Source organism: Pristiophorus japonicus, chromosome 17, assembly GCF_044704955.1.
Source record: "Pristiophorus japonicus isolate sPriJap1 chromosome 17, sPriJap1.hap1, whole genome shotgun sequence".
In the NCBI taxonomy this organism is placed as follows: Eukaryota; Metazoa; Chordata; class Chondrichthyes; family Pristiophoridae; genus Pristiophorus; species Pristiophorus japonicus.
Window position 1 is genome coordinate 113,281,510 of NC_091993.1, and position 144,179 is coordinate 113,425,688.

Genomic DNA, 144,179 nt, shown 5'->3' on the forward strand with positions numbered 1-144,179 from the left:
TGACTGAAAAAATTATATTGGAATATTGGCTTTATTTTGGAATCACCTCCATTACAGCATGTATATATTTCTGAATATTGCTTTATGATAAAAAAAACAAGCCTGGATAAAACTTGCTGTTATCTCCATACTACTGCAAATGCATCACCTCGACAAGATTTACAACAACAATACGAACAATAACTCGCATTTTTTAGTGCCCTTAACACAGAAAAAAACACTCCATTTCACAGAGGTGTGATCAAAAAAATGGACACTGAGCCAAAGAAAGAGAATGTTGCCAAGGAACATCATGAGAAATAGGAGGGGAGCAGAGGGCTCCAGAGGTAGAGGTGCAGAGGTGGGAAGAGATACCATTGCAGGAGATGGTCTGGCTATAATTAGATAGAGTGGAACCAAGCAATGCAATCTCACTGAGGTGGATAGCAAAGAAAGGCTTGCATTTATATAGCGCCTTTCACGACCACCGGAAATGTCAAAGCGCTTTACAGCCAATGAAGTACTTTTTGGAGTGTAGTCACTGTTGTAATGTGGGAAACGCAGCAGCCAACTTGCGCACAGCAAGCTCCCACAAAAAGCAATGTGATAATGACCAGATAATCTGTTTTTGTTATGTTGATTGAGGGATAAATATTGGCCCGGAAACCATGCTCTTCTTCAAAATAGTGCCATGGGATCTTTTATGTCCACCTGAGAGGCCAGACAAGGTGCCTCGATTTAACGTCTCATCGAAAGGTGGCTCCTCTGACAGTGCAGCACTCCTTCAGCACTGCACTAGAGAATCAGCCTAGATTTTTGTGCTCAAGTCCCTGGAGTGGGTCTTGAACACATAACCTTCTGACGCAGGGCAAGTGTGCTACCCACTGAGCCACAGCTGACACTTGGAGGAGGAAGGTGCGTTTAGCCGTGTCAAAGGGTGCAGAGAGGTCGAAGAAGATAAGGAAGGATTATGCATGAAGGTCACAGAAACAAATAATTTAATTTGTGACTTTGGTTCGAGATATTTTGGTGGGACGGAAACCTGATGGAGAAATTCAAAAAGGAAGTTGCAGGAGAGGCAGGCACGGACTGGTGAGGTGACGACAGGCTCAAGGACTTGGGAGAGGAAAGAGAGGTCGGAGATGGTATTTTGCAAGGGATCGAGGGAGTGCTTTTTTGAGGAAGGAGATGATAATGACAGTTTTGAAAAGGAAGCAGTACATGAGCAGAGGGAACCATTTACAAAATGGGTAGTCAGCGGGTTGTGGGAATGGGGGTCAAGGGAGCAGGAAGTGGGTAACATGAATGAGATTAGCTCGGAAAGGGCTTGAGGTGAAATGGGAGAGAATTAGAGAGAGACTAAGATCAAGGCTAGAGTTGGGCAAGTCCGGGGATGGCGGGGGTTTGGACTTGGCAGGCAAGGGGAAAGGGGGTAGCAGTAGAGGCAGCTGAACCGATGGTCTTAATTTTTGTGACAAAGGTGTCCATGGGCTCTTTGCCCTTGTTATTGGAGGTGAGGGTGGAGAGGGCAAGGGAAAGGGATTTAAGGAAATATCTGTCACAGCTTTAATACCAAATTATAAACAGTGGTTTAAATTTTAGAACAACTTCCCACCAAGTACAATTCAATCAAACGGAGAAATGTTCCCTGCTTCCTAACTGCAGTTAATCCAGACTGTTTCTATTGTAACTGTGACTTCTCACTCCCATTTGATTGAGTTGCACTGTCAGGTTGTATTGATTGTGTCCTTGGATTGGTGCATTTGTTACAAGCTGAAGATTCTGGTGCCTTTATTTTCCTTATGCTACTCTTAACACATTTCCCATTATAAAGACACCTTAGTATGTCAAAGAAAGAAAAAACGTTTTGCACGTATATAGCGCCCTTTGTGACATCAGGGCGTAACAAAGCGTTTGCAGCCAATGAAGTACTTTTTGAAGTGTAGTCATGGTTGTAATGTAGAATTTGCACACAGCAAGGTCCCACAAATAGCAATATGATAATTATTTCAGTGATGTTGGCTGAGGGATAAACATTGGCTAGGATACTGTGGATAACTCTCCTGCTCCTCTTACAATATTAATAGAAACATAGAAACATAGAAAATAGGTGCAGGAGTAGGCCATTCGGCCCTTCGAGCCTGCACCACCATTCAATAAGATCATGGCTGATCATCACCTCAGTACCTCTTTCCTGCTTTCTCTCCATACCCCTTGATCCCTTTAGCCGTAAGGGCCATATTTAACTCCCTCTTGAATATATCTAACGAACTGGCATCAACAACTCTCTGCGGTAGAGAATTCCACAGGTTAACAACTCTCTGAGTGAAGAAGTTTCTCCTCATCTCGGTCCAAAATGGCTTACCCTTATCCTTAGGTTGTGACCCCTGGTTCTGGACTCCCCCAACATCGGGAACATTCTTCCTGTTCAGTCCCGTCAGAATTTTATATGTTTCTATGAGATCCCCTCTCATTTTTCCAAACCCCAGTGACTACAGGCCCAGTCGATCCAGTCTCTCCTCATATGTCAGTCCTACCATCCCGGGAATCAGTCTGGTGAACCTTCGCTGCACTCCCTCAATAGCAAGAATGTCCTTCCTCAGATTAGGAGACCAAAACTGAACACAATATTCCAGGTGAGGCCTCACCAAGGCCCTGTACAACTGCAGTAAGACCTCACTGCTCCTATACTCAAATCCCCTAGCTATGAAGGCCATCATGCTATTTGCCTTCTTTACCGCCTGCTGTACCTGCATGCCAACCTTCAATGACTGATGTACCATGACACCCAGGTCTCGTTGCACATCCCCTTTTCCGAATCTGCTGCCATTCAGATAATATTCTGCCTTCATGTTTTTGCCACCAAAGTGGATAACCTCACATTTATCCACATTATACTGCATCTGCCATGCATTTGCCCACTCACGTAACCTGTCCAAGTCACCCTGCAGCCTCTTAGCATCCTCCTCACAGCTCACACCGCCACCCAGCTTAGTGTCATCTGCAAACTTGGAGATATTAAGATATTACACTCAATTCCTTCATCTAAATCATTGATGTACATTGTTAATAGTTGGGGTCCTAGCACTGAGCCCTGCGGCACCCCACTGTCACTGCCTGCCATTCTGAAAAGGACCCGTTTATCCCGACTCTTTGCTTCCTGTCTGCCAACCAGTTCTCTATTCACGTCAATACAGTACCCCCAATACCATGTGCTTTAATTTTGTACACCAATCTCTTGTGTGGGACCTTGTCAAAAGCCTTTTGAAAGTCCAAATATACCACATCCACTGGTTCTCCCTTGTCCACTCTACAAGTTACATCCTCAAAAAATTCTAGAAGTTTTGTCAAGCATGATTTGGACCGATCGTGTCACTGCTTTCCAAATGCGCTGCTATTTCATCTTTAATAATTGATTCCAACATTTTCCTCACTTCTGATGTCAGGCTAACCGGTCTATAATTCCCCATTTTCTCTCTCCCTCCTTTTTTAAAAAGTGGTGTTACATTAGCTACCCTCCAGTCCATAGGAACTGATCCAGAGTCGATAGACTGTTGGAAAATGATCACCAATGCATCCACTATTTCTAGGGCCACTTCCTTAACTACTTCCTTAGTCTGGGATGCAGACTATCAGGCCCCTGGGGATTTATTGGCCTTCAATCCCATCAATTTCTCTAAAACAATTTCCTGATTAATAAGGATTTCCTTCAGTTCCTCCTTCTCGCTAGACCCTCGGTCCCCGAGTATTTCCGACAGGTTCTTTGGTGTCTTCCTTCGTGAAGACAGAACCAAAGTATTTGTTCAATTGGTCTGCCATTTCTTTGTTGTCCATTATAAATTCACCTGATTCTGACTGCAAGGGACCTACGTTTGTCTTCACTAATCTTTTTCTCTTCACAAAGCTCGAGAAGCTTTTGCAGTCAGTTTTTATGCTCCCAGTACAGGACCTTTTACATTCACCTGAGAGGGCAGACAGAGCTTCATTCAAAGAATCACATCATTAACAGTGCAGCACTCCCTTGGCACTGCATTGGAGTGTCAGCCTAGATTTTTGTGTTCAAGACTCTGGAGTGTGACTTGAACCCACAACCTTCTAACTCAGAGGTAAGTGTGCTACCCACAGAGCCACGGCTGACACTTTCAAGTAAAAACAGCTCCTAAAAGTTGCCTTATATAAACATTTAGCTTAATCATTGAGCATTTTGTGTATTGTTGATTTAAGACTAAAAGTAATTCTCTTATCATTCTACAGCTTTGACTATTTAATAGCTGTATAATAAGTTGCACTGTTTGTGCAGATAGGAATCACTTAAGTTTTCCTTTGCTTTTGTAAATGTTGAACAAATGCCAAGATTTCAGAGGTGACCGGCTGTTTGGAGAAGGGATGACAACTAGAATGGGAGTATTCAATGGCACGCTCACCCTCCCGGAACTGAGACCTGTGTTAACAGTGGGCGATCTTGCTGTAAATATAATAGCATGTGAACAACGCACTCCTTTATTAATGTGCAAATCAGCCATGAGTTGCGAATTGACAGAACTTGCTGGTGAATTTACACCATTTCCGCCATTTGATTTGCACAAAGAGCATCTTTTCCTTACCTTTGTAAGATGGCTGCTGTAATTATAAAAACATGGGGAACTGTAAGATGAGCTAAGCCTTACAAAAAGTGCTTCGGAAAGCAAAAGATAAGAGCCTTTCAAAAACAAAGTTGTGAAACCTAAACGAGGTAATGCAAGGCCACAACACTTCTGACAACTGGGGGGGGGGGGGAGCGGGGGAGCGGGGGCGAGGCCGATTAATGCCTTGAGAGTTCTGTAAAACAAACAAGCAGCCTTCGGCCGAGGGACCACTGATCATTTGGTTGCAGCCACAGTAATTTAGCACATAAATGTGAGGATAGGAAGAGATCACTTTTACTGCCGTCAGGAACGAGCCCTTAGTTTGGTCACTACGGTTGACGCACTCAGAACAAGGGAGGCTTGACCAGCACTTGAGTCTGGGTAGAATCAAAATGGAATATTTTGTATATGTTGTGCTGAGTATCATTTCCTCTGTGTGAGATTTAACTTTGGTTACACAAATAAATAAATTCTTCATGGTTAATCCAGCATTGTGTGCATTTGTATTTGTAATTCCCAGTCACGAATACTGTAACGTAGGGTAATCATGGCCCAGTATATCCCTCACTCTACCATTACCATCAAGCCAGGGGACCAACCCTGGTTCAATGAAGAGTGTAGAAAAGCATGTCAGGAGCAGCACCAGGCATACCTAGTGACTAGTGGGGTGCCGCAGGGTTCAGTGCTGAGACCCCAGCTATTTACAATATACATCAATGATTTAGATGAAGGAATTGAGTGTAATATCTCCAAGTTTGCAGATGACACTAAGCTGGTTGGCGGTGTGAGCTGTGAGGAGGATGCTAAGAGGCTGCAGAGTGACTTGGATAGGTTAGGTGAGTGGGCAAATGCATGGCAGATACAGTATAATGTGGATAAATGTGAGGTTATCCACTTTGGTGGCAAAAACATGAAGGCAGAATATTATCTGAATGGCGGCAGATTAGGAAAAGGAGAGGTGCAACGAGACCTGGGTGTCATGGTACATCAGTCATTGAAGGTTGGCATGCAGGTGCAGCAGGCGGTGAAGAAGGCAAATAGCATGTTGGCCTTCATAACTGGGGGATTTGAGTACAGGGGCAGGGAGGTCTTACTGCAGTTGTACAAGGCCTTGGTGAGGCCTCATCTGGAGTATTGTGTTCAGTTTTGGTCTCCTAATCTGAGGAATGACGCTATGAAGGGAGTGCAGCGAAGGTTCACCAGACTGATTCCCGGGATGGTAGGACTGACATATGAGAAGAGACTGGATCGACTGGGCCTGTATTCACTGGAGTTTAGAAGAATGAGAGGGGATCTCATAGAAACATATAAAATTCTGATGGGACTGGACAGGTTAGATGCAGGAAGAATGTTCCCGATGATGGGGAAGTCCAGAACCAGGGATCACAGTCTAAGGATAAGGGGTAAGCCATTTAGGACTGAGATGAGGAGAAACTTCTTCACTCAGAGAGTTATTAACCTGTGGAATTCTCTACCGCAGAGAGTTGTTGATGCCAGTTCATTAGATATATTCAAGAGGGAGTTAGATATGACCCTTACAGCTAAAGGGATCAAGGGGTATGGAGAGAAAGCAGGAAAGGGGTACTGAGGTGAATGATCAGCCATGACCTTATTGAATGGTGGTGCAGGCTCGAAGGATTGAATGGCCTACTCCTGCACCTGTGTTTCTACGTTTCTATGTTACCTAAAAGTGAGGCGGCAAACCGAGGAAGCTACATGCATACTAAACAGCAGAAGCAGCATGTTATAGTCAGAGCTAGGTGATCCCACAACCAAACGATCAGATCAAAGCTCTTCAGTCCTGCCACATCCAGTCGTCAATGGTGGTGGAAAATTAAACAACTGATGGGAGGAGGAGACTCCATGAACTTTCCCGTTCTCATTGATGGCGGAGCCCAACACGCAAGTGCGAAAGACAAGTCTGAATCGTTTGTAACCATCTTCAGCCAGAAGTGCCGAGTGGATGATCCATATCAGCCTCCTCCTGAGGTCCCCACCATCACAGAAGCCAATCTTCAGCCAATTCAATTCACTCCACGTGATATCAAGAAACGACTGAGCGGGCTGGTTAAATCAAAGGCTCTGGGCCCCGACAACATCCCGGTTGTTGAGCTGAAAACTTGTGCTCCAGAACTAGCCGCGCCTCTAGCCAAGCTGTTCCAGTACAACTACAACACTCACATCTACCCGACAAATTGCCCAGGTATGTCCTGTTCACAAAAGGGACAAATTTAATCCAGCCAATTACCATCCCATCAGTCTACTCTCAATTATCAAGGTGATGGAAAGTGTCATCGATAGTGGTATCAAGCGGCACTTGCTTACCAATAACCTGCTCACTGATGCTCAGTTTGGGTTGCCAGGACCATTCAGCTGCAGATCTCATTATCGCTTTGGTCCAAACATGGACAAAAGAGCTGAATTCCAGAGGTGAGGTGAGAGTGACTACCTTGACACCAAGGCAGCATTTTAACGAATATGATATTAGTAAAATTGAAGTCAATGGGAATCAAGGAGAAAACGCTCCACTGGCTGGAGTCATACCTAGCACAAAGGGAGATGGTTGTGGTCGTTGGCAGCCAATCATCTCAGCCTCAGGACATCGCTGCAAGAGTTCCTCAGGGCAGTGTCCTAGGCCCAACCATCTTCAGCTGCTTCATCAATGACCTTCCCTTCATCATAAGGCCAGAAGTTGGGATGTTCGTTGATGATTGCACAGTGATCAGTTCTATTTGCAATTCTTCAGATAATGAAGCAGTCCATGCCCACTTGCAGCAAGACCTGGACGATATTCAGGCTTGGGCTGATAAGTGGCAGGTAACATCGCACCACACAAGGGCCAGGCAATGACCATCTCCAACAAGAGAGAGTCTAACCACCTCCCCTTGACATTCAATGGCATTACCATCATCAAGTCCCCCACCATGAACATCCTGGTGGTCACCATTGACCAGAAACTTAACTGGACACACACCACTACCTCTACATTCCCCTCCAGTCACACACCATCATCAGGCAAGTCCACGGCCAGATCAGCCATGATCTTGTTGAATGGCGGAGCAGGCTCGAGGGGCTAGATGGCCTACTCCTGTTCCTAATTCTTATGTTATGTTCTTATTTGGAAATATATCGGCATTCTTTCATCATCGCTGGGTCAAAGTCCTGGAACTCCCTCCCTAACATCACTGAGGGAGTACCTTCACCACACAGATTGCAACGGTTCAAGAAGGTGGATCACCATTATCTTCTCAAGGACAATTTAGGGATGGGCAATAAATGTCGGCATTGCCAGCGATGCCCACATCCCGTGATAAAAATGTTTTAAAGCTCCCTTGTGACAAAGACCAATATATAGCTATCGGTTTTGATTGCTTTTTGCACCTGGCTTTTAATGATTTGTGTACATGGACTTCCTACTCACTTTACTCCTCTATCGTTCCTAGTTTTTCACCGTTTAGGAAATACTCTGATTTATCATTTTTGCATGAAAAGTGGATGACATCACACTTGCCCACATTGTACTCCATTTTCTATAGTTTATCCCACTTAATCTATCTATGTCCCTTTGCAACTTTATGCTCCCATATAGTATGATTCTGTATACTGTATCCTAATTTACTGTATCTGAACTTCCCGCCTAAACCTCTCCGCCTCTCTACCTCTCTTTACTCCTTCAAGACGCTCCTTAAAATCTACCTCTTTGACCAAGTCTGCGCTAACTTCTACTTATGTGGCTCGGTGTCAAAGTTTTATCACATAATACTCCTGTGGCGCGCATTGGGATGCTTCACTACATTAAAGGCGCTATATAAATACAAGTTGTTGTTGTTGTAGTGCGATCTGCAAACCTGGATATACAACTAGCTATTCCTTCATCCAAAACATTAATAAATATGGTAAAAAGTTGAGGCCCCAGAGCAGATCTCTGGCGAACACCACTTATCACATCCTGACAATCTGAGTACACACCCTTTATCCCCACTCACAGGCTCCTACTTCCCAACCAATTTCTAACCCAAGTCAAAAGGTTACATCCTATTTTGTGCTAATTATGATTTAGGACCATTCAGTCCCTCGAGCCTGTTTGCCATTCAGTTCGATAATGGATGATCTGTATCTTAATTCCATCCACCTGACTTGGTTCCGTAACCCTCAATACCATTGCCGAACCAACATCTACCAATCTCGGTTTTGACATTTTCAATTGGGCCCCAGCCTCAACAGCATTTTGGGGGAGAGAATTTCAAATTTCCGCAAGCCTTTGTGTGAAGAAATGCTTCCTGACATCACCCCTGAACGGCCTGGCTCTAATTTTAAGATTAGTACTGGACTCTCCCACCAGAGGAAATGGTTTCTCTCTATTTACCCTTTCAAATCATCTTAAACACCTCAATTGGGTTACCCCTTAATCTTCTACATTCAAGGGAATAGAAGCCTAATCTATGCAAACTGTCTTCAGAATTGAACTAATATTTAGCCCCGGGTATCATTCTGGTGAATCTGCACTGCACCGCCTCCGAGACCAGTGTAACCTTCCTCAGATGCAGTGTGCAGAACTGCACGCAGTGCTCGAGATGGGATCTAACTAGAGCACTGTACACTGTAATATAACACCTGCAGTTTGCTCAGCTCAATCCTATCTTTACATGACTGTGTATTTTTATTTTAGTTTAACTCCCGAAGGTTATTTACGGCGGACATCCCGAGACCCTCTGGTGGACACTGAGAGGGCTGTGGACCCCGGGGTTGAGAATCCCTGGTTTATTAGTTCTGAAAATATTGGAGATAGAGGGGGGAAAAGGCTGCTTGATTGGCAATCAAGCAGAGAACCGGAACCGACTGAGGAGTCAGGTCGGTGAGGGAGTCGGGGAAAAGAGGGAGACGGTGGGGGAGAGAAAGAGGGAGATGGGGGGGTCAGGTGATTGGTGCTCATGTGGAGGGAAAGAGGGAGAGGGATAGGTTGGGGGTGGGGGGGGGAGACCAGTATTTTCTCCGGTGCCGGGATAGCAGCACCAGCGATAACATGGTGAGTGGGAGCGTGCTGAGAGAATTTTTAAAATACTTGTGTTGTGTTACAGGGGTTCTGTGGAATTTTTATAACATTGGAGGTGGGCCTCAGAAACCAAAAGGACAAGCACCCCTGTGTTGCACAAAAGTGTGCAATGAAAATGAAAAAAAACACACTTGTTTTAAGACCCATACGATTTTTCTCCCAAATTGAACGCAGCAGTGTCCAGATTAATGATTTATTCCTGGCGAATTCAGGGGCAATCCTGGAAGGTTGAAATCCTAGCTGGAGGCCAACATTGGGTGCGAACAATCAGGTCGGCCTGTGATACCCTGCTTAGTAAAGCAAGACTGCTAACGTTCAAGGTATCGGCTCTCGGGTGAAGAATGAATGAGGTTAAGCACCAAGGGTCAGCCATGAGGCCGTGTAACTATACTACTCTTGCTAAAATCTATCGGCTAACCGGGAGTTTCGATAATGCGCAGAATAAGTTAAGGGTACAGTTGGGCGCGGGAATCGGTTGAACATGGAGGTGGTTACGGCGGCACTCTGCCGGTTATACCGCAACTGTTCGGCCAGAAGGCCAGTCCGCCTGTATATACAACAACAACTTGTATTTAAATAGCACCTTTAACATAGTGAAACGCCCCAAGGCGCCTCACAGGGGTATTATTAGATAAAAACAATTTGAGCCACATAAGTAGAATTAGCACAGGTGACCAAAAACTTGGTCAAAGAGGTTGCTTTAAGGAACATCTTGAAGGAGGAAAGAGAGGTAGAGAGGCGGAGAGGTTTAGGCAGGGAGTTCCAGAGCTTGCGGCCTAGGCAACAGAAGGCACGGCCACCAATGGTGGAGCGATTATAATCAGGGATGGTCAAGAGGGCAGAATTGGAGGAGCGCAGCTATCTCGGGGAGTTGTGGGGTAGAGGAGATTACTGAGATAGGGAGGGGCGAGGCCACGGAGGGATTTGAAAATAACGATGAGAATTTTGAAATCAAGGCATTACTTAACCGGGAGCCAACGTAGGTCAGCGAGCACAGAGGTGATGGGTGAATGGGGCGGTGCGAGTTAGGACACGGGCAGCTGAGTTTTGGATGACCTCAAGTTCACGTAGGATAGAACGTGGGAGGCCAGCCAGGAGTGCACTGGAATAGTCAACTCTGGAGGTAACAAAAGCATGGGTTGAAGTGGAGACAGGTGACGTTATGGAGGTGGAATTAGGCGGTCTTAGTTATGCTGCAGATATGGGGTCCAAAGCTCATTTCAGGGTCAAATATGACACCAAGGTTGCGAACAATGTGGCTCAGCCTCAGACAGAAGTTGGGACAGCGGGACCTGGTGGGAGGAGAGCGACAGACAGAGAGCTCGAGCCGCAGGCTCCGCACTTAGCGACCAGCCTCTCTCCTTCCTCAGCGAGCGGGGGCCTGGGCTAAGTGGCAGCTGCCGCCATCATCACACCCACGTTTGGGAGGGGGGGAAAGAGAAGTCCATGTCAGGGCCGGAGCTGCCAGTTTGCTCAGCTCGATCCCACCTTTACGCGACGGAGTATTTTTCTTTCCTTTTTAAATCCGGAGGTTATTTATGGCGGGACCCCCCCGCCCCCGAAACCCTCTTGCAGGCCCCTGGGGGCACGGAGCCCCGGTTGAGGACCCCTGTATTAGCTTTTTGCGATTTCTGTACTTGGACCCCTAAATCTCGCTGCTCGTCCACAGTTACCAGCTACTCACTATTTAAAAAATCTTCCTTAAATCCAAAATGGATGGCCTTACACTTTCCCACATTGATCTCCATCCGCCACAGTTTTGCCCACTCACTCAATCTATCGATGTCTCTTTGCAACTTTCGACTCCCATCCACACTATTTACTGTGCCACCTAACTTAGTGTCGTCAGCAAAGTAGCATTTTTCTAATAATCCCTTCTGGAAACCTCTGTAGCTAACATCCATAGTCACTCCCTTCTCTGCCTCATTAGTGACCACCTCAAAATGTTCAACTAGATTAGTCAGACACGACTTACGCTTAACAAAGCCATGTTGGCTCTCTGATCAGCTCATCTGACAACACTAAATTTACAACTCTATTTTACCATTTTTAAAGTAGTTCCTAATTTTTTCTTTTGATGACCTCCAATTGCTTGCTATCCCCAACATGGATGCCTGGGACAGAACCCTTTCAACATAGACCTACCCCTCTTCAAATTGACTTGCCACACCGCTCCAATCAACCCAAACCTATGTGACGTACTTCTTCCCACATATCTGAATGTCTCATTTACTCAGTCGGTCATAGTGCACAGGCTCAATCTGGGTCCAGAAGGAATAAACCTGTTCATTTATTTCCATTGGTGGAGGGGACAATTATGAGGGGGCAGAGTTTTAAGGTGGTTGGTGGAAGGTTCAGAGGGGATTTGAAGGAGGGCTTCTTCACGCAGAGGGTCTGGAACTCACTGCCTGAAAGGGTGGTCAACGCAGAAATCCGCACCACATTTAAAAGGTGCTTGGATGGGCACGTAACGTGCCATAACCTGCAGGGTTACGATGGTAAGTACTGCAGGGAATCGAGTACAGCCAGGGTGATCTCTTGGACTAGTTTCGATCGCCTGGATGGGTCGGAGAGGAATTTTCCCAGATTTCTTTTCCCCAATTAGCCTGGATTTTTATCTGGTTTTTGCCTCTCCCAGGAGATCACATGGCTCCGGTTGGGGTGGAATGTAGAATATTTTAGTGTAAGGGGTGTCACAGTTATGTGGGGCGGACTGGTTGGGCTGGGTGCTCTTTACCTTTCCGCCATTGTTCATAGGTTTATATGTAACCTTCAGGGCTGCTGACCGAGGGCCGTGTGGCTCTTTGTTGGCCGGCGCGGACACAATGGGCCGAAATGGCCTCCTTCTGCGCCGTAATTTTCAATGTTTCTATTTTTGTTATTACTTTACATCTACATTTCTAAAGGGTATTGGATATATGCTTGAAAATGGAAAGATGTGCAGGGCTATGGGGAAAGGGAAGGGGAGTGGGACTAATTGGATAGTTCTTTCAATGAGCCAGCACAGGCACGATGTAGGAATGAAACATAGAAACATAGAAACATAGAAATTAGATGCAGGAGCAGGCCATTCGGCCCTTCGAGCCTGCACCGCCATTCAATAAGATCATGGCTGATCATTCAACCTCAGTACCCCTTTCCTGCTTTCATATGGCCTCCTTCTGTGCTGTATCATTCTATCTAATCCTGACTTGTGGAAAGCAAAATACTGCCGAGGCTGGCAACTTGAACCGCCAATGGTCGAGCGATTAAAATCAGGGATGCGCAAGAGGCCAGAATTGGAGGAACGCAGAGATCTCAAGGGGTTGTGGGGCTGGAGGAGGTTAGAGAGATCGGGAGGGCTGAGACCACGGAGGGATTTGAAAACAAGGATGAGAATTTTAAAATCGAGGCATTGCCGGACTGAGAGCCAATGTAAGTCACAAGAATCACAAGTAGTAAAAGGAAACCACTTAGGTGTAACATTAAAAACATACATTGTCAGAGAATGATTGGAATATGAAATCTGCCAGTTTACAGTGAATATGAGTGCTTGACCATCACTGACAAATCCTTGAACATATATCAACAAGAACCAGATAAACCAAGATTAGTATTTTGCAATGCTTTGATAGTATTTATTGTTTACTCACAAGAACAAATGGTAACATTCAGGGGAAAACCAAATCAAGAATGAAATATTTCAGTGAACAGGTGTGGTGGAAACTAGGTAAAAGCGAGGCTAGCGGGTAAGATCATGCCTGGGTAATATTAGCAGAAAACCCGATTTACCAGAATAGACTCTTAAAGTGAATTGGCTGTAATCAGACTATTAAGGAAGATCAGTTGGAGAAGATACAGCTTTACTTCCAGAGATACTGAAGTAAGTTCGAAGGTTCACAGCTCAGACAGCTTTAGCGAATCCCATTCTATTATTCCCTCTGTCGTAAATAGAATAGAACTCTCTCAGGAAGACATCTCCCAAGATCCAGAATGGTCCATTTCGGGTAGGCGCAGGCAGATAGGTTGGCTCAAATGCAGCCGTACAGTAGCCATTATACTGTAAAATGTGAGAGAATGACATTCCGTTAGACTCATGAGCATAAACCCTCAAAGATTTAGCACAGGTTTAATAACTTCATCGGTTAAAGCCTGCATAAATACTTTCAGTTTACACTTTACTAGCCTCATAATAGGGCTGACAACAGAAAGGTTACTTTTTAAGAGTTAAGAACTAAAGACAATAACTGGTTAAAGAGATTAATATTAATGTCATTTTCTGTATGTTTTTATTTACTATATATTACATGGTAGTCAGGTATCTCTGACAGGAAGGTTTTCGACTCCCATTCAAATGGCTGAAGGAGTCTTCATTTCTTCAGCCATTTGAAGATGGTAATTTCGTCATTCTTCCACCAGTATGCAGAATGTGCGTAATGGGAGTGGACTCCATTGGAGAAAGGGGGAGGGAATGGAAGGTGTAATGTGTACACCGGTGAGTATGTTCACAGGTTGGTAGAGCTGTTGAGTTGGGAGTGGCTTAGCCAGTCACGTGACGTTCACAAGACTCAATAAAACCCCAGCCAGTTGGGTTCAGAGGATCCACGATGAGGTATGCAGTTGTGAGCCTGGTGGATGAACTGGTAATGTGCAGTGTGATTGTTAAACCTTTGCTAATAAACTAACTAGTTCTTAATAGCAATGTGTTGCTATGAATTCTTAAGCAAAGAACCCATGAAGCAAATGCATTACAGAAGGGAAGGAAAAAAATCTATTCTGCCCCACAAAATTGGCCTCCCGGTAGATGATATGAGCTTCCTTAAAAATGGTCATAGAGAAATTTATAGCGCAATCCCTCACTGAAAGATAACATTGTGAAGAGAGATCGATTGAAAATTAGATGATAAAACTGACACCATTTTTTGCCCTCCCCCTCCCAAATAGCAACATTTACCTTGTGCACTATGTGCAACAAAATCATAAAACATCTTCTTTACAAAGCGCTTTTGATTTTATTACAACTAGTGCACAAAGGAAATCTTTGCCCAATATTTCAAATGGTTCCCTGTTAACAAAACAGACAGATTCTCCAATTAATGTTGCAGCTATTCTGACTAAGCTGAGTCAGGTCGCTTGTTGGTTTTAAATAAAAAGACAGTGTCTGTGGTACGCACCTGTTTGATGTAGGCCGAGGCTGGAATAGTGAGATCAAATCCGTTGATTACAAAGGTCAGTGAAGGCATGTTTGCAACAGAGCCACAGTTGACAACGTACTATGAAATAAAGAACAAAACATTCAGTGGATCTGCATGTGTAGCTCGAATAGAAGATTACAACAAGGAATCATTGGATCCAGTACTAATTCCATAGATAACCTATTTCACACAGCTTTATTTCCACTGGAGGAGAGAACCATAAGAAGAGATTTAATAAAGGTTTTTATAATCAAGGCCTTTGGTAGAGTGAATTGCAAAAGACTATTTCCTCTGGCTGGGGAGTCAAAGGCAGTGGGTCATTCATTTAAAATTCTCACTAAGAAGGATTAGAAGACATTTATTTAAGCAGGGCATTGTCATCGTGTGGCATGCTTTGCCACAGAGGAGAGGGCCTTACTCTATATTTTGTAATATTGAATTAAACAACCACACAGATCACTGAAAGGAGCGACACAGGTTAACAAGGCCATAAAAAAGCAAACCAAGCACCAGGGTTTATTTCTAGAGGGATTGAATTGAAAAGTAGAGAAGTTATGCTGAACTTATATTGAACCTTGGTTAGACTACACTGCGCGCAATTCTGGTCACCATATTTTAAAAAGGATATGGAGGCTCTGGAGAGGGTGCAAAAAAAGAGTTGCAAGGATGATACCAGAAAACCTATCAGGAAAGATTGAACAGGCTGGGTCTCTTTCTCTTGAAAAGAGAAGGCTGAGTGGCAACCTAATAGGGGTCTTTAAAATTATGAAGGGTTTTGATAGAGTGGATACAGAGAGAGTGTTTCCACTTGTGGGGAAGAGCAAAACTAGAGGCCATCAATATAAGATAGTCACCAAGAAATTCAGAAAGAACTTCTTCACAAAGAGAGTGGTGAGAATGTAGAACTCATTACCACAGGGAGTGGTTCAAGCAAATAGTATAGATGCATTTAAGGGGAAGCTAGATAAGCATATGAGGGAGAAGGGAATAGAGGGTTATGCTGATAGATTTAGATGAGGAAAGGCGGGAGGAGGCTCGAGTGGAGCATAAACGCCGGCATGGACTAATGGTGAACCTACATTTAAATGTATTGTCTAATTTTGGACACTGTACAGAAAGACACAAAAGGTATTGCAAAGGGTTTGAAGATAGGCAAGAGAGCGATAACAGCCCTTAAAGAGGAGACGGTAGTGAGAGAACTAATTCCGCTTTCACTTAAAAAAGGATCAAGAGAAACAAGATCCCAATTTTTTAAAATCATGAAGCTGTGACGTGATTGGTGCTCAACCAAGAGAGAAATACTGGGAAACCTAAAGCCAGGAACCATGAACGTTAATTAGACATATCAACTAGCACAGGGAATGAGAACTCAAATGATGCAATCAAGAAAGAAATGGATAGATCTGAGCTTCAACAGGGAGCAGAGAGAAACATTCTTGGTCACACGGCAGAAGGGAAATCCAAATTAATCTTCATAAGGTGTTTCCACATGCCAGGCTTTTTCTGCTCAAAGTATGGGACAATAATGTAATTTTGAAGCCTTGATTTTGCACAGAACCAGCAAAATGAGGGCTGTTGCATGCTGGGAATGTGACATTTAATAATTGCACCAAACACCCCTTGTCATATGCCTCTACTCTGCCCCAACAGTGTCTATCAAGCGCGGTCTCAAAAATGCAGGAGTTACTGTAGTGGTAGGACAATTTCATCTTCCACACCAGCTATCCTTGTGACTCCTCCAAAGAAGAGTGCCAATTTTGTGCGAATTAGCGAAGACTTAAATCCATTAATGATTCGATGGAGACCATTAAATCAATTTTACTTAGGACTCTTACAGCAATCAGATAGAGGAGACAGACATCCATCACAGTCAGTTGCCTCAAACCCAGGTCCCAGAGTTGACGGGGACAGTCTTGTCAACGTAGTTCCACTGCAGTGGCCAATAACTGTCACTGCAGTCCCAGAACCTGTATCAGTTCGCAGTTGTTACAAAAACTTACCTCGCCGTATTGGTCCTGACGAGCGCCAATGTACTGCATCAGTTCTTCTAACTCCTGGCTTGGGGCAGTGAGGAGGGAAGTGCCAGTGTCAACCATAGCTTGGCATCCCCGGGTACAGAAGGTAGGCCGGCCATTGAGAAGCACACTGAAAGACAGAATTGCATTGATAGTTTATTTCATTTGTTTTAAAACCAGTGGCCCTGGTACACAGTCGTTAGCCTTCTGAAAGGCCCCGCAAGTTCCGGGTTTCCACGTGTGCTGACCACGCGCGCAATCCCGAAACTTGCGATTTGTCAAGGTAAGCCTTGACAGATCTACCGAACCGACTGAGAAATCACTTCCCCTGGCACAGAATTGGGCTATTTGCTCAACAACTGTCCAGCGAATGCCCACGAAACCCTTACGCCTGGTAAAAAGCAGGCTTAGGGCCCGCTTTCACCAGTGTAAGAGCTAAATTAAAAAATTAAAGATGATGCAGAAACACTTAAAATTACTTTACACAAACATCGACCCGAATATTTAAAATTATTTTTCAAAAAATTATATTATTATTGTGTTCGGTGTAATTAAGGCACTTTCAATTAAATTTGGAAATCAGAACATTCATATTTATTAGAGTTGACAACTTGTTTCATTATTTTGGGATTCCATTGCACGTCATTAGGGAATTCCGTTCGAAAATGACTGCAACAGGATCCTCCTTTGTGATTGGAGGACTGGGTCCACGTGATCCCAGGGACGCTTCCGAACCGCCTGCATTCTGGGACCCGTGGGCCTCTACGTAGGCCTCCGCCTGGAAGCTCAGAAACCATAGCTGTGGAGCCAGGAGGTAAGTTCGGAAATATTTCGCGGGCTGGAGGTGTCCTCCGAAGGTAAGCTTCTAAACGCAAATTCAGGGCCAGTAACTTAAAACCGTAGTCGCAGTTTCCCGACAAGGCCAAAAGAAGTACCATTTTTTTTTGCTTATAGTTATGTCTATTTTTAATTTCACTATTTTTTCACCTCTTTATTACTGAGAAATTCTGGCACTATTCAGACACTTTTGATTTCCGAGTTTAGCATCTTGTCTTCATCTTTCGCCTTCATCTTCTCTACTCATGATGATTTTTAAATATTTGCACATTCTAACAAGTGTTCCTTCTAATTTTCTGGAATCTCACTGAGGTAATTACCAACTGCTGGCTGGCAGTATTTTTCTCTCTATCGGATGGATGCAGGCAGCAATCAGATCAGATCTCAGGCACTGCCACCTGTACAGCTCGATACGTCCGCCACCGCACTCAACACAATATATTAAAGAACATCGGTGCCACTACCATATCCAATCTTTACCAACCATTCTGGAATTTATCTGATAATAGTGAAATAGAAATGGTTAATCATGATCACCATTTCAAGTTACCTTCTATTTACAGCACAGAAACAGGCCATTCGGCCCAACAGGTCTATGTCGATGTTTAAGCACCACACAAGCCTCCCACCCTTCTTCATCTAACCCCATCAACATATCCTTCTATTCCTTTCTCCCCATGTGTTTATCGAGTTTCCCCTTAAATGCATCTATGCTATCCACCTCAACCACTTCTTGTGGTATCGTGTTCCACTTTCTAACCAATCTCTGTGTACAGAAGTTTTTCCTGAATTCCACAGTGGATTTATTAGTGACTAGTTTATATTTATGGCCCCTAGTTCTGGTTTCCCCGCAAGTGAAAACATTTTCTCTACGTCTACCCTTTCATCACTTTAAAGACCTCTATCAGGTCATCCCACAGTCTTCTCCGTTCTACAGAAAAGTGCCTCAGCCTGATGGGTATAACCTCTCATTTTTTTATATCAACCGAGTAAATCTTTTTTGCACCTCCTCCAGTTAAAACATGACTGCAGTGCAAAAGAACACAGGTAGAACCGGATAAAAGGCAAGATGCTACAAAGGAGTTCTTTACACTAAAAGTGATTAATACCTCGAATGGCTTTCCGGAGAGAATAATGGTGGCAAAAGATATTCACAAAGCAATTAGACACTTGAGGTAGTGATGAAAGGTTTCTGTTGAAGGTGAACTGGATGAGCCAAATGGCCTCCTGTCTCTGCACATCTCTGTTTAAGCAAGTTTGAAAGTATATATACTCTGAGCTTCAGCCTTATACTGTGTATGTAACGAGGATTTGTGTTTTGTAGCCTTTTATCTTTTTTTTTCTCATTCACGGGATGTGGACGTCGCCGGTAAAGCCAGCGTTTATCGCCTAACCCGAATTGCCCTCGAGAAGGTGGTGGTGAGCCGTCTTGTTGAATACAGCCGAGTGGCTTGCTAGGGCCATTTCAGGGGGCAGTTCAGAGTCAACCACATTGCTGTGGGTCTGGAGTCACATATAGGCCAGATCGGGTAAGGACGGCAGATTTCCTTCCCTAAAAAGGACATTAGTGAATCAGATGGGTTTTTAACCACAAGTTTCACGGTCAGCATTACTGATAATAACTGTTTTATTCCAGATTTATTTTAATTGAATTTAAATTCCCCAACTGCCATGGTGGGATTTGAACTCTTATCTGCTCTAATTCATTGTAGTTATTAAAGTTATATAATGTAGTCAAGGTGATCTGTGGCCAGTACCAGCCCATTGGATAAGCAATCACTCATTAGGCATTTTACTGTTTCTCCTTTCTTACTTACCCTTGCATGGGGATAAGCCAATACAATTCCTGAATAACAGGGACCCAGACAATTTCACCAGTATACATACTGTTGTCAACTCCTCCAAACGTCACTTCACCACCCTCTTGACTATTTGGAACCCTGCAATGAAGAAATATAGTCAGCTTTACTAATGTTTCAATTGGTCCTCCAGTAACTAGACATAACTTGCTCTCATCTAGCTTCAGGTTACTGACAGAAAGACGAGTCCCACTATCTCCTCCACCCACTGGTATAGTCCCGTAATTGGTTTGGGCAAAATATATTCTGCATCACAATTAGCATCAAGCAATCTATGACTAACAGTTTTTAACTACAGAAGGTTCATCGTTATTTTGAATTATGGTTATAGGCTCATATAACGTGCACATGACACTGCTTGATACAAATATGAACTATGTCTTAGTAACTCCCGATTATATATTGGTCTTGTACAAAAATGTGCTGTAGTGATGTCCAGCTTTCAACACCTGGTTCAGCCTCAGCTGTGGCTCAGTGGCAGCACTCTCATCATGGAGTCAGAAGGTCGTGGGTTCAAGTCCCACGCCAGAGTCTTGTGCACAAAATCTAGGCTGACACTCTAGTGCAGTGCTGAGGGAGTGCTGCCATCTTTCGAATGAGACATTAACTGAGGCTCCTCTCAGATGGGCATAAAAGATCCCACGGCACTATTTCGAAGAAGAGCAGGGGAGTACTGCTGGTGTAATGGCCAATATTTATCTTTCAGCCAACATCATTAAAAAAAACAGATCATTTGGTCGTGATCACGTTGCTATTTGTGGGGAGCTTGCTGTGCATAAATTGGCTGCATCAAAACAGTGACCACACTTCATAAGTAGTTATTTGGCTGTAAAGTGCTTTGGAATATCCTGAGGACATGAAAGTCTTTCTTTAATCATCTATTTGAGTCCCAGACTATGGGATCCCTATGGTTTCTTAAGAAACTTCTCTCTGTGTTTTGAAAAAAATCCATCAATTAAATACTGACAGCCCTTTGGCTCATTTCAATAGTCCACTATGATTCCATACTCTTACCTGCCCAAATATACAGAAAATATCGGCTGTGACACCAGATTGTCTCGCATCATGCTATCAAACACAGTTGTGGCGCCCCCTGCTGAAAGTCCTGGGTATGCAAGACCAAGGATTCCATCAAATTTTGAATAAATAAAGGCACTCCCAGGTTCATTCTGACTGAGGCCAAACTCCTGATGTTGAATAGTTATGCCTGCAACCTTGGGTGGGGAGACAAAAAGAGAACCAGAAAATATTACACTCAGCTTAGAAACAAGATAGCATTGAGCTGACAGATGATTCCAGTGCCTTGGCCATTGACTGATTAATCTTAACCCAACAACCGTGCTCCTAATACAGACTATTTCACAATCAGCAGACTGCTTCTGTTCCTATAGGTCATTTTGTTGAAATACTAGACGCGGCACAATCTCACCTCAGACTGAGGAAGCTGCCACCTTACTCCTCCTGTATCATAGCAACGCTACTCTATAACCCGCCAACTCCAGCAAGGCAGGTGAGGCAATTCTATGTCCCTATTTACCTTGTTTTTAGGGCAGTGCCTCACCTTCCTTCACGTTCCTCTCTGGTTTTGTTTGGAAAGATGGAGCGTGTGCGCAATCTCAGGCCTGAATCTGAGCCCCACAAATGACATTTTAATTGCTCACAAGGCTGGAAACGTAAACAAAGTTCTCTTAGCGCAGGTCTAACTTGAGATAGTACCTTTTGGAAATCAAATATGCTAACATTAGATTTTGATTTTACTGCAATAATGTATAGAGATTAATGAATATTACAAATGAGTTATTATAAGGTAGCGATCAGCTCAACTGATGACATCATAAACACTTGAAGGAAAAGTAAAACAGCACGAGATGAGATTCTAGCCTTAAAGACACTCTCTGGTACCTGCAATTGTTGATAATCATAGAATAGAATCATAGAATGGTAACAGCGCAGAAGGAGGCCATTCAGCCCATCGAGCCCGTGCCGGTTCCCTGCAAGAGCACTTCAGCTAGTCCCACTCCCCCACCCTTTCCCCACAGCCCTGCAATATTTTTTCCTTCAGGTACTTATCCAATTCCCTTTTGAAAAACCATGATTGAGTCTGCCCCCACCACCCTTTCAGGCAGTGCATTCCAGATCGAACCACTCAGAGTAAAAAGGTTTTTCCTCATGTCACCTTTGGTTCTTTTGCCAGTCACCTTAAATCTGTGTCCTCTGGTTCTCGACCCTTCTGCCAATGGGAACAGTTTTCCTCTATCTACTCTGTCCAGACCCATGATTTTGAACAACTCTTTCAAATCTCTTCTCAACCTTCTCTGCTCCAAGGAGAACAACCCCAGCTTCTCCAGTCTATCCACGTAACTGAAGTCCCTCATCCCTGGAATCAGTCTCGTAAATCTTTTCTGCTCCCTCTCTATCCTTCACATTCTTCCTAAAGTACGGTGCCCAGAATTGGATACAATACTCCAGTTGAGGCTGAACCAGTGTTTTATAAAGGTTCATCATAACTTTCTTGCTTTTGTACACTATGCCTCTATTTATGAAGCCCAGGATCCCAAATGCATTTTTAACCACTTTCTCAACCTGCCCTGCCATCTTCAACGATTTGTGTACATAAACCTCCAGGTCTCCCTCTTCATGCACCCCCTTTAGGATTGTATCCTTTAGTTTATATCGCCCCTCCTCGTTCTTCCTACCAAAATGTATCACTTCTCAACTTTTCTGCTTTAAGTTTCATCGACCATGTATCCGCCCAATCCACCAGCTTGTCTATGTCCTCTTAAAGTCGATCACTCTCCTCCTCACTGTTCACTACACTTCCGAGATTTGTATCATCTGCAAATTTTGAAATTGTGCCCTGTACACCCAAGTATAAGTCATTAATATATATCAAGAAAAGCAGTGGTCCTAGTATCGACCCCTGGAGAACATCACTGTGTACCTTCCTCCAGTCCGAAAACTAACCGTTCACCACTACTCTCTGTTTCCTCTCACTTAGCCAATTTGTATCCATGCTGCCACCGTCCCTTTTATTCCATGGGCTTCAACTTTGCTGGCAAGCCTATTATGTGGCACTTTATCAAACACCTTTTGGAAATCCATATACACCACGTCAACCGCATTTCCCTCATCAACCCTCTCTGATACCTCATCAAAAAACTCAATCAAGTTAGTTAAACACTATTTGCCTTTCAAAAACCCATGCTGTATGTAGTCTACTCCTCTGATTGAAATCGCTAAATTCAAATTATCTGATAATCTGATTTTCCCTTGCTTAATTAGAATTAATGGATCAATTATTCACCTTTTTGTTTTTATTCATTCATGGGATGTGGGCATCACTCGTAAGTCCAGCATTTATTGCCCATCCCTTCTTGCCTTTGAGAAGGTGGTGGTGAGCTGCCTTCTTGACAACTGAGTGGCTTGCTCGGTCATTTCAGAGGGTAGTTGAGTAACCACATTGGTATTAAGTGAACCAGATGGGTTTTTACAAGAATTCGGTAGTCTTATGGTCACCACTTGTGTTTTATTTCAGATTTATTTAACTGAATTTAAATTCCCCAACTGCCGTGGTAGGATTTGAACTCATATCTCCGGATCATTAGTCCAGGCCTCTGGATTACTAGTCCAGTAACATATCTACTTGCTAATGTTCCTGTTAATAAGTGCCTAAACTGCCAGGAGTAGACTGTATCGTGCTTCTGTTTTATGTGGACTTTATACAGGTTTTGGTCAGGCAATGGCCATCAGTGCAGCCAGGGCTGGTCAGTTATACTCTGTATCACTGGTGTGTGTTGACTAACATAAACAAGAGGAAATGACTGTGATATCTAGAGTTTAGAAGAATGAGAAGTGATCTCATTGAAACATACAAAATTCTTACAGGGCTTGACAGGGTAGATGCAGGGAGGATGTTTCCCCTGGCTGGGGAGTCTAGATCCAGGAGTCACAGTCTCAGAATAAGGGGTCGGCCATTTAGGACTGAGATGAGGGGAAATTTCTTCACTCAGAGGGTGGTGAATCTTTGGAATTCTCTACCCCAGAGGGCTGTGGAGGCTCAGTCGTTGAGTATTTTCAAGACAGAGATCGGTAGATTTTTGAATATTAAGAGAATCAAGGGATATGTGGATAGTGCAGTTCAGGTAGAAGATCAGCCATGATCTTATTGATTGGCGGAGCAGGCTCAAGGAGACAAATGGCCTGCTCCTGTTCCTAATTCTTATGTTTTTACGTTCATCATTGCAAGAAGCAGCACGCAGTTAATATCGAGGAACCAATATTGGTTGAGGCTTTATGTCCCACACCCACCAATACTTTGGCAGATCCAGGCTGGGTGTGAAGCACAAAGCAACGTGGGGATGCCTTTCGCTTTGTCCCCGTCTCCCTGCCAGTTCCCGCTGGCAGATCTGGTCAAGATCCGTAAAAGATCCCGTGCCATTATTTCGAAGAAGAGCAAGGCCAATAGTTATCCCTCAACTAACATCATTAAAAGCAGATTATCGGGTCATTATCTCATTGCTGTTTGTGGGAGCTTGCTGTGCCAAAATTGCCTGCCGCGGTTCCTACATTAACACAGTGACTGCACCCCAAAAATACTTCATGAGCTGTAAAGCACTTTGGGACATCCTGAGGCCAAAGAAGGCGCTATATAAATGCAAGGTCTTCCTTTCTTTAAATGACTGGCAGCTTTTTGGTCGGTGGCATGCAATACTTACATTCACTGTATCGTATCCAAAAAATCCACTCAAACTACCAGAGCCATAAGCCATGCTGAAACTTTGTCTGTTTGTGGAGAATGTTGAGGATCGAGTCGGATTGTATCTGGCGTGATTCCCTGAAAAGAGAGGAATGAATCATGATCTCTTCCTTAAAGGCTGTGGCGAGTTCGTTGACCATCCAACGACACAAAAAAAACCTGGGAAATAATCACTTGCGTGAGTTATACTTACTGCATGGCGGGCTGCTACAATAGATGGATGGGACCCAAAGGTTGGATGAACCAGTGTCGAACAGAACTGTGAAGCTCTGGGGTGGGTTGCCAATGGTAATGGAGCCATAGTAGGAGTTCTGGTGTAAGTTTGGGAATGGAAATTAGAATTGATTATTTCTACTCTGGGTAATTACTATCTTTTGTCATTAATCAACAGAAGAGCACAAAATGTCACAATCTCAATTTATTTCCGATGTAACAATTTGTACTGCATTTTTTTTGCGCATGCGCCTGTCAAGCTCCGCCCACCTCCCCCCGAATCATTCACTCCACGTGGTGCCAAGAAGTGGGGCCTGAGGCCGAGACTGCCGACCTGATCTCGGTGGGGTGCCGGGGGGGGGGGGTGCAGGGGGTGGAAGAGAGAGAGAGAGAGAGAGAGACTGGGGGGGGAGGGGGAGCGCGAGAGGCTGAGGGGGAGAGAGAGAGAGACTGGGAGAGCGGGAGAGAGAGAGGCTGAGGGAGAGAGAGGCTGAGGGAGAGAGAGACTGGGGGGGAGAGAGAGAGAGAGAGAGGCTGGGTGAGAGAGGGAGAGACTGGAGGAGAGAGGGAGAGAGAGAGGGGCTGGGGCAGAGAGAGTGAGAGACTGGGGTGGAGGGAGAGAGTCTGCGGGGGGGGGGGAAGAGAGAGACTGGGGGGTTAGAGACTGGGAGGGAGAGAGACTAGGAGTAGGGAGAGAGAGAGAGAGACTGGGGGAGAGAGAGAGAGAGAGAGGGAGAGGGAGAGGGAGAGGGAGAGGGAGAGGGAGAGGGAGAGGGAGAGGGAGAGTGTGAGAGAGAGAGAGAGAGAGAGAGAATAGAGACGGGGGAGAGACACGGGTGGGGGGAGGATCAAAGGGGAGAGAGGGAACTCAGGGATCACGTTCTTCCAACCGCCTACAAGGGACATCATTGGAGTGGATGAAAACAGATAAAATCCAGAAGTCATGACACTGTCATGGTTCACTTCATAGCTAATAAACCTGTTAATAATCTGTACACAATGTCCCATGTATCGTGGGGGTGGGGGGGTAAGGTCATGCATTTGCGCTAGTGTAAGGCACTTTGGCTGGGGGAGGGATGTACTTGGACTGGGGTAAGGCACTTTGGCTGGCCTTTGCTGTCCTCTGGGGAGCTTTGACCTCTCTCACTTCAGGAAGTCAAAGTGGATCGAGTTACAATTTGCAAAGTCAGTGAGACCTTGGGATGGGTGGTTCCAGTTACACATTCCAGTGAAACTTCAGGGTGTGGCTTATCCTCCAAGGGGACCAATCAGAGAAATAGGATGGAGCATGGTGGCCATTTTGGCAGTACAAATAAGCGTGTCCTTTATTTAAGTGATGAGTCATTACAAATGGAAGAGCTCTGCTAAAAGGAGAAAGCTCTGGAAATGAAAGCTTGAGGAAAGGTTCAGTGATTAGCCTAAATAAAAACAGAAAGTGCTGGAAATACTCAGCAGGTCAGGCAGCATCTGTGGAGAGAGAAACAGAGTTAACGTTTCAGGTCGATGACCTTTTGTCAGAACTGGAGAAAGTTAGAGCTGTAACAAGTTTTAAGCAAGTGTAGGGGCAGGGAAAGGGGGGGAGGAAAGAACAAAAGGGAAGGGCTGTGTTAAGGTGGAAGGCAGAAGAGATTAAATGATGTAAAGCTCCTATCTGACCTGATCACCACAAGTGATTGTAATGTATTTGCTTCATGGTTTCTTTGCTTAAGAATTCATAGCAACGGATTGCTATTAAGAATTAGTTGGTTTATTAACAAAGGTTTAACAATCACGCTACACATTACCCATTCATCCACCAGGCTCACAACCACCTGCCTCATCGTGGATCTCCTGAACCCAACTGGCTGGGGTTTTATTGAGTCTTGTGAACATCACATGACTGGTTAAGCCACTCCCAACGCAATGGCTTGACAAACCAGTGAGCAAAGTCACGGGTGCATACATTACAAATGACAAAAGGGATGACGGTACAAGGCAAAAGGAGACAATAATGAGACAAGTAAAGAAACAAAAGATGGGTCTAGAGGAGGTGCAAATGGGAATAGCAGAATCATCAGCAACAGCTGACGTCTGAAATAAATGGGGCAGAGGTTATGGTCTGAAATTGTTAAGCTCAATGTTGAGTCCGGAAGGCTGTAAAGTGCCTAATTGAAAGATGAGGTGCTGTTCCTCGAGCTTACATTGAGTTTCATTGGAACAGTGTAAGTGGCTCAGGACAAAGAGGTCAGAATGGGAGTAGGGCGAAGAATTAAAGTGACAGCCGACCGGAAGCACGGGGTCACCTTTACTGCACAAGATAAAAGTTCACGGAGTTGGGGGTAATATATTAGCATGGATAGAGGATTGGCTAACTAACAGAAAACAGAGAGTCGGGATAAATGGTTCCTCTCGGGTTGGCAATCAGTAACTAATGGGGTGCCACAGGGATCAGTGCTGGGACCCCAACTATTTACAATCTATATTAACGACTTGGAAGAAGGGACTGAGTGTAACGTAGCCAAGTTTGCTGATGATATAAAGATGGAAGGAAAAGCAATGTGTGAGGAGGACACAAAAAACCTGCAAAAGGACATAGACAGGCTAAGAGAGTGGGCAAAAATTTGGCAGATGGAGTATAATGTTGGACAGTGTGAGGTTATGCACTTTGGCAGAAAAAAAATCGAAGAGCAAGTTATTATTTAAATGGAGAAAAATTGCAAAGTGCTGCAGTACAGCGGGACCTGGAGATCCTGGTGCATGAAACACAAAAGGTTAGTTTGCAGGTACAGCAAGTGATCAGGAAGGCCAATGGAATCTTGGCCTTTATTGCAAAGGGGATGGAGTATAAAAGCAGGGAAGTCTTGCAACAGTTATACAGGGTTTTGATGAGGCCACACCTGGAATACTGCGTACAGTTTTGGTTTCCTTATTTAAGAAAGGATATACTTGCTTTGGAGGCAGTTCAGAGAAGGTTCACTAGGTTGATTCCGGAGATGAGGGGGTTGACTTATGAGGAAAGGTTGAGTAGGTTGGGTCTATACTCATTGGAATTCAGGAAATGAGAGGTGATCTTATCGAAACGTATAAGATTATGAGGGGGCTTGACATGGTGGATGCAGAGAGGATGTTTCCACTGATGGGAGAGACTAGAACTAGGGGGCATGATCTTAGAATAAGGGGCCGCCCATTTAAAACTGAGATGAGGAGGAATTTCTTCTCTGAGGGTTGTAAATCTGTGGAATTCGCTGCCTCAGAGAGCTGTGGAAGCCGGGACATTGAATAAATTTAAGACAGAGATAGACAGTTTCTTAACCGATAATGGAATAAGGGGTTATGGGGAGCGGGCGGGGAGGTGGACCTGAGTCCATGATCGGATCAGCCATGTTCGTATTAAATGGTGGAGCAGGCTTGAGGGGCCTGCTCCTATTTCTTAAGTACGGACTGAACAGATGTGTTCGGCAAAGTGGTCACACAATCTGCGGTTGGTCTCCTCAATGTCGAGGAAACTGCTTCTTGAGAAGCAAGAACAGTATATACTAAATTGAAAGAAGTACAAGTAAATCGGTGTTTCACCTGGATGGAGAGTTTGGGAAGGGAGGAGGTAAAAGGGCAGCTGTTGCATCTCCTGCGCTTGTGGGAAGGTGCCGTGGGAAAGGGAGGGGGGTGTTGGGGGTGATTGAGGAGTGGACCAGGGTGTTGCAGAGGGAATGGTTAATGGCTTGGTACATTGGGGAATTCCTGTGCTCTTCTCCTTAGTAAGTTGGCAGCTGCAGAAGGAACTACTCCGAGCAGCCGACAGTGAACTGACAAATGGAAGTGCTGGCGGAGTTTATAATCCCCAGTCTGGCTGCTCAGTGTACCTGCTGGTACGTGAGCTGGAAGGTCAGCCTCTGCTGGAACTCAAACTCAAAGCACCAGCACGTTGACCCGACCTTGCTTGACTGCATTTCCTCTCTCCACTTTTAAGTCGGTTTTCTTTTTGACTTACATCCACATAATTCAGGAGTGGCTCATCTGCAACCTCCGACTGGAATCCGGGGAAGAGGTGCTGGTACTTCAAGGCGGGATCACACTTGTAAATGTCTAAGAACTGTTTCAGCTCCCCGCGCTCCTTCAGGATCTCTCGGATGGACTTGCTCCTGTGCAGATGCACTCTGTGATGATAAAGACCCATCAAATCATTGTGAGTGGAGCAAGCTTAGTTTAAAAATGGAAATCATGAACAGCAGTCCTTCAACAAGGGTTCAAATCAAAACAGTTCAGCTTCCCATGAGAACCGAGTGGGGAAATGAGAATTGCTCTCTAACTATTAATCTTCATTTATTTCTCGATTGTGACTTGGTTAGAATCAAATCGCATTCCTGCAGACTTGATACAAGCTTGTGCTGATCTCCTAAAAAGCATTTTTCCAATCATTATTTTCACAAATTATTTTCAAAAATCATTATTGAAAATTCACACGATTAGCAGTTCAGTAAAAGAAAATCTGTGAATAATGACATTCTGTCAAACCTTTAGATGGGCTCCACACATCTCTTGAAATGAAGTTTGTTAAATGTATCCCAGAATTTGAGAAATAAATCGAGATGAATAGTTTGAGGTGTCTTCATTTCCCCACTCAGTTCTCATGGGGACCTGAACTGTTTTCATTCAGCCCTTGTTGAAGGACAGTGCAGTTCATAATTTATCCCAGCATTTCTGTCCATCCCCACAGCATGACACTATTCAGCCTAGAAGGGTTCCTTTGCACAGATGGCAACACCTTAGTCCCAGTAGTACAGGAACCATGGTGTTCCATTCATTATTGCTCATCACTCCCCAAAGTTATCGCTACAGCCTTCAGTCTCCCTCTTAATTCGCTGCTCATCCAAGTCTTCCGTTTGAATTATTTGAGTGACACAGCCTGGCTTAGTTGGTTGCACCCTGATGTGGCAGTCAAAAGGTTGTGGGATCTTAAACCAACCCGTCAGCACAGTGCTGAAGGAGTGCTGCATTGCTCAGAGGTGCATTCTTTGGCCAAGACGTTACATTAAGGACCTGCCTGTATGTTTAGGTGGGTGTTATAGCTGTAATGGGCAGATGGCGAGGGTTGGTATTCTGGGCAGATAAGACCAAATCGCACGAAGGGCCTTCTTCATCCAAACTGAGCGAAGTAACGGTAGGAAATAACTTCCTTCTTGCCTTAAACATGTTAATTTTATACTCGCATTCTCTAGTTCTACACTAGCTCATTTTGGCAAGTATGGTAAATAACCAACCATTTTGTCCATCCACTTCTAATATATGGGACTGCAAATGAAGCTTCGCTGACGGGCAGAATTAACTCGTGCCTCTTTGCTCTATCAACAAGTATCCCTATTAACAGGCTGTTCCCCAACTAGCACATAACCTGGTGAAAACTTCAAGTGGTACGAAGTTATTAAAGCGATTCATAACTTACTTGTGGAGGCACTCAGAGAGCTGGATACAGACCAGGGCAAAGATTATCCACATCATTCTGTCCCTTGATGTGGTGCCTTGATGGAATGCTGGAGTCAAATGAGGTGCACACAATTCCTTGAATTGTGCTAGAGATTGGAGTGATCCGGATGCTTTTATACTTGTGAGTAAACAAGCTTGTTAATGTCACCAGTGAAGGTCATTTTATCTCAAACTGCAAACTAAATTGTTCCATTGTTCAAACAAAGTAACCTTAAAATACTTAAACCTTCTTTAATCTTGAACAAAATTTCATGGTCAGGAGACTTGCATCTGAAACCAAGCCAACAATGAACCATTCCGATGATAGTTTGATAGTTGCAGTAAAATGTGTTTTAATACTATAATTCGGAGGGAAAAACGGAGCAATTCCACTCACTAAGTAACTATGCTTGCATTTATATTGTCACAAAAAAGACTTGCATTTATATAGCGCCATTCACAACCTCAGGATATCCCAAAGCACTTTACAGCCAATAAAATACTTTAAGTGTGGTCACTGTTGTAACATAGGAAAAGTTGCAGCTAAGTTGTGCACAGCAAGCTCCCACAAACAGCAATGTTTGATACATTGATGACAGCAATGACTAGATAATCTGTTTTAGTGATATTAGTGGAGGGATAAATATTGGCCAGATCACCGGGCAGAACTCCCCTGCTCTTCTTCAAATAGTGCCATGGGATCTTTTACGTTCGCCTAAGAGGGCAGACGGGGCCTCGGTTTAACGTTTCTTCCAAAAGATGGCACTGGAGCACTCCCTCAGCACTGCACCGGAGTGTCAGCCTAGATTTAAGTGCTCAAGTCCCTGGAGCGGGACCTGAACCCACAACCTTCTGACTCCGAGGTCAGTGTGCTACCCACTGAGCCACAGCTGACACCTCACAAATCTTATTCCCAAAAGGTTAAATTAACTTTTGTTTATATTTAATAAAACTCCACATATTTAATAACATTTTACTTATATAGTTACGCAGCCATGTATAAAAGAATAAAACCATAAATGTTTGCAGCACTAGAAGAGGCCGTTCAGCACATTGAGTCTGTATCAGGTCTTTGATACAGCAATCCAACACTAATCACACTGCCCCACTCTCTCACCATCGTGGTGTAAAATCTTCTGTTTCAAATATTTATCCAGATTTCTCTTCAAAGTTGAAATGGTATCTGCCTCAACCATTCCCTGTGGTAAATCACTCCATGCTCCAACTGTGTAAAGAAATTTCTCCAAACCTCTCTATTCATTAAATTGATGACCCTCCCTTGTCACTCACTCCTCTATTAAATCTCTTATTGGCCTTCTCTGCTCTGGTCTAAGTTATCCCAGTGTCTTCCCCCTCCCTGGCACCATCTGGGTGAATCTACACGGTCTGCTCTTTATGGCTTTTATGTTTTCTATAGTAGGGTGCTCGAAACGCCACACAGTACTCCAACTGGAGCCGAACAAATATTTTGTTTGAATTCATGATTAATTCTGTACTCTTATTCATAAAACCCTTAATTCTGTTGGCTTATTTTATGGGTTGAACTACCTGACCTCGCACTTTCAGGAAATGATGCATTTTGAGTCCCATGGTCTTTCTGTTCATCCACTGAGTGTCTTTCCATTGAGTGTTTCTCCCCATCCTTGCTTTTTCCGCCAAAGTGCGTCATCTCACACTTAGCCACATCTGACACCAGTCTGCCTGTTCCACTAACCTGTCCATGTCTTCTTGAAGTCTTTCATAGACCTCTGTGCTGTTCGCCAAATCCTTTCCTTTTGCATCAACAAATTCCGACATGACTGACCACCTCCAAGAATGTGTTTTCCAGAAACCCTTTAGTTTCCCAAATTTGATAAAGTATTGCCAGCAGCTCCTCAAGTTCAGAGCTCAACGCAATTGCACAATGCATCCAATACCTCCTACATTGCACAAGTACCACACATTACAAGCTTCAACTGACCCCTCATATTAAACAAAACTGGCTGCTCTTAAGAATGAAACCAGTGTCATAGAAACATAGAAAATAGGTGCAGGAGTAGGCCATTCGGCTCTTCGAGCCTGCACCACCATTCAATATGATCATGGCTGATCATCTTTGCAACTTTAGTACCCCATTCCTGCTTTCTCTCCATAACCCTTGATCCCTTTAGCCGTAAGGACCACATCTAACTCCCTTTTGAATATATCTAACGACCTGGCCTCAACAGCATCCTGTGGTAATTTAGTGATTGAACCATTGCCAAGATTTTATTTCACTGTATAAGTGAAAATTTCAGTACATAATGTATCGTTTACTCCCGCTGAGGTTAAATTCCACTCTCCCTTGGCCTTTCACAAGCCCCTGGCCTTGTGCAGATCAAGAATCAAAGTTCCACAGTCTGTGTGTTTGTGCTATTGGTTCTGTCTTTCCGATGAGACGTTAAACTGAGGCGCCGACCGCCCTCTCAGGTGGACGTAAAAGATCGCATAGCAGTATTTTGAAGAGGAGCAGGGGAGTTCTGGCCGATATTTATCCCTCCATAAAAAAAAATTATCTAGTCATTAGCACATTGCTGTTTGTGGGAACTTGCTGTGCGCAACTTGGCTGCTGTGTTTCCTACATGACAACAGTGACTACACACCAAAAATACTTTATTGGCTGTAAAGCGTATTAGGATGTCCCCAGGTTGTGAAAAGGGTTATATACAGCAAGTTTTTCTTTCTGTATTGTCAGAACTTTGCTGCCACAATTTACATTACTATTGGATATTAAGGGAATCAAGGGATATGGGGATAGTGCAGGAAAGTGGAGTTGAGATAGATCAGCCATGATCTCATTGACGAGCGGAGCAAATTCAAGGGGCCAAATGGCCAGTCATGCTCCTATTTCTTATAATGGCATTACACAATGTATAGATACAAATATAGGTTTTAAATCAGTCATGTGATCCTAGAAGCAGGAAAATGAAGCTCATATTTCTATACCGAAGACAACACAATGAGGCAGTAAACAGGAGCACAAATCTTCAACCAGGATAGGTCAAAGATAAAGTCAGATTCAATCTCCAGTCTATACTGAGATAGCTCTCAGTCAGGCACTGATAGTGGTACTACCATTACTCAAAGCACTCCTGGGCAAGGAAAGGGAAACATTGGACTTGGTTCCTGCTCCTGGTGGTTGTACGCCAATCCCTGCTGGAAGAACGAATGCTGGGCAGTGACATGTTTGGTTTTGGCCATAAATGACATCCTCAGATTGTTAACCTTCCGTCACCCGCAATCGGTTTCACACATGAATAATTGATACTTGGTGGAGATATCAGAGAGTGACTGCCATTTATGAAACTGTACAAGAAACAACAATAATTTACATTTATACAGAGCCTTTAACATAGTAAAACATCCCAAGACACTTCGCAGGAGTGTTATCAAACAAAATTGGACACCAAGCCAGATAAGGAGTTATTAGGACAGGTGACCAAAAGCTTGGCCAAAGAGGAAGGTTTTAAAAAGAATCTTAAAGGAGGAGAGGTGGAGAGGTTTAGGGAGGGAATTCCAGAGCTTTGGGCCGAGGAGGCTGAAGGCAATGGTGCAGCGATTAAAATCGGGCTGCGCAAGAGGCCAGAACAAGAACATGGCTGCAGCAGATGAGTGAAAGGGAAAGAAAACTCTGTCTCAGAACATGCCTGACTCAAACGGAACTGATCTCGGGAAAGTAATTATACGTTCAGTCATGGGCAGTGGGTAGTTTATACTTACTTTACATTAGATGATGTAAAGTTTGTCACATTCCTGATAGATAGCAAAGATGCTGATCTTTAGCACAATTATATGGAGCCACGAGTCCCTGAAAAGCATGCTTGCTTGGTTAAGTAACTTGTTGGCTCGCACATCAAGAACGGCCACTTTGGGGAGTGGGGAGCTGCCACCACTCGAGACTACGGCCCAGGAAGAATCAGCACCTTGAGTGGAGAAACAGGGAAAGAAAAAATCCCGGTGCCGTGGTCGTCGAAGGTCAATCAAGAGGCAATAAAATGTCATGCGTGTCTATTAATCAGTAAAATTATTTTTTTAAATTACAATCACATTTTATTTAAAACATTTCTATCTATTCTTCCTTCCCAAAAATTATGCAGAAAATTATTTTTGGAATGGTATTATTTATGCGCCAAAACTTGGAGCCTCCATTGTTGCAGATTACATCGGATATACGGCACAGAAACAGGCCATTCGGCCCAACCAGGCCATGCTGGCGTTTATGCTCCGCTCGAGTCTCCTCCAGTCTTTCCTATCAGCATAACCCTCTATAACTTTCTTTCCCATATACTTGTCTAGCCTCCCCCCCTTAAAGGCATCTACACTATTCGCTTCAACCACTCCCTGTGGTAGCAAGTTCCACATTCTCACCACTCTCTGGGTAAAGAATTTTCTTCTGAATTCCCTTTGGATTTCTTGGTGACTATCTTATATTGATGGCCTCTAGTTATGCTCTTCCCCACAAGTGGAAACACTCTCTGTACCCACTCTATCAAAACCGTTCATAATTTTAAAAACCTCTATTAGGTCACCCTTCAGCCTTCTTTTTTCAAGAGAAAAGAGACCCAACCGGTTTATCCTTTCCTGATATGTATAACCTCACATTTCTGGCATCATCCTTGTAAATCTTCTCTGCACCTTCTCCAGTGCCTCTATATCCTTTTTATAATATGGCGACCAGAACTGTACGCAGTTCGATACAGGTTTCACATAACTTCCCTACGTTTCAATTCTATTGGTCGATAAGTTTTTAGACTGCACGAGGAGACACAAAAATAGCCACTGTTAATTGAAGTGCCAGAGATAGCGTCTATCTACAGCAACAAAAAAAACAGAATGATTAACTAGTTGAGGCATTGTTATTGATGTTTTGGAACTACACCAGACCAATGTGTGATAACCCATTCACACAAACGGGGCTGATAATCTGTGCAAAACAGATAAGTCAAGGTGATACACTTCGATAAACTTTCAATATTTACTGTACTCTGATAACAAAAGCAGATTGACTTTACAGGGGGCTAGCACTTATATTTTTCAAAATAACATTTTGTACCAAATTATAAGTGTTCATGTCCTTGGAGAACGGCAAACTAGGTTTGCCAGCTGAATGGACAAAAGCCCCTGGACATGAGTCGAAGCAACCAGCATTCCAACAACTGGAGGAGGAAACAGAGGTTTGGTTGGTGAAACAAATCAGTAAAGTGGTTTGAACTATACATTGAATGTGGAATGTGTTGCAAGGAGTTTCCATTCACAATATGTTGTCGACGAATTAAATATTCAGCTTTAAAACTGAAAATACCCAAGAGATTTTCATTAGCAGTGCAGATGAATCTTTATGGACTGTATGGACCAGCAGAGTGCTGCAAGAGTGGAGAGAGATTTCAGAGTGAATCCCCACCACTCGAAGAGTTTGCCTATGCTGCTCATTTCCCCAAACTCATCGTTGCACTCTTCAGGTTTATGAGCCAACAAACTTCGAAAGAACTGGTCAATGAAGATTTAAAGTAGGAGGTTTAGAGAGGATTTGAGGAGAAATTTCTTCAGCCAAAGGGTGGTGGGGTCTGGAACTCACTGCCTGAAAGGGTGGTAGAGGCGAAGTACTTGGATATGTACTTGAAGTGCTGTAACCTACAGGGCTACGGACCAAGAGCTGGAAAGTGGATTAGGCTGGATAGCTCTTGGTCAGCCGGATTGGACACGATGGGCCGATATGGCCTCCTTCCGTGCTGTAAATTTCCATAATTCTATGATTATCAACAATACAAGATCTGGCAATGTTATATAGCATTACACAGTGAAAAGACGGCAAAAGTTGATTAATCAGAATAGACACAAAGAACAGAGGTTAACACTGAATTTAGAAGTTCAATAAACCAAGCAACAATAGAAAATCCAAGCTGCTGGGAAAAAAAATCAAAAAATGCTAAATTCGACAGAAAAGGGGTGATAAATACCCAAGATCATAATGGTAATATTTAAAAAGGAATATAAAAGTGAGGGAAGGAGTAAAGGGAAATATCAATATCCTCAAGAATAAGGTTGAAATATATTAACATTATTCCAGATATGTAGACAAGGGAGCAAAAAAATGAGTATAAAATGAAGGAGCTATGGGGAAAGGTTCGAGAAACTTAAGCTTTACTCTACATACAAGATTCCGAGGGGGATTGACAGGGTAGATGCTGAGAGGATGTTTCCCCTGCCTGGAGTGTCTAGAACTCGGGGTCATAGTCTCAGGATAAGGGGTTGGCCATTTAAGACCGAGATGAGGAGGAATTTCTTCACTGAGGGTTGTGAATCTTTGGAATTCTCTGCCCCAGAGGGCAGTGCATGCTGAGTTTCTGAATACATTCAAGACTGAGATAGAGGTTTTTGGACTCTAGGGGAATCGAGGGACATGGAGATCGGGCGGGAAAGTGGAGTTGAGGTCGATGATCAGCCATGATCTTATTGAATGGCGGAGCAGGCTCAAGGGGCTCCTAGTTCTTATATTCTACAAAGGCGGCAGTTGAAGGGACCTCACTGAAGTACAGCATATAAAATATTAATTATAATCACTTCCAAGTAGGCTGAGAAAGTAAGGCTAGGCAAAGTTAGTGAAAAGTAAATTTAAAATTATTAAGTTCTTTACTTAGACTGACTTGATGGGTACTGAAGGGAATGTAGCTGTCTGGATTGAGTCATGGGCAACAGCCAGAAAATAAAGAACAGCGGTAAATGGACGGTTTTTGAATTAGCAGGAAGTTGGTAGTGGTATCTCCATGGGATCGGTGCTGGGATCTCTTGTATCCATTTATATAAAATGATAATCTAGAGAACACGAGAGTATCAAAGTGTACCGATGATGCCAAGGCAAAGGACACATCCTGAGGGACAAAGTAGACAATGGAAGGAGGACCAGTCAACAGAATGGGCAGATAAATGGCAGATGCAGATAAATGTAAAGTAGTAGGTTTGGGGAAAAAGAAGTAAAAGCAAGTAATTGGCAAGACTTGTTAGCAGAGTGGAGGGACAGATTGATCAAGGGGAGCAGATATGTAGATCCTTAAAAAATAAATTACAGGTAGAAAAGGCAATTTGATCCTGAGTTTTATATTTAGATTGAATATAAAAACAAGGAAGTAATGTTGAACTTGTACAAGGCATTGGTTAGGCCAAGTCTAAATATTGTGTGTAGTTGTGTGAGCGAATGGTAGTATAGTGGTTATGTTACTGGACTAGTAATCCAGAGACCTGGACTAATGATCTGGAGACGTGAGTTCAAATCCCACCATGGCAGCTGGGGAATTTAAATTCAGTTAAATAACTCTGGAATAAAAAGCTAGCATCAGTACCAGTGACCATGAAACTACTGGATTGTTGTAAAAACAATCTGGTTCATTGTCTTTTAGGAAACCTGCCATTCTTCCCGGTGTGGCCTATATGTGACTCTTGACTGCCCTCTGAAATGGCTGAGCAAGCCACTCAGTTGTACAAGGTGGCTCACCACCTTCTCAAGGGCAATTGGGGATGGGCCTTGCCGCAACACCCACATCCCGTGAACAAATACTTTTTTTAAAATAAAGTTCTCTGCACTTTATTACAGGAAGAACAATTGAGCCATGTAAATGGTATAAGGTTCATTCGAACAAAATCTGTAATGAGAGCTTATGTTTGTGAAGCATGACATTGAAAAATTTCAGTTAAGACAGAGAAGGTTAACAGAGGTTTTAAAATGATGAAAGGTTTGACAGCACAAACAGTGAAAGATTGTTACTGATTTGCCAATCAGTGGAAACAAAGGTGTATATAGATTCAGGATTAAGATTGGGAGGAATAAGGGGGAGGTTAGAATTTGTGTTACACAGACACAATGCTTTAGCACAAGTGACTACTAAAGCATGGGTTATATCATTTAAAAGGGAATTGGATAAGTATTTGAAAAGGGATGATAAAAAGGTACAGGAGAGGTTCAGGAAAATTGGAATAGAGTAGCTTCAATTAAAGAGCTAGCATTAAGAGACAATGAACTAAATAGCCTCCTTCTGTGCTGTAATTCCAAAGAAATATTTGGAATGATCGACAAACAAAGGCAAAAAAAAAGGAATGGGGGGCTGGGGGGGAAGGTGTTATTCAGAATGTTGCATATTATATGTTGGGAGAATCAATGCACCAGATAGATTGGCTTCAATGGGCTAAATGGCCTATTCTCAAACCTGACATTTGTTACTAGATGAAAGATCCCATGGAGATCAAGTATTCCATTGCAGGTTGGGGTCGGGAGGAAGATTAAAAGGTAGTTCTCCTCAACCAACTCAACAGGAGTCAACCAACAAACCATGTCCATTGTGGCTTATTTTGAAGCAGGAAATGGCAGATGCAAAGAAGTGTAATGTAGTACTTTGTAGATTATTTTGCTACTGGGGCGGAGGGGGGAGCGAGTTGAATTATGCCAAGATCACACTGTCACGGTTTTAGCTATTAGCAAGAGCTAGAACTAACAAGACATTGACTTTTGGACCAGATATGGATATTTGATGTGTTACTTGGGTCTGATTCATCTGGTATAATGAATTCACAATTGTCTCCCACAAGTACTTTAACACACAAGCAAGATAATATCTGTATTTCCCATCAATCCAATATGTACAGTTAAAGCCATATAAGATTTTAAATGGAATGTATTTCTCTGCCCGAGCCATGTTTTTTCCCCCATGGAGTCTCCTTCTGCTGGATGTAACTGGTCCTGTAAGTTTAGTATAATCTTTTCAGTCCTGATAGCTCAGCAAGTTGCGGCAACGAGCAGTTGATCCACGCATACCCCAAAGACCCCAGGTTCAACCCCTGCCTGGTTGTGAGTTAACTGCTTGCGCCCAGGGCTCTACAATCCCTCAGGGTTTCCAATTTTCATCCAGGGCAAGAATACATGTACGGATGCCAGTTGATGAAGGGATCGGACTCAGTAGAGATACTGCTCTTCCTCTTCCCTCCCATACCACCCCCCACCTTCCCCCCCCCCAAAAACACAAACTGCTGATTATCCTATTCACCGTCAAGGCTAGCACATGAACAGTGCCCACTTGGCAAGGTACTGAAATGTGTCCAACGCTCAATGAATTGTATGCCTGCAAGAAGTTAGGTCTTGGGGGCACGGGGGGGGGGGGGGGGCGGGGGGTAGAGGAGAAGAGAAGTGTGTGAACTTGTGTTACTGATAATGGGTTAGTCTCCCCTCCTTCCATATTACAACACTACAAAAGTACTTCAGCTGTGAAGTATCATGGGAGGTCCCAAGGTTGTGAAATGTGCTGTAGAAATGCAGGTTCCTCTTTCAGTCACCGATAAGACAGAAGGAACACAGCTAAATCTTGGCCTTAGAAACAGCAGAGTGAGCTCTGAATGTCAAATCATGCAGAGCACTGCGTCTGCCAAGAGAGGGGGCGAGGGAGAATCCCTTTAAGTACCATTGAGTTAAATGCTCACTTTTTAAAATCACATTCTTTAACTGTGTTTAAAGAAAACATTAAAACGGTTTCTTTTAGTCCATTTCTTTATTCTATATGCCATTTTTGAAGGCCAATAAAGTATGATACAGCATTGCTCTTACAACATTTAATCGTTATATTTCATACATTTCCATACAGCATATAAACAAAGTATGAAATGGTGCTAGTTTGAACATAACATTTGCAGTACAGTATAATACAATGCATTTATAAACATAACCCGATTTCCATAAAACAGAAACATCCAACTTAATTGTTCATCCCTCATGGGGATCTTTTATTAGTGTAGTCACTTTAATAAAGTCATAAATATTCAGGATCAGACTACAATTACTTTGACTGAAATTACAATACAATTATTCTGCTTAAGCGTACCTACAGTTTACCCAAGGAAAACTAGGCCATTAATTGCATTTAACCCTTCCTTATCCACAATGGTACAAACCACACTTTTGATGAGAGTGATGAAGATGTTGCTGATTAACAAGATTTGAGGCTCGATTTAAACTGGACTGTACCTTTATTAAATAGAGTGAATAATACCTTTAATATAAAGCATCAATCACTTTAGCATGAGCAGTTTTCACAATGCTGCTATAGTGCAGAGGTTACCAGTATTTTAGATAAAAGATGTGCAAAATCTACTGAGAAAAAAAAAATACAACTTGACTAAGTTATAAATGGTTACAATCCAACCAGATTATTCACTATATCTGTGGACCCGACTTTATCAATCAAGCAGCTCTGGACAATCAGTACCGTGATCGTTAATGAATTCATGAAGTGGGTTTGAACAAGTCATGGATTGGAAAGGGTTAAAATGAGCAGAGTTTATAAACTCATGGACATCACGGCTAAGGAAATGAGATAATCACAGAATTTACGATGCCACCACAGTTCCCAACAGATGTAAAAACACAACTTGTACATGGATGTGAAATTTAGACTGCAGATTTACTGTAGTTCAGTTAAACTGGCGGCAGGATTGGTCACGGACACAAGCCAATGGAACCACAGCATTAACACAGGGGCAATGGGATATCAATCTCCATCACATCTTTGTATGAAAATAGGCCAGATATGCAAAGCAGAGACTTGGGAATGTAAATGTCACTAAAATTAAAACGATTTTAACCAAGGACATCTATAAAACCCGGTCGGGTGCAAAAAAAGTTCAAAATGATCAGGTATCTCAGGATGCTAATACAATCAAATCAAGTTCCTATTAGCTGTAGACGAGAAAAAATAAATCTAGTTTAATATGTTCCTCCAATCAGGAGCACATATGAAGTTGTACCATGCTACCTGTTTGAGTAAAAATGTCAATTCTGATTGACTGCTAAGGTGCAAGCCTGGAAAATGTACTCACCCCACCAAATAAAATCCTACTTTAGCAATACAACAAATGTGTTCCCTGCACAGCAAACGATCCAGTTTCAGGGTCTTTTTTTTTTTCTTGCATATAACTTTTTCTCAAATGGCTACAGTTCAGCTTGGTTAAAAAATGTTTTTCATTTCTTTGGGTGCAATGTATCCCTGTGTACATTCGGAATATTCTGTGATTACCCGTTTCTGTACCTTGGAGAAGCTCACAGAAGCAGACATATACAGCAGCATCCAAGGACATCTACGTACCTACGTGCAGCACACGAGAATCTTTTACAAAAACTGCCAGATCAGCACATGCAGAGAAAATGAAGTACCGTAAGACGGTGATGATCATGGCCTGAAACCTGCTCGGAGTATTTATTCATGAAACTTTACACAATACTGGACGGGGGAAAGGTCCCGCTGAAATTGAAAAGTAACTGTACAACGAAATCTGCGCAATCGCGTTTGGGACTACGGGCATCTAAATGTCACCAGCGGTGGCATTTCAAATCAAATCGTATGTAGTCCCGACAAAGTACATTGAAATTACCCGACTTAAATACTTTCATTAAAGTCCCAGTACTTTTGTACAACATATAGGCTCAATGTGTATTAAGTCAGCAGTGCTGAAGAATGAAACCACTTTCCACTTTTGCATCGACAATACTAATGCTTCAAGGCCAGGTAACCTAGTTTCATGAAGCTTTTGGCCTCTGCAGCAGATATGTAGTTAGAAGGGAAGGGGAGAAAGTGTAGCCAAACACGACAGCATTTTAAATTCTTGGTTCCATCTGAACATCTTACTAGCATAGTGATAAGGCACTTGCTTCTCACCTCTATATTTTACAGATTAAGTCAGGCAAAGCCTTACATTCCAAACATACTTGTAATATTTGACTCTTGGCATTGGTAGCATCCCACCTTCTAATACATCCGCCCCCAACACAAAAAAAACCAAACACTCATTATACTATTTAGAAAACAGACACCTGCTACCAGCCAATCCATATGACAACTTAGGCACTTGAGCTGTAAAAGAATCTTCAGTGCTAATCTGTAAACATAACTTTAATCAGCTGTCCCAGTGACTGATCAAAAACCAGGTTGTTTTTTTTTAAATGGAGGGGGGAGGGGGAGAAGGGAGTGGCCTGCTAAAGGATTTAATGAGAACTTTAAATTAAAAATGTTTAGCACGCAGTACCTCGTCCAGAGGAATCATCATGGCCACGGTTTTAAGGCTGACGTTGCACAGATGAAGCAATAATTAATTTAGATCTGGCCAAGCCAGGCTAACAAGAGATGCACGAATGCTTGGCTTTTATCCTTAATGTCCCATCGGTTGATGATGACCTGCCTGATTTTGGTTAGAGAGAGCAGGTGGGAAACCCTGAATAGAAATCCAGAGAGAGCACAATCTCTTCGGTACCAACATCTGCTCTTGGCTGGAGAGTGCTGTAAAGGATCTGTAAGTTCTAGCGGTGTAATAGCAAACAGATTACAAGTCGCAGTCTCAACTATCATTTGAACTTTATACCCATCAGCAGGTCAGAGCAAGTCGTGACTGCAGTGCAGTCCAGAGCATTGCTCTATCAAGCCCACCCCCCGCATCTGGATTCAAATCCCACTCCAAGAGAACAGGAGCTCCTTCATTTGCCAGCAGTTTTAAGGTCTCAAATTAAAGAAATTCTGATCGGTCCCAATCCAGTTTTCACAGTCCGCAGCTCAACATCAACCCTAATTTGGCACGGATTAGAAATGTTCATCTAAGACAGACTGTCACAGAACCTGAATTGATGCAGTTCAGGTACATCCAGGACTTGAAACCTGTCTTCACTTTCAGATCTGTTGCAAGCCATGTCTGGTCCAGGAGTGCAAAAAAAAAAGAAGAGGGCCGATAGTGGAAAAGCAGCTGCATTGTTTAGCACTGTCGAAGCTCACCCTGATTAGTACACACACATATACAAGGTAATACTGTGAAGCCATTTATTTGGCAGACTGAAGTTTAACAGTTGTGCACAGAACTGGTGTAGTTCAAATTCAGTTCAAAGGACAAAATCCCTCACAGCGATGGTGAACAGTACAGATGATTCTGGAAACGAACACACAAATAACAAAGGCCACATATACTTGTTGAGTGGAAGTCATCTTAATCCAGCTGAGAATCGGAAAATTGCCAACTGGACACATCACCAGAAAAGTGTCAATGCAATGTGGCAACTCTTAGCTTTCAAAACGCATACCGAACATGTTTTCAAAGCTGCAATATATTCTCACCATATATTGTTCAAACATAATCTGAAAATAATAGTTAAATACACATATCTGTACTTGTATATCACGGACTAAACAATTAAAATAGGTCCTTATTACCAAACCTCAATTATTAAACAACTGTTTAATCTCAAATTGCATAGAACAGAATCAATTGTAAATTCCTAAAATATTATGATACTTTAGCTCCATCTAGTGGGATGGTGGGGCAAACACAAATTTCTAATTCAGTTTACTAGCTCTTGGCAACTTGTTTTGCTCCTGTCAATTCTTCCCCTTAAAAAGGTCTTGACTCCTTTCTAGGGCACACTTCTCTGCTGAGAAACATGTCTCCCTCCAGCAGATTCACACGGTCATTATTCTGGTGTGAGATTTAACACTCAGTCCACAGGGGGACTCACCATGGGGGGTGGGGGGGGGGGGAAACAGAGGATAGTCACGACCAAGTCCCAACTCGTCCTCACACATCCACACTTCCATATCTCCAGCAGGGGGTCACTGGATAGCAACGAAGTGCGGGAACATTGGCCACTTTTACCCACCCTACTGCCCCCTCCCCGTCCCCCCCACCATCACCACACTAACCCAGCGGCACAGAGGCCAACTGTACCAACCTTCTACTGCTCCTGGCTGGAATCAGCGAACACACCTCAGATTTGAACCAAGGGGATCTCTCTAGGCTGTATACAACAGCTACTCACTAAGTGTTCTCCACCCCAATTTTTGAAGTTATTTTATTATTCTCATGCATTTTCTCCCTCAAAAATATCACACAATTGGCGATTTAACTGTTAAACCAGTAAACGTGAACGTAAGCCACTCTAGGCATTCCCACTCTGACTTTCCATATCCTGCTTGGGAAATCTCCTTGGTGCCTCACTAAATTTACTCGCACTGCCAACCAGGTTCAGAGATGAAAGAGTGCTATGTGGGAGTTCCACCTTCAGCCCAAATCTCAGTCACCTCCTACTTTTCTGCAACCTGCCATGCTACGTCCTGTATTAGATAAAGGCACCATTTACAAGTAAAATATAACAGCACAACGGAAAACAGTTCAGTAATATTTCATTGTCAATTCCTCCTGATGAGTGGAGCATTACTACTATAGAAGTATATTAAACAGAAGAATAAACCAAAGTGCAGAGCCTCAGTGTCTCATCACCATGGTAACTCTAAATTTGAGGGGGGGGGGGGGCATTTGCAGGGAATTGAGCAAAGCCTTTTGTACTTGAATAATGAACGTAACTAGCTCCAGGAATGTTAGATGAATTACTGACATTTTGCAGTATCACAATAGCCAGCATCTCAGGGATGTTTAAAGCAAAGTTAAGGTGGTTTCAAATATATCAAGACTTGTGATACAAGATTTTGATAGTTGATAGACATTAAAGCAGCAAACTGAAATCTTGATTGTGTGTCTGTATTACCTTTTGGTTTATAAAAACAAAAGAAATTAACATCTTTAGTATAATTTCCTTTCTTTTTCATAGAAAATCCACACCCCGCCAACTCGCTCCCCAACATGGACAATATACTGCAGCTTTGAAAATCTTATCGGGAGAGTCAGACAAAAGCACAAATGTCAGGCAATGTGATCATTTGCAGAAAGTTGTTAAGTGTTTGCATTCCCACAGCCCTCGGCAGAAATGCTAATGGCCGAACACCGTTGTATTCACATTGTTGCGTTTAATGGTGAAGTAACAGGCTAAAAAGGGAATGATGATGTTTTTTTGTTTAACTACAGCCAAAGTACAACATACAAATAAGTAATGAAACTTTAAAGTTGCAACAATCGGAAGGAGCGAGCAAATCTCAGTGTAAACAAAGGCACCAGACAGACTGGATTTTGTTAAACACTATATCATCTTAGTTCATGCATGGAGGGTTGGCACTTTTTATAATGTTTTATAACCCTGAAAATGTCAAGAGCCAATTGCAGAATGAGAAATAACAGAGTTAAGGATGTTTAATATAAATTGCAGGATGAATGATCGCTCTTTTAAATGCTAATGAATTCCTACATTCTGTGCAAGGGAACTTGTACTTTCAAAATATATGGTGCTCACATCCACAACCCCTTATGTAACAGAGTAGCTCAAAAGGACTGAAAATGTTGGGTCTTTTCGTTTCTGATTCACCGTAGACATACTGGATACTTGGAGAAGAGCTGAAACATACAAGATACTGAGGGGGATTGACAGGGTAGATGCTGAGAGGTTGTTTCCCCTGGCTGGAGTGTCTAGAACTAGGGGGCACAGTCTCAGGATAAGGGGTCGGCCATTTAAGACCGAGAGGAGGAGGAGTAATTTCTTCACTCAGAGGGTGGTGAATCTTTGGAATTCTCTACCCGAAAGGGCTGTGGATGCTCAGTCGCTGAGTATAGTCGAGGCTGAGATAGGTAGATTTTTGGATTCGCAGGGAATCGAGAGATATGGGGATCGGGCAGGAAAGTGGAGTTGAGTTTGAAGAGCAGCTATGATCTTACTGAATGGCTCAAAGGGTCGTATGGCCTACTCCTGCTCCTAATTCTTATCTTCTTGTGTGTCAGTACTAGTTTTACAGTAAAAATTACTGCAACACAATTTTTTGCCCACATCAAATTTCAACTACCAGTGTAGATTACTGTCGTTCATCTAAGCAATTATTTTAACCACTAGTCTGCATCATTTTTAATAGAAGTCCCATCGCCTTTTAAGTCTAATTTTTCTTGCCAATTCTTTTATGCCAGTTTTATCATTTCTCACTTTCTCTCCCACCCTACAAAGGTGTTGAGTCCTTGCTGGAGTGAGCAAGTCTGTAGACACCAGTCCTCCTCTAGTACTGTGCCAAAACGACCACTGTTCATGTGCGAGAAACAGCAAGTTTCAGCAGGCGGATCCGCCTTGCATGGGGAGGACATCCAAGCCAGAAGTCTCCTCTCGCCTGAAATCCATATGCACACCCTTCCTGCAGGCGTCACGATACAGCAGTTTGGAGAGGCACTGCTGCATTTTCTCATCCCCTCCCTAGCCAAGTGGTGTTGAGGACAATTGTAACGTCCCAACCACTGTCACTGCCGAGATTAGCTAATCAAACCATTGGATTGAACCGTTAACTTTCCTTCCAGGCACGGGTTAGGTACTCACGAGATAACCTTAAGAGGTATTGAGGGAGCACAAATCATTAATTTGTGCCATAAAAACAGAAAATGCTGGAAATCTCAGCGGGTCAGGCAGCATCTGTGGAGAGAAACAGAGTTAATGTTTCAGGTCTTTGACCCTTGGTTGTTTCAGATTCCAGCATCCGCAGTATTTTGCTTTTGTTTTGATTTGCGCCACGTTGTTTTTATCAATACGGACATACTATATCAGAATCCCTGTCTACTCAAACTTTAATTTTGATTCCTGTTGATAACTTGAGCAAAAGCATTTTAATGAGATCACCTTTGGAATTTATAGCAAACATCCGTAACGTCTTTAACGGTTGTTACTCTGAGCTACGCAGTGTCGTTTTTTTTTTACATCTTTCACTACACGGCGCACAGTAAAACGATGCTGACTTGATGCATAGTAATGACCGTCACCAAACACCTTAAACAGCCTCCTGACATTTAGATCAAAGAGACAGTATCGGTTTACATGGGCCTGCACACAGACTATTTCAAAAAGCATTAAAAAGGACGCACATCAATAAAAAAATAATTATTGCATAAAGCATGGAAATTCACTAAAAGCACATGGTCCTATTTCTTTTTTTTTTTAAAGTAGCAGCCCATCAAAATGACTATTTTTGCAGCAAGCTTGTTACCTTTAACTGCAGGAATGTGGTAATAATTTAAAGCCACTCTGAAATGTGCATGTATGTAGGACCTTTTAGACAGAGACTGTCCCTTTAATAAAGGCAAAATTTTACTGAAAGGAGAAGATGTCGACGATAATGTACCATATTTGACACTTCAGAAGTAGAACATGTTCTATGAATTCATTTTTTTTTTTAAATGGCAATTATGGCTAGCAGTGGGTCCCAACAAATGAAGAGCTGTAACAAAACACAAAAGAAGGATTAAAAACATGAACGAACATGGGTGTCTGACCTATTCCATTAAAACAGCATATAATATCTGACTGGGAGTAAAACTGTCTTTCACCTTTATTTTCTCTGTACAACACTCCACAGAGTTCGCAACTTGCCAATCCCCAAAGAAAAATCAGGAGATAAAAATGCTTACCTGACGCTCTTAAAACACCTCCTAAAGAAATGAATAGAAATATAAAATACCCACACAGACTGCGTTTTGAAATATGAATAGTTGTTTCAAGGCCTTCCTTCAGATGAAGTTTAACACAGCCAGGGTTCTGACTCCTGATTGCTGTGTGATGAACCTTGCTGGAAAGGACTGTACAGTCAGCTTTGACTCCTCCTTCCCCCCCGCTGTAAAGATTTCTCATCAAGGGCCACACGAGAATGGCCAGGTGAGTGAAGTATCTATAGAACATGTATCCCAGGACAAATCACCACCTTCAAGAGAGGGGTAGAAAATAAAGAGAGGGGATCAAGATAGCACTGCCACTTTTAGGCTAAATGCTTCCTAAATTAGTGACGACTATTTTTCCCCCGCAATTGTAATGCAATAAGCTGGACAGCTGGAGAACGTAAATACCAAAAGTCCCTCAACAAGGGATAACACTGTACAGTTTCAAAACCAAACTTCTTCTGCAGATCTGCCCCATTATAACTCAAATTAAATGACCTGCTTTGGGTTCTCCTGATGGCTCAATGGGTCATTTCATTCGACGGTGCATTACAAAGCCATACAAAGCAGAAATGGACAGAGAAAATTTCTAGCCAGTAACCATAAAAAAAAGAGTCAGGTTATTGAACTGCCCACACCTGAAACACAGGGGCAGATTAACGCACAGGGCTGTACCTGGAGGTCCCTGCCAAATACTGCGACCCCCCCCCCCCCACACGCAAATACTGGGTGCTCGGTAAAATAATGCAGTTTCATTTAAACGTAGTACATTGGAATATGAATAGCTTTATTATTAATGGTATGTAAACTTTCTATGGACTTGTTTCTTCATGCATTTTATTACGGATCAGGATGGGGGGTTATGCGGGAGGAGTGCAGAAGGGTCCAGGGCCCCAAGGAACTTCTCTAATTTTTATTCCTGCACGGGCCTTTTAAATTTGCTGCGCGGCTGTGGTATCTCCTCCAGCAGCTGTGCTGCTGAGTGGCCTGCGTGGGACCTCGCAATTGGTACGCGGCTGTTTCGGGGGAAAACATTGGCCCCAAGTGCACACTTAATCTGACTCTGGTGAAACATCGCAACTTCTCTTTCCTCTTTACAGTTGCTGGGTATCCTGCTGTGCATTACCGGCATGTTGTGCCTTTGTCTCGGATTTCCAGCTTTTTAAAAAAAAACATACAAAGCAGCAGGTTCCTGGTTTAATCCCAGACCTTCGTGGAACAGCTGAGCTGTGTGGGGGAGGTTAGGTCGTGGGGGATGTTAGCAAGCTAGAAATCAGACAGGGCTCCCACCTGTTATTGCTATTCCTTCTGGAAAATGGGCATACGTGGATAGCAAAGTTCCGCTGCAATGCACCTCAGGCTCGCACGTGCCGCTTGGGTGCGGCAACGGGAACATTTTAGTTCTAATAATGGAACTGCATCCCAATCTCGACAGCAACCCTAACCCAAAGCTACTCGCATCTAAAGCATGAAAACTGCTGGTGCTTACAACGGCAGATCTGTACTGTTGTGCCTCGTCTTCCTTGACGTCCCATCATCCCTTGGTAGTGCTTTTTGCAAACTGGACATAGCAGCTGTCTTTTTAATGTCTATCACAGCATAAAACTCAGTCCTACGTGTCGGAGTTGGCGGGACTGGAGTGCTAGGCATTTTGGGGGTCTGGGGGTTATCAGAGTCACTCCCACCCTCCAGCTCCACCTGGATGTAGTTTAACTGCCTTTGTTCGGAGCACGGCCGCCTAAAGTCAAAGCTGAAGACGTTCGGAGTGCAATCCCGCTGCCGGGTGAAGTCTACTTTGTGTAAACCAGGTTGAATAGTTACATTCTCGGTATTGACATAGTTCCGCAGTGGGTCAAAGTTATTATGGTATCCATTTTGTGGAGGGGTTCCAGGCTCACTCCAATCCTCTTCCTCCCGCCTTTGTGTCTGGCTTTCCCACACAGGAGGCAACGAGGGCAGATTTTCATAGTTCAGCATGGCTGTCTTCCTATGAGCACAGTTATTAAGGTTCTGGCCGTCTCCGCCCATCTTGAGCCGGCCTCGCCGCAGCCCTGTACCAGCAGACACGAGTAAACCGTTAATATTCTCGTAAGTCATCTTGTTGGGGGCGCCCGTCACACTGTGCTCATCGCCATCGTGGATGCTCTCTCGGTCCACAAAACTCAAGCTGCCGCCGCTGTATTCGGCATGGTCCTTCTGCCGGTCCAACCACTCGCGTTCCAAAATTCGCCTCTGAACCGGCGTCGGTCCCAGCACAAACTTGACCTCACCTGGCTGCAGGAGGACTTGAGGAGTTCGGTCCTCCGTTGCGGGGCAGTGGTTCGCGTGACTCCGCATCATTTCAGTGATGGACGGCCGTGCCTCTGTCAGCCCGTGAACACAGGGTCTCCTCTTCCGCTCCTCATCAACGTTGGAAGTATTCACATACGTGTGAATCTGTAGGGAAAGGGGCCACAAAATGATCACGTGAAGATTATAGCCACTAACTGCACGCGTACGATTTGTTAACATAACCAAATTTAATCAGGATTGTGCATGGAGCAGATAGATATACAATTAGTGGAGGGAATAAAGTGATTAGACTTGCACATATTATTGTAATACAACCATTCATTCAACTGAAGAGGTTTTCAGCCCACATTATCTACTAAAAGGAGATGTAAGCTTATTTTAATTTTAACCATAAAAAAAACAATAATTTTCCAACATCATAATTATCTGCCCAGTGTCCCAGACAGTGTGCTGTTATGTCGTGAAACTAGATTGAACAGTATAAATATAACCCGAGGAATCAAAGTGATTTCCCTCCATGCTGTGCAATTTGGTTAGCTTGCAAATCACAATGGGCAATTGAGATTTAGTCTTTCTTTTTTCCCAATTAAAAAAAAACTAACCTGAATCAGAAGGTTGTGTGTTCAAGTCCTACTCCAGAGACTTGAGCACAAAATTTTAGGCAGACACTCCAATGTAGTACTGAGGGGGGTGCTGCACTGTTGGATGAGATGGTAAACCAAGGCCCCATCTGCTCTCTCAGGTGGACATAAAAGATCCCATGGCATTATTTTGAAGAAGAGCAGGGGAGTTATCCCTGGTGTCCTGGCCAATATTTATCCTTCAATCAACATTAACAAAAACAGAATATCTGGTCATTAAAACATTGCTGTTTGTGGGAGCTTGCTGTGTGCAAACTGGCTGCTGCATTTCCCACATTACAACAGTGACTACACTCCAAAAGTGCTTCATTGGCTGTAAAACGCTTTGAGAAGTCCGGTGGTTGTGAAAGGCGCTATATAAATGCAAGTCAGTCTTTTTTTTACATTTGATATCTCGCTTTTAAAACTAATTTATACATATTCACTAATAAAGTACATTATTTAACATAGTAATCAAATAATGTTCCTTTATCACATAACAGGACAGAATTTTACTGCTAAGTAATTTAGTTAATAGTACATATCTGTAACTATTTTGATGACAAGATACAACAGTTCAAATAAATGATTACGTGCAACTACGTTGTTAGATATTTCTATGAAACATATGCAATGGAGGATGCGCTGTGTGCTGTCGATCCTACCTACATGTCCAATGAGACATCTCGATAACATACATAGGTTGAAATAATTACCAGAATATACCATTACAAAATTCACTGGCTCTTTGAGCAAGCAGATGAGTTAAAGCAATGCTAGCAGGAGAAATGTAGAGAGAAACGAGTGTTTTAATCGATTTTACGACATGTCTCCAGTGGTTATTGCTGCAGTAGAGTTCGGTACTCGATCCTGATCTTTAAATGACTAATTGTGTAATGCATTTGCCCCATCTAGTGGCTGAACAGAGTATCACCATTTAAAGTGGCTTGCTTATAGGAACATAGCCACTCTAGCAGGCCATTCAGTCCCTCGAGCATGTTCCATAAGAATTAGGACCACGCCATATGGCCTTCCAGTCAATAAGATCACGTCCGATCTCCATATCCCTTGATTCCCCTAGAGTCCAAAAATCTATTTACCTGCCATTCAGTTAGATCATGGCTCATCTAGTTTGCTGTGGTTCCGTAACCCTTGCCTAACAAAAACATGGCAATCTCAGTTTTGACATTTTCAATTCACCTAGCCTCAACAGGGGGGGGGGGGGGGGAAAGAGGGGGGCAGGGAATAGAAAGTTACAAATTTCCACTACCCTTTGTTCTAACAAGTGTACACTTAAAGCATTCATCGTTTCAGATGCTATTATAGAAAGAAATCCGCATTGTGACTCTGAGGAGCTCTTCAGCCACAGGGAGAAGACGGTTGAAGAACAATCTTGTGATGACTTTCCCAGTGGCCAACAGGGAGATTCCTCTGTAGTTGCCAGAGTCGGACTTGTCCCCTTTTTTGAAGATGGTCATGATTACAGCATCTGAGATCTCCTGGCATGCTCTCCCCCTTCCAGATGAGAGAGATGAGGTCATGCATTTGTGCCAATAATGCTTCTCCGCCATACTTGTGCCTCAGCGGGGATTCCATCTGCTCCTGATGCCTTCTTGTTCTTGAGCTGACGGGTGGCCTTTTCCAACTCGTGCAGGGCTGGGGTTTTGCTGAGATGGCGGCGGGTAGCATGCTGCAGGATGGAGTCAAGGACACTCGTGTCGAAGACAGAGTCTCGACTGAGGAGATCTTCAAAGTGCTCCTTCCAGCGTGCCCGGACTGCCTCAGTGTCTTTAATGAGTGCTTCTCCGTTCTTGGCCAGCAGTGGGGTGGGGCCTTGGGTGCTTGGGCTGTAGGTGGCCTTGATTGCGCTGAAGAATCCTCGCACGTCATGGGTGTCGGCCAGCTGCTGGCTCTCCTGCGCTTTCTCCACCAATCATCTATTCTTTAGGTCGCGGGTTTTTTGTTGGACCTGTAGAACTGCTTTGCTGCTCCCGAATTGGGTTGATGCTTTAAGTTCAGAAATGCCTTGTGCTTGCAGTTTATTAGCTCCTGGATCTCCTGGTCGTTCTCGTCAAACCAGTCTTGGTGTTTCCTGGTCGAGTGACCGAGCGTCTCTTCACAGGCGCTGGTTATGGAGGCCTTGAGGGCAGACCAGGCGCTGTGAGCACATTGCATCTCAGGGTCATCAGGTTGGTAGTGAGGCACTGGCTGTATAGGGCTTTCTAAACTGGGTCTTTGAGTGCCCTGGCATTGATTTTTCTGTGGCATTGTTTCTATTGCCGTCACTGCTTTGGGGCTATATTGATATTAATGATGGAGCGGATTAGGCGGTGGTCCGTCCAGCAGTCATCGGCTCTGGCATTGCGCGGGAGATGCACACGTCCTTGTGGTCCCTCGCTCGGACGATGACATAGTTGAGCAGGTGCCAGTGTTTGGAGCGAGGGTGTTGTCATGATGCCTTGTACTTGTCCCTCTGAGGGAACAAGGTGTTGGTGATGACAAGGTCGTGTTCTAGGAATTTTGTCAGGAGCAAGATACCGCTGCAGTTGGTTTTCCCTACCCACTCTCTGCCGATCATGCCTCCCCAGAGGTCTGTATCCTTACCGACTCTGGCGTTGAAGTCGGAGGAAGGTCAGTTTGTCGTCCATAGGGACTCGGGACAGGGATTGTTCGAGGCTGGAGTAGAACTCCTCTTTTGTCTCAACGCGCTGATAACTGTGGCGCACTGGTTCTGGCCTAGGGTGAGTCAGAGAGTCATGAGACGTTCGCTTATCTCGCAGTGGGAGTCTCAGACAGCCCACCAGCTCATTCTTGATGGCGAAGCCAACTCCATGGAGGCGGCGTTCTTCTTCTGGTTTGCCTTTCCAGAAGGTGTAACCACCACCTTGTTCTTTGAGCTGGCCTTCCCCTGCCCACCGGGTCTCACTTAGGGCGGCGATGTCGAAGCGTCTGAGTTCCCGGGCAACGATAGCAGTGAGACATTCTGGTCTGTCGCTGTTGGGGTTGTCCCTGACGTTCCAGGTCTCGAACTTCATTTTGAAGGGTGGAAGATGCCTGTGCGCGAGTTCTTTTAACGTGGGTTGGCCGTTGCCCTACTAAGCATGTGTGGTAGCCGGTGTGCGAGGTCTTGGCCCAGTGGCAAGGGGTCCGAGACGACTGGAGGCCAGGCTCTGCTGCATGAGCCTAGTTGCCTACGGTAAGATGTGAGCCATAAGCTCAGCACGGAGAACTCCTCCCAGAGTCACAATGCGGATTCCGTCCACTAAGGGGTACAACAGACATGATCTTCACCGCGCGATAACTAGAAGAGAAATGCAGGGAACAGCACCAACCCTTGTACATGGCCGCCTTTGACCTTACAAAGACCTTTGACACAGTCAACCGTGAGGGACTATGTAGAGTCCTCCTCCATTTCGGCTGCCCCCAAAAGTGTGTCACCATCCTCCGCCTGCTCCACGACAACATGCAAGCCATGATCCTGACCAACGGATCCACCACAGACCCAATCCACGTCCGAATCAGGGTGAAGTACAGCTGCGTCATCGCACCAACGCTCTTCTTGATCTTTCTTGCTGCAATGCTCCATCTCACTATCAACAAGCTCCCCGCTGGAGTGGAACTAAACTATAGAACCAATGGAAACCTGTTCAAGCTACGTCGCCTCCAGGCTAGATCCAAGGTCATTCCATCCTGTGTTATCGAACCACAGTACTCGGACGACGCTCGCGTCTGCGCACATTGAGGCCGTACTCCAAGCCATCGTCAACACCTTCACCGAGCCGTACGAAAGCATGGGCCTTACGCTAACCATCTGTAAGACAAAGGTCCTCCACCAACCTGACCCCGCCACACAGCACTGCCCCCACCCCCGGTCATCAAAATCCATGGTGTGGCTTTGGACAATGTGGACCATTTCCATAATCTCGGCAGTTTACGATCAGCAAGGGCAGACATCGATGACTAGGTCCAACACCGCATCCAGTGTGCCAGCGTAGCCTTCAGTCGCCTGAGGAAGTGTGTGTTTGAAGACCAGGACCTCAAATCTGGCACTAAGCTGATGGTCTACAGGGCAGTAGCGATACTTGTCCTCCTATATGGCTCGGAAGCGTGAACTATATAAGGCAGGCATCTCAAAGTGCTCGAGAAGTATCACTAACGCTTCCTCCACAAGATCTTGCAAAAGCACTTGGAGGATAGACGCACTAACATTAGTGTTCTCGCTCAGTCCAACATCCCCAGCATCGAAGCAATGACCACACTCGACCAGCTTCGTTGGGCAAGCTACATAATCCACATGCCTGACACGAGATTCCCTAAGCAAGTGCTCTACTCGGAACTCCGACACGGCAAGCGAGCCCCAGGTGGGCAGGGGAAACGCTTCAAGGACACCCTCAAAGCCTCCTTGATAAAGTGTAACATCCCCACTGGCACCTGGGAATCCCTGGCCCCAGACCGCCCAAAGTGGAGGAAGAGCATCCGGGAGGGCGCTGAGCACCTCAAATCCCGTTGCCTAGAGCATGCAGCAATCAAGCGCAGACAACAGAAGGAACGTGCAGCAAACCAGGCTCCCCACCTACCCTTTCTTTCAACCACTGTCTGCCTCACCTGTGACAGAGACTGCAATTCCCGTATTGGACTGTATGGCCACCTGAGAACTCACTTTTAGAGTGGAAGCAAGTCTTCCTCGATTTCGAGGGACTGCCTATGATGATAGAAAAGAAAGTCTTGGATTTATATAGTGCCTTTTATGACCACCGGACGTCTCAAAGCCCTTTATAGCCAATGAAGTAAGTTTGGAGTGTAGTCACTGTTGTAATATAGGAAATATGGCAGCTAATTTGCGCACAACTAGCTCCCATAAACAGCAGGGCGATAACGACCAGATAATGTTTTTTGTGTTATGCCGATTGAGGGATAAATATTGGACAGGACTCCAGGGAGAACTCCCCTGCTCTTCTTCGTGATAGTCTGCGGCATCATTTACATCCACTTGAGAGCGCAGACGGGGTCTTGGTTTAATGTCTCATCCGAAAGACGACGCCTCAGACAGTGCGGCACTCCCTCAGCACTGCCGTGGAGTGTCAGCCGAGATTTTTTTTGTGCTTAAGTCCCTGTAGTGGGACTTGAACCCACAACCTTCTGACTCGAGAGACGAGCGTGCTTACCCACTGAGCCACAGCTGTAAAGATGTGATCCTCTCGATCCCAGATTGCTTTCCAACAATACAGAATATATATTTAAAATATATATATGTAAACTTGCATTAGTCCAAAGACATCATTTTCATTGGGTTAAAGTCATATTTTTGAGAGAATTTGGTGATTCATACATGGTGGACCTTTCAAGCTGTGAATGAAGCTGGTCATAAATTGTTGTGCACGCACCTGATCATCACCTCCCACGATCAGAGGGTGTGTGGACTCTTCGCCCACTGAGGAGAGACGCGCGCTTCCTATGGAAGGATGTCGACTTGACGGGTGCGAGGAGCCATCGCCGATTGGTGGGTAGCAAGGGAATCCATTTGGAAATCCTGGCATAGCGAAACCAGGGGCTGAAAACAAAATCAGCACTCAGCTTTACTTCAGCAAATTGAACTGCATGCTCACACCGACAAACTATTCCAAATTTTTTCCCGGTATTCTGTTCCCCATTTATTCCTCCACCACTAACCTTTTCACATTCACTGGGCCCTTCCGAGCAATTCATCAGTAATGCAATTGGTAGATTGCACCAAGAGTCACACTAGCATGGGTACGACACATACATGAAATACGGGACGCACTAATCAGTTTATCCCCAGTGGGAGGAATTACGTACTCTACAGAAACAAAACCCAAGACAGATAGCAGATGGGTGGGAGTATGAGGGCGTCAGAAAAGTGCCAAACAGCAGGAACTTTAAACCCCAGCGAATGAACAAAGTCACTTTGCGTCTTCAGACGTAATTACAGTGCTGCAAATAAACAAAGGCTGTAGAAATCAATCTTGTGTTTCAGACAGTATAAGAGCACATTTCACCTGTCCTCCCTTCCACCACTACTTCCTTCTGCGTCCAGCCTTGGGAAGAAAAACTCTTGCAGCTGCATTTTCAAACTCACTACCGTCAAGCTTTTGGCATTCCACTCACAATACTTCTACAGCTATCCATTTGCTCATCCATTCCCTCACCTCCACTGTTGGCCCCCATGTCAGCTGATATTGTAAATATTTCCATCTCCTCAGATTCAGCTTTGCCCTTACAACGATCGCCTCATCTCCAATTTCCCTGTCCTCTCCAAAGTTCTTAAAGGTTGGATGGCCTCCTAAATTGTTGCCCCTCTTTCCACAACTCCCCATTTGAAAGACTCCAGAAGGTTTCTGCCCCGCACAGCAACAAATCGGCCCCAAACTGTCACAAATGACAGCCTCCATGACTAATGCATTATCCCACCTTGTCCTTTTCTGGAGCCTTTGAGATGGTCAACCACACCATCCTCCTCCAACAACTCTCTTCTGTTGTCTAGATCCATGAGACTCGTGCTTGATTTCACTCTTACCTACCAAGAGAATCGGCAGCAATAGCTTCACTTCTTATGTGCCTACCATTACAACCAGAGTTTTCCAAGCATCTATTCTTGGCCCTCTCCTCTTCCTCATCTACATGCTGCCCCTTGGAAAAATCATCTCCAAACATGAGATCAGCTTCCACTTGTATGCGGATGACACACAGCTCGACCTCTCAACCATCACTCTCAACCTGTCCACTGCCTCAGTGCTGTCATACTGCTTGTCCGACATTGAGGACTCCGACCCTCCACAAATTCCAGCTCATCCAAAGCTCTACTGCCCACATCCTATTTCACACCAGGTCCCACTGACCCATCACCCTGTCCTTGCTGACCTCCATTGAAAAGTTCTCATCTTTGATTTAAATCTCTTCATGGCCTTGCCCCTTCCTCACTCTAACCTCCTCAAGCCTTAAAACCTCCCAAACCCAACCTCTCCTTTCCTCAGATTCTGGCTTTTTGTGCATTCACCCTCCCTCACCACTGGTAGCCATGCCTCCAGCCAGCTAGGCTTCATGCTCTGAAATTTGAGGCCTGTATCCTCCATCACGCTCCTCCTTTAAAGCCCTCCTTAAAACCAACCTCTTCAGTCAAGCTTTTGGTCATCCCTCCTAGTATCTCCTCCTTTGCCATAGCATTCATTTTGTCATTATGCCTCTGAAGCACCTGGGGACATTCCTTGTACGTTAAAGGCACTACATAAATGCAAGTTGTAGATGGTTGCAGTTATATAACTCGACAATATGGCTACAGGGCGTTAGTAGGGAATGCAATACAATATCTATCCAACAATGAATCCAGTACCACAGCCTCTTTTCTTTCAAGCCCAGCCACCGTAAAAAAACTTCTTCCACAATCACTCACTGGTCGGTGTCTGAGGCGTCCTTGGTAAATCAAGTTCTGTTGGATGAGTGTTTCTCGATATCATCATGGGCTCCTCAACTACGTTAATACTGTTACACTGCATGATCTCCTGGAGAAGGTTAAAGATCTCCTCAGCACGTGCACACTTGAAGGCAAAAATGCCTGCAAAATAAGTAATAATCAATTATTGCGTGAAATGTGAGAAAATCAAGAGTCCCGATCAGAAACAAGGCATCAAGGAATGCATTATTTTGAGATTTTACTCAGAACTCAGAACCAGAACAGTTCTGATGGCTCACCCTTTGAGATCTGGCCATCAGCAGCTTGTCAAATTATTCCAATTTCATACACCATAAAACTCAGCCACTCATATCCAACATAAAGCATCAAGAATAGCTGCATGCACTGCCTTTATGTGCTACTGTAATAAAATAGGTGATTAATTCTATGTACATTACCTTGTGATTACCTTGCATTTTCCTGCTGCAGCATAAATCGGTGCTACGCTACAAGTTTTCCAACAGTTCTTTCAGCAAACAGTAGGTGGTGCTTAAACTATTAGCTTTATTTAAAAATACAATAGAGCTTCCCAAAATCAATTTCTGTTTGCCAGAAAGAGATTGATTTTAAACTATTGACTCAACAGAAACAGCTCATGTAAATAGTGATCTTTCCATAATTGAACAGGATTCATGCGTTTTAAAAAATATATATACTGCCTTACATTATAAAGTATTTACAACATGATAAATGAAAAGGCATTTTACAAATCTCATCTCCAGTCATGTAGAGGAGGAGGAGGGAGTGTGCGTTAGTGACTTAATGCACAGCCACTAAAACTGCTGTGCAATGAAGAGAGCAGAGAAAGAATTTTTAAAAACTGAACGAATGTTCTGGTCAAAACAATGATCGGAACTTTATATAATTAAATTATGCACATAATTATATTGTAGTAAATGGAAATGGTTTTCACAATGAAAATGTATGCTCAGGATGTGGGCACCACTGTAAAGGCCGCATGTATTGCTCACCCCCAGGTACTTTGAGAAGCTGGGGTGGGGGGGGGGGGGGGGGTAAGCATTCATGACGTGCCAGTGTCTTTGTGCTGATGGTGCTCCCACAATAATGTTAGGCAAGGCCTTCCAGGATTGTGTCAGGATTCTGTGCGACCTAGCGGAGAACTTGGACGTGATGGTGTTCCCATGATGCTGTAGCTCTCGTCCTTTTTGACGGTCGACCTTTTTTTTTTAAATTTCAAAATATATACTTTATTCATATAAAAATTTGCACGATACATTGGAAGGCAGTTCAGTACGTTTGGATGCGGTCAGCAATTCCATTCAGTACATTTGGATGCTGACGGCAGTTCTGTTAAATACATTTGCTTGCTTTACATTTCAGGGTACAATTCAGTACAATCCAGAATACATTGTAATAGAGTAATCAAATTACGTTACATGTGGCACTATACAGCACACAGAACGGGTGAGGGTACAGTTAAATTTCTTTACAACATACATTACTAAAAACAGTTGCTGAACTTGCATTATACATGGCACTGCATAGGTGTTTTCAGATCATGGTGCTCTATGTATACAAAGGTTTACAAGTACAGCAAGAGGGGAGCTTTATATTGATACCAGCCCCTGGGTTTACCGTGGCGGAAGGGCCTTAAACTGTGGCTCTTCCCCACCGTGCCTTTGCGGCGACTGCACCAATTTTTAGTGCGTCCCTCAGCACGTACTCCTGGATCTTTGATTGCACCAGTCTGCAACACGCAGACGTAGATATCTCCTTGCTCTGGAAGACCAGCAAATTGCGGCAAAGTGCATCTTTCACCGAGTTGATGGCCCTCCAGCAGCAGATGATGTCTGTCTCGGCATGTGTCCCTGGGAACAGCCCGTAGAGCACAGAGTCCTGTGTTAGGAGCTGCTTGGGATGAACCTCGACAGCAACCACTGCATCTCTTTCCAGACCTGCCTTGCAAAGGGGCAATCCCGAAGGAGATGAATGACAGTCTCGTCCGCACCACAGCCGACTCAGGGCTAGAGTGCCGTGTCTCTGAAACCCCGGCTGTGCATGAAGGATCTGATGGGTAGGGCCCTTCTCACCGCCAACCAAGCTACGTCTTGGTGCTTGTGTGAAAGTTCTGGCGATGAGACATTCTGCCAAACGAGTTCGACAGTCTGCTCGGGGAACCACCCGACAGGATCCATCATCTCCTTCTTTTGTAGGGCGCCCAGGACCTTGCTTTATGGCCTTGTGGTCAAAAGTGTTTTTCTTGAAAAACTTTTCCACAAAGGACAGGTGCTGAGGCATGGTCCAACTGCTTGGAGCGTTCCGCGGCAGCCTGGCCAGACCCATCCTTTCCAACACCGGGGACAGATAGAATCTCAGCACGTACGGACACTTGGCGTTTGCGTTCGAAGGGTCTATGCACAGCTTGATGCAGCCGCACACAAAGGTGGCCATCAGGATGAGGGCCACGTTCGGAACGTCCTTTCCCCCCCCTTGTCCAGAGATTTGTACATCGTGTCTCTGCGGACACGGTCCATTTTCGATCTCCAGGCGAAGTGGAAGACGGCTCGGGTGACTACCACGGCACAGGAGCAGGGTATGGGCCAGACCTGCACCACGTACAACAGCGAGAGCACCTCATTCCTGATGACCAGGTTCTTTCCTGCAATGGAGTGTGAGCGCAGCTTCCACTATCCCAGTTTATGTTTCGCTTTAGCGATACGCCCCTTCCAGTTTTTGACGTATGCCCCGTCCGCTCCGAACCATATTCCCAAAACCTTCAGGTAATCTGACTTCACGGTGAAGGGAATAAAGGATCGGTCGGACCAGCTTCCAAAGAACATGGCCTCACTTTTGCTGCGATTTACCTTCGCTCCCGAGGTGGACTGTGAAGGATTGGGGATGCTATTAAAGTAAGCCTGGCGAGTTCCAGCAGTGCATTCTGCAGGTAGTGTGTGCTGCACCCACAGTACACGGATGGTGAAGGGGGTAGATAGAGTCAGTGACAGAGGTGCTGATCCACCAGACTGTGCTGCGCTAGGTTTGCAGTTTCTTGAGTGTTGTTGCAGCTACACCCATCCAGTCAGTGGTGAATATTCGATCACACTTAATCAGAGCTTTGCAGCTAGCATGGGCTGCTCCATTATCAGAGCAGTTGTGAATGGAGCTGAACACTCGAAGCGTCAGCAACCAGCTGCGCTCCTAATCTTTTAACTGAACGTCATTAAGGAAGCTGAAAATGGTTGAGTCAAGCACATTGCCCTTCAGGAACTACCACAGTGATGTCTTGGGGGGTGCCATGAATGGCCTCCGACAACCATTTTCTTTTATTTATCTTTTTGCATCTTGCAACCTCCCTATGGCCAGGAAGACATCATATTTCATGCAAGCGGGCTGTTCTATAGCTTTAATCAACAGTATGCTATGACTTGTGCTTACAGAATGGCAAGTCAGATACAACACAACTTATGACTTGTGATTACAGAATGGCGAGTCAGATACAAGACAACCTCCTCTCAACTTCCCACACATTCCTAGCTTTGAAGTGGAGCACCTGAATGTAATCCTTAGTTAGGGGTCCAAATTATGTGGAAAGACCAGAGAAGGTTTGGTTATTTGGCTGTAAAAAGTGGCAGACAGGTTATCTTATTGCAGTATATTCTCAGTGTCAGCTGTGGCTCAGTGGGTAGCACACTCGCCTGGACGATGTGGCCCACCCAATGGAGCTGGTCGAGTGTCGACGACGAGGTCCAATACTGCCTCCAATGTGCCAGCGCAGCCTTCGGCCGCCTGAGAGAGAGTGTTTGAAGACCAGGACCTCAAATCTGGCATCAAGTTTATGATCTACAGGGCAGTAGTGATACCTGCCCTCCTATATGGCTCAGAGACGTGGACCATGCAGTAGATACTTCAAAGCTCTGGAGAAATACCACTAGCGCTGTCGCCGCGAGATCCTGCAAATCCACTGGGAGAATAGATGCACCAACATCAGTGTTCTCGATCAGGCCAATATCCCCAGCATCGAAGCACTGACCACACTCGACCAATATATTGAATGGACTCAGTAGTGGAAATGAAAATTCTGGAATTACTTTTTTTTTTAAAACAAGCTGATATTAGAGATAGTAAGGGGAAAAAGTCACTGGTGGGCATAGTTTATAGGCCCCCAAATAATAACTTCGTGGTGGGGCAGGCAATAATCAAGGGAATAATGGAGGCATGTGAAAAAGGAACGGCAGTAATCATGGGGGATTTTAACCTACATATCGATTGGTCAAATCAAATCGCATGGGGTAGCCTGGAGGAGGAATTCATAGAATGTATACGGGATTCTTTCTAAGAACAGTATGTTACAGAACCTACAAGGGAGCAAGCTCTCTTAGATCTGGTCCTGTGTAATGAGACAGGAATAATAAATGATCTCCAAGTAAAAGATCCTCTCGGAATGAGCGATCACAGTATAGTTGAATTTGTAATACAGATTGAGGGTGAGGAAGTAGTGTCTCAAATGAGCGTACTATGCTTAAACAAAGGGGACTACAGTGGGATGAGGGCAGAGTTGGCTAAAGTAGACTGGAAACACAGACTAAACGGTGGCACAATTGAGGAACAGTGGAGGACTTTTAAGGAGCTCTTTCATAGTGCTCAACAAAAATATATTCCAGTGAAAAAGAATGAGAGAGTATTCAAACAGGCTCATTTAGACAGGCTGTGAAAAAACACAGGCCACATTGCATTAAGTCATCAATCAACTTGACATTTTCGAACCTTGGGTAGCGAGCCAATTAAAAGACTAATAATTGAGCCAATAAGATCAAACAAGGCGAGTTCTTTTCTGTAAATTGAACCCGGTATAAATACAGCCATTTTGACCATGTGGTCCCAGAAGAACAAAGACCTGGCTTAAAGCCAAGAACTTGTTACTGCTGTCCGCCAATTAAAGAAGTTAAAACTACCATCGGAGTTCGTATTTCATTGGAAATTAAGAGATCTAACAGAAGGGCAGTAAGAGAAGGGATAACCAGCCGTGGATAACCAAGGAAATAAGGGAGAGTATCAAATTAAAAACCAATGCGTATAAGGCGGCCAAGGTTAGTGGGAAACTAGAAGATTGGGAAAATTTTAAACGACAGCAAAGAATGACTAAGAAAGCAATAAAGAAAGGAAAGATAGATTACGAAAGTAAACTTGCGCAAAACATAAAAACAGATAGTAAAAGCTTTTATCGATATATAAAATGGAAAAGAGTGACTAAAGTAAATGTTGGTCCCTTAGATGAGAAGGGGGATTTAATAATGGGAAATGTGGAAATGGCTGAGACCTTAAACAATTATTTTGCTTCGGTCTTCACAGTGGAAGACACAAAAACCATGCCAAAAATTGCTGATCACGGGAATGTGGGAAGGGAGGACCTTGAGATAATCACTATCACTAGGGAGGTAGTGCTGGATAGGCAAGTCCCCTGGTCCGGATGAAATGCATCCCAGGGTATTAAAAGAGATGGCGGAAGTTATAGCAGATGCATTCGTTATAATCTACCAAAATTCTCTGGACTCTGGGAAGTACCAGCGGATTGGAAAGCAGCTAATGTAACGCCTCTGTTTAAAAAAAGGGGGCAGACAAAAGGCAGGTAACTAAAGGCCGGTTAGTTTAACATCTGTAGTGGGGAAAATGCTTGAAGCTATCATTAAGGAAGAAATAGCGGGACATCAAGATAGGAACAGTGCAATCAAGCAGACGCAACATGGATTCATGAAGGGGAAATCATGTTTAACTAATTTACTGGAATTCTTTGAGGATATAACGAGTATGGTGGATAGAGGTGTACCAATGGATGAGGTGTATTTAGATTTCCAAAAGGCATTCGATAAGGTGCCACACCGCAGAAGATAAAGGTACATGGAGTCAGAGGAAATGTATTAGCATGGATTGAGAATTGGCTGGCTAACAGAAAGCAGAGAGTTGGAATAAATGGGTCCTTTTCAGGTTGGAAATCGGTGGTTAGTGGTGTGCCACAGGGATCGGTGCTGGGACCACAACTGTTTACAATATACATAGATGACCTGGAAGAGGGGACAGAGTGTAGTGTAACAGTATTAGTAGATGACACAAAGATTAGTGGGAAAGCGGGTTGTGAAGAGGACAGAGAGAGGCTGCAAAGAGATTTAGATAGGTTAAGCGAATGGGCTAAGGTTTGGCAGATGGAATACAATGTCGGAAAATGTGAGGTCATCCACCTTGGAAAAAAAAAAACAGTAAAAGGGAATATTATTTGAATGGGGAGAAATTACAACATGCTGCGGTGCAGAGGGACCTGGAGGTCCTTGTGCATGAATCCCAAAAAGTTAGTTTGCTGGTGCAGCAGGTAATCAGGAAGGCGAATGGAATGTTGGCCTTCATTGAGAGAGGGATAGAGTACAAAAGCAGGGAGGTCCTGCTGCAACTGTATAGGGTATTGGTGAGGCCGCACCTGGAGTACTGCGTGCAGTTTTGGTCACCTAACTTAAGGAAGGATATACTAGCTTTGGAGGGGGCACAGAGACGATTCACTAGGCTGATTCCGGAGATGAGAGGGTTACCTTATGATGATAGATTGAGCAAACTGGTTCTTTACTCATTGGAATTCAGAAGGATGATGGGTGATCTTATAGAAACATTTAAAATAATGAAAGGGATAGACAAGATCTATGCAGAGAGGTTGTTTCCACTGGTCGGGGAGACTAGAACTAGGGGGCACAGCCTCAAAATACGGGGGAGCCAATTTAAAAGCGAGTTGAGAAGGAATTTCTTCTCCCAGAGGGTTGTGAATCTGTGGAATTCTCTGACCAAGGAAGCAGTTGAGGCTAGCTCATTGAATGTATTCAAATCACAGATAGATAGATTTTTAACCAATAAGGGAATTAAGGGTTACGGGGAGCGGGTGGGTAAGTGGAGCTGAGTCCACGGCCAGATCAGCCATGATCTTGTTGAATGGCGGAGCAGGCTCGAGGGGCTAGATGGCCTACTCCTGTTCCTAATTCTTATGTTCTTATAACACAATTGGGGAACTGGTGTCTTTCTGGATGGAAGAACTCATTTGGGCCAAATGGACTTTTTCATCCATTATCATCTTGTGATCCCCAAAATCTAGTGGTGCTTGATCTAGTGGCCCAGTTTTACACAAGTAAAAACCAGCAATTCAAGCAATCTCGGGTAACCGACAGCCAGAGAACTTGAACCGACAACCCATCTATTTGGATGAAAGTACTCGAGGAACTCAATTTTTCCAAGCAAAAATTAAAAATTGACTAGGACAGCATCATGGGACGTCAAAAATATGATGTACAAAAAGTATCGATAGGGTCACTGGTTTAAGGTGACCGACTAGTTCAAATTCAGTTTTTAATTATTACATAGAATTTTACAGCACAGAAACAGGCCATTCAGCCCAACTGGTCTTTGCTTGTGTTTATGCTCCACACGAGCCTCCTCCCACCCAACTTCATCTAACCCCATCAGCGTTTCCTTCTATCCTTTTCTCCCTCCTGTACTTATCTAAATTCCCCTTAAATAGTTAATCGAGATTGTGCGGAGACATTAACAACCACAGTCTCCTGGGACTTTGCCGCCGCAATCGGAGAGGAATTTTGCAGTTTTTCCTGGAATAGCCTCAAGCTTTTTTCTCTAGTTTCTTTTGCCTCTCTGAGGAGACAGCTTGGCTAGTTTGGGGGGGGGGGGGGGGGGGGATGCAAGGTTTCACCATTGACTGGACGGGGTAGGTTAGGTGGGCTTGATGATCTTTTCTTGCCCTGCCTTTTGTAGATTTGTTTGTCGGAATAGACAAGGCATGCGCACAACTCCCTTTAGAAGTCAGAGTATTTATGAAGAAATTTGCCTCATAATATGTGGAATAGAGTTTATGATCGGGAAGATTGTATAGTGTCCATTGAAGGAACAAGCTTGATGGCTCAGACAATCCATCTGTAATTTTCTTTAAACAAAAAGAAGTGCAACCTCTGACTCCCATATTTGCAGTTTATACTGAAGAGCGACTTAGCAAATAGCCGTCTTACTTTTCACCAAGCCAGGCGAGACAGCTAGTTAAGCAGCAGCCAAGTTTAAGCGGCAGGTAACCAGTATCTAGTCTTCTGAATTGAAATGCTTTATGGGGTTCCAGGATTTTTACCTGTGTTTTGGGGATTGTACTCCACAATCCCATTAATTTTTCCATTAAAATAGAAAACCTTGTCTATAATGTACGAGGGAGCTACTGTTTCCTATAACCAATCAAAGGGACTGAAGCAAGTCAAATTAGTTTTTTATTACATTAGACTCTGGGATTTTAGCTGATAATTTGCCGATCATGTTCTGCTTTTCCAACGGGTTCTTTTAAACAAAAACCACTGGCCTGAATTATACGGGATTAGTTTAGTATGATTTATATAGAAAAACAAAGAGCTTCTGCAATGTTAATGAACAGCTCAGTTGACCATTCAAAAACTAACCTTGCCCAGTTTGACACCTTCTTCCACTCTCAAATGAGAAGAGGTTGGAGTCGTAACCATAGCGTCGCAGACAGAGGTACGGCCATCTCACAGCATCTCGTTTTCTGGTGTGCAAAATCAGCTCAGAGTTGGTCAGTTCCATGATCCCAGAGCCCAGCTCATTACCATCATCATCTACGTTTGTCACCTGTGGGAGAGAATACCATTTTGAAGATATATATATATATATATATATATATATATATATAAAATTGTACATTATGGTACGCTTTATTATCCACTCTTTCTGTACATGGTCAGCGTTCATATGTATGTCCATAATAACCAGCTTTACCTCTCCTCCACCATCACCCTTGGTCCCATGTTGTGCTAAGCCATCCAATTGCTTGTCCAACATCAAGTCGTGTATGAGCCAACATTTTCTGTAGCTAAACACAAACAAAACCAAAGCCTTTCTATACAAGCTCCCAGTCAGAAACTCTGCACCGTTGCCCACGATCCCCAACCCCTTCCAAGATGCCCATTCAATCCAACAATTTGCAACCTTAAAAGTCCTGCTCAATTAAGAGATGAGCCTCAAAGTCAACATCCAGTAAACACCACAACTTCCATAATATCGTCGTCATAATCTCAGTTCCTCAACAAACAATTGAAGTCTCATTCATTCCTTTGTCGAGTGCCAATTTGGCTCAGTGCCTCTGACTGAGTTAGACAATTCACTGCAAACTTGAACAAATAATCTAGAGACACTTGGGTGCACTATAGAGACTGCTATCATCAGATACCTGCTTTTGGAAATGTTAAACTGAGGCACCATCTGCTTGTTCAGAGATATAAAAATCCCATGGCATGTTTTTCCTTTTGAAGAGCAGGGAAGTTCTTTAGTGTCATTGGCCAGGAAGGACTTTGGGATGTCCTAAGGGTATAAATGCAAGTCTTTTGTTGCCGCCAGACTAAACTTTGAGCATTTTCTTTGCAAGACTCCCAAGCTCCACCATAAAATCCAACTCAACCAGAACTCCACTGTTGCATCTTGTCTTGCACAAAGTTCCTTTCCCTATAACCCCTGCCCTTATCGAGCTCCACTGGCTTCCCATTCCACGGTACGTTGATTTCAAAATTGTTGTTCATGTTTACGTATCTCTCCACGGCCTTGCCTCTCCCTACGTATTTAAACGTCACAACCCTAGCACTTCTTGCACACTCTTAATTTTCCAGCTCTGGCCTGCTGTACCTTCCCCAGCTCTACCATCAGTGGCAGGGCCTTCATCCATCTTATTGCCACACTCTGGAGCTATGTACCTAAACCCTTCTTGTAAAGCCTCTTTGAAACATACCACTGTATCACACTTTCAGAGGCAGCTCCTAATGTCCATGCTCCTCCCGCTCAGGACTGATTCCCAACGGCAAGGCAGTTTGGGACACTTTTCTCCGTTACAAACATTAGATCAGGTGGCCAACCACAGCACCTTGTCCATATGCAGCCCGTGAACCTAGGCAATCTTGCTCACAATGCCCAAGCAACTGCGTTCCAGTTCTTACTTGCTGATTTACCTCATTTGAAATTTATGTGCCTGAAGGTTTGGAAAGAACTCAATTAACGGGTAAATACCAAATCAGAACATTAAGGTAGGTTAGTATCCACAGCTTGAGCTCTATGCAAAACGAGAAGACTGCATGATTTCTGCCCATGAAAACAAAAAGCTTGGTCTCTCCTGCATTATAAAAATGCAAGTTGCCACTGCTTACTGCAAATAGGGACTATATTAATAACTGCTCTGGCTTTTACAAATTATAATTATTTCCTTCAGTCGAAGAAGGTTCCAACTAATTACAGCCAAGGGTTCTAACTGCTTTAGGTTGTGGAAGGCGAGATGTTACCTTGAATTTGGTTGGGTGGTTGTCTGAGATTGTGTCTTTATCCAGACAGCTCCAGCAGCTCCCCATGGCTTCAGCAGACCAGCTGATCTCTAAATAAAACAAATGAAGGCGGATACCATTCAGCTCTGGAGCTTGATCCATTGTAAAAATCATGTGACAACAAAAACAAAGTTAACTGTTGAAGTACTAAGCACCAGATTGTCTATGCGAGTTCCACTTTGTACATGTCATTAAGACAAGTTTTTTTTCATTGCAATTTTTTTTTTTTTACAATTGAGAAAAAAATCTGCTCGGCCCAGAAAAGATGCTAGTTGTAAAGTTCAATCCCGAACAAACATTCTCTTTTTTTTGTACAAAGATTGTTCCCCAGTTTCTCTGGCTGAGAATAAATGATCCACGCACTGACTCCTTCCAATGCTGCTTTATAATGAGCTACCAAGAGCTACAGTGGGCCTCTTATGCTCCCCAACCCAAACAGTTTGCCTTCAGTATATCTCAAAAGCCACCCACAAGGTTAATTTCCTTCCCCCCCCCCCCCCCCCGAGTCACTCGCACTCTATCTCTTCCACTCACTCCCTCTCCTCTGCTGAACACCTCCCCCAACTGAGGTTGGTTAAAGGAGCAGAGAACAAATGTTTTAATACTACAATGTTTTGCATTACTGTCTCAATTCACTCAAAAAAAATATCTATTCGACATACACAAGTTAATTTAGTATTCAAATTTACACATTTGTACATCAGAACATAGTTAATTGAAATGTAGAGGCCATTTTCCAACCTCAAACATTCATTTGATGTTTTACCTCCAATGTCCTTTAGCCTTTGTTGCTATCTCCTCCTGTTTACACAGTAGCTCATCCATTCACATGACCTCAAAACTGTGAAACACTCAGCCCTTCCTGCCTTCTACAGTCGACAGCATTATAAAAACCCAAGCTGGACATCAACTACCCACCAATTCTTAATTACGTCACCTTCTATCATAGAAACATAGAAACATAGAAAATAGGTGCAGGAGTAGGCCATTCGGCCCTTCTAGCCTGCACCGCCATTCAATGAGTTCATGGCTGAACATTCAACTTCAGTACCCCATTCCTGCTTTCTCACCATACCCCTTGATCCCCCTAGCAGTAAGGACTTCATCTAACTCCTTTTTGAATATATTTAGTGAATTGGCCTCAACAACTTTCTGTGGTAGAGAATTGCACAGGTTCACCACTCTCTGGGTGAAGAAGTTCCTCCGCATCTCGGTCCTAAATGGCTTACCCCTTATCCTTAGACTGTGACCCCTGGTTCTGGACTTCCCCAACATTGGGAACATTCTTCCTGCATCTAACCTGTCTAACCCAGTCAGAATTTTATATGTTTCTATGAGGTCCCCTCTCATTCTTCTGAACTCCAGTGAATACAAGCCCAGTTGATCCAGTCTTTCTTGATAGGTCAGTCCCGCCATCCCGGGAATCAGTCTGGTGAACCTTCGCTGCACTCCCTCAATAGCAAGAATGTCCTTCCTCAGGTTAGGAGACCAAAACTGTACACAATACTCCAGGTGTGGCCTCACCAATGCCCTGTACAACTGTAGCAACACCTCCCTGCCCCTGTACTCAAATCCCCTTGCTATGAAGGCCAACATGCCATTTGCTTTCTTAACCGCCTGCTGCACCTGCATGCCAACCTTCAATGACTGATGTACCATGACACCCAGGTCTCTTTGCACCTCCCCTTTTCCTAATCTGTCACCATTCAGATAATAGTCTGTCTCTCTGTTTTTACCACCAAAGTGGATAACCTCACATTTATCCACATTATACTTCATCTGCCATGCATTTGCCCACTCACCTAACCTATCCAAGTCGCTCTGCAGCCTCACAGCATTCTCCTCGCAGCTCACACTGCCACCCAACTTAGTGTCATCCGCAAATTTGGAGATACTACATTTAATCCCCTCATCTAAATCATTAATGTACAGTGTAAACAGCTGGGGCCCCAGCACAGAACCTTGCGGTACCCCACTAGACACTGCCTGCCATTCTGAAAAGTACCCATTTACTCCTACTCTTTGCTTCCTGTCTGACAACCAGTTCTCAATCCATGTCAGTACACTACCCCCAATCCCATGTGCTCTAACTTTGCACATCAATCTCTTGTGTGGGACCTTGTCGAACGCCTTCTGAAAGTCGAAATATACCACATCAACTGGTTCTCCCTTATCCACTCTACTGGAAACATCCTCAAAAAATTCCAGAAGATTTGTCAAGCATGATTTCCCTATCAGTGACTGTTTTAACAAGCTGTGCTAAAGAAATGGATTTCAACTACGCTTTCGGATGTTCTGAAAGGCGCTATATAAATGCAAGGTTCTTTGCTTCTTAACTATTTAATTTATAAATGAGTCTCTTAAAACAAAAGCTAATTTGCATAATGAGCATACCTGCCACGTTTCAAAGACGGGTCTTGTGGTTTGGGAGCTTTAATATTCTCACCCAATTTGCATATTTAATAATTTCTTCCCACTACTGTAATATATGTACCAGATTTGATTCACAAGCAAAGCAAACATGAACAAAATAAAAATGCACAGAACACCGATTGCTCTGGGATGAATTATAGTTGCATAGAGCTTCTTGTTATTTAGAACCTTCATCACTATACTAGTGTGCAAAATTTAACGTCCACACAGACGTCTGTAATTTGTCAGTGAACACATATTACTCTATTTTCAAGATGGACATCCCATTTCCAATGACAAAAAAAATCCTTCCTGGGATTTCATAACAGACATGAAGAGTTCCCCCCCCCCGCCCCACGACTTGAGCATATAACATAGGCTCACACTTCAGTGCTGCACTGAGAGTGCGCTCCAGTGTCACAGGCGCTGTCCTTCAGCTGGGATGTTAAACCAAGAATCAGTCTCTCTGTTCAGACAGACATTAAAGATCCCAAGGCACTATTCGAAGAGCATGGAGTTTCCCCCAGTATCCTGGCCAATGTACATTCAAGCAACACCAAAAAAAAAACAGATTAGTTGGTCATTTATCTTATGGTTTGTGGGATCTTGCTGTACATAAATCAACTGCTGCATTAACTTACATAACAGCATTTCAAAATGTAATTTATGTAAAGTACTTGCAGATATTTCTTTTTATAAAAGGCACTTTACAAATTCCAGTGGCTTTTCAAAAAAAGTGACAGCAAAAGAAGCCTGGTTGTCACTCACCCACTTATCTCTGCACATCGCAGTCGGAGCTGCTAATAGATGATAAATAGCTTGGATTTGTGGATAGTACCGTTCATTCTTACCTAGTCTTGGCCATTAGTGGGAAAGCTGCCCAGTCTCAGTTCCAGATGCCTCTGCTTGGAGTCATGGTAAATAGACTCAAGCCATCATCGAGCACTTGTGTCTTCAACCTGAAGTAAAGTAATGCAGTGATAAATTTACTTATTTTCACCAAGGGCATGCATGGTCAACGATCATCCTAACCAAGGATAGTTGCTGTGGAGACATTAATCTCAAAACAAACAATTTACCCCCATTTCCAAAACCTGCAAGTATAGTCAGTACATGCAGTAACTCTTCCAACTGCCCATTCTCCAGGAGAGAACACTTACAGTAAATACCAGTGAACGTTAGCAGACTATTGAACCGCGGGGGACATCACAGCCAAGCCCGATGCTGTCCTCAGTTGATGTACCTTCCAACTGGAGTCACTCAAAAGATCAACCATGATCTTATTAAATGGCAGAGCAGGCTTGAGGGGCCAAATGGCCTACTCCTGCTCCCATTTCTGTTCTTATGTAACAACAATAAAGAACAGCAATCCTGGTCGATATTTCCCTTTCCCGAGGCATTGAGGCCAATTGTAGTGTCCCTTCAGCCACCCGATCTGAAATCTTCCTGATCTGCATAACTCATCATCACGCTGGGGATTTACTTACGTTATACCATGCCTGGGGGGGGGGGGGGGGGGGTGGATATGCGGGGGCCTCAATGTATTAGATTACTTTGATGCATTTTATTTTGTAAATTCTTCAGCATCTGTCTAGACAATACATGTGGCTTATGAATTCTGTAAGGTGCAAAAGCAAAAGGCTGATTGTCTTTTGAAGCAACCCCTTCAGAAACTCATTTTTAAGAAAAGATGTACAAAATTGGGAGTTTTTTCTGACTTCTACTAAAAGCATCGATTGCTTGCGGGAGCATGGTTCTACACATACCAGACATTCCTCGGGAACTTACCGAGTGGCCATTATTTATGTCCGAGCCTCGGTAATAAATATTGGCAGCTTGGATGGGGAAGGGCACATCATAGCCAAGCCTATTCTTATCCCCAACACCCAGACTCACTTCCAGCAGGAAATACAAAACAGCAATCAGGAATGTGAATCCGAGTGAATGTTCCCCTTCCTAATCAGGGCCACGGAGGTCAGTTCCAGCACCCCTACTGTAGCCCCAGCACAGACTGCAGACTGAAACATAGAAAATAGGTGCAGGAGTAGGCCATTCGGCCCTTCGAGCCTGCACCACCATTCAATATGATCATGGCTGATCATTTTTGCAACTTTAGTACCCCATTCCTGCTTTCTCTGCATACCTCTTGATTCCTTTAGCCGTAAGGGCCACATCTAACTCCCTTTTAAATATATTCAACGAACTGGCCTTAACAACTTTCGGTGGTAGAGGATTCCACAGGTTCACAATTCTCTGAGTGAAGAAGTTTCTCCTCATCTCGGTCCTTCTGGATTATCCAACTTAGATACTTATCTGGATGAACTTGTTGAGCCATCGGAAAACACACAGAATTTTCTATGATCATTTATATCCTATATGCCTGTAGACCTGAACATTTATTTTATTTAATTCTGAAGAGTGAAACCGATCATCCCTCAATAGTTTTGCAAGTGGATACATGTGGCTGTTGTGCCCTCAGCCATGTAATTCACTAACTCCTTACAACGCTGCTGACATTTTACAAAAAGAAAGAAAACCAGTACACGCAATATTGGAAAACAAAAGGGGTGCTCGGGAGATGAAATGGATTGTACGAGGCCCTCTGCAGGCTCTGAAACACACGAATAAAGATCACTGTAGTCCACATTTTTAAAAATACACTGTCCAATTCGGTGAAAAAATGTGCAATCTTGTGAATACTCACAAAGGGTAGTCACAGCCCTCTGCAGATTACAGGCACTGCTGAACAACTTCAAGTACTGCTGCGATAGCACTTTTGGACAAAAAAAAACCTCAACGAAGTAACATATACAGTACCCTGGAGTGAGTTAAAGGCTGTAACATGATCTCAGTGCTCGGAGGTTTTAAAAACCAATCAAGCATTTCTTGCTCGGGTCATGATATCAAATGCAGCCTGGAAATCCACCCTCAAGTATTGATCAGTTAACAGTCTGCAGTGTTAAAAGTACCAATGGCATTAACATCTTTAGATGTAGCTCTAATACACTTTAGTAGCATTGCACTCAGGACTTTCCATTAAATCGCTGGTTGCTACAAACAGGAGATTTTACAGTTTGTACTGGAGGCAGAGGTGTTCAGGATGCAAATTATTTTTTTTTAAAAAAAGGTAAGTCACAAAAAAAAAATGAAATGAGTGCACAACCAAAGATAAATATTAAAACGTTATAAGAATCTCCTATATCCTCTATAAAAATTTTAAACAGAGCAGATTTAAGTCATTTTAGTTGCTTTAATAGATTAAAGTACAGTATTCTCAGCAGGAAAATTTCTTTAGCAGAATACCAGACAAGTAAATTAGTCACATACAGTAAGGTGTAAAAGCAAATTAGTACCACTGTCCAGACCTCTGTGCTCGTAGAGGTTTGGCATCAATCTTCGCCAGAGTGATGTGCGCAGGTACCTAGCAGAAATGCACTTTTACAGAGGGAAATCAGCAGAGGCAGACAGCACTGCTCAAACTCATTACAGTTACAGAACAGCTAAAGAATGAAACTGTGGACTCAAGAAACAGCTTGCTTCATGGTCAAGCATGGGTGTGGCACAGGGCTAATACAAATTAAATACATGAAAAAAATATAGTGGAAAATAATAAACAATCAGCATTGTGGTGCAGTGAGTCGTGGGATGTGGGGCTTACATCACTTTGGAGGAAGAGCCTGAAAGAATAAGTGGAGCCCATGATATCATCAAACCACTCTCTGGAAAGTCCTTGAGGCTGGGCCCCAGCAGATCAGCCACCCTCTCAACCACAGTCAGTATGTGGCCCAGGCAACAAAGCAAATTAGAGCAGATTGAGATGATGCACATCTGAAATATTTAACTCAAGTTCAGCAAAATCAATGCTCTGCCATAAAAGTTGTGCAACCAGTGCAATAAATGTAACAGAAGTCTCACTCACACCCGTTGAAAGTAAGCAAGATAGCATGTCAAATGCAAGTGTGAACACTTGCAATTTAATCGAGAGAGGATAAAAAAACAGCAGCCTCCTGAAGATGCTAGTGTTTCTCAACATGTACATAAAAGTACAGAGCAGAGTTCAACAGGATACTAAATATTTCTAGTGTTAGATGGAGTGGAACCACCAACACAAACGAGAGATGCTATATCCTTGAGCTGACTATAACAGATGGTCTTTTACCAATTTCTGCACTATTTTCAACAGAAACTCTAAACCACTGAAGTCATGTGGGTTCGTCACCCAGTGCAATGATTTTTTTTTAAACTCCGTGCTGGACTCTTGGGAATGTGTGTTCACAAATCAACAGGACAATTTCTATTATCCCTTTTTCTTAATGCAAGTCCTCAATGAGTGTACGTTTGTTAAAACCCAATCAAGTGATTTACACCAGTGTTAATGGTTCAGATTAGATATTAATGAGTGGCTTCGAATACCTGTAGATCCCTTTTGGAAAGGAAGACAGAATCTGAGGAGCAGAAGTTGGTTGGTTCCGTTGTGTGTGAAAATTCAATCAGAAGTTGCTTTAAAAAAGTGACAAATTAAGATTTATCGACCAACGGTTTAGATGCATAGCCAGGCCCGACGTGGTCTCCAATACCTTCATTTTTACAATGGAATCCGAAACTTGTAAAAGCGAAGGGTCACTGATCAAAACAGTTCCGATATGGGTCCAGAAGTGGAGCATAGACCAGGTTATTCTGTCCACAGATGCTCCCTGATCTGCTGAGTGATTCCAGCATTTGCTTTTTCCCTTTTGCTTTTTCGATGACTGATTAAGTTGGGTTAAAATCTGATTAAATACTTTTGCATACTTCAATAAGTTAATCTACAGAAGCCAGGCATACCGACAGTTCCCAAACATGCCCCTTTTGAGCGCCATTTTTGAAGTTCCTTACCCTCTTTCATAATTCTTGTGTGACAAACCATCGTAAAAGATTTTCAAATTGATTTTTCTGGGGCCACAAAAAAAAACTTTTACAGCATGCTGTGACCAGGATTTAATTGAAGTGTAATGATGTATAATTCTGGTAGTGTACCCTTGAACCATGAAAATACAGTACAATTACAGATTGCTGCTCCTCCAAATGGGCTGTGCCTGGATAGATGATTTTCAGTTATATAAAACCAGGGAGAAGTACTGGTGGTTACAGGACTGTCACTGATGCCAGTAATTTGAGGTGATGAATTAAAGCTGTGCTTACACTGCACTATTGGCTCGAGGCCAATCGCTGCATTCAGTGGTTTGCAGCTGGCACCACCTAATTTATAACTCCTGGCTGCAAACAGGCACTCTGATTGCTAAAGAGAGCCCTGTGCATGCAAGTACATGTGCGCAGAGTTCTGCCCCCAGACGGTAAATATTAAATGTTTTGCGAGCGTGTACAGGAGGGCCCGCATTCTCCAATGCAACCACTTTTTAAATCTGATTTAGTACCACACACGTTTTACCTCGTGCTGCCTCGCGTCGAAGTGATGGGAGAGAACATCAGGACCCGACTCTTAATTATACTGTCACTTTTGATTCACTGCAAATAAGAAACCATATCTCAGTGATGCAAAAATGACATTAAACCGCATTCATAAAGCATCAGAGACAACAACTTGTATTTATATAGCGCCTTTAATGTCATGAAATGTCCCGAGGCACTTCACAGGAGTATTATGCGATAAAAATTTGAGACAGAGCTGCTTAAGTAGAAATTAGCAAAGGTGGTCAAAGAGGCATGTTTTAAGGAGTGTCTTGAAGGAGGAGAGGGGTACAGAGGCAGAGAGTTCCCGAGCTTGGGGCCTAGGCAACAGAAAGCACGGCCACCAATGTGTGGGGATTTCAGCAGCAGATGAGCTGAGGCAAGGGTGGAGACGGACGATGTTATGGAGGTGGAAATAGGCGGTCTTCGTTATGCTGCGGATATGTAGTCGAAAGCTCATTTCAGGGTCAAATATGGCACCAAGTTTGCGAACAGTGTGGTACAGTCCAGAAGTTGGAGAGAGGGATGGAGTCAGTGGCTAGGGAACGGAGTTTGTGGTGGGGACCGAAAACAAAGGCTTCGGTTTTCCCAATATTCATTATAGAATATTGGCATGTATGGTTTCCTTGCAATGCATCAGTAAGAAAGACTTGCATTTATATAGCGCCTTTCACAACCACCATACGTCCCAAAGCACTTTACAGCCAATGAAGTACTTTTTGGAGTGTAGTCACTTTGCAATGTAGGAAACATAGCAGCCAATTTGCATGCAGCAAGCTCCTACAAACAATAATGTGATAATGAGCAGATAATCTGTTTGAGAGATGCTGATTTGAGGGATAAATATTGGCCAGGACACCACGGAGAACTCCCGTGCTCTTCAAAATCGTGCCTTGGGATTTTTTTCTGTCCACCCGAGAGCAGGCGGGGCCTCGATTTAATGTCTCATCCGAAAGATGGCACCTCCGACAGTGCAGCACTCCCTCAATACTCGACTGGAGCATCAGTCTAGATTTTTGTACTCAAGTCTCCGGAGTGGCACTTGAACTCTCAACCTTCTGATTCAGAGCAGAATGTGCTATCCACTGAGCCATTGGCGGATACTGACTGACAGTACCATATACATTAACAGATCTGGCAACAAGACTGTACTGCAAGTACTGTAAATTGAATAGGTCACAGCTAGCCATGACAGATGATAGGTAAGACTTACACTCATCTAGTGAGCGGAGAGGAGTGTGAAAATATAGACCATCCCTGACTGACTCATTCTTTAATAGCACATGTAGCAGAAGCACTCAATGTTCCAAGCATAGTTTTCACACACCTTCCTCCTCGTTCAGGAGTGTTTGTACCTGCTCATTGATACCCAAAAGACTGCAACATCTGCTGAAAACTTAAACCCATGTTTGTGGCAGCATGTAAATCTGTAGAAGTGAAAAATTCATGCTCAAAGTGCACAGTGCTCTAGTTAGTCTGCAGAGTACTGTGTCCACTTCTGGTCACTGACACACAAGGGAGACATTTAATCCCGGGAGGCTGTGCAGAAGAGAGCCACAAAACTAATTCCTATGGTCAAAGGACTTGGGAAGAAAAACGAGATAAAACTGGGCTTTTCAACCTTGAAGGTTGAACTTTGGTAGGAAAAACAAAGACAAAGTATTATTTAAATGGTGACAGCTTAGGAAATGTCGATGTACAAATGTCCTGTACACCAGTCATTGAAAGCAAATATGCAGGTGCAGCAAGTAGTTAGGATGGCAAATGGTATGTTGGCCTCCATTGCAAGAGGATGAGAGTACAGGAGCAAAGATGTCTTACTACAGTTATACGGGGCCTTGGTGAGACCGCACCTGGATTATTGTGTGCAGTTTTGGTCTCCTTACCCAAGAAAGGATATACTTGCCATAGAGTGAGTGCAGCGATGGTTCACCAGACTGATTCCTAAGATGGCAGGACTGTCGTATGAGGAGAGATTGGGTTGACTAGGCCTGTATTCACTAGAGTTTAGAAGAATGAGGGGGGATCGCATTGAAACGTATAAAATTCTGACAGGGTTGGACAGACTGGATGCGGGAAGGATGTTTCCCCTGGCTGGGAAGTCTAGAGCAAGGGGTCACAGTCTCAGGATACGGGGTAGGAAATTTAGGACGGAGGTGAGAAGAAATGTCTTCACTCAGAGGGTGGTGAACCTGTAGAATTCTCTGCCACAGAAGGCTGTGGAGGCCAATTCACTGAATATATTTAAGAAGGAGATAGATAGATTTCTAGACACAAAAGGCATCAAGGGGTATGGGGAGAAAGCAGGAATATGGTGTTGAGATAGAGGATCAGCCATGCAAAGTGCTGCAGTACAGTGGGACCTGGGGGTACTTGTGCATGAAACACAAAAGGATAGTATGCAGGTACAAGTGATCAGGAAGACCAATGGAATCTTGACCTTTATTGCAAAGGGGATGGAGTATGAAAGCAGGGAAGTCTTGCTACTGCTATACAGGGTATTGGTGAGGCCACACCTGGAATACTGCGAGCATGTTTTGGTTTCCATATTTACAAAAGAATATACTTGCTTTGGAGGCAGTTCAGAAAAGGTTCACTAGGTTGATTCCGGAGATGAGGGGGTTGACTTGTGAGGAAAGGTTGAGTAGGTTGGTCCTCTACTCATTGGAATTCAGAAGAATGAGAGGTGATCTTATCGAAACGTATAAGATTATGAGGGGGCTTGACAAGGTGGATGCAGAGAGGATGTTTCCACTGATGGGAGAGACTAGAACTAGAGGGCATTATCTTAGGATAAGGGGCTGCCCATTTAAAACAGAGATGAGGAGAAATTTCTTCTGAGGGTTATAAATCTGTGGAATTTGCTGCCTCAGAGAACTGTGGAAGCTGGGACATTGAATAAATTGAAGACAAAAATAGACAGTTTCTTAAACGATAAAGGGAAATGGGGTTATGGGGAGCGGGCAGGGAAGTGGAACTGAGTCCATGATCAGATCAGCCATGATCTTATTGAATGGCGGAGCAGGCTCAAAGGGCCGTTATGGCCTACTACTGCTCCTATTTTCTAAGGAAGGTGACCTTTTACTGTAGAAACATACAAGATAGTAAATCATACAGAAAAAGTAAATTCAGAACACTAAACTGTGAGCATTCAAAATAGTGAATGGTAAATTTAGAATCTAGAAATGCTTCTTTACAAAATTGGACTGCCAGTTAGGGTATGGTGGTAGAATTATTGACCCAACAGGTGGATGGTGTGATTGCGGGGGGGGGGAGGGGCGGGGTATTTTGTTCTGGATAGATAAGTTAGGATGGCACACATGCCCTTCTTCATCCACAACTATTGTTAAAGAGCTTTAAAGGCTGATGCAAGAACCAGATTTTTGGGCACATTTTTCAGTTTTTGTTTTTAGCATTAAACACCAGAAGAAAACTGGGATAAAATCAGCCATAATAAATCAGTTTTTTTTTTAAATCAGCATTTAGTTTGAACTACAGTAAACGTCAAGAAAACAAGCGAGGGACTAATCAGGCAGTTAAACTAAACGACAACCCAGAATTATTTGCACGGTTCACGGGTACCACTTTCATGAGTCTCAACAGCAATTTAAAAAGTTCCAGCAAGCGCGTGTTGGCAGCTGTTACATTCAGCGGTCGGCATTACAAATGACTGCACTAGTGGGTCATGTCCCCAATGAGGGGAGTTATCCATCACTGGAGCTTGCCCATAAGATGCTAATTATGCTGAATCTAATATAGGTGGGCTCAGTGCAGTTCATGGTCTCTGATTTTTGCGCCTTTCCTTTGAGAAATGACTTTGCGTCCACTAGTCTGCGTACTTGTTATTAAAAACTTACCATGTGAGGAATATCAAAGACCCCACATCCTATCAATCTGCTGTGAATGTCGGAACACCAGAGCACTGCCTTAAATGACCACAGCGACAAGGTGAAGCAATCTGTTTTATGGATTAATTTTCCCCTCTCCAAAAAACATAGATAATGTCTTTGTGAGTTTCTGAACGTGAAAAGGGCGGTCAACTTTTTAATTCATTTAAACTGATGGTCGTCTCAAAGTTAATATTGGCACACTTGTTTGTTTATTTTTACCTCAGCAGAGGTATTATTAAAGAGGAACTTATTAAACAGCTCATGAATATAACCGTGAACTTGCCTCAAGTCGCTGCCAGAATTTGGCACTGAATGGCGGATCCCAGGATACACACACATTGCGTTATCACACGTATACATACATCATGCCCGATGACATCAGTAGCATGCCATGCATGCACTGTGGGTTCCCTCAAGAATCAGGGAAAATGTCACTTTCTGCTAGTTCATCTGATGCTTGTGCAGTTAGCGATTTAGAATTATAAAATTGTGATGCATGAATGAGATAGAAGACATTTTCATATGAATTTTAAACAAAATGAAATGTAATTTTAATGTTGAAGCTGTCCCTGTTTCAAAACTCTTGAAAATCATCTGAAAGATGTTCTTTTTTTAAACCAATCCCTTAACCTGGAAAAATTAGGAATTTAACAACTTTCACATATATAGTGCCTTTAACGTAGCAAAACGTCCCAAGGTGCGTAATGGGGGTGGAAATGAGCAAAAAGACTATTTTTAAAAGATCTCTACCTATCTTGTAAAGATTTATTGAGCCTTACTCTTAGTCAATGTGCATTTTTGAGAACAAAATAAAGTATAATTTTAATGTGCAGATAATTGCCTTTTTGAAAGAAAGCAGATAAATAATTTTGTTGCATAACTGGGAAAGTGCAGTACAGCTACACTGTGCTTTAACTATGTAAGGTGTACAGAACGGATTCACTAGAATGATACCAGACACCAGAGGCTTTAGTTGTGCACGGAGACTAGAAAGACAAAGGCTCTCTTCAGCAGAATAGAGACAGTTAAAAGATCTGCTGAGGTGCTCAATATCATGAGCGCTTTCACAAAGTCATTAGGGAAAACTATTTCCACTAGTCAGTGATTGTAACAGAAAGACATTTTATATCCCATCACATTTCTGTTGTAGTTCAACGCCCCTCCTCTTAAAAATGTCAAATTATTCTGAAACCCTCCTATGCCACCATTCTAATTTTATCATATAACTATATTCCAGCCAAATACTTTACAGTCATCATCATCATCATAGGCAGTCCCTCGGAATCGAGGAAGACTTGCTTCCACTCTTAGCAAGAATTCTTAGGTGGCTGAACAGTCCAATACGAGAACCACGGTCTCTGTCACAAGTGGGACAGATAGTCATTGAGGGAAGGGGTGGGTGGGACTGGTTTGCTGCACGCTCCTTCCGCTGCCTGCGCTTGATTTCTGTATGCTCTCGGCGACAATACTCGAGAAGCTCAGTGCCCTCCCGGATGCACTTCCACCACTGAGGGCAGAATTACAGGAGCACAGATATCTCGGAGGGTTGTGGGGCTTGAGGAGATTACAGAGATAGGGAGGGGTGAAGCCATGGAGGGATTTGAAAACAAGGATGAAAATTTTGAAATAGAGGTGTTGCTTAACCAGGTGCCAAAGTAGGTCAGCGAACATGGGGGTAATGGGTGAGCGGGACTTGGTTTGAGTTAGGACATGGGCAGTCGAATTTTGGATCACCTCTAATTTACATAGGGTAGAATGTGGGAGGCCAGCCAGAGTTCTCATTCCTAATTATTATCCCAGGAGCTCTGCTAGAAAGTACGCACGTGCAAACAGAGCTAGGTACAGCTTTGATCTCTCTCTCTCTCTCTCTCTCTCTCTCTCTCTCTCTCTCTCTCTCTCTCTCTCACCCCACCCCCCACCCCCACCCCTACCCCACAGAACACAACTGTCTTCTGACACCACGTCAAGGCACAATCAGGAAAAATAGCCGCTTGAGCATGGTTCTGAAGGGCTCTTGGCACCTATGGAACAATACTCCAATAACAAAGCACCTTTAGAATTGCAGAACAGAAAACGGGGAGGGGACAGCCTTTTTTTTAAAGCAATAACTTACCATATATACTGCAACTTCAAATAGAAAATAAAACAGCCATCTTAAAATATTGTGCACTTTGACATTGTGGTGCCTTGCGCATTGTGTGTGTTGTTTCAGCAACAACTCTGCAGCGCAAGTGATATTGTGGGAAGCCAGCTGAGCAGTTCCATTGCTGGGTTGTGTCTTCAGAACTTCACGTCATCGGCTGATATTTTCCTGTGACCAAAGAAAAACAGCAACATGCGGAAATCCTCTGCGACAGCAATTAGCGCCACAGAAAGTCAACTCACTTAAAAAAACAAACAGATGAAAGCAACGGATGTTATAAATCAGAGATGATGAAATGTAAATCTCAAAAATATACTTCATATGTTTGCCACTGTAAAACAGCAAAGTATCAGTACAGAACCCTAGGAATTGCTGTGTTACAGAAACCTAGAATAGTAGCACACAGAAGGAGGCCATTCGGCTCATCGAGTCTGTGCCGGCTCTTTCGAAGAGTAATCCAGTTTGTCCCACTCCCTCGCTCTTAGGATAATGCAAAAAGTATGTTCGATAATAACCGCGGCAAATTATTGTTCAATATAAATGTATAATCTGAAGTCCCAAGAGAAAACTGTACAGCAGGATCAAGATTGCTTAATTCTATTGCATTCTCAATCATTTTCTCATATATATTTGAACAGACGAGAGACATAATGTAGATTTAGCCAATAGATCAAATGAACAAAGCAGATTGCAAATTTTACTGAGATTTACTGAATGTAAACAGTATTTAATCTAATAACTGATGAGCTAGTCTTTGCACTTATTTTAAAAGTAATAGAGAAAAGAAATGGAGGTCAAAATATTTTCTAAATGGCTGTTAAACATGTGTGAGATCCTTCAAATACAACTGCGTTTCATCTTTAAAATAATTGATGTTCTTAAAAATGCTTTAAACACAGGATACATTTTTGCTCTCATTGAATCTTTGGTCTTCATTGTAAATAATTAAAATAATTCACAATACCTATTTCTAAGATGGTGCACAGAATATTTATCATATAAAATGTTAGGAAAAGCCCAGCATGTTCTTAAACGCAGTGTTCAAACTCACTGCAGGGGAAAAAAATGAAATACTTACATCACTATTTGCTTGTCCAATTCTTTACTTTAAAACTTATCATTGAGACCGAGGGAGGAACGGGCATGTTCCCAATAAATGTGAATGAGTGCAGGGGTCCCAAATGGTTCAAAGCTTACATGGACTGCACATTCAAACACGAGTTGAGAATGGGCCAGTTTCTTTCAGGACACGAATACTGGTTCACGAGGTCATCGTCAGGTACCACCATGTAGCACATCGTTTGCATGAGTATCACCAGTCCAAACCATACAGCTTCTTCAGCAGTTCAGTATGATGCAAGTTAAAGGATTAATATTTATATCATAGGTAGAAAGAATTAAATATAAGGAACAGTTCTATTGGATCAGGAAATGTTCTAATCATTTTTCTCTGCTGGGTCTTCCACCCTGCCCACATGCTGGGATAAGCCTCAATTGGCACAGATTACCTTCCAATACTATCACAATTTTCCAACTGCAGCAGGACTTAATCAACAAAAGCAGAGTCTAAATGCTCATCAGACACAACATGGAGCAGCAGGCTGCAAAATCAGATTTACATTTTAAGAACATTAAGAAATAGGAGCAGGAGTAGGCCATATGGCCCCTCAAGCCTGTTCCGCAATTCAATAAGATCATGGCTGATCATCGACCTCAACTCCACTTTCCCGCCTGATCTCCATATCCCTTGATTCCCCTAGACTCCAAAAAATCTATTTATCTCAGCCTTGAATATATTCAGAGACTCAGCATCCACGGCCCTCTTTGATTCACAACCTTCTGAGTGAAGAAATTCCTCCTCATCTCAGTCTTAAATGGTCTACCCCTTATCCCGAGACTGTGCCCCCTAGTTCTAAACACTCCAACCAGGGGTAACAACCTCTCAGCATCTACCCTGTCAATCCCCCTCACAATCTTTAAATTTTATTGGTATTGATCATTTGAGCTCACTTGCGAGTTCAAATATTTGGTGGCTACACCAGTGAAATTTTAAGCGTCAAAAGGTCCTACCCCACCCCCAAATAAAGTATTAATATTTAGATCATAGTTTGGAAATTAGCTCTCACCGTTGTAACTTTACAACGAGGAGGCAAATGTACAAGTTTCATCGAAGCAGCTATAATTATGTTTTGCAACTTGCAAAAGTTCAGATGTGATGATGACTTTTCTGCACAACAGGAGTGTGTCTATACTTTGGCTGAAGTGATCATTGTAGCAGCTTGTAGCTGTGCAAATTAAACAGTGTACCTTTGCATACCTTTAGGACACTCGAGGATATGGAAGCCAGAAGTGTGATTGTGTGGAGCTTCTAGTGCAAGTTAGACTAATTCTTTGCCCTAGTGTATTTTACTGCAGATATCTCAGAGAAGTCAGCATGCTACTGAGGCAACATAAATCAAACATGTGAAAGGATACTTCATTCAGTATTAACTGCGCTTTGGTTATTCCATCGTTTATCCCCAAGAATTCAAATGCAAATCAGCTTCAAATTTGCATTGGAATCCAAGCAAGAAACTGTAGTGCATCCAGCTGAGAAAGGCTTTTAGAGTTCTGCATGCTAAATTCTTTAATGCGAAGTTAGGTTTGTTTCGATACAAGAATGTGTATGCATGTATATAAAAGAACTTGGACCTCACAAGCTGTGGTAACAACCACAGACTACATGCTAACTCTCACAGAGAGTCATCATTCTCAATGTCATTTTATTTTGAGATGGGATAATAAGGTGGTGACCAGGTCATTTAAAATTTGCAGTAATGAAGAACTGAAAGTTTTCACAGACTATTTCCCAAATATGTAGTTGATAAAATGAAAATGAAGGCGATCAGAGATCCAAGGTAGACGATTCAGAGACAATAAGCTGGACAAGGAAATACCATCTGCGATACAGGTACAATGGTTTAGCCACAAATCACTGATACTTCCAACATAGAAATAAAACAAATGAAGCTGTGGATTAACACACTGCCCTTTCACTTCTGGGATTCAGGTCTATTCCAACCCATATTGATGCCATTTGGATGAGTTTCTCCTGTCTCTGTAATAAAGATTTCAACTCAATCCCCGATTCGTGCAGACTCTTCAGCATAAAATTGGACACTAACCTGCATTAAACTGGCAACTTCATTTAGAGGCCACAGGAGCTGGCAGTAACATTCACGCTGGTGCGACTGAGTGTGTTATTCCGAGGTGATGGCACCTTGTTCAGGCGCTATGCTACTTCTGACGGGACTGCTTGGCGCTGACAATGAGTGACAGAATTGGTGGTGGGAACTTCCATTCCCCAGTACTGATATCTGTCACCTTGCTGAGTAAAATAACCCACCATAGAATCATAGAAATTTACAGCACGGAAGGAGGCCATTTCGACCATAAAAGAAAACCTGTTTCTCTCCTCCCCTTCCCCCCCTCCACCCATAGCTTAATAAGTAACTGAACTGTACAATTCCTGTGCTGATTGCAACTGGGACAACAACAGCAACGGTCCAATTAGTCTCCGCATCCTTGGGCAAAGGAAAGGTAAGTCAGCTATGTTGCCATTGTTCTGAAGTAAAAGCCTGGTGGAAGCATGTGGGTGGACATGATCAGGCCGAGTTGCGATGCCGCTGCAGTCTAAGTGTTCAGGCTCAAACATGCATCATAGCCCCTTCAGCGAGGACACCACATCTGGAGAACAGTAGGCAGGTAAGCAGGGAACATACGGAACTTGCAAGTGAAGAAAACCAGAATAGCAAAAAAAAATCAATGAATCAATCAGATGACATTGCGTCATATGGCAAGGAACTTCTTGAAAGGAGAGACCAAAATCTGGCTATTAGACAAGTAACAAAGCTCAAATAACACCAGTAGGAGTTACTTCATCCCAAGAAAAGTTAAAAGTTGCAATCCGGCCTAGAGCCAGTTCAATTGGGAATACAACTGGAAACATATTAAAACAGGCATGTATAAGAGGCAGAAGACTGAACATTTTAACAAATTCTTCAAAATAAAACTTTGCCGAATGCTGGCTGTGTCTTAGCAAAGTTGGAGATCCTCCAACGTGAAGTTACGGTAAATGTCAATACAGAATGAACCTCTCTTATCCAGCACTCTCAGGACCTGGCCTGTGCCGGATGAGGGGATTTTTTCTTCAATTATTTAACCAATTCCCTTTTGAAGGCTACTATAGACTCTGTATCCATCATCACCCCATCAGGCAATGAATTCCAAATCCTAACCACTTGTTGCATTAAAAAAGTTTTCCTCGTGTCACCTCTGGTTCTTTTGCTAATCGCCTTAAATCTATGCCCTCTGGTTATTGACCCTTCAGCCATTGGAAACAGTTTCTCTTTATTTACTCTACCTAAACCCTTCATGATTTTAAATATCTTATCTCCTCTGAGCCTTCTCTGCTCTAAGAAGAACAACCCCAGCTTCTCCAGTCTATCCACATATCTGTAATCCCTCATTCCTGGAATCATTCTTGTAAATCTCTTCTGTACCCTCTCCAAAGCTTTCAATGTTCTTCCTAAAGTGTGGTACCTAGAATTGGACACAATCTTCCAGCTGGGACTGAACTAGTGTTTTATACAGGTTTAGCATAACTTCCTGGATATTTGTACTCTATGCCTCTATTAATAAAGCCCAGGATTCCATATGCTTCATTAACTGCGATATTAACCTGTTCCGCCACCTTCAAAGATGTGCGTACAAACACCCCCAAGGTCTCGCTCTTCTTGCACTCCATTAAAATTGTATCATTTAGCATGTATTGTTTCTCCTCAATCTTTCTACCAAAATATATCACCTCACACTTCTGTGAAAAATTACATCTGCCATGTGTCTGGCTATTGCACCAGTTTGCCCAGTCCTCTTGAAGTCCATTACTATCTTCCTCACTGTTTACTACACTTCCAGGTTTCGTGTCATCCACAAATTTCAAAATTGTGCTCTGTAACCCCAAGTCCAAGTCCTTAAAGTACATCAAAAGCAGCAGTTTGGAATCCTTTACTTTCCCTATGCATCATATAATGCTGGACAGGGATTTGTCCACCACCCTTCAAAATTCAAAGCTCAAAGCTTGAAGGTACGCTTGTTGAATATCTGTCACAGAAATTGTTTCACTGTATGACATGATCACAGTAAAATTGCAGTTTTAAAGAAAGAAAAAAAGACTTGGATTTACATAGCGCCTTTCATGACCACCGGACGTCTCAAAGCGCTTTACAGCCAATGAAGTACTTTTGGAGTGTAGTCACTGTTGTAATGTAGGAAACGAGCAACCAAATTGCGCACAAACAGCACTATGATAACGACCAAATGAACTGCTTTTTTATGTTATGTTGATTGATGGATAAATATTGGTCAGGACAACCGGGGATAACGCCCCTGCTCTTCTTCAAAATAGTGCCATGGGATGTTTTACGTCCACTTGAGAGAGCAGACGGGGCCTCGGTTTAACATCACATCCAAAAGACGGCACCTCCGACAGTGCAGCACTCTCATCACTGCACTGGAGAGTCAGCCTAGATTTTTTTGTGCTCAAATCCCTGGAGTGGGACTTGAACCCACAACCTTCTGACTCAAGAGGCGAGAGTGCTATCCACCGAGTCACAGCTGACACTAATAATGTTTGCGCCCGGACTCGAACCGGGGACTTTTCGCGTGCGAGGCGAGCATGATAACCTAAGTGTGGAAACCTAATAAACTGCTGAGGAAGACTCAAGACATTCCTGAAGGATTTCCACAAAATTGAACATGGGAATAAAGTGAAACACAATTCATCAACCCTCATATGCATGAAGGAACAGCCTTGGGTACACTGTTCCCAACCCATGTTAACTCTTAACGGGTCAAGGACAAGTTTACTTGTCTGGCCACACTCCTGCTCACCAGTAACTGTCACCATTCATTGGCAAGGCTTAGTTTTGGCATCTACAGCAACAACTTTCAATATTTGGACCCTTGATTGGTTTAAACACAGGGCTTGAAAGCTGTGAGAACCCTTCCAATTTACTGTTTTTAATTTGGTTCCAACCTTCAAAATGAAATGTAGCAGCCAGAAGGAACGACAAGCAAAGTTAGTGTTAGTTATTGAACAAGAAAAATGTACAGAAGAGACTCGGTAGAAGAAAACGTAAAAAATTATAACGAGAGAAAAAGATTAATACCCACATATGTAGGTCTCCTTTAGATATAATTGTCTATTTGGTGCAGTGCTGCTCCCGATTTCTATTACCAAACTGTCAGGAATACCCACGTAAAAATACTGTCACAATGCCAAACACTGTACACAATAGTCTCTTGCTTTCTTGTTCTATCCCCCTCAAAAAGTTGAAAGACGAAGTTAACTCTGCCAGAAATTCAAATCCGCGACTTTTTGGTCTAAATCCAGCACTCCAAAGGAGAAACAATGTGGAGAACAAAGGAAAGCAGGGCAAAGCAGAATTCACGTGTTCTCATTTTTATTGTCAATTAAAAGGGTTTCAATATTTTTATTGCACTGGAGTAGAATTTTTCTCATCATATTTCGTGTTTGCTCCCCAAGTTTATTTTAATCAAAATGATCACAGTACATTTTTCCATGGTCTTTCAAATCAAATTGCACTGCCAACCATAATTTGAACAACGGTCTGGCTGTGGTTTGCAAAGCTCGATACCGAGTAACTTCCCAAGAAATAATATAAACTAGTTATTAACTAGCTATCATTTCCAGCCTTTGCCGACCACTAGATGTCTCTGACATGCCATTTAAATTCCCATATAGAAGTGCTAGACTGAAGGCACGCAAGCAACATCTATGTCTGAAAGCCGATACAACTGATTAATTTCTTGAACTTGTAGGGAGTTTCTTTCTAATTTGCGCCCAGCTGAGTAATACCGTTGTCATCAGAAATGCAGGTAAGTGCAAGATTTTTGTTGTTGTGGCAACAGCCTGTGGCATTGTTCTAAGTCATCTTACACAGCATGGCGAAGAAGTAATATCAGCGCCAGACTAGTCAGCATTTATTGCGCTTTTGTGGTCTCTCCCCACATGGGTGGAGTACAGGCTGAAGGATTTGCCTCCACCCACACAACAGTGACTAAATAAAGGGTTAATACAAGATGCCTGTGCAATTAGCCAGCTTCAAAGAAGCAATTTCACTCGTAAAATAAATATAAATAGTTCTCATTTGCTCAAGTGCCACGCAACTCTCCCCAAGTTCTGTAAAAGTTCTGAAGTCTACAAACTCATAGGCAATCCTCCAAAAAAAAAAGCTAAATCTCCTTCAGCATGGGCGAGGAATTGAGCACAAGGCCACAAGATGATTTCTCAAATAGTATTCGATGATTTACCAAAACATCATACTCTGCAGTTACTTTCCAGCGGTTTCATGGTAAATAACTTTAACATTACATTTGCCAATATAAATTCTTCCAATAATTTTAAATTAGCATCCATTAATACTCAGCCCTGCCATTACATCAAGTTTATAGTTCCCAAATTCAAAAAAATAAATATGATCTATATTGCTAAATCTATACTTTAAAATCGCTGGTTGGTGGCTCATTGCTCCCACCTCTCAGGGAGCACACATTCAGTGCACAATTAACATATATGCTCAACAGAATGAGAGATAAAAATATACATGTAAAGCAGATTGTTGCAAACAAGAGCATCTGCAGCAATTCCTGGTTGAACTGGAGTTACCGCAGCCATCTGCCTTTCCAGCCAGACTAAACCAGGCTGCGTACAACCTTGGCATATTGCTTGACCCCAAGCTGAGCTTTATATCCCACATCCTATCCATCACCAATACCATATATTTCCACCTCCACCCCTTTCTCATTGCCTCTTCTGCCAAAATCTCCATTCAAGTCTATGTTTTCTCCAGACTCGACTATTCCAATGCTCTCCTGGCTAACCTCGACAACCTATTGACTCCAAACTTGTCCGAATCTCCACTAGCAGTATCCTGTACCACTCATCCATTATCTCCATCCTGGCTGTGGTATATTGGCTCTCCGTCTCCCAACACATTCAATTTAAAATTCCCATCCTTGTCTAGACTGTCCCCATCTTGTGCAGTCTGATATCACCTCCTGCGTACACCTTGAGCTCATCTTCGCCTCCCATCACTCCACTACCGATGGCAGAGCCTCCAGCCATGTCAGTCCTTCTGTCTAACACCCTCCTTGATCCCCTCTGCCTCTCCAACTCTATCGACCTTTAACCACTACTTTCAAAACCCATCTTTTCAAATCAAACTTTCGGTCACCTTTCCCAATCTCTCCCTTCATGCCTTGCCATCGGTTTGCCTTACTTACCTCCATCTGTGAAATAACTGGGAACATCTGTATTAAAGGCAAGTATTTGTTGTTTACTAAAACCAGAAGAACAGCTGCCTGTACCTGTTGTGTTTGTTCAGTGACAATGTCACTGTTACTGCAACTCTTCAATTCTGATTAGCTACAGTGGTACACAGGCCCAGCGTTCCATCTAATAAAGATCAGACTGTGAAGTTCAATAAACCCTTACTTTTTGAAGGATACAGGTTTATGATCCCAACACAAGACCAGCTGCACATTTCATAACCCAACTCATCAACAGTCTTCATCACAAACATGCACACTGTTCACACAGAAATGGACACAGTCATTGTAGTAATGACTCCTTACCAAGAATTTACCAATGTCCCGACCAAACTAACATTTTGCAATCTAGGTTAATGGGCTGTATAGAGAAATACAGTTCTATTCCCGTAAATGCAGTAATTCAATCCAGATAGATGACAAATACACCCACTCTTTGCCATTCTCAGCACAAGTTTCGGAATGACGTACAACCGCATCAAGCTCCAGACACCCACTATCACACATAACAAACTGCAGTCTCGATTAAAGCTTCATTGACAGTGCCAGGATTACCTTGGTAACCCAGCACTCCCATTACGCATGGCTTCTCTTTGATGCAGCCTGTGCTGGTGACCATGAACTCTGTGTGATACTCTTACTGGGGTCAAGAGTTAAATGCGATTCCCACACAGATTTATTAGCTTACAAACAGAGTCTGCTCTCCTCCTAAAGCAAGTTTATAGCCTGAAATACACTAATTATACTCATAGAAAAATGCTTCTTTATTTGCAAGAGCTGAGTTGTAATCTTCAACTCTTTAAGCCACAAAGGTTCTGACAAAATAGACTCATTAGTCCACAGAGGGTTTTTCTGTGTGGCACTGCAGTCTGTACCAGTCAGCAGCTAGCACTGTCACTGTACTGTACTGTATCAGCGTAGGGCAGGTGGTACATTGACATTTCCAAACAGTTTGCCCAATATAGTCACACCTCATTAATCCAGATTTTGAAGTGTCATATTAATTAGGTTACTGGACTTTCAAGGCTGTTCAGTTTATTGAAGTCAATTCAAACGTGTACCTTGGCCCTTTTTAAGTTCTGTTGGGTAGATGGAATTAAAGACATGACTGTTCTCCTGATGCCCCAGTTCCAAATAATAGTTCAGTCTCAATATTCAGGATGGAGGAGGAATTCTGGCACATTGCTGCGTTTTTCCATGCTCTTTTCAATAATGAATAACTTTGCAGTTTAACTCTGCAATGGACATGTTGTAATCTTTACTGAATACTAAAAGGTCATGATTTCACAATGCAGACCAATACTAAACGTTCCACTGCACGAGATAAAAATGCCAATCTGAAAAGGAGGGTTCGACTTCTTACACAACATACATACACACACTTAGACAGGGAACGAGATAATAAACACAAATATTTGAAAGAAATACCCAAGAACTAGGAGGACATCCAGCTCCTCGAGCCTGCTCCACCATTCAATATCATGTCTGATCGTCGACCTCAAGTCCACTTCCCCGCCCGGTCCCCCTATCCCTTGATTCCCCCAGAGTCCAAAAACTAGAAAAAGCATAACAGAATGGCAGACAGGAAAAACAAATAGGATCTCAGCGAGATCAGAATATAAACAACAAAATGCCTACACAAGTTAAATCCCATGCAGCTAAAGTATTTCAATACACAATGCCCATTCACATTACAGTACATCTCTGAATTCCCATAGATGTTAAACGAAGCAAGATATGTTATCTGCTAATCCATAATGAAATATTTACACAAAAGTACTTTCAATGATTTCAGATTCCAGGGGTATGGAAAATACATACCACACCATACAAATACCACAACCATTCCCTGGAAACAGTAAATTAATTAATGCAGGACTAGGATATCAGTCTTTAGCCAATAAACATATTAGTCCCTTATTAAACATATTTTAGTAGATATATTTCAATAATTTATTGCTGTTTTTTCCCAAATGGTCACTTACTAGGTTTTAGAAATAAGTTATCGCCCTGAATTCGAATCTATATTAGTTTGCTAGAATTGTTAAAAGAAACACATGTACAACACTGTGAGGCTCCCCCTCCCATCCCAATAATTCCAGGTATTATAGCGAGGAACATCTCTCATTTCAAACTCAGGAACAACAAGTACAACACAGAGGAGCTCTTCATGACCCCGATTCCCCAGTTCCAGTGATACACAGGTACCACCATGAAGGATTTTCTCGCCCATCCGCGCTGGTACACAAATGAAGAGAAGGTTCTCTTCCTGGAGACACATTTTTTCAGTATACCTGGAACTCACCAGTGCTGTCGAGACATCCTACTTGCTGCAAGCGTACACAACTCCTGCTGGAGTGATTAATGCAATTCTGGAACAGCACAAGCTGCTGCCAGACATTAGGTGTTAGTTTGCAAAATGTGTGCATCATCGTCTCTGATTTTCAAAACGTGTTAAATAATTCTTTGGGCAGTGAAGCTAGCAATCGCACCAATAAAGTTAAAAAGAACATATCCCAATTCATAACATTACACTACATGCCATACGCACATATTAAATAGGCCCAAATGCAGTGACTCACAGAACAATTTCACAGTAGGCTGAAACATCTCCAGTCAGAAACAAACTGTTCTCTACAGCAGCAATCGAGATTACATTTCTGCAGATTTGAGTTAACGCCTATTGCACTATACCTTCATATTTTTTTTTGCTCATCCAAAATGGGTGGATTTGTGCTTACTTCTGCTACAACAGCAGTTCACAAAGAGATCATATTAAGTAAAAAAAAAAGCAGCCTACCTTCCCAATGACTATTCTTTTACCAAGTGTGCAGTAAATAGATTACCACAATTCCTAGATTAGGTTTCCACTTCAGAGTCTAGAATTCATCAGGTGACCCATAAAATTGCATTCAGACTGACATCAATGGCAGTTGCAACCAAAATGAGAGAGAAGAGATGGGGAAAACCTCGATGAATAATCATTTCATTAGCATGCTTTAAAAGGAATGATCATGTTGATTTGTCATCAGACTATTAGGTTTGAACTGAAGCTAACGAGAATTTTAAGATAAATGCGATTAGAAATTCTACCTCGAGTTTCCAAGAGCAGTGTGTTACGGTTATAATTTCACTAAGCTCCCAAACGTTCAGCATTCATTTCTCATTTCAAAAGTTGACGTGAACTCTTGCTTATGTTTAAAGACAGAAAACCCCACAAAATACAACGACACTGGCCTCTCCTGCTGCATCGTCTTACTGCCCTCTTGACCTTGCAGCACACTGCATTGAGTCTGTTCACCTAAAAACTACTGTATTCTGTATAGAGTTGTTTAACAGAGAACGCAAGTTTCCGAAACACAAAAGATATTAAGGTTGATTCTCTGATTGGGTGCTCCTAGCATAAAGTGGTACTCTCAGGGGAAGCGTGTTTTAAATGGATGGAAAATCATAGCCATCCATGTACTCTTTGCGAGTGCTGCTTCTCAGCAATGGCGTCCAGTCTGGGAATCAGGCCTATAGCACTCTATAGTCTAACGATGCTTTTACTTTAGGAGTGCAGGCAGCTGTTGACATGTAATTCTCCTTCCATCAGCTGTATACCAAAAAGAGTTTCCATCAGCTGTATATCTTAGTATAACGGTCAGACCTGCAAGGACTCAGCGAAAATTTGGTCTACCAACCTGCCAACAGATTAATGCCTCTTGATCAAGCAAACCAAACATGGAAGTCAAAGGCCAGCATGCCTGCAGAACATAGCATCCAACACAAACTAAAAAGGGGAATACAGTGCACTGAGATCACTCTCCCAAGAACTATAAAACCCAGTGTTTTAAATCCTAGAAGTATTTTTATACACCACAAATATGCAATACTATTAAAAGTTCACAGAATATGCACTCAAGCACACTTGCTTTGCATTTGTGCCATGGACTAGAGTACAAACCCCATGCAATGGGTAGAATTCTTTATACGCACTTTAATTTTCTTCCTTCCCCTCCTCAATTCCTCCCTCACTGGGATACAAATCCACAGGCAGTGATCAACTTCGAGTACCTCACTCAAGGGGCCACTGTTCATGTCTGGGTCTTGATGGCATGTGCTGGCAGGCTATCCAACTCTGGAGGTGATCACAGCCAAGCCCAATGCTATCTTCACCAGGCCTCCATACATTAAAACTTCAAATTAGGTTATTTCTTCTGCTATGAGTCGTACTTCCATTGCAATCAAAATGCTCAGGTCTATATACACATACACATCTTGGAAAACATTGTATTGAGAAGTAATTGCACAACTTAATCAAGTTTACGTCATTCATCTCCACAGTATGAGTACTCTTTTAAGCACTTTGCATTCAAACTGCAATTCTAAATTCAAGTTAACATTGCATGATGCTTCTGTTAAAATTCTGTATCACATGGTTCAGTGTTCTCAACACCTATGAAGAACAGCTTGCTGATCAGTCTGTTCAGCATGTGAGTTTCTACCATAATTCCATTAACAAGTTTATTCTCCCCCCAAATCAGCTGAAATCTCACACCTTGGTTTGGATAAGCCACTGCTACACTACTCTGGCTCAGCAAGGTCACTACAGGTTGTATTCAGGGGCTGACTGGCTCCCCCAAAAGGACACAGGATTCTCACGGAAAAAGAGGGGCATCAATAATATCGATGGAAACCTTCACAAGGGCACTTGGGAAATCTCAAGTTCCCACATGGGCAGTCCAGCCACGAATGTATTTGAGGAAATAGAGAGTTACCAATTATTTTGCAGCACAGATTGCATATTATAATTTTTAATAAAATATTCGATGTATAAGAGCACTCTGTGTTTTGTAAAATCTGCTAAAAAGATTGTTTAAAATGGGAGATCATTCATGTATACTGACTGGAACACTTGATTTTCCCCAAGTACCCATGTACAGTACCATACAAATTTTATCTAATGATCTGGAGGTGTGTGCAGCGGAGTTAGATAGGAGATGGAATAACATAGGACTTTATCCATGAAGATGGAGATTCTTCAGACCATGCTGAGGGGGGGGAAAAAAAGTTATGCTGCAGAAATATTAGGCATCATCACTTCTTCTCTCCTGACTGCTCAAGAATGAAGAGCATATTCAAACACTAATGCTGCAAGGAGACAACTAAAAAATTGCGTACAATAGCCCATGGACGTGGATGAGGCTTTGTCACATTGCTTTTGACAAGTATAAAGTTTGTCGGTCAGCAGCCCACATTGTCAGACGTGTCCCAACAATACCATCACAGAGAATTGCGAATAAAGCAAGTGCCAAGGACCTAGCACCGTGGATGGCCAACGGAAGAGGATACGACTGCTTCTCCAAGAGCATGAGCAGAGGGACATTTTCAATGTCAGACAGGCATCTTTTGGCATTTGCTGCTCAACAAGACCTTACATGCATTACACTTATGACCACTTGCCTGTTCTTGAAAAAGTTAGTATACAATAGTGTTGGTCGGACAACGCCTCAATTTTAAAATCATCATCCTGGTTTTCAAATCCCTCCGTGGCCTCACCCCTCTCTATCTCTGTAAGCTCCTCCAGCTCTACAAGCCTTCGCGATCTCTGCACTCCTCCAATTCTGGCCTCTTGGGCATTCCCGATTTTAATCGCTGCACCATTGGCGGCCATGCTTTCAACTGCCTTGGCCCCAAGCTCTGCAATTCCCTTCCTAAACCTCTCCACCTTTGCTCCTTTAAGATGCTCCTTCAAACCTACATTTTTGACGAAGCTTTTGGTCATCTGTCCTGATAGTTCCTTCTGTGGCTCGGTGTCAAATGTAGCCATTCTGCTACATTAAAGGCACTATATAAATGCAAGTTCTTGTTGCAGTACGTACTAATTTGAGACCAAAGAATTACTATCTTCTACGCTCCCTATACAGTAAAAGCTGCAGTGCATATTTCTCCAGATCCATCATAAAATACATTTCAAACATATACAGTCTGAACATCCAGTAAATAGATTTGATTAATCAACTAGTCACTACACCAAACGATGCACAGGTTTTGAAGTGCGCAGTTTTATGCTAGTAGGGAAGAAATAATTAAACTGGAGTTCAGCTCACCCAGCATAAAATACTGGAACCATCATTGCAACCATTAGTAAATACAAGACCAGGCCAACAGTGGACGTTTAAGAAAATTCAACGCAACATCCCACTTTAAAAATAGGTAAATAAAATTCTCCCTTCACTTGGGTTCTGCCACGCAACAGTTGATCGGCAGACAGTCCCAGGTCTCCCCCACTGTAGCTCTTTACTGGACCACGAGGAAACGGGTCCGATCTGTGTACTTCTCAGATTTTCACTCCTCCCGTGTTTTCATGCTGCCACTCTACACTGCAGCATAGTAAAATGTCAAATGACATGCAACTAAACTGGTCGAAACGCAGGCTTTAAATCCATTCGCCCTCATTTACTACTGTCCAATAACCTTTTCACTCCTGCAACAGACCCCTTTCATAAACTGTGGCAAGGCCGAGATTTTCCAGTTCAGTCAATGAATGCTAATCATAAGGAAACAGTTGAAGTACTGTTCTGTATGTGTATTCCCAAATGATTGTACACAAGCTTACTTAATATCAAGAAACAGAATGCAAAACAGGCTTGGATTCTCGTAAATGTCAGGAAAATTCACAGGATTAATAAAACACTAAAACAATGGATGGCAAGTGGTGTATTAGAAAGTCCTTGAGCCGTTTCAGAGCTAAAGCTCAATACTGAGTTGCAGAGAATTTTGTATAGAACACGATATATATGGTGATTTGGAGGCTGGGGGAGATTGTGCAAATTGTTACATTCTTCCAAGAGTGGTCTAACACAAAAATGAACAGACATTATCCCAATTAGTCTCTTACAAAGTGGTCAGACAGGACCCCAAGTAGAACCTCTTTTTACTATTACATCCCATCCCCTCTCCATTGTTCCAGAACTTCTCACCAACTTCTCATTCCATTGTGCTACAGACTTCAATATTCAGTTTTAACCACTGGGTCATGACTTAGCTCCCTGGCTTGAATGTCACAGTCTCAGGTTCAAAGTTCTAGAGTTGCCACTCGTCATTTCAGCCCTTAGTGCGATCGGGAACTCTGGTCATTTGTTTTATTTGCCAGCTTTCCCGGATTCTGGAAGATTCTCATGTGGGAGATCAGTATCTCCTACAAGCGAATCCAGGTTTGGTAATAATCTTGTTTCCTTTCTGAAGAGCCAGATATCTATTAAGATGGGGCTTTCCCCCAAAAGCCAAGGCACAAGTCCCCATTAATAAAAAAAGACAGACTTGCATTTATATAGCGCCTTTCACGACCACCGGACATCTCAAAGCGCTTTACAGCCAATGAAGTGCATTTGGAGTTTAGTCACTGTTGTAATGTGGAAAACGCGGCAGCCAACTTGCGCACAGCAAGCTCCCACAAACAGCAATGTGATAACAAAAAAAAAACAGATTATCTGGTTATGTTGATTTAGGGATAAATATTGGCCAGGACACCGGGGATAACTCCCCTGCTCTTCTTCAAAATAGTGCCATGGGATCTTTTACATCCACTTGAGAGAGCAGACGGGGGTCTCAGTTCAACGTCTCATAATAGATGACAATCACTACGGTTATGGATTCTGGGTCACCATAATGTTTATTTTGTTTCAGTCTTCAGTGACAGTTGCATTTACAGCCAGTGAGATGACTAAAGTGAGAAAAGCCGGTTTTGGGTGGGTGCGGGGGGGTGGGGTAGACGGAATGGTGTCAGGGAAGAGATATTAAACAGAACGAGAAAAATTACAGGAAAAAAAACAGACCAGAAAATTATGAGAAAAGTGAGAAAGAAGAAAGGGAAAGATGGGAGAGAAAAGGTAAAATATATCACCACTTATATTGCATGGAAAGATTCAGTCTTGGTTCTATTTCACAGCAATGCAAGTGTGAATCATGTTTTCACCGTCTATTCAGATAGTTATGAAGTTGGGAAGGCAGGACTTCGTGCACATACACGCAAGAGGTGCTGTTCTCCACCCTCCAAACACCAGCGTGATATTAAATAATTAAAAATAACTGACAAGACAGTCAGCTCTTATCATTAAAATGTGAATGTTGGTAACGGCAGGCTCCCAGAATTTGGTTTTAGCTTCAAACAACATTTTTGGCAGGCTTTGCGCCAATTGCTTTTATACTACAGCCAACGCCCGTCCTTCCCAGTGTAATAGCTTCTCTCCTAGACGATTTCTGATTGGCAAGTGGCCACTTCTTGGAGTTACCGGGAGGCACCTTATTTGTGGTAATGATAATGAAGAATGACAGTCACTCAGAACAATCACCTCAGCAAATAACGATTAGCCCATCTGATAAACAGTGTTTTTAAACCACATTTACATTGTTGGCACGAGGAGACCTCTCGAGTATACGGCCGACTTGCAACTGAAAATCTCAGTTGGGATTTGCCCAATGCTGGGTTCGAGCACACTACGCTGGGTTCAGCATTCTTAAGGGTTTACAAAATCAACAATCAAGTAAATCATTGCTTGCGAATACAGGTGTGTTTTTATGACAATCCAAAAGCTTCATAGTCACTTTTAATGCTACCAGCTTTTTTTTTTAATAAACTGAATTCAAATTCTCAAACTGCCATAGTGGGATTTCAACTCACATTTTCTGGATTATTAGTCCAGGCTGCATGATTGCTATTCCAGTAACATAACCACCTCACTACCTTACTACCTTACTTTGAGTTTGATTGTAAAGTGAACCCTGTGTCGATTTAACTCCGAACCAAGTATGGCTGTGTGAATAATGACAAAACTTAAATCATAATAAGTGCTCATCTGCCAGACCGAGACCAGTACACTCAGCAATGAGCCCGTGGCAATTGGTCTAAACAAGCCTTCTGACATGTACAGGAACCCCTTTGTGCAAGCTTTAGAACTAACTGCTTCCAAGGTGCTGCTGCGGTGTATATATAAAAACGTACAGATACAACATTTTTAATTCCGATTATTATATTGGTGGACTAGTGGCTTTCACTGTAGGCCACTGACTTTCAGTCTGGCTCTCTAATTTTGACTGCTTCACTCTCCAAATAAGCCATTTCCCATCACTGGATATTGATAGCTCTTCTGCAGTGCACTATTTCTGAAAGAGCCTTTCATGGTTTAAAAAATAAATCACACACTTAATGTAACCACACAAACATTTCTCATGCCAATATTTTCTAAGAGTTATAATTATTTCACCTTTGCCATGATGTACATTCCTTGAAGATTATAATCAAGGCCACGGACTTGTGCTTTCCATGAAAACAGTGCCTGATATTGTGGAATACAATCTCAAAAATATAAAAAGTTACCTCTCCCTCCACGAGTTCTATGATAATGAAGGCTTCCAGAATCACACTGCGATGAATATCATACAGCACTCTGCATTTGCCCGAGAATACAGATACTCACACCGCAATCTCTCATGTCACCAGTTGATATTTGTCCTCTACACTAATCTAAGCAATGTAGCTGATTATGACTCGTCAAGAGTTGTTTCACTGTGATGAGTAATTTAGAAAGACCAGTGGTCATTATCCACCTTCATACCTCAGTGATATACTAATGTTAATGGAATCTAAATTCCTTTCCCAGTTCTCATGTTGTAACACTTCAATACACAAATAAGGCAATAAACGAATGTTTTAGCAGGTTTTGCTGGAATAGTAGAGTTGAGCAGGACGTGAATTCCCTTCATTTGTTGGGAGTATCTCAAACAAAAGCTGGGAGAAAAAACTATTGCTCCAAATTCCTGAAGGTCAAGGGGCTCTTCTGAAGATGACCTTCAAACATCTGTTGATTGCTCTATATGAAGCTATTCATCTTAGGCCAAACAAAATCACTCAGTTTCCAGCAAAAAAGTGAAAAGCAACAGTGAGTAAAAGGGGAAGGATCACAGGAACGCAAACACAAGGTTACTAAGACTGTAAATCTCATGGGGTCATCCTTTGAGGCTCCAAAGAAGCCCGGTTAAATTGATTAGCCTGTGCGGGCTGGCTAGGGTTGGGTAGCAACAGGTCAGTTCTATGACAACTGACTGGGATTGGGCAAATGTCAACGTGAATGAAAGCAGTTGATCAGAAAGGGTTTTTTTTCTGTTCAAATATTGAAAAAGCTGGTCAGCACTGCTCCCCATTATCAAAGGTCGAAAACCTTAAATCACAACACCTATATCATGGGGAGATTAAAGACAACTTCAGCTCTGTCTTATCTCTATTCTTGTCTCACTTTGTTCTCTATTCATGCGACAATTAAAAGAATTAGATGCACGCTGTATCTTCTGCAGACAAAATAACTGTGGCCCTATTGAAGTCTGTGAATCCCTCGATTCCCTTTCAACTGAAGTAATAAAAAAAAAGACAAAAAAATGAATTTTCTTTTTAAAATGAAAGACCAACAAATTTATTAGATCAAATGTACCCAGCTAAAAATCTAAAAAAATAATGAATGCTGTTCCTGAACCGAAAATGTTCCAAAAAGTGTACAGAAGCCTCCATTACAAACTTATAACAACTTGTATAGTAGTCCCTAATGAGGATTTACAACAATGTGCATTTATGTAGCACCTTTAACATAGTAACGTGAACAAAAGCCTAGTTGCCGGTATGGCTTGTGTTGGCTTTTGAATCTGGAGAGAGATGTCGCAAGGTGTTTCATTGGAATTCCAAAATGTAAGGCTAAAACATCTGAAGATCTGTCACCAAAGGCAAAGCAGAAAAGGGGGATGGAGTAAAGGAGGCCCGAGTTCGAAAAACTGGGGGAAGGAAGGCAGTGAGCTGGCACACAGGGCGGGGGAGGTTGCAGGAGTAGACTGCTGAGGGATTTGGAAACAAAGACAAGGATTTGAATTCAATAAGTTGGGGACAGGGATCAATCGAGATTGGCAAGGACAAAAAAGGTGATGAGGGAGGGGGATTTAGTACAGGATAGGATTTATTTCATCGAGGCTCAAGCTCCCCTCTCAACTTTAATGGAACCCTAAACCCATGCAAAGGAAGAGAGCCTGTTCTAATGGGAGGTCGGCAATGATTAGTTTGTTGTTGAGGTTTTACTCTACTGTGCTTTTTTTTAAAAAAAAAAACACAATTAAGTATTAGCTGATGATCTTTGTAGCAGACGACTCCAAAATATACTACAATGCAAATTCACTAACTATTTTGAGGCAATCCATGGTTTTTAATATAATTTTGGACATTTCTATAAATAAATAATATTAATCTCACCGTCAGAACGTTTGATAATGATTCTCAAGAATCCCTGGGGGAATCTTTCTCCCTTCACTCAAAGCATTAATAATCAAAATGAAGTGGGGGAGGTGAGACGAGGCCTAGGCTTGTCTGTGAAGGCTGCCACTGGAGGGTCGCTGCTGCTTACTGTACTTTCAAGCAGCATTTAACCATTTTAATATTGGTCTAGTTTCTCAAAGAAATTAGAAAAGAAAATAAATTGATTAAAGGGGCTGAATCTTGCCCCCCCCCCAAAAAAAAAGATATTTAAAAAACATGAATGTGTAAACCTGAGTTTCTGCAGTTTAATCCTTGATGTCCCACAGTATGCACATGCCTTAGGTAAAAAAATACAACATTGAGAGATTACTATTATGATCCTGCAGCACAATAATACCCAATGTTTGCAGCAGTGACAATATTGGTGTAGATGAAAACAGGATCTGTACAAGCCAGAGACAGCCCCACAGCTCCCAGTCTATTCTCTGGTGCTGAAAATGTCAGTGCAAAGGGCCATGGACCAGCCAGTAAGATAACTTGCTGTCATAACATTTTAACCTAAATATAATCTGTTTTCAATCTCCTCTGCTGAACCACAGCCAGTCTTTCCCTTTCCCGCAGTTTCTCGATGTGGATTTGTACAAGGCTGGGAGTTGAATTTCACGGGAAGTTTATCTCCTACACATACATACATCCATCTATCTTTCAAAATGTTCGACCAACATTTCCAAAGTTTCTTATTGTGCAGTGCAGTACTGGGTTTGACAGAAGGATGACTTTCTTTGAAAAATTGAAAACATTATTCAATTTTAATTTGGCCAAACACAGATTCTGGCTCATTGCTCCATTGATTTTCCTACCCATTTTTTTCTTTTAAAAATTCCAGCAGCAAAAATAAGCCTAATAAAATATTTATTTGGAGCATTTGCCATGTAACACTTTTGTTGAGTACATATTTTATGTAATTAAATTACATAAAATATATAGTACATATATAAACTTCTTTAAAAATAAGCATAGTATCACAAAAAAAACATTCTTTATAACACAACATATGTCTTTCACACTAAAAGAAAACACACAGACACACTATCTCTCCCTACCCTTACCCTGCCAGTCTAACCTCTCCAGATCCAATGGGGTGGCAGACACAACACGGAGGTCTACCATGGCTGTCGCAGGGTCCACCTTGTCTGTCGCAGGGTCCACCTTGTCTAGTGAAACAGGACGAGAGACCAGGGACACCAATGCGTTAGCTGCAAGCTTACTCTAGCTTTAGACACATTTAATTGGCAAACTGCTGGCAGCAGAATCATAACATCCACCAATTAAAGCAATCCCACTTTAAGACGCAGATTGCATTTACAGGAATGTTGCTATTGTTTAAATGCAAGTGGGAACAAAATGAATGCGCTCACTGTAATCTACAAAACACATTATACTGATAACATTCTTGAGCAGAATGCTATTCCAAAATAAAATATAGCAAGCAGAATAATGGGTCATCAAGGATGCATTGCAATGAAGGTAAGAAATAGCTGGGAGCATAAGATGGAGCTCAGAGGTATTTTTCAAAATGCAATGGCAAAACTAGAGTGATTTACAAACCAAGAGAGTGTGTCAAGGTGTTGAATGATTTCACATTATCATCCTTAGAATTTATATAATCTTTCCACGTTTTCCCCTCTAATTATTGTAGCTAGAGTTTCCTTCCCATCATTAATCGTCATCCTAATCCTACTTTCCTCACGATTTTGTCTCGGGTCAGAAAATGTTTTTTTTTTTAAATATAAAATGTGTTGGCTTGGCTCAGGGTCAGAAGGTTGCGAGTTGAATCCCACTCCAGAATCGAACCATGAAATCAAGTCGGACACTTCAGCACGGTACTGAAATGCCAAAGATGCAGTCTTTCGGATGATACTTTAAACAAAGTGGCCTTATTTAGTGGGGACTATTCAAGGAAGAGCATAGTTCTTCTCCTGGTGTCCTGGCCAGCATTCCTCTCACCCAACACCACCAAAAGAATACAGATTACTGGTCATTTATTATATCTTACTGGGAGCAATGGGCCACTGTATCTCCCTGTAAAACAACAGGACTTCAAAAGAAAGGCATGGATTGTGAAACACGTTGGAGACATTCTGCACATATGTTAAAGTGTTATATAAATGCAAGTTTATAAGATGTCAGAAACAGGTAATTGGGGGCTTCCTCAGATGGCCGAGCATGCATTACAAGAGTGACTTCAGAAGTACGTCACTGGCTGTAAAGCGCTTTGGGACATCCTACGGTTGCGAAAGATGCTCAATAAATGCAAGTCTTTCTTTAAATGTAAAATGTGGTGTGGCACTAAGACCAGGAAGCTTTGCAGGTGGGGGCACTATCAATTTACACCAGTATCACCAGGTAAAGGAAATTGCCATGGTTCATAATCCTGATCACTACCCAACAACCCCTAGTTGGAAGTGTGCTTGTGCAGACAGAAAGAAGAGGATTCTGCTGAGCAGCCGTGACTGCCACCTCCACCCTCCCCAACAGTTGAATAACTTGTTAATACACCCGAACTATCCTCGTACTTGAAGCGTGGCCAGTTGGTTGAGGTACTGGGGATTTGCCAGTGCCAGTGAAACTATACCTCAGGAAAAGGCCAAGGCAAAATACACAGAAAAGAAACAAGCTGACAAAAAGAGTTTATTGAAGAGTAATGCAGTGTTACCAAAAATGCTGCAGCTATAACTGTTGAAATAGGATTTCCAAGGGCAGCTCCCCTTTTGCACTCCTCAATTCCTGCCTAACTGGAACCCCAACTCTCTTGACCAAAAGAGAGGTCTGTGCATGCCTTTCCTAGCCATGTAAAATGTAAACCTTGAGAGAACAGGGGCAGGGCATCCACACTTTATGAGCATTTAAATTAACTCCGGGTGGTTTTAAGTGGCCAGGAGGTCACTTTACAAATTGGGTTTGAAACACTAACGTGACATTCTGTGCAGTGCCAAACCCAAGTAGTGCGAGACCACCTCACTCAGAGTTTCGCACTGCTTCTCTCTGGAATCAGGTTGGACGAGACTGTATTTTTATTGCGACTCTCTGCGATGCTGCAAAGTAGAAATCACTTTAAGAACATAGGAACAGGAGGAGGCCATTCAGCCCCTCGAGCCTGTTCTGCCATTCAATGAGATCATGGCTGATCTACGACCTAACTCAATAGACATGCTTTTGCTCCATATCCCTTAATACCTTTGGTTAATAAAAAAATCTACCAAACTCAGATATAAAAATAGGAACACAAGTAGTACAGTTTCGTAGCAGCACTGATGTTCGAGTGTAAATGAACCATCTCAAATTCTGCACATGAACAAAGGCACAAATATATTTGTCCAATACTGCAGTGGATGGTGGGAAAAGAGAGGTTCAATGTAGAGAGCTAATAAAAGGTAAAGTTATTTGAATACATTACCAGACGCTTGAAGCTTACTGGATAACCTTGATCCAATTCTCCCTTACATTTTCTGTATTATCTGCCCCCACTGGCTCCCTGGATAATCTGTTCCACATATTTAATCAACGTCCCTCTTCCAAGGTCGAGGTCCTGTCTCCTAGTTCTAACGTTTGTAGCAATCTTGAAAACATTATTTGGGTTCTATTCATTTAATCATCTTGAATAGAAACATAGAAAATAGGTGCAGGAGTAGGCCTTCGGTCATTCGAGCCTGCACCACCATTCAAATATCATGGCTGATCATGCAACTTCAGTACCCTATTTCTGCTTTCTCTCCATATCCCTTTAGCCCTAAGGGCCACATCTAACTCCTTTTGAATATATCTAACGAACTGGCCTCAACAACTTTGTGGTAAAGAATTCCACAGGTTCACAATTCTGAGTGAAGAAGTTTCTCCTCATCTCGGTCCTAAATGGCTTACCCCTTATCCTTAGACTGTGACCCCTGGTTCTGGACTCCCAACATCAGGAACATTCTTCCTGCATCTAACCTGTCCAATCCCGTCAGAATTTTATATGTTTCTAGAGATCCCCTCTTATTCTTCCAAATTTCAGTGAATATAAGCCGAGTCGATCCAGTCTTTCTTCATATGTCAGTCCTGCCATCCCGGGAATCAGTCTGGTGAACCTTCACTGCACTGCCTCAATAGCAAGAATGTCCTTCCTCAGATTAGGAGACCAAAACTGTACACAATATTCAAGGTGTGGCCTCAGCAAGGCCCTGTACAACTGCAGTAAGACCTCCCTGCTCCTATATATACATATCATTTTGCACAGCTCAGATGCTTAAGCTAGGTCTCATTGTCACTGCCCTTTGCTACGCTGCCTTCCATATCTGGATATGCATTGGTTATCAGAACTGTACGCCATACTCCAGGTGTGCCTTGTATGGACTCATTGTGTTCTATCTCTTCGACTCGACATCCCAAGGTCAGATTAGCTATCTTTATTGGCACTTTTGGTTTCAGTGAGCTATCCACTTATAATTACCCCAGATTGCTCTCTTGTGCTGCACCCTGCAGCCCAATGTCATTTAGTTTATCACAAAACAAAAGCAAAATACTGCGGATGCTGGAAATCTGAAACAAGAACAGAACCTGCTGGAAATACTCAGCGGGTCAGGCAGCATCTGTGGAGAGAGAAACCGAGTTAACATTTCAGGTTGATGACCTTTTGTTAGTTTATATTCCTTCCCTGGTCTCCTAACTTTAATTTGTTCACAATAATGCTAGTTACTACTCAGCAGTAACCCATCCAGATCTCTGAATTAGCTTTACTTCCCTTTTATTTAGAAACATAGAAAATAGCTGCAGGAGTAGGCCATTCAAGCTTGCACCGCCATTCAATAAGATCATGGCTGATCATTCCCTCAGTACCCATTTCCTGCTTTCTCTCCATACCCTTGATCCCTTTAGCCGTAAGGGCCATATCCAACTCCCTCTTGAATATATCCAATGAACTGGCATCAACAGCTCTCAGCGACAGGGAATTCCATAGGTTAACAACTCTGAGTGAAGCAGTTTCTCCTCATCTCAGTCCTAATTGGCCTACCTCTTATCCTAAGACTATGTCCCCTGGTTCTGGACTACCCCAACATCGGGAACATTCTTCCCGCATCTAACCTGTCCAGTCCCGTCAGAATCTTTTACGTTTCTATGAGATCCCCTCTCATCCTTCTAAACTCCAGTGAATAAAGGCCCAGTTGATCCAGTCTCTCCTCATATGACAGTCCAACCATCCCTGGAATCAGTCTGGTGAACCTTCGCTGCACTCCCTCAATAGCAAGAACATCCTTCCTCAGATTAGGAGACCAAAACTAAGCACACTATTCCAGGTGAGGCCTCACTAAGGCCCTGTACAACTGCAGTAAGACCTCCCTGCTCCTATATTCAAATCCCCTAGCTATGAAGGCCAACATACCATTTCCCTTCTTCACCACCTGTTGTACCTGCATGCCCACTTTCGGTGACTGATGCACCATGACACCCAGGTCGCGTTGCACCTCCCCTTTTCCTAATCTGCCACCATTCAGATAATATTCTGCCTTCGTGTTTTTGCCCCCAAAATGGATAACTTCATATTTATCCACATTATACTGCATCTGCCATGCATTTGCCCACTCACCTAACCTGTCCAAGTCACCCTGCAGCCTCTTAGCGTCCTCCTCACAGCTCACACCGCCATCCAGTTTAGTGTCATCCGCAAACTTGGAGATATTACACTCAATTCCTTCATCTAAATCATTAATGTATATTGTAAAGAACTGGGGTCCCAGCACTGAGCCCTGCGGCACTCCACTAGTCACTGCCTGCCATTCTGAAAAGGACCCGTTTATCCAGACTCTCTGCTTCCTGTTTGCCAACCAGTTCTCTATCCACGTCAGTACATTACCCCCAATACCACGTGCTTTGATTTTGTACACCAATCTCGTGTGCGGGACCTTGTCAAAAGCCTTTTGAAAGTCCAAATACACCACATCCACTGGTTCTCCCTTGTCCACACTGCTAGTTACATCCTTCCCCACCCCGGACTCATTTCTGTCCCCAATTTCAAATCATTTACATGCATAAATACATTGAAATATATACTATAAAGCTCTTGACAACCCTTTTTTTCCCCCTCTCTACCCTCACCCACCCTCCACGAAAGCCACAGGAACGCAACACTCAGTCGACCCCAAAAGTGGACAGTCGCAGCTCCGCATTTTTATTGTGGTTTGTTAAACAGGCCAAAATGCAGCAAGGGTTTTCAGTTGAATTAACACAAGTTACTGACCAGGAAAGTTTAAGCTATATCCCAGACATCTGATTTTACTGCTTTCTTGTGTATTTATTAAACAGAGTTAAAGGCTAGTCTACTGCGAGACAATATATAATGACAAGGACTTCTAAACAATACATAGTAGCCAAAACTCAGCATGGGATTGTCGTGACCCATCTCCAACCGAGCAAGTGTCAGTCAGATTGGTCACTACTGCTGCGGGTTTTTTTTGTAATTATTATATTTTCTGCCAGAACTTACAGCTGTCACAATAGGATATTTAACAAAGAGAAATACACATTAATACTGCATTGTACCACATATTCAGGTTAAAATAATTAAGACATTCAATTTATAGTATGTGCACTTTGGCAAATTCATTAAGAAAAACAAAGCTAGCATTTATATAGCACCTTTCATGACCATTAGGAACATAGGAACAGGAGTAGGTCATTCAGCCCCTCGAGCCTGTTCCGCCATCTTACTAGATCAGCTTATCGGCTCCTGAACTCCAATTACCTACTTTTGCTCCATATCCCTCAATACCCGTACCTAACTAAAATCTGTCAATCTCAATCTTGAACATTTCAACTGGTCCAGCATCCACAGCCTTTTGGGAGATAGAATTTCACATTTCACCTGCCCTGTGTGGAAAAAGTGCTTCCCGATTTCCTAAATGGCCTACATTTAATTTTATTATGCTCCCTTTGTTCTTCATAACCCAATCAGAGGAAATCGTTTCTCTGTATCTACCCTATCGAATCCCTTTATCATTTTGAAGTCCTTGATTAGATCATCCCTAAACCTCCTAAACTTTTTTTTTGTCTTATAATACTGTGAAGCACCTTGGGACGTTTTATTACGTTAAAGGCACTATAGAAATATAAGTTGTTAATGCAAACCAAGTTTGTGCAATCTTCAGCCCTTTAAGCACTGGTGCCATTCTGATGAATTTGCCCTCAAGGCCAATATGTCTTTTCTGAGGTTCGGTGTCCAAAACAACGCAGTGCTCTAAATGGGGCCTGACCAAGGCTCTGTACAACTAAAACATCAATTCCTCACTTTTGAATTCCAATCCTCTTGAGCTAAAGATCAACTTTCCATTAGCCTTTTTGATCAGCCATGAACTCATTGAATGGTGGTGCAGGCTCGAAGGGCCGAATGGCCTACTCCTGCACCTATTTTCTATGTTTCTATTACTTTTCGTGCCTGTAGCTTTCAGTGATGTGTGCACATGGACCCCTAAAGCCCTGTGCACCTCCACAGCTCCTAGTCTCACCATTAAATAAATATTCCGATTTGTCTTTCTCGGATCTAAAGTGGATGATCTCACATTTCCCCACATTGAGCGCTATCTTCTTCAGCTGTGCGTACTCACTTAGTCTTTCTAACTTCCTGCTTCAATCTACACAACTTACTGTGCCTCCCAACTTAGTGTTGTCTGCAAACTTAGATATAAAACTCTCTATTCCTTCATCCAAGTCATTAATATATAAGAAAAGCTGAGGTCTCAATACAGATCCCTGGGGATCATCACTTGTCACACCTTGTCCATCAGAGAACATCCCCTTTATCCCTCCTCGGTCTCCTACCTCCCAAACAATTACTAAGCCATGTCATAAGGTTACCTCCACTTTTGAACGCTTTTATTTTTGCTAATTATCTCATACGAAAACTTATCAAATGCCTTCTAGAAGTCCACGTAGACAACATGCATAGACACTCCCCTATCCACCATGCTAGTGAGCTCCTCAAACAATTCAACAACATTGACTTTCAGAGCAATATATTGCTTTTGAAGTATAGTGACTGTTTTGTAGACAAAAGCATCAGCCAAAGTGTGCACAGTAAGGTCCCACAATTAGTGAGATAACTAACCAGTTAGTCTGTTGGTTGAAGGATGAATGTTGGCCAAGACACCAGAACATTTTGCTGTTCTTCGAAAAAGTGCCATGGGATTTTTAACACAGATTTAATGTCTCATCCAAAAGACTGTACCTCCAACAATGCAACACGCCGTCAAAACATGCACTCAAACTAGGCTGTCATTTTGTACATTCATCACTGCTCAACTAACTCAGCACCAATGCATTTCTGTACCTTCACCATTATACTTCTATCCCTTTGCACACTTGTGTAGTGAACTCACCAGCATGCAACACAATATAACATCTGAAACATAGGGATGCATTACAACCTTTATACTGTTCCTCATTAGCTCAGGGCTCATATAGTAAATACACTTTGTAATATCCATTCATCTGTCCAAAACTAAATCAGGAAAAAACTCATGCACTTTTTCAAATGCTACAGTTCTGATTGAGCGTAAGAAATGTCTCACAATGCAGAGATTTGGTTTTGCCACAATTTTTGTAAGGCATGGATTCAGGGACAAAGAGTCCATTCCCCACACAAGCATAGACAGTTAGCATCAGCCGGACAGCCTACTGTGGAAAACTAAAACGACTTGCATTTATATAGCACCTTTCACGACCACCGGATGTCCGAAAGCACTTTACAGCCAATGAAATACTTTTTGAAGTGTAGTCACTATTTTAATGTAGGAAATGTGGCAGCCAATTGTGCACAGCAAGCTTCCACAAATAGCAATGTGAAAATTACCAGATAATCTGCTTTAGGGATTGAGGGATAAATATTAGCTAGGGCACCGGGAATAACGCGCCTGCTCTTTTCCCAAGAGAACAGCCGGGGCCTCGCTTTAACATTTCATCTGAAAGACAGCACCTCAGACAGCATAGCACTCCCTCAGTACTGCACAGCTGCACAGGAGTGTCAGCCTAGATTTTTGTTCTCAAGTCTGAGAAGTGGAACTTGAACCCACAGCCTTCTGACTCAGAGGCGAGAGTTCTACCCACTGAGCCACGGCTGCCACTGTGGGGGTATAACAGCTGAACCTCATCTGGTCTTCACACAACGAACACACACACACGCAATTTCTGCCATCAGTCAATATTTAGCAAGCAGGAGCAGTAACCATGGCAGATTTTGGTATAATTAACCCAGGGGTACGGAGGCCATTTGTAGTATCCGAACTGCTACCCCAGATCAATCAATTCAGCACACAGTGGAAATCAATCATGGGGCCTTCTGGCCTATGCAGCAGTTCAGCATTCTTACCTCGTGTCGAAAATTTCAGGAAAGGCAAGATCAACAATAATGTACTCCATTATAAACACCTATCATACAGCAGTTGTGGAAAAGCCAACAACCTAATAATCTACTGCTCTTGGCTGAAGAAGGCTTTAGAATGATGAATGTTTGTTGTACTGGGAGCAAATGCCTCACAAAATACCAACTTCCCTGCTACCTACCCCCAAGTTCAAGAATAAATGTTTCCAATTGTGGGGAAAAGCAAAACTTGAGGCCATCAATATAAGATAGTCACCAAGAAATCAAATTGGGAATTCAGAAGAAACTTCTTTGCCCAAAGAGTGGTGAGAATGTGGAACTCACTACCACAGAGAGTGGTTGAAGCGAATAGTATAGATTCATTTAAAGAGGCTAGACAGGGATATGAGGGAGAAGGGAATAGAGGGTTATGCTGATAGAGGTAGAGGAGGAAAGATATGAAGGCAGCTCATGGATCATAAACATCAGCAGAGACTAGCTGGGCCGAATGGCCTGCTGCTGTGCTGTATATCCTATGTAAGACACAGTAGCAAAGGATGGCTAAGACATCATCAGACACATCCCTCTACAAATTACAGGGTGATTCAGTAGTACTTTATCTTTAATTTCCTATTGAATAACAAAACTATACTTTTATGACACTACAAGATAAGCAAAATATAATAATGCAGTAACATGAGTTTTCAATTGTAAAATATATTCGTGACATTCTAATAGTGACATGCCTATTCCACACTGCAGCTTGTCGTGGCTGCAGAATCTAAGATCTAATAATCAAGTAATCGCATATTAAAAAAATCAAGTTGTCAGCATTTTCTCACCTTCAGTACTATCCTTTGCCCACGCCATTCTTGTATATTTAAACATACTCACACAGTAAATGTCACATATAGGTCCACGGCAAACACCAAATATAGTCACACTAAACACCATACATACATTTGTTTTGTAATCATCAATTACCTATTCATACATATATAGTTGGTGCAAACCACCATATAGCCAGTGAAAAACACATACGTATAATAGTTAGTGAAAACACTACATTCAGTGAAACATACACATATATATAGTATATTTTCACTAACTATGTGGTGCTTTGCATTGACTATATATGATTACAGTCTATACAAGTCAATAAAAACAAGTCAGTGAAATATAGTCAGTGAAAACACCATACATATATTTGTAAACACCAGTTACCTATTCACACTGTGATCATACATATAGTCAGTACAATAACCATATAGTCAGTGAAGCATACACATTTTATATATATATTCACACACACACACACACAAATAGACATAGATAAATGTATATAGTTAGTGAAAACACTGATTGAAACATAGAAAGTAGGTGCAGGAGCAGGCTATTCAGCCCTTTGATCCTGCACCACCATATATTCAATATGATCATGGCTGATCATGCAACTTCAGTACCCCATTCCTGCTTTCTCTCCATACCCCTTGATCCCTTTAGCCATAAGGGTCACATCTAACTCCCTTTTGAATATATCTAACGAACTGGCCTCAACAACTTTCTGTGGCAGGGAATTCCCACATGCTCACAATTCTCTGAGTGAAGAAGTTTCTCCTCATCTCGCTTACCTCTTATCCTTCGAGTGTGACCCCCTGGTTCTGGACTTCCCCATCATCGGGAACATTCTTCCTGCATCTAACCTGTCCAGTCCCATCAGAATTTGATATGTTTCTAATGAGATCCCCTGACATATTATATAGTCAGTGAAAACACCACATCCACAGTGAAAACACTATCTATATACTCACACACACACAATATATCAGCGAAAACACTACATAGTCAGTGAGAGAGGCACAGTGAAAACACCCTATCGATGTTTTACGTTGTCAACACAAATGCAGTCAGACCCGTGAAAAGCTTGTCACTGAAGTAACATTCGTTTTGTGTTCCAAATGTCACCACATTTGACCGAGAAGCCCATGTGTTTGACGGAGCTGCTCCGAGGGGCCGGGGCAGTGGGAGAGCCCGAGAGCCCGGCCCTGGGTGAACTGCCGCCTGTCCCGAGGATGGCTTGGTTGTCTGGTGGGGCGGGGGCCCGGTGTGAGAGAGAGAGCCCGGAGCCCGGCCCACCATTGTTCAATGAGTGAGTGAGTGGGGGTTTTTTCTGCCTCCGACACAAAATACCGCGGCACCGATTTGATCTCCCTCCCACCACACACACACACACACACACACACACACGATGACCGCCGGCTCTACTTACATTTACAGCGCCGGGGTCGCCACCGCCGCCGCCGCCGCCGCTCTAGTGCCGGCCGAGTGTCCTCTCATCGCTGCTTCTTTTCCCTCCCCCCCACCCCGGTCCGGTCCGCCCGCCGCCTCAGGCTGCAGCCTCCGCCCGCTCCCACACAGGCCCCGACTGACATCTCCCGCCGGAGGTCAGAGGGCAGCCTCGCACCAAGGAGCGGCTGTGTGTGGCAAGATGGGGGACCGGGGTAGACACTGTTATTGTGTCATCCTGCACCAGCGCCATTCAGCCAGCAGGGAGTGCAGCTCTCCCACCTTTTTTTTTTCTCTTTCCCCCCCCCCCCCCCCCTGTGAATTTTTTGGGGGTGACTGTTTCACACCAAAGTGTTTCTTTTTTTTGTAATTGCATGCATGCAGCAACAACAACAAAAACTCTTACCTCACATGTAAAAGAAACAGAGAGACTTGCATTTTGACAGCGCCTTTCACGAACACCGAATGTCCCAATGTGTTTTACGGCCAATTAAATATTTTTTAAAGTGTAGTCACTGTTGTAAAGAAAAAAAGAAAGACTTGCATTTATATAGCGCCTTTCACGACCGCCAGACATCTCGAAGCGCTTTACGGCCAATTAGATATTTTTTAAAGTGCAGTCACTGTTGTAAAGAAAAAAAGACTTGCATTTATATAGCGCCTTTCACGACCACCAGATGTCACGACACACTTTACAGTCAACAAAGTACTTTTTTTTTAAGCGCAGCCACTGTTGTAATGTAGGAAAATGCGATAGCCAATTTGCGCACAGCAAGCTCCCGCAGACAGCGGCATGATAGTGACCAGATAATCTTTTTTTTAGTGCTGTTGGTTGAGGGATAAATATTGGCCCCAGGATACCAGGGAGAATACCCCTGCTCTTCTTCGAAATAGAGCCATGGGATATGTTACGTCCACCTGAGAGGGCAGACGGGGCCTTGGTTTAACCGAAAGACATGAAAAATTGACATTCAAAACTGGGTGAGATACTAAAGGGCTGCCCTTCCCCCTCTGGAGCCATACTAAGAAATCTAGCCCTCTCTAGGTTCACACATGAAATATTTGGCAGTCAGACCAGGTGAAATACTAAAGGGCTGCTCTCCATGCAGCCAAACTCTTCAGAAGAGGAAGGACAGTTTTAAGTCTCACTGATTTTTTTTTATTCATTCACAGGATGTGAAATCACCAGTAAGGTCAGCATTCATTAGCCATCCCTAATTGCCCTTAAGAAGGTGGTGGTGAGCCACCTTCTTGAATACCACGTTGCTGTAGGTCTGGAGGCCAGACCGGGTAAGGACGTCAGATTTCCTTCCCTAAAGGACATTAGTGAACCTTTAGATACCACATTAGACAATCCGCTAGCTTTTTATTCCAGATTTATTTAACTAACTGAATTTAAATTCCCCAGCTGTTGTGGTGGGATTTGAACTCATGTTCCAATTGAACCATTAGTCCAGGTCTGTAGATTACTAGTGCCAGTATCATAACTACTATGTTGAAGTAATCAATATTAAGAAAAAGTATTGCAAGTGAGAGTTAAGATAAGAAACTAAGATTGCAAATCCAAATTTAAAATAGGGAGTTCCTTTTTTCAGAGTGAACGTATGAAGTTATATCTTTGAATGTAAAAAGAGTGAGCCTTTCTCTCAATGGGTGAATTTTAACAAGCTTGTCCCTGGTTAACTGTTTTTCCACACTTTCACCCTTTTTGGTAATGAAATTCACTCCAAACATTTTGCCAATATTGACAGCTATGCTTAAAACTTGGAGGACTCACTCATTTTGCTTTAAAAGTGTGATGCACAGACACAATGGGCCGAATGGCCCCCTGTGCCATAAATTTCTATGCTAATCTATTAAAACAAACTCTATTTTGAAAGGGAAACACTACATACGTTTAAATGAGTTGACAGTGAAGAGCCAATTTTCCCAATCCATGCTCTCAGCACAGAACTCACCTGCCAACTGTTCATATCAGAAAATCACATGCTGTCTCCCCATAATTTTTTCTGCATTACATTTTCTTTCCAGCACTCTTGATATCTTTACTTTATTTTTTATTTTTGAAAAACCCAAGCAAGGGCCAAGGACCTTAGTGCAGGATACTGCCAACAACAATAACTTGTGGGAGAAGTGGGTTTCGATTCGTGGGGCACTCGTACCAATACTCGGGAAAGAGCGAGCTGTTCCGTGGGGACGGACTACACCTGAACTATGCTGGGACCAGAGTTCTAGCAAATCGAATAACTAGGGAGGTAGACAGGGCTTTAAACTAAATAGGGGGGTGGGGGGGAGGGGGGTTGCAGTGAAGAGAAATCTAGAAGGCTAAAGAGAAAAGAAAAGGAAGCAATGCAGGAAAGTGATTGCGGTTAGGATAACCAGATTATGTCAGGAAGGGACAGAGCATACAAACAAAAGAGTGCACTAACAAATAGGGTCAAGGTAAAAAAATAGCGATAAGACAAATAGGACTAGAGTACAAAATAATGTTAAGATGTCTAATAATGTTAAAAAGACAAATCTAAAAGCACTGTATCTGAATGCACAAAGCACCTGTAATAAGATAGAAGAATTAACAGCGCAAATAGATGTAAACGGATACGATATAGTTGCAATTACGGAGACGTGGTTGCAGGGTGACCAGGGTTGGGAACTGAATATCCAAGGATATTCGATATTTAGGAAATACAGGCAAAAAAGGAAAAGGGGGTGGTGTGGCGTTGTTAGTAAACGATGAAATCAGAGCAATAGTGAGAAAGGATATTGGCTCAGAAAATCAAGATGTAGAATCAGTCTGGTTGGAGCTAAGGAGCATCAAAGGGCAGAAAACATTGGTGGGAGTTGTCTATAGGCCTCCAAACAGTAGTGATAATATAGGGGACGGCATCAAACAGGAAATTAGAGATGCATGTAACAAGGGTATTACAGTATTCTTAGGTGACTTTAATCTAAATACAGACTGGCCAAACCAAGATGGAAGATGAATTCTTGGAGTCTGTACAAGATGGTTTGTTAGACCAGTATGTTGAGGAGCCTACTAGGGAACAGGCTATCCTAGATTGTGTATTGTGTAATGAGAAGGGGTTAATTAATAGTCTTGTTGTGCGGGGTCCTTTAGGGAAGAGTGACCATAACATGATTGAATTCTTTATTAAGATGGAAAGTGAAGTAGTTCAATCCAAAACTAGGGTCCTAAATCTAAACAAAGGAAACTACGAAGGTATGAAGAATGAATTGGCTATGATAGATTGGGAAGATTCATTAAAAGGCATGACGGTAGATAGGCAATGGCTAATATTTATTTACTTGCCATAGAGGGAGTGCAGCGAAGGTTCACCAGACTGATTCCTGGGATGGCAGGAATGTCGTATGAGGAGAGATTGGGTTGACTAGGCCTGTATTCACTAGAGTTTAGAAGAATGAGAGGGGATCTCATTGAAACATATAAAATTCTGACTGGGTTGGATAGACTTGATGCAGGGAGGAAGTTTCTCCTGGCTGGGAAGTCTAGAACAAGGGGTCACAGTCTCAGGATAAGCGGTAGGAAATTTAGGACTGAGATGAGGAGAAATTTTTTCATGCAGAGGGTGATGAACCGGTGGAATTCTTTACCACAGAAGGCTGTGGAGGCCAAGTCATTGAATATATTTAAGAAGGAGATAGATAGATTTCTAGACACAAAAGACATCAAGGGGTATGGGGGAAAAGCGGGAATATCGTGTTGAGATAGAGGATCGGCCATGATCATATTGAATGGCAGTGCAGACTTGAAGGGCCAAATGGCCTACTACTGCTCCTATTTTCTATGTTTTTATTTATATAGCGTCTTTAACGTAGTGAAACATCCCAAGATGCTTCACAGGAATATTACGAGATAAAAAATTTGACACTGAGCCGCATAAGTAGAAATTAGCGCAGGTGACCAAAAGCTTGGTCAAAGAGGTAGGTTTTAAGGGGCCTCTTGAAGGAGGAAAGAGAGGTAGAGAAGCGGAGAGGTTTAGGCAGGGAGTTCCAGAGCTTGGGGCCTCGGCAACAGAAGACACGGCTACCAATGGTGGAGCAATTAAAATTGGGGATGCTCAAGAGACCAGTATTAGAGGAGCGCAGATATCTCGGAGGGTTGTGGGGCTGGAGGAGATTCATCCATGGGGGTCCTGACGTTCCAGTTCCCGAACTTCATTTTGAAGGGTGGACGATGCCTGTGCGTGAGTTCTTTTAACGTGGGGTGGCCGATGCACACTGGCTACCACACGGGCTTAGCAGAGGAAGGTCTTCGTTCAGTGGCACGGGGGTCCGAGATGACTGGAGACCAGGCTCAACTGTATGAACCTAGTTGCCTACGGTGGGGTGTGAGCCGCAAGCTCGGCACTGGGCAGCGCCTTCAGGAGAGGTGGTGGGAGATCTGAGGTGTGGTGAGGGGTGGGGATGAGGGATGCTGGGGCCCTGCTCCATTTTAGCTTCTCGAGGGCTCGTGAGAGAAGTCAGAGTGGCCGCTGCCATTACCCGCAGCACGTGCCCAACAGTGCTTCCAGCGCAGCTCCTCCAACTGCTTTCGCCTCCGCAGGTTGGGCCGCCGGCCGAGCAGACTCCGGGGCCGCCGATTACAGAGATAGGGAGGAGGTGAGCAAATGGAGGGATTTGAAAGCAAGGATGAGAATTTTGTAAACAGCACACTTGAAGCTTAAAAACAGCAAGAGAGGAAAGTTCAAGGAGCAATCTTGTTTCAATGCTGTAAACCTAAAGCTATTCACAAACCAGATACTCTTAGATTAACAAACATACATAACAACATCAACTTACATTTATATAGCACCTTTAATGTTGTAAAATGTCCCAAGGTGCTTCACAGAAATGTAATCAGACAAAAATTAACCCTAACCAAAGAAGGAAACATTAAGACAGAAGCTTGGTCAAAACAGCATTTTAAAGGATTAGAGAGAGGCAGAGGGGGTTAGACAGGGTATTCCAGAGCTTAGGGCTAAAGGCACGGACGCCAATAGTGGGGCAAAAGAAGCGGGGGATGCACTAGAGGCCAGAATTGGAGGGACGCAGAGTTCTCAGAGGGTGGTAGTGGGGGAGGAGGTTACAGAGATGCGGAGGGGTGAGGGCATTGAATATGAGGATGAGAATTTTAAAATCGAGGGACCAGGAGCCAATGCAGGTCAGTGAGCATAGGGGTGATAGGTGAACGGGATTTGGTGTGAGCTAAAATACGAGCAGCCAAGTTTTGGATGAGCTGAAGTCTATGGAGGGCGGAAGATGGGATGCCGGCCAGGAGAGCGCTGGAATAGTCATGTCTAGATAACAAAAGCACGAATGAGGATCTCAGCTGCAGATTTATAAATATATTTATTATTTTTGGCCTGGAAGTACCGTGAAAGTCAAAGGTAGCAATGTAATAACAATTACTCGTGATCTAAAAATTGTTTATGATGAATTAATAGTTTGCACTTATTCCAAAAGCGTGATCTTTCTTTTCTTCCAAAGCGATGAAGAGACTAAACACACAAGGTCAGGACAGGAATGTCCAACATCATCATTTAAATAATGGTCATTTCGTTTGGAATTCTTTCAAAATATCCCATCTGGATCAAAACAGTCAGTTCTCGAAAAGTTATCAAAATATGTGAGATTGTTTTGGAAGTCAGAAAGGTCTTTCAGTTCTCAGAGGATAAACAGGGCATTGTTGCTTCACTGAGTAGCTTTCAGGCTCCATCATCTCCTTGAGTAACCAGAAACAGCCTGCTCTAAGCACCCTCCTCACACACTGCCACGATAGCTCCTCGGGAGGATTTCTCCTTCTCCAGATGCTACGCAGTCAGCACCACAAGCTCATGCAGATGCTGCTCACTGTACTTCAGCCTTCTGGCTGGCCTTTTATACCTGAGTAGTACCATGTGCGTGCTGCTTAGTGGCCTCCAACAATGACGTCATCTGGTGGCTACAAACAGAATGTACGTACATGACAGTTTTCAATTCAATTATGATCGAAACAATGCGAGGGAAATTGGCCCTATTAGATCATTTGGATCACATTGTCGCCATCGCATTACTTATTGGGCCCGCCTTTCTGTCCAACGCGCCTGGGGATTGCTAAATTCCCAGGTGCAATGGAGGGGGAAATGCTAAGAAATCCACGATGCCACGTCTCTGTGCCCCTTACAACAACAACAGCAACTTGTATTTATATAGCGCCTTTAACATAGTAAAACGTCCCAAGACGCATCACAGTAGTGTTACAAGACAAAACAAATACATTTGACACCGAGCCACATAAGATGAAATTATGGCAGAGGTCAAAGAGATAGGTTTTAAGGAGCGTCTTGAAGGACGAAAGAGAGGTAGAGAGGCGGAGAGGTTTAGGCAGGGAGTTCCAGAGCTTGGGGCCTCGGCAACAGAAGGCACGGCCACCAATGGTTGAGCGGTTATAATCAGTGATGCTCAAGAGGGCAGAATTAGAGGAGCGCAGACATCTCGGGGGTTGTGGGGCTGGAGGAGATTGCAAAGATAGGGAGGGGCAAAGCCATGAAGGATGAGAAATTTGAAATTGAGGCGTTGCTTAACCGGGAGCCAATGTAGGTCAGCGAGCACAGGGGTGATGGGTGAACGGGACTTGGTACGAGTTAGGGATGATCCCAAGTTTACATAGTGTAGAATGTGGGAATACACGTTGCACTGGGATTTCTGACTCTTTCTCCAAGGGGACTGGAGTACTTTTTCTGAAGAAAGTGTAAGAAGGGTAAGAATGGTAATGAGACACAAGGGGCATAACCAGCCCTTCTTTCCAATTTCCCTTCCTCTAAGCTGGAAGTGGGCCCATTTGTAGGGGCACCTAGAAGTGGGCTTTAGGTGGTATAACCAGTTCCCCTCTGGTTGGAATTTTATGCACGTTCCCCTCAGAACCATCACAACATATTCTTCTACCTTCCTCAACCTTTCAAAACTGCTGTCATCTCCCACCTCCTCAAAGGACCTACCCTCCAACGATATCGGTAAAAAATGGGATGGGGTCCTACAAGACAAATTTAGGGAGCTAGGAGCTAAATTAAAAAGTAGGACCTCAAAAGTAGCAATCTCAGGATTGCTACCAGTGCTACCAGATGAATACGTGGCTTGAGGAGAGGTGCAGAAGGGAGGGATTCAAATTACTGGGACATTGGAACCGGTTCTGGGGGATGTGGGACCAGTACAAACCGGACAGTCTGCATCTGGGCAGGACTGGAACCAATGTCCTCGGGGGAGTGTTTGCTGGTGCTGTTGGGGAGGAGTTAAACTAATATGGCAGGGGGATGGGAACCTATGCAGGGAGACAGAGGGAAGTAGAATGGGGGCAGAAGCAAAAGATAGAAAGAAGAAAAGTAAAAGTGGAGGGCAGAGAAACCTAAGGCAAAAAACAAAAAGGGCCACATTACACCAAAATTTTAAAAGGGCAAAGTGTGTTAGAAAGACAAGTCTGAAGGCTCTGTGCCTCAATGCGAGGAGTATTCGGAATAAGGTGGACGAATTAACTGCGCAGATAGAAGTTAACGGGTATGATGTAATTGGCATCACGGAGACATGGCTCCAGGATGACCAAGGCTGGGAACTCATACATCCAGGGATATTCAACATTTAGTAAGGATAGACAGAAAGGAAAAGGAGGCGGGGTGGCGTTGCTGGTTAAAGAGGAAATTAATGCAATAGCAAGAAAGGACATTAGCTTGAATGATGTGGAATCGATATGGGTGGAGCTACGGAATACCAAGGGGCAGAAAACATGAGAGGGAGTTGTGCACAGACCACCAAACAGTAGTAGTAAGGTTGGGGACAGCATCAAACAAGAAATTAGGGATGCATGCAATAAAGGTACAGCAGTTATCATGGATGACTTTAATCTACACATTTAATCTCGGGATTGCTACCAGTGCCACGTGCTAGTCAGAGTAGGAATCGCAGCATGGCTCAGATGAATATGTGGCTTGAGCAGTGCTGCAGCAGGGAGGGATTCAAATTCCTGGGGCATTGGAACCGGTTCTGGGGGAGGTGGGACCAGTACAAACCGGACGGTCTGCACCTAGGCAGGACCGGAACCAATGTCCTAGGGCGAGTGTTTGCTAGTGCTGTTGGGGAGGAGTTAGACTAATATGGCAGGGGGATGGGAACCAATGCAGGGAGACAGAGGGGAACAAAATGGAGACAGAAGCAAAAGACAGAAAGGAGATGAGTAAAAGTGGAGGGCAGAGAAACCCAAGGCAAAAAACAAAAAGGGCCACTGTACAGCAAAATTCTAAAGGGCCAAAGTGTAATAAAAAGGCAAGCCTGAAAGCTCGGTGCCTCAATGCAAAGAGTAGTCGGAACCCAGGAGAGGGCTTGAGCTAGTTAGAGTGGGTGAGAGCTCAGATGAACAGGACCCCAAGAAAGAATGCAAAAGGCAGGCGGCAACAGAGCAGAGTAGCACTGGGATAAGTGTAAACCACAAGGTGATAGGAAGGGACAATATGTATGAATATAAAAGGGCTGCAGGAGGGGTCAAAACTAAAAATCATGGTTTAAAAACTAGTATTAAAACACTCTACCTAAATGCATACAGCATTCGAAATAAAGTAAATGAGTTGACGGCACAAATCATTACAAATGGGTATGATTTGGTGGCCATTACAGAAACGTGGTTGCAGGGTGGCCAAGACTGAGAATTAAACATACAGGGGTATCTGACAATTCTGAAGGATAGACAAGAAAGGAAAGGAGGTGGGGTAGCTCTGTTAATAAAGGATGATATCAGGGCAGTTGTGAGAAATGAACAAAATGTTGAGCCATTGTGGGTGGAGATTAGAGATAGTAAGGGGGAAAAGTCACTGGTGGGCGTAGTTTATAGGCCCCCAAATAATAACTTCATGTTGGGGCGGACAATAATCAAGGGAATAATGGAGGCATGTGAAAAAGGAACGGCAGTAATCATGGGAGATTTTAACCTATTGGTCAAATCAAATCGCACGGGGTATCCTTGAGGAGGAATTCATAGAATGCATATGAGATTGTTTCTTAGTTCAGTATGTGACAGAACCTACAAGGGAGCAAGCTATCTTAGATCTGGTCCTGTGTAATGAGACAGGAATAATAAACGATCTCCTCGTAAAAGATCCTCTCCGAATGAGTGACCACAGTATGGTTGAATTTCTAATACAGATTGAGGGTGAGGAAGTAGTGTCTCAAACGAGAGTACTATGCTTAAACAAAGGGGACTACAGTGGGATGAGGGCAGAGTTGGCTAAAGTAGACTGGGAACACAGACTAAACGGTGGCACAATTGAGGAACAGTGGAGGACTTTTAAGGAGCTCTTTCATAGTGCTCAACAAAAATATATTCCAGTGAAAAAGAAGGGCGGTAAGAGAAGGGATAACCAGCTGTGGATAACCAAGGAAATAAAGGAGAGTATCAAATTAAAAACCAATGCGTATAAGGTGGCCAAGATTAGTGGGAAACTAGACGATTGGGAAAATTTTAAACCACAGCAAAGAATGACTAAGAAAGCAATAAAGAAAGGAAAGATAGATTACGAAAGTAAACTTGCACAAAACATAAAAACAGATAGTAAAAGCTTTTACCGATATATAAAACGGAAGAGAGTGACTAAAGTAAATGTTGGTCCCTTAGAAGATGAGAAGGGGGATTTAATAATGGGAAATGTGGAAATGGCTGAGACCTTAAACAATTATTTTGCTTCGGTCTTCACAGTGGAAGACACAAAAACCATGCCAAAAATTGCTGGTCACAGGAATGTGGGAAGGGAGGACCTTGAGACAATCACTATCACTAGCGGGGGTAGTGCTGGACAAGCTAATGGGACTCAAGGTAGACAAGTCCCCTAGTCCTGATGAAATGCATCCCACGGTATTAGAAGAGTTGGCGGAAGTTATAGCAGATGCATTCGTTATAATCTACCAAAATTCTCTGGACTCTGGGGAGGTACCAGCGGATTGGAAAGCTAATGTAACGCCGCTGTTTAAAAAAGGGGGCAGACAAAAGGCAGGTAACTATAGGCCGGTTAGTTTAACATCTGCAGTGGGGAAAATGCTTGAAGCTATCATTAAGGAAGAAATAGCATGACATCTAGATAGGAATAGTGCAATCAAGCAGACGCAACATGGATTCATGAAGGGCAAATCATGTTTAACTAATTTACTGGAATTCTTTGAGGATATAACAAGCAAGGTGGATAGAGGTGTACCGATGGATGTGGTGTATTTAGATTTCCAATAGGCATTCGATAAGGTGCCACACAAAAGGTTACTGCAGAAGATAAAGGTACGCGGAGTCAGAGGAAATGTATTAGCATGGATAGAGAATTGGCTGGCTAACAGAAAGCAGAGAGTCGGGATAAATGGGTCCTTTTCGAGTTGGAAATCGGTGGTTAGTGGTGTGCCACAGGGATCGGTGCTGGGACCACAACTGTTCACAATATACATAGATGACCTGGAAGAGGGGACAGAGTGTAGTGTAACAAAATTTGCAGATGACACAAAGGTTAGTGAGAAAGCGGGTTGTGTAGAGGACACAGAGAGGCTGCAAAGAGATTTAGATCGGTTAAGCGAATGGGCTAAGGTTTAGCAGATGGAATACAATGTCGGAAAATGTGAGGTCATCCACCTTGGAAAAAAAAACAGTAAAAGGGAATATTATTTGAATGGGGATAAATTACAACATGCTGCGGTACAGAGGGACCTGGGGGTCCTTGTGCATGAATCCCAAAAAGTTAGTTTGCAGGTACAGCAGGTAATCAGGAAGGTGAATGGAATGTTGGCCTTCATTGCGAGAGGGATGGAATACAAAAGCAGGGAGGTCCTGCTGCAACTGTACAGGGTATTGATGAGGCCGCACCTGGAGTACTGCGTGCAGTTTTGGTCACCTTACTTAAGGAAGGATATACTAGCCTTGGAGGGGGTACGGAGACGATTCACGAGGCTGATTCCGGAGATGAGGGGGTTACGTTATGATGATAGATTGAGTAGACTGGGTCTTTACTCGTTGGAGTTCAGCAGGATGAGGGGTGATCTTATAGAAATATTTAAAATAATGAAAGGGATAGACAAGATCTATGCAGAGAGGTTGTTTCCACTGGTCGGTGAGACTAGAACTAGGGGGCACAGCCTCAAAATACGGGGGAGCCAATTTAAAACCGAGTTGAGAAGGAATTTCTTCTCCCAGAGGGTTGTGAATCTGTGGAATTCTCGGCCCAAGGAAGCAGTTGAGGCTAGCTCATTGAATGTATTCAAATCACAGATAGATAGATTTTTAACCAATAAAGGAATTAAGGGTTATGGGGAGCGGGCGGGTAAGTGGAGCTGAGTCCAATGCCAGATCAGCCATGATCTTTTTGAATGGCAGAGCAGGCTTGAGGGGCTAGATGGCCTACTCCTGTTCCTAATTCTTATGTTCTTATGTTCATATGAACATATTGATTGGGCTAACCAAACTGGTAGCAATGCGGTGGAGGAGGTTTTCCTGGAGTGTATTAGGGATAGTTTTCTAGACCAATATGTCGAGGAACCAACTGGGGAGCTGACCATCCTAGACTGGGTGATGTGTAATGAGAAAGGACTAATTAGCAATTTTGTTGTGCGATGCCTCTTGGGGAAGAGTGACTTTAACATGGTAGAATTCTTTATTAAGATGGAGAGTGACACAGTTAATTCAGAAACTAAGGAAAGGTAACTTCGATGGTTTGAGGCATGAATTGGCTAGAATAGACTGGCAAATGATACTTAAAGGGTTGATGGTGGATAAGCAATGGCAAACATTTAAAGATCACATGGATGAACTTCAGCAATTGTACATCCCTGTCTGGAGTAAAAATAAAACGAGGAAGGTGGCTCAACCGTGGCTAACAAGGGAAATTAAGGATAGTGTTAAATCCAAGAAAGTGGCATATAAATTGGCCAGAAAAAGCAAAAAACCTGAGGACTGGGAGAAATTTAGAATCCAGCAGAGGAGGACAAAGGGTTTATTTAAGGGGGGAAAATAGAATACGAGAAGAAGCTTGCCGGGAACATAAAAACTGACTGCAAAAGCTTCTATAGATATGTGAAGAGAAAAAGATTAGTGAAGACAAACGTAGGTCCCTTGCAGTCTGATTCAGGTGAAATTATAATGGGGAACAAAGAAATGGTAGACCAATTGAACAAATACTTTGGTTCTGTCTTCATGAAGGAAGACACAAATAACCTTCTGGACGTACTAGTCTAGTGAGAAGGAGGAACTGAAGGATATCCTTAATAGGCGGGAAATTGTGTTAGGGAAATTGATGGGATTGAAGGACGATAAATCCCCGGGGCCTGATAGTCTGCATCCCAGAGAATTTAAGGAAGTGGCCCTAGAAATAGTGGATGCATTGGTGATCATTTTCCAACAGTCTATCGACTCTGGATCAGTTCCTATGGACTGGAGGGTAGCTAATGTAACACCACTTTTTAAAAAGGGAGGGAGAGGGAAAGCGGGTAATTATAGACCGATTAGCCTGACATCAGTTGTGGGGAAAATGTTGGAATCAATTATTAAGGATGAAATAGCAGCGCATTTGGAAAGCAGTGACAGGATCGGTCCAAGTCAGCATGGATTTATGAAGGGGAAATCATGCTTGACAAATCTTCTGGAATTTTTTGAGGATGTAACGAGTAGAGTGGACAATGGAGAACCAGTGGATGTGGTGTATTTGGACTTTCAAACGGCTTTTGACAAGGTCCAACACAAGAGATTGGTGTGCAAAATCAAAGTACATGGTATTGGGGGTAATATACTGACGTGGATAGGGAACTGGTTGGCAGACAGGAAGCAAAGAGTCAGGATAAACGGGTCCTTTTCAGAATGGCAGGCAGTGACTAGTGGAGTGCCGCAGGGCTCAGTGCTGGGACCCCAGCTCTTTACAATATACATCAATGATTTGGATGAAGGAATTGAGTGTAATATCTCCAAGTTTGCAGACGACACTAAACTGGGTGGCGGTGTGAGCTGTGAGGGGGATGCTAGGAGGTTGCAGGGTGACTTGGACAGGATGGGATGGCAGATGCAGTATAATGTGGATAAATGTGAGGTTATCCACTTTGGGGGCAAAAACGCGAAGACAGAATATTATCTGAATGGTGGCAGATTAGGAAAAGGGGAGGTGCAACGAGACCTGGGTGTCATGGTTCATCAGTCATTGAAAGTTGGCATATAGGTACAGCAGGCGGTGAAGAAGGCAAATGGTATGTTGGCCTTCATAGCTAGGGGATTTGAGTATAGGATCAGGGAGGTCTTACTGCAGTTGTACAGGGCCTTGGTGAGGCCTCACCTGGAATATTGTGTTCAGTTTTGGTCTCCTAATCTGAGGAAGGACGTTCTTGCTAGTGAGGGAGTGCAGCAAAGGTTCACCAGACTGATTCCAGGGATAGCAGGACTGACATATGAGGAGAGACTGGATCAACTGGGTCTTTATACATTGGAGTTTAGAAGGATGAGAGGGGATCTCATAGACACATATAAGATTCTGACGGGACGGGACAGGATAGATGCGGGTAGAATGTTCCCGATGTTGGGGAGGTCCAGAACCAGGGGACACAGTCTTAGGATGAAGGGTAGGCCATTTAGGACTGAGATGAGGAGAAACTTCTTCACTCAGAGAGTTGTTAACCTGTGGAAATCCCTGCCGCAGAGAGTTGTTGATGCCAGTTCATTGGATATATTCAAGAGGGAGTTAGATATGGCCCTTACGGCTAAGGTGATCAAGGGGTATGGAGAGAAAGCAGGAAAGGGGTACTGAGGGAATGATCAGCCATGATCTTATTGAATGGCGGTGCAGGCTCGAAGGGCCGAATGGCCTACTCCTGCACCTATTTTCTATGTTTCTTTGTTTCTACATCACCCCATCTCTAATCTCCCTCTCCTCTCTCTGGTACTTGAATGTGTTGTCGCCACAAATCACTCCAGTTGAACTCCAGTCTTCTCCCAGAACCAAGACAGCCCTGGGCAAAGTCAGAAATGATATTCTGTGTGACTATGACTGTGGTGCATTACCCCTCCTCGTTCTCTTTAGCTACAAGCCTCCGAGATTTCTGCTCTCCTCCAATTCTCGTCTTCTTGTGCATCCCTTATTTTAATTGCTCCACCATTGGCATGTTTCCAGCTGCCTAGGCCCTAAGCTCTGGAATTCCCTCCTCAAACCTTTCTTTCCTCCTTTAAAATGCTCCTTAAAACCTACCTCTTTGTCCAAGCATTTGGTCATTTGTCCCAATATCTCCTTATGTGGCTCGGTGTCAAATTTTGTTTGAGAACGCTCATGTGAAGTGCCTTGGGGCGTTTTACTATGTTGAAGGCGTTATATAAATGCAAGTTATGCTGCTGCTGTTGTTGTAAGATTTTATACCATCCTCCATCGCCTCTCTTCTACTAACCCATTCCTTGGGATTGAACTTACATGGTTCTGCTCCTACCTATCCAAACACAGCACAGCACATCCCCAACGATGGCTTCTCTTCTCACCCTCGCAAGTCAGCTCCAGAATCCCCCAACGATCTTTGCCCCTCTTCCTCATCGAAACGTTGCCCCTCAGTGACATCTTCCCCAGGCGCAGGATTAGTCTCCATATGCATGCTAACATCACCCAACATTGGAGGCAGTTCAGAGAAGGTTCACGAGGTTGATTCCTGAGTTGAATGGGTTGTCCTCTGAAGAAAGGTTGGGCCTATACTCATTGGAGTTTAGAAGAATGAGAGGTGATCTTATTGAAATGTATAAGATTCTGAGGGGGCTTGACAGGGTAGACGCAGAGAGGATATTTCCCCTCGTGGAGGAATCTAGAACTAGGGGGCATAGTTTCACAATAAGGGGTCGCCCATTTAAAACAGAGATGAGGAGGAATTTCTTCTCTCAGAGGGTCGTGAATCTTTGGAATTCTCTACCCCAGAGACCTGTGGAGGCTGGGTCATTGAATATATTTAAGGTGGAGACAGACAGATTTTTGAACGATAAGGGTTATGGGGAGCGGGCAGGGAAGTGGAGTTGAGGCCAAGATCAGATCAGCCACGACCTTATTGAGTGGCGGAGCAGGCTCGAGGGGCCAAATGGCCTACTCCTGCTCCTATTTCTTATAACCCTCCATCATTTCTCTTAACCCCACGACCAACTTGGTGCTGTTGGCATGCATGGTCAACAACAATCCATAGATGAGCATCAGCAAGATCAAAGCCACTGCTTTTATCCCCCACCATCAACCCTCTTCCCTTGCCACTGACTGCATTCTCCTCCTCTCTTCAGACAAAACTTTGGCTTTCCTGTTCAATTCTGAGCTGACCCAACACCCTAACCATCAACTCTGCAATACTGCACAACTTCACTGCTCAAACCGCCACCCACACTTTTATCCTCTCGCAACTTGATTCTTCCAATGCTCTCCCATCATCCACCCTTCACAACAACAACAACTTGTATTTATATAGCACCTTTAATGTAGTGAATCGTCCCAAGGCGGTTCACATGTGTATTATGAGATTTTAGAAAATTTGCACCGAACCGCATAAATAGAAATTAGGGCCGATGACCAAAAACTTGATCAAAGAGGTTTAAGAAGCGTCTTGAAGGAGGAAAGAGAGGTAGCGAGGTGGAGAGGTTTAGGGAGGGAGTTCCCGAGCTTGGGCCCTCGGCAGCTGAAGGCACGGCCACCAATGGTCGAGCGATTATAATCAGGGATACGCAGGAGGGCAGAATTAGAGGAGCACAGATATCTCGGGGGGGTGACTTCACGTTTTATAAAGCATGAATCCAGAACAAATAATAATGAAACGCTTTCTCCAAATCAGTTACTTCTTTACTAAAATCACCAAAAAACACTCAGCTTTATCCGTATGTGTTAAAAAAGGGTTAACTCGATACACAGACAAATCCACTCCGTACCCTGTTCGTTTATACAGTCAATGACCAGGAGATGGCAGTCCTGCTAAGTCAATTCAAACTGTGACCAGACCAGTGAAATAAAACTCACAGTAAAATCAGATATAGTTTAAGAAACACAGGTAAAACCCAACATAGTGAATTTCAATTTACTGTCAGATGACTCTTACGAAAGTAGCAGAGTAACACTGGAATAATGGGTTATTGAGAATCTGGAGATTGAAGCAGTGGGTTCTTTAAATGTACTATTTTAAATGTAACACTGGATGTTAAGGTTATATATGCTAAATGGGTTATCCCATATAGAAGTGCACTTACAAGCATAAAACCCACCAAGGGCCCCATGTACAAAAGCGATGTGTAGATAATTAGCAAGCTTCAACAAGAGAAGAGCTATCTTTCCCTACTATGATAGTTAATAAATTCCTATCAAATGCAGCTAATGCAATGTAATTTAATTCTATTGTAAAGGACAATGTTGGTTAACAACAGAATCACAAGTTTTTTTTTAATTCCTTCATGAGATGTCAGCATCGCTGGCAAGGTCAACATTTATTGCCCATCCCTAATTGCCCTTGAGAAGGTGGTGAGCCACCTTCTTGAACCGCTGCAGTCTGCGTGGCAAAGGTGCTCCCACAGTGCTGTTAGGGAGGGAGTTCCAGGATTTTGACCCAGCGACGATGAAGGAACAGCGATATATTTCCTAGTCGGGATGGTGCATGACTGGGAGGGGAATGTGGAGGTGGTGGTGCTCCCAAGCGCCTGCTGCCCTTATCCTTCAAGGTGGTAGAGGTCGCGGGTTTGGGAGGTGCTGCCGAAGAAGCCTTGGCGAGTTGCTGCAGAGCATCTTGTAGATGGTACACATTGCAGCCACAGTACACCGATAGTGGAGGGAGTGAATGTTGAAGGTGGTGGATGGGGTGCCAATCAAGCGGGCTACTTTGTCCTGGATGGTGTCGAGCTTCTTGAGTGTAGTTGGTGCTGCACTCATCCAGGCAAGTGGAGAGTATTCCATCACACTCCTGACTTGTGCCTTGTAGAAGTTGCAGAGATTAGTACAGATACAGATGATCAAGTATTCTTTGAAACACCAGGAGCCTAGTCTTCCTGTCATGGAAATCTGTGGAAAGCAAATGGACAGCCTTGAATAAGGTATTGTAGACCACTCTGTAATACGCAATTCCACAGCAATTTTCTCTGAGTATTTCCAGCATTTCCTGTTTTTATTTCAGATTTTAAGCACCCGTAGTAATTGTCTTTTGTCTACAGCAATTTTACTGAGGTTACCTCTTTCTTTGTTCTCCCAATGCTTATTCAGGTGCTTAATTCCCTTAGCAGAGGGGGTCAACAACCAGGGGGCATAGAGTTAAAGTAATTTGGGGAGGTTTAGAGGGGATTTGTGGGGAAATTCTTTCACCCAGAAGGTGGTGGGGGTCTGGAACTGCCTGAAGGGATGATAGAGGCAGAAATCTTCACCACATTTCAAAAGTACTTGGATGTGCATTTGAAGTGCCATAACCTACAAGGCTAAGGACTAAGAGCTGGAAAGTGGGATTAGGCTGGATAGCTTTTTGTTGGCCAGTGTGGACACGATGGGCCGAAATGACCTTCTTCTGTGCTGTAAATTTCTATGATTCTATAACCCCTCCAGAGATGTCTGCGCACCTCCAATTCTGTCCTGTTGAGCATCCCTGATTATAATCACTCAACCATTGGTAGCTGTGCCTTCTGTTGCCTAGGCCCCAAGTTCTGGAATTCATAGACATAGACATAGAAAATAGATGTAGGAGTAGGCCATTCGGCCCTTCAAGCCTGCACCACCATTCAACAAGATCAAGATCAGGTGCAGACTCACCTCAGTACCCCTTTCCCGCTTTCTCTCCATACCCCTTGATCCCTTTAGCCATAAGGGTCACATCTAACTCCCTCTTGAATATATCTAACGAACTGGCATCAACAACTCTCTGCAATAGAGAATTCCACAGGTTAACAACTCTCCGAGTGAAGAAGTTTCTCCTTATCTCGGTCCTAAATGGCTTATCCCTTATCCTTAGACTGTGACCCCTGGTTCTGAACTTCCCCAACATCGGGAACATTCTTCCTGCATCTCACCTGTCCAGTCCCGTCAGAATTTTATATGTTTCTATGAAATCCACTCTCATTCTTCTAAACTCCAGTGAATACAGGCCCAGTCGATCCAGTCTCTTCTCATATGTCAGTCCTGCCATCCCTGGAATCAGTCTGGTGAACCTTCGCTGCACTCCCTCAATAGCAAGAATGTCCTTCCTCAGATTAGGAGACCAAAACTGAACACAATATTCCAGGTGAAGCCTAAACCTCTCCGCCTCTCTACCTCTCACTCTTCCATTAAGAAGCTCTTTAATACCTACCTCTTTGAACAAAATTTTGGTCACCTGCCCTAATTTCTCCTTTTGTGGCTTGGTGTCAAATTGTTTGTCTTACAGTACTCCTGTGAAGCGCCTTGGGACGTTTTACTATGTTAAAAGTGCCATATAAATACAAGATGTTGTTGTTGTTGAAACACTTTTCTTTCCATCTTAAAAAATAGAGGATTTGCATTTATATGGTGCCTTTCATGGAATTATCTTTGAAGTTTAGTCACTGATGTTATGTAGACAAACATGGCAGCCGATTGCTGCACAGCAAGGTCCCACAGACGGCAATGAGTTAAATGATCCATTAATCTATTTCTGGTGTTACTGGTGGAGGCATGAATGCTGTCCTGGCTCTTCCTCGAATAGTGCCATGAGATCACTTACATCCAGCTGAACAGGCGGATCGGGCCTCAGTTTAGTCGTATCTAAATGACAGCACCCCCAGCGGTGAAGCACTCCCTCAGCATTGCACTGCAGTCAGCCTAGATTACGTGCTCAATCCTGAAGTAGGACTTGAACCCACAACCTTCTGACTCTGGAGCATAATGTGGGAAAATATGAGGTTATCCACTTTGGTAGGAAGAATAGAAAATCAAAATATTATTTAAATGGAGAGAGACTACAGAATGAAGACTGCAGGATTCATGAAGGGCAAATCATGTTTAACTAATTTACTGGAATTCTTTGAGGATATAACGAGCATGGTGGATAGAGGTGTACCGATGGATGTGGTGTATTTAGATTTCCAAAAGGCATTCGATGAGGTGCCACACAAAAGGTTACTGCAGAAGATAAAGGTACGCGGAGTCAGCGGAAATGTATTAGCATGGATAGAGAATTGGCTTGCTAACAGAAAGCAGAGAGTCGGGATAAATGGGTCCTTTTCAGGTTGGAAATCGGTGGTTAGTGGTGTGCTACAGGGATCGGTGCTGGGACCACAACTGTTTACAATATACATAGATGACCTGGAGGAGGGGACAGAGTGTAGTGTAACAAAATTTGCAGATGACACAAAGGTTAGTGGGTTGTGTAGAGGACACAGAGAGGCTGCAAAGAGATTTAGATAGGTTAAGCGAATGGGCTAAGGTTTAGCAGATGGAATACAATGTCGGAAAATGTGAGGTCATCCACCTTGGAAAAAAAAACAGTAAAAGGGAATATTATTTGGATGGGGAGAAATTACAACATGCTGCGGTGCAGAGGGACCTGGGGGTCCTTGTGCATGAATCCCAAAAAGTTAGTTTGCAGGTACAGCAGGTAATCAGGAAGGCGAATGGAATGTTAGCCTTCATTGCAAGAGGGATGGAGTACAAAAGCAGGGAGGTCCTGCTGCAACTGTACAGGGTATTGGTGAGGCCGCACCTGGAGTACTGCGTGCAGTTTTGGTCACCTTACTTAAGGAAGGATACACCAGCCTTGGAGGGGGTACAGAGACGATTCACTTGGCTGATTCCGGAGATGAGGGGGTTATCTTATGATGATAGATTGAGTAGACTGGGTCTTTACGCGTTGGAGTTCAGAAGGATGAGGGGTGATCTTATAGAAACATTTAAAATAATGAAAGGGATAGACAAGATAGAGGCAGAGAGGTTGTTTCCACTGGTCAGGGAGACTAGAACTAGGGGGCACAGCCTCAAAATACGGGGGAGCCAATTTAAAACCGAGTTGAGAAGGAATTTCTTCTCCCAGAGGGTTGTGAATCTGTGGAATTCTCTGCCCAGGGAAGCAGTTGAGGCTAGCTCATTGAATGTATTCAAATCACAGATAGATAGATTTTTAACCAATAAGGGAATTAAGGGTTATGGGGAGCGGGCGGGTAAGTGGAGCTGAGTCCACGGCCAGATCAGCCATGATCTTTTTAAATGGCGGAGCAGGCTCGAGGGGCTAGATGGCCTACTCCTGTTCCTAATTCTTACGTTCTTATGTTCTTATGAATGCTGCGGTACAGAGGGATCTAGGGGTGTCCTTACATGTGAAACACAAAAAGTTAGCATACAGGTACAGCAATTAATTAGGAAGGCAAATGGAATGTTGGCCTTTATTGCAAGGGGGATGGAAGATAAAAGTAGGGCCATCTTGCTCCAACTTTGGTGAGAACACAGAGTACTGCATACAGTTTTGGTGGATAAGGAGGGATATACGCCCATTGGAGGCAGCTCAGAGAAGGTTCACGAGGTTGATTCCTGGGATGAAAGAGTTGTCTTATGAGGAATCGTTGAGCAGGTTGGGCCTGTATTCATTGGAGTTTAGAAGAATGAGAGATAATCTTTTTGAAACATATATCATCATAGGCAGTCCCTCGAAGGAGGATGACTTGCTTCCACATGAGTTCACAGATGTTTCAATGAAGGACCTGATGTTCCAGTCCTGAACTTCAATTGAGGGGATGGAAGATGCCTGTGCGTGGATTTTTTTAACATGTGGTGACCGTTACACATCAGCCACCACACGGGCTTGACAGAGCTAGGCCTTTATCCAGTGGCAAGGGTTAATCAGGACAACTGGAGGCCTGCTCTGCTGCACGGACCTAGTGCGCACACATATATCGCAGTGTGGGCTGGCCCGTGTTGCCCCTGGGCCCTCAGCTCTTCTGGTTGATGAAGTAAACATGCAAAGGCCACTGCCTGTGATTGAAGTTGCTCCTGGAGGTTCTGGGAAAAGGACTCACATTCACATTCTCAGAAAATGACAATAACTGGTGATCCCTTAACGGCAATACTGTTACCTCAGAATAACAGGGTAGATGCTGGGCAGATGTTTCTCTTCATGGGGGAATCTAGAACTAGGGGGAATCTAGAACTAGGGGGCATAGTTTCAGAATAAGGGGTTGCCCATTTAAGACAGAGAAGAGGAGGAATTTCTTCTCTCAGAGGGTCGTAAATCTTTGGAATTTTCTACCCTAGAGAGCTATAGAGGCTGAGTCATCGAATATATTCAAGGCTGAGATAGACAGATTCTTGAACTATCGGGGTGTCAAGGGTTAAGGGGAACAGGCAGGAAAGTGGAGTTGAGGCCAAGATCAGTTCAGTCATGATCTTATTAAATGGCGGAGGAGGCTCAAGCGGCTGTGTTGCCTATTCCTGCTCCTATTTAACATGTTCGTATGACTTGGCGGCAAGAGTACTAAATCTGAGCCAAGGCTGACACACTTTATAACAGCATGTGGCTCTCACAACAAAGTGTAATTTGTATTGATGCTACCTTTGTTTACTCAATCCTTGACACCAGTTGAAGATTTATCATGACTTGTAAATGGATTTGATTGAACCTGTTAACACAGAACAATTAACAGCTGATGTCAATGGAAAGGGAAATCAGACAGGGTGTATAACGGTGGCTGATACGTAATCGACAGTTTATCCCCATCATTTCTACATCCCTCAGTAAACCGATCATTCTAATTTTTGTATTGGAAACATTAGTGAATTAAAGGCAAAATCAAATAGGGCTGGCAGCTCTAATTAGCTTTGTGTACGCTAGAAGATGGGAAACAAACTTCACATGTAATGTAACCATTGAAAGACAGAAGAAAGCACTTGCATTTATGTCACATCTTTCACCAACTCAGGATGTCCCAACCTGCTTTGTGGCTCAGTGGGTAGCACACTTTTGCCTCTGAGTCAGAAGGTTGTGGGTTCAAGTCCCGGTCCAGAGACTTGAGCACAATAATCAAGGCTGACACTCCAGTGCAATGTTGACGGAGCACGGCACTGTTGGAGGTGTCTGTCTTTCGGATGAGAAGTTAAACCGAGGCCCTAGCTGCTCTCTCAGGTGAATATAAAAGATCCCATGGCACTATTCCGAAGAAGAGCAGGGGCGTTATTCCAGGTGCCCTGGCCAATATTTATCCCTCAATTCCCAAAACAGATTATTTGGTCATTTTCACATTGCTGTTTGTGGGAGCTTGCTGTGTGCAAATTGGCTGCCGCGTTTCCCACATTACAACAGTGGCTATACTTCAAAAAGTGCTTCATTGGCTGTAATGTGCTTTGAGACGTCCGGTGGTCGTGAAAGGCGCGATATAAATGTAAGTGTTTCTTTAGAGCCAGTGAAGTACTTTTGATGTTTAGTCACTGTTGAAATATAGGAAACATGGCAGCTAATTTGCACACGGCAAATTCATTCAATTCAAGATAAGCACAAAACATTACTTAATATTTAACAGCTTTTAAAATCCATTGGAATGTTCAAAATCCTGGTTGTCAGCCCACAGCTCCCTAGACCAGTGACCTATCAGCAGCTCCCAATTCCGTTTCCATAGGGCTTTATGGGTATCTATGGGTACAGTAGGAACAACACGCACTGCAAAACATGATAAATTGCTGGAGAGACTTAACGCACGTTTCCTTGAAACAACCTGTAGTCACCTTTCATTTGCTTTGAGGCACCAAAGTCGATTGTTGCACCCATACTACTGCCCTTCCTGGGAAGCCAGACCAGGGATCAAACATCAAGACCCTTGGGGCCTCCCAAGTCTGCATTTGTTGTCCATGAAGCACAGAGTCTTCCTTACCCGAGGAAGAAATTTGATGTGCCACAATTCCCCATGGAGAATTTCTACTTTAATAATCACAGAATTGTAACATTCTAGGTGCAATAGCTTTCCATTGAGTCCCAGAACCATGGATTGGTCCTTTTCAAGCATTGATTATAAGAACATAAGAATTAGGAGCAGGAGTAGGCCATTCGGCACCTCAAGCCTGCTCCACCATTCATAAGATCATGGCTGATCTTCTACCTCAACTCCACTTTCCTGCATGATCCCCATATCCCTTGATTCCCTTAATATCCAATATTATGGCATATGTAGTGCAGCAGTTACAATACTGGACTAGCAATCCAGAGGTCAGAGGTCAATGATTCCCACCACGGAATGTTATAAAATTGAGTTCTGATGCATCTGGTCACTTGGAGGCTGGCACCAAAAACATAACCACGAAGAGCAGATTGATTGTCACAAAAACCCAACTTGTTCACTAATTTCCTTCAGGAAAGGGTACCTAGTCCCGTCCCCACATACCCAGTCTGCTCTACACATAACAGCAGTCCCACACTATGTAGATGGCTCTTAATGCCTACATGAAGTGGTATAGCAAGCCACTAATTGTAAAATCAAATGTTCAAGGAGTTGGCCCTCCACCACCCTTTAAGGGCAACTAGGGATGGGCAATAAATGTGGTTTTACCAGTGTTGCCCATATTCGGCGTACCAATAAAGGACAAATTGCCAGTCACCAGATTGCAGAACTGAGTAAAAGGGTGATGCTACTACGAGCTTGGGATTTCTAAATGGAGACTCAGTAATCATCATCATCATAAGAACATGAGAACATAAGAAATAGGAGCACGAGTAAGCCATACAGCCCCTCGAGCCTGCTCCGCCATTCAATATGATCATGGCCGATCTGATCATGGACTCAGCTCCACTTCCCCGCCCACTCCCCATAACTCCTTATCCCCTTATTGCTCAAGAAACTGTCTATTTCTGTCTTAACTGTATTCAATGTCCCAGCTTCCACAGCTCTCTCTCTCTGAGGCAGCAAATTCCACAGATTTACAACCCTCTGAGAGAAGAAATTCCTCCTCATCTCTGTTTTAAATGGGTGGCCCCACATTCTAAGATCGTGCCGCCTAGTTCTAGTCTCCCCCATCAGTGGAAACATCCTCTCGACATCCACCTTGTCAAGCCCCCTCATAATCTTATACGTTTCGATAAGATCACCTCTCATTCTTCTGAACTCCAATGAGTAGAGGTTGCAACCTACAACCTTTCCTCATAAGTCAACCCCCTCATCCCCGGAATCAACCGAGTGAACCTTCTCTGAACTGCCTCCAAAGCAAGTATATCCTTTCGTAAATATGGAAACCAAAACTGCACGCAGTATTCCAGGTGTGGCCTCATCAATACCTTGTATAGCTGTAGCAAGACTTCCCTGCTTTTATACTCCATCCCCTTTGCAATAAAGGCCAAGATACCATTGGCCTTCCTGATCACTTGCTGTACCTGCATACTATCCTTTTGTGTTTCATGCACAAGTACCCCCAGGTCCCGCTGCACTGCGGCACTTTGCAATCTTTCTCCATTTAAATAATAACTGTTTTTTTTCTGCCAAAGTGCATGACCTCACACTTTCCAGCATTATACTACATCTGCCAAATTTTTGCCCACTCACTTACCCTGTCTGTGTCCTTTTGCAGATTTTTTGTGTCCTCCTCACACATTGCTTTTCCTCCCATCTTTGTATCATCAGCAAACTTGGCTACATTACACTCAGTCCCTTCTTCCAAGTCGTTAAAATAGATTGTAAATAGTTGGGGTCATCATAGGCAGTCCCTTGAAACGAGGATGGACTTGCTTCCACGCCAAAAAGGGATGAGTTCCCAGGTGTTTCAATAAAGGACCTAATATTCCAGGTCGCGAACTACATGTTGAAGGGTGGAAGATGCCTGTGCGTGGATTTTTTTAACGTGTGGTGGCCGTTGCACACCAGCCACCACACGGGCTTGACAGAGCTAGGTCTTGGTCCAATGGCAAGGATTACCCAAGACGACTGGAGACCAGCTCTGCTGCATGGACCTAGTGCGCACACATATCGCAGTGTGGGCTGGCCCGTGCTGCTCTTGGGCCCTCGCCTCTTCTGGCCCTGAACTCATGCCTCTACCGGGCCCCGATCACATCTCTCTACATTCTCTCGTCGCTCCTTCACCCCGACCTCGCCGCTCCTACTGTACCTGTCCACGCACCAATCACCGATCTCGACCGTGATGACATCCCTCTTTGCTGCCATCGCCCTCCTGCACCAGCAGGTCGGGGCCATAAAAGGAGCGGCGAATGGCGGCCCCTGGACAGCGTGGCAGCCCCAACCTGTGAGAGACCATCAGCGACAGGTCGGGGCCATAAAAGGAGCGGTGGCCCCCGGACAGACTCAGTAAAGGCTGTTGATGATCAGTCTTTCAGTCTGACAGCAGAGCAGAATTGTCTGCACCAGAACATGATGGTGCTGCCTTCAGATTAGGAACTTTTTATATTCAGATACTTTGGGAAACTTAGGGATGTCTGTGAGAAACCAGTTTCAAGTTCTAGAAGAGCTCTGGACTGCAAGTGACAGCTATCAGAAATTCTTTGTTCTAACTCATTTTAATTTTCACAGGACATGTTTCCAAAAATACAACGTTACATTTCCCACATTACAACAGTGACTACATTCCAAAGGTACTCCATTGGCAGTAAACTACTTTGAGACATCCGGTGGTCATGAAAGTCGTTATATAAATTCAAGTCTTTTTTCTTTCAAATTTGAAATAATTAATTTGTAGGAGCTCCTCTCAAAACCACACAATTTTTAATCTCAGATTTATTTCAGTCCAAAGTAAGCTGCAAGTAGCTTTACAAAGAGACTCATGTAAGTAGTGATTAGAGGGTAAACACTGACACAGACTGGTTGGACCGAATGGCCTGTTTCCATGTTATAACTTCTATATATTACAAATTGATGTGTAGTTAACTACCATAATGATGGTAAACAAAGTTGACTGTAGCCATTTACACTCAGAAGGTGATGGAATGGGTCCTGACTGGGGGAAGGTCATCAGGAAAGTGTAGGCTGAGATGGTGGGACAGTGTACGGAAAGCCCTAAATAATGTTTCTCCATTTGTTCACAGGATGTAGGTGATGCCATCCAATTACTGCCCCATCGGTCTACTCTCAATCATCAGCAAAGGTGTTGTCAACATTGCTATCAAGTGACACTTACTCACCAATCATCATCATAGGCCATCCCTCGAAATCGAGGAAGGCTTGCTTGCACTCTAAAAGTAAGTTCTCAGGTGACTGTACAGTCCAATATGGGAATTACAGTCTCTGTCACAGGTGGGACAGACAGTGGATGGAGGGAAGGGTGGGTGGGTGGGGAGTCTGGTTTGCTGCACGCTCCTTCCGCTGCCTGCGCTTGCTTTCAACTCACCAATAACCTGCTCACCGACGCTCAGTTTGGGTTCTGCCAGGACCACTCGGCTCCAGACCCCATTACAGCCTTGGACCAAACATGGACAAAAGAGCTGAATTCCAGAGGTGAGCTGAGAGTGACTGCCCTTGACATCAAGGCAGCAGTTGACCAAGTAAAACTGAAGTCAATGGGAATCAGGGGTAAAACTTTCTACTGGCTGGACTCATACCTAGCACAAAGAAAGATGGTTGTGGTTTTTGGAGGTCAATCATCACGGCCCCAGGACATCGCTATAGGAGTTCCTCAGGGCAGTGTCCTAGGCCCAACCATCTTCAGCTGCTTCCTCAATGATGGAAGAATACTCACCACTTGCCTGGATGAGTGCAGCTCCAACAACACTCAAGAAGCTTAATACCATCCCGGACAGAGCAGCCGCTTGATTGGCACCCCACCCACCACCTTTACCAGTCACTCACTCCACCACTGGCGCACCGTGGCTGCAGTGTGTACCATCTGTAAGATGCACTGTTAACAACTCGCCAAGGCTTCTTTGGCAGCACCTCCCACGACCTCTACCGCCTAGAAGGACCAGGGCAGCTGGTACATGGGAAGTCCATCACCTGCAAGTTCTCTCCAAGTTACACACCATCCTGACTTGGAAATATATCGCCGTTCCTTCATTGTGACTGGGTCAAAATCCTGGAACTCCCTCCCTACCAGCACTGTGGGAACACCCTCACCTCAGGGACTGCAGAGATTCATGAAGGCGGCTCACCACCAGCTTCTCGAGGGCAATTAGGGATGGGCAATAATTGCTGACCTTGCCAGCGACATCCCATGAGCAAATTAAAAAAAGGCTTCATTTATTGCCCATTCCTAGTTGTCCTGAGAAGGCGGTGGTGGGCCTTCTCTGTGAACCACTGCAGTGCTTCTGGTGATAGTCCTACTACAATGGTGTTAGCTGGGTATGTTATATTCTTTACGACATCACTAACACACACCTTACACAAGATGGCTCTTACTGGATACTGTTATCATGTGACCTTGTCACGTGACCCTTTTATTATTCATCAGGAGTTGCATTGCCACCGTAGTCCACTAGCTGGCGCTCTATTACAGTGGGGAATTTGATGGGCAGACAGCTGTGAGGGTTGGCAGAGGAGAGGTCACTTGGCACATACAGCCAGCCTGGTTTTGAGAGCTGACTGATTGACTAGTCATTATTTATTTAGGTTTTATTTTCATGGATTGAGTGGTTTGCTACTTGACCAGTCTGTTTACATTAATAACAGAATCATAGTGCTTGCCAATCTGCTATGAAAACTATCAAAGATTATCTAAAAAAGGATACTCACAAGTTAAACCCTCATTAAAAAGCAGACACAGGAATTGAATAGGAATATATTACCACATTTGTTACAGATATCACACAGCGCGGTTTCAACCGTTAAAGCATTAACAGTTGTTGTCTCCTTGATGGCTTAATAATAAACTGCGTAGCATAACGATGATCCATATCAGCAGAGTGCCTTTCTCTTTACCTCTCATTAACATGTTTTCCATCTAAAGCAGAATTGTATTGCCAAGACGTGATGTTTAAATGATTGATGAGATTGGTTGATTGGTTATCTAAATTTAAACACAGAATTTCACACAAATACTCCCAGCTCCAGTTGGCACAGTGTACAGACAATCTTAGCACAAATAGAAGGAAAGAAAGATTTGCATTTATATAGCACCTTTCACGACCACCAGACGCCTCAAAGCGCTTTACAGCCAATGAAGTACTTTTGGAGTGTAGTCATAAGAACATAAGAAATAGGAGCAGGAGCAGGCCATTTGGCCCCTCGAGCCTGCTCCGCCATTCAATAAGATCATGGCTGATCTGATCTTGGCCTCCACTTTCCTGCCCACTCCCCATAACCCTTGCCCGCACCCCCCCCCCCCCACCCCGCCCCAGTCACTGTTGTAATGTGGGAGACACGGCAGCTAATTTGTGCACAGCAAGCTCCCATAAACAGCAATGTGATAATGACCAGATTATCTGTTTTTGTTATGTTGATTGAGGGATAAATATTGGCCAGGACAGAAAGGGCACCGTGCTACCAAAGAGACTGAAGGTATCCAGAACTGTGGTTTGACTGTTGTTGATTCTAATGGAAAATAAGATCATGGAAAGTCTGTCAAGTCTGTCATATTTTAATCTTTTGGCCCAATTTATAATTTATATGCAGTACTGTTACATTTCTCATGGCAGTGTTTTCAGAAGTGAACAAATTCAGAACATTTACCAACAACATTGTACAGGTTGAAACTCCCTTATCGCAACCCTCGGGATCTGGCCTGTTCAGGATAAGGAATTTTTCCAGATGAGGGATGGTCACGTTAAATTAGATGGTACAGGTACTGAGTAAAGGGATATTGGGGCTGGCTTGGGGCTGGGAGTGTGGCAGAGAGATCATGGGGGGGGGGGGGGGAAGGCGGTGGATCGCGGGGTCAGACCAGCGATTGCGGGAGTCAGCAGTGAGGAAGGACTTCAATTTGTTCAACTTGTTCATGTCGGACTTCTGCACATGCGCCACCCGGTGGCCGGGAATGGTTCTGGACGAGGGGTGGTTCCGGATAAGGGAGTTCTGGATAAGGGAAGTTCAACCTGTATTATTAAAGCTATCCCTGTTCGAGGACCCTTGTTCACCCAAAGTGCTCCTCCTGATGTGTACAAGTCATTATCCAATCCATCGTTGTGCAGAAAGAGTAAGGTGTAAGCCCAGAGCCTTAATCTACGTCTCTATTTTTTTAAATCCACACTATTGTACCACATCTTGTAAGTGTAGAGATCACAGATCAGGTCCAGCGAGGCAGCTGGTGGCACACTCAGGTCACAAAGCACCTTCCACAAAGTTTATCGCCCAAGAAAATCGGAGGCCATATTTACGCATCATTCTGTAAGCCAGGCAGAACAATTCTTTCTTTCTGTCTGTCATCATCATCATAGGCAGTCCCTCGAAATTGAGGAAGACTTGCTTCCACTCTAAAAGTGAGTTCTCAGGTGGCTGTACAGCTTTGCAGGAATTACAGTCTCTGTAACAGGTGGGGCAGACAGTGGTTGGAGGAAAGGGAGCCTGGTTTGCCACACGCTCCTTCTGCTGCCTGCGCTTGGTTTCTGCATGCTCTCGATGATGAGACTCGATGCCCAGCACCCTCCCGGATGCTGTTCCTCCACTTTGGGCAGTCTTGGGCCAGGGATTTCCAGGTGCCGGTGGGGATGTTACACTTTTATCAAGGAGGCTCTGAGGGTGTCCCTGAAGCGTTTCCTCTGCCCACCTGGGGATTGCTTGCCATGTAGGAGTTCCAAGTAGAGCACTTGCTTGGGGAGTCTTGTGTCGGGCATGTTGACGATGTGGCCCGCCCAACAGAGCTGGTCGAATGTGGTCAGTGTTTCAATGCTGGGGATGTTGGCCTGGGCGAGGACATTGACGTTGGTGCGTCTATCCTCCCAGTGGATTTGCAGGATCTTGCAGAAGCACTTTGAGATGTCTGCTGTATATAGTCCACATCTCTGAGCCATATAGGAGGGCGGTAAGTAAACAATCAACTGCCTGAGTTGGCAAATGGCCTGAAACGTCAGTAGTTTAAAATGACTATAAGTTATGCTCTTTATCTAAAATGGTTTAAACATTTTTAAAAAGTGCTTTTGAGATTTCTGGCCAAGCTTATGGTCTTGAAAGGGTTCTTAGAATTCACCATAGGCAAATAATGGTACATTCCTGTTTATATGGATTACGCAAGATGAAGGTTACATGCACCCAGTTTTCACACGTCACCAGAACATCAAAGATGAGTTGCAACAAACCCTAGTTAAGCCCAAATGCAACATCAGCTCATTTTTCTCCCAGAAGGCTTTTCATGAATACACACCTTCTTGTCCACTTCACCAACTGTCGTAACCAGAGCATCCATTCCAATTATCCACATTTTGTATCTCCACAAACGCTTTTCGAAACTTCCCTCACCATCCAAAGGGGGCCAATAATAATAATGATCCTTAAACCTCTTTTAGGTAATTGCAACTTTTAACTGTAGCTAAGACACCATCCTAGCCATGCTAGCACTGGGTGGAGCCACATGGAGACCGACAACAAATGGCATTTATAGAGTGCCTTTAACATAGGGAAACGTCCCAAGATGCCTAACAGGAGCATTATCAGACAAAATTTGACACCAAACCGCATAAGGAGAAATTAGGGCATATGACCAACGGCTTGGTCAAAGTGGTAGGTTTTATGGAGCATTATAAAGATGGAGCGAGAAGTAGAGAGGCGGAGAGGAGATTCCAGAGCCTAGGGCCCGTCAATGGTGCAGCGATTAAAATTGGGGATGCACAAGAGGGCAGAATTGGAGGAGTGAGGAGGTCTAGGAAGGTTGTAGAGCTAGAGGTTACAGAGATAGGGACCAGACAATCCTCACAGTATGGAAGGAAGAAGTATGAAGTGTTGTGTATCTGTAAAGCATGCACTCCCATGTTCCACCACCAGGGAGCGCATCCCCTGAAGTCCCAAGGGATCCCAGCGTCCCTTGGGAACACTGTATATAAGCCGGCCCCTAAGGCCTGTTACTCACTCTGGAGTGTCTTAAT

General features: G+C 43.4%; 2 protein-coding genes across 6 annotated transcripts; both read right to left on the reverse strand.

Moving 5' to 3' along the window:
• Positions 1–13,489: 13,489 nt before the first annotated feature.
• On the reverse strand, positions 13,490–29,998 carry LOC139228276 (gastricsin-like). The gene is made up of 9 exons (XM_070859459.1): positions 29,931–29,998; positions 28,479–28,644; positions 24,492–24,609; positions 24,258–24,376; positions 20,557–20,756; positions 19,501–19,623; positions 16,832–16,976; positions 14,811–14,909; positions 13,490–13,696 (listed from the first exon to the last, which is right to left on the reverse strand). Exons 1-9 carry the CDS (start codon positions 29,984–29,986, stop codon positions 13,541–13,543), a joined length of 1,182 nt encoding a protein of 393 aa, XP_070715560.1. The 5' UTR covers positions 29,987–29,998; the 3' UTR covers positions 13,490–13,540.
• A 9,496-nt stretch (positions 29,999–39,494) lies between these two features.
• Positions 39,495–113,367, reverse strand: LOC139227941 (fibroblast growth factor receptor substrate 2-like). Of its 5 annotated transcripts, XR_011587487.1 has the most exons (9): positions 113,284–113,367; positions 71,331–71,438; positions 68,029–68,117; positions 66,148–66,334; positions 57,647–57,808; positions 55,623–55,789; positions 48,816–49,762; positions 47,017–47,112; positions 39,495–46,313 (listed from the first exon to the last, which is right to left on the reverse strand). XR_011587487.1 is itself a non-coding variant. In XM_070859096.1 (8 exons), the coding sequence occupies exons 3-8, from the start codon at positions 68,092–68,094 to the stop codon at positions 47,085–47,087; spliced, it is 1,557 nt and encodes a 518-aa protein (XP_070715197.1). In that variant the 5' UTR covers positions 68,095–68,117; positions 71,331–71,438; positions 113,284–113,367; the 3' UTR covers positions 39,495–47,084. The 5 variants fall into 5 exon arrangements, 4 of the variants coding, with proteins under 4 accessions (XP_070715197.1, XP_070715199.1, XP_070715198.1 ...); XM_070859096.1 differs by having other exon boundaries at positions 39,495–47,112; XM_070859098.1 differs by lacking the exon at positions 113,284–113,367 and adding an exon at positions 112,826–112,846 and having other exon boundaries at positions 39,495–47,112.
• Positions 113,368–144,179: the final 30,812 nt, after the last annotated feature.

Excerpts from the sequence above, each read along its gene's own strand:
- LOC139228276 (XM_070859459.1), bottom strand. The coding sequence starts at position 29,986 with ATGATGTGGATAATCTTTGCCCTGGTCTGTATCCAGCTCTCTGAGTGC. Across the intron at positions 28,645-29,930 it reads CTCTCTGAGTGCCTCCACAA|AGTGCATCTGCACAGGAGCA; the intron begins GTAAGTTATGAA and ends TTATCATCACAG. Across the intron at positions 24,377-24,491 it reads TTGTAGCAGCCCGCCATGCA|GGAATCACGCCAGATACAAT; the intron begins GTAAGTATAACT and ends CTCTCTTTTCAG.
- LOC139227941 (XM_070859096.1), bottom strand. The coding sequence starts at position 68,094 with ATGGGGAGCTGCTGGAGCTGTCTGGATAAAGACACAATCTCAGACAAC. Across the intron at positions 66,335-68,028 it reads ACCACCCAACCAAATTCAAG|GTGACAAACGTAGATGATGA; the intron begins GTAACATCTCGC and ends TCTCTCCCACAG. Across the intron at positions 57,809-66,147 it reads AAGGTGTCAAACTGGGCAAG|GCATTTTTGCCTTCAAGTGT; the intron begins GTTAGTTTTTGA and ends CTTATTTTGCAG.